General features: G+C 39.6%; 5 protein-coding genes and 2 pseudogenes across 11 annotated transcripts; 3 read left to right on the forward strand and 4 right to left on the reverse strand.

Annotated features, from left to right (window-relative positions):
• Positions 1 to 14,365: 14,365 nt before the first annotated feature.
• On the forward strand, positions 14,366 to 27,373 carry lfng (LFNG O-fucosylpeptide 3-beta-N-acetylglucosaminyltransferase). The gene is made up of 8 exons (XM_088329359.1): positions 14,366 to 14,849; positions 21,463 to 21,511; positions 21,632 to 21,734; positions 21,807 to 21,960; positions 22,058 to 22,143; positions 22,221 to 22,386; positions 23,621 to 23,706; positions 25,573 to 27,373. Exons 1-8 carry the CDS (start codon positions 14,466 to 14,468, stop codon positions 25,637 to 25,639), a joined length of 1,095 nt encoding a protein of 364 aa, XP_088185485.1. The 5' UTR covers positions 14,366 to 14,465; the 3' UTR covers positions 25,640 to 27,373.
• Positions 27,374 to 47,781: 20,408 nt separating this feature from the next.
• On the reverse strand, positions 47,782 to 68,752 carry ttyh3a (tweety family member 3a). 2 transcript variants are annotated; one of them, XM_088329370.1, is made up of 16 exons: positions 68,447 to 68,752; positions 67,603 to 67,787; positions 64,757 to 64,926; positions 62,104 to 62,215; positions 61,808 to 62,028; positions 59,594 to 59,689; positions 57,927 to 57,999; positions 57,763 to 57,838; positions 55,291 to 55,346; positions 54,786 to 54,878; positions 54,156 to 54,248; positions 53,514 to 53,650; positions 52,066 to 52,239; positions 50,399 to 50,474; positions 49,993 to 50,094; positions 47,782 to 48,966 (listed from the first exon to the last, which is right to left on the reverse strand). In XM_088329370.1, exons 2-15 carry the CDS (start codon positions 67,726 to 67,728, stop codon positions 50,014 to 50,016), a joined length of 1,584 nt encoding a protein of 527 aa, XP_088185496.1. In that variant the 5' UTR covers positions 67,729 to 67,787; positions 68,447 to 68,752; the 3' UTR covers positions 47,782 to 48,966; positions 49,993 to 50,013. The 2 variants fall into 2 exon arrangements, with proteins under 2 accessions (XP_088185496.1, XP_088185503.1); XM_088329377.1 differs by lacking the exon at positions 49,993 to 50,094.
• A 2,780-nt stretch (positions 68,753 to 71,532) lies between these two features.
• Positions 71,533 to 87,656, forward strand: snx8a (sorting nexin 8a). Of its 2 annotated transcripts, XM_088329402.1 has the most exons (13): positions 71,533 to 71,677; positions 73,685 to 73,812; positions 75,345 to 75,477; positions 78,952 to 79,142; positions 82,358 to 82,478; positions 82,640 to 82,776; positions 82,899 to 82,979; positions 83,059 to 83,219; positions 84,887 to 85,016; positions 85,095 to 85,163; positions 85,238 to 85,387; positions 85,466 to 85,615; positions 86,834 to 87,656. In XM_088329402.1, the coding sequence occupies exons 1-13, from the start codon at positions 71,641 to 71,643 to the stop codon at positions 86,912 to 86,914; spliced, it is 1,569 nt and encodes a 522-aa protein (XP_088185528.1). In that variant the 5' UTR covers positions 71,533 to 71,640; the 3' UTR covers positions 86,915 to 87,656. The 2 variants fall into 2 exon arrangements, with proteins under 2 accessions (XP_088185528.1, XP_088185536.1); XM_088329410.1 differs by lacking the exon at positions 73,685 to 73,812 and having other exon boundaries at positions 71,591 to 71,677.
• On the reverse strand, positions 76,207 to 76,352 carry LOC148373788 (5.8S ribosomal RNA; annotated as a pseudogene).
• Positions 84,777 to 95,707, reverse strand: nudt1 (nudix (nucleoside diphosphate linked moiety X)-type motif 1). 5 transcript variants are annotated; one of them, XM_088329444.1, is made up of 4 exons: positions 94,907 to 95,125; positions 90,558 to 90,703; positions 90,313 to 90,491; positions 84,777 to 85,052 (listed from the first exon to the last, which is right to left on the reverse strand). In XM_088329444.1, exons 1-3 carry the CDS (start codon positions 95,089 to 95,091, stop codon positions 90,319 to 90,321), a joined length of 504 nt encoding a protein of 167 aa, XP_088185570.1. In that variant the 5' UTR covers positions 95,092 to 95,125; the 3' UTR covers positions 84,777 to 85,052; positions 90,313 to 90,318. The 5 variants fall into 5 exon arrangements, with proteins under 5 accessions (XP_088185570.1, XP_088185580.1, XP_088185596.1 ...); XM_088329454.1 differs by lacking the exon at positions 84,777 to 85,052 and adding an exon at positions 95,621 to 95,707 and having other exon boundaries at positions 90,168 to 90,491; positions 94,907 to 95,063; XM_088329470.1 differs by lacking the exon at positions 84,777 to 85,052 and adding an exon at positions 95,451 to 95,630 and having other exon boundaries at positions 90,168 to 90,491; positions 94,907 to 95,063.
• LOC148373790 (U2 spliceosomal RNA) lies at positions 92,149 to 92,268 on the reverse strand (annotated as a pseudogene).
• On the forward strand, positions 95,419 to 98,424 carry mrm2 (mitochondrial rRNA methyltransferase 2). Its single transcript, XM_088329423.1, has 2 exons — positions 95,419 to 95,789; positions 97,229 to 98,424. The coding sequence occupies exons 1-2, from the start codon at positions 95,513 to 95,515 to the stop codon at positions 97,660 to 97,662; spliced, it is 711 nt and encodes a 236-aa protein (XP_088185549.1). The 5' UTR covers positions 95,419 to 95,512; the 3' UTR covers positions 97,663 to 98,424.
• The last annotated feature ends 22,725 nt before the right edge of the window (positions 98,425 to 121,149 follow it).

Consider the following 121,149-nt stretch of genomic DNA (forward strand, 5'->3'; position numbering starts at 1 on the left):
GAAGAATAGTGGATGAACAGCCATAAACACCTGCTTAGAATAAGATATCAACATTAAAGCTTTTTCTACTCTTTCTTTAAAGAAGCATGTAGGCCAACAGATTTTGATGCTTTTTTTTGAGAGTACCACATCATATATTTAAGGAAAAATTTATTAAAACTGCTGAACCTGCTCTCCTTACAAAATCTACTTCTTCAGCGCATCTTATTTCACTGTGTGATGTTAAGTAATCTGATTAAATCTATAAAATAATAATTTTGTCAGAGCCAGTGTCCGATATCAGAATAAATATGCCCCCTTTTCGTGACTTACTTGTACGTGGGTCAGGTATAATGGTCAAAGTGAAAGTTTAAATGAAAACATGGTAAATCGTTATTTTATTAAGTATACATTTGAGTGATGTTTAGATAAAGTCGTCCTTGCAGGTGAATGGGAAGTGACTTTTGTTACTGCCCATTTTGCTGAAAAAACAAAACAAAAAACATATAAACTCTGAGACTGAATTCTGTTGACCCAAATTCATGGATGTGACAAATAATCCCTTTGTTTTGTGTAATTCTGAATGTTTAATCAATCAGTCAGTCAGTCAGTAAATCAATCTATCTATCAATCAACCAATCAATCAATCAGAAAAAAAAACCTCTAAAAACATTAGCTTTCAATATGATTTTAAAAAGAATGTCATGCCGGCCTTTCCGCAGCTTGAATCATGATTATGTGCAAGACAGATCAAGTAAGATTCAATTTAGGGTTTTCTTTTCCTTTAGGCAAAAACATTTCTTTTAGATCGCATACTGTCCTTTCTGTGGCAGGTGTCTGTGGGGTGTATCCATGCCAAATTTAAGCTAGAGGGCTCAAGGCAAGGCTCCTCCTTCACCTATAGGCTGCTGGGGTGCACTAGTTATGGTTTCACCTCCGTCCTTCATTGCTAGAAAAGGAGATATTTCAAAAGATTTCAAGTGTATTTGTATAGCCCCTTTTCCGAAAAGTCTCTGATGTAGGGAAGAGATTTTATTTCCCCTGCTTCAACTTGTTATATATATATATATATATATATATATATATATATATATATATATATATATATATATATATATATATATATATATATATATATATATATATATATATATATATATATATATATATTAAAATCTGCAATTTAGACACAGTAGCAGACATATAGAGCAACAAAAAACAGCATGACGCTCAACGCACACTTATCTATATGTATATTATGTATTCAATAAATTAACACTATCCAATTATTCTATTCAATACAAATAGTTTTTTTTTTTTGCTAGTTAGCTTAAGCGTCGTATTACCTTGACTGTTGCGAAGCATGATTGGTCCGTAGTCATTCACTTAAGACGATGTATTTGTTTTGCAAATAAGCAATCACTCGACCGCTTGTTTTCTACCTGCTGGACTTCCAATTATAAAGAGTTTCATGAACGTTAGACTTTCATCCTCATTTCTTATCAGGAGAGCAAAGCATATAACACATCAGCTGTGTAAACTTTAAGCTTATCTACTTAAAGATGCTTGCACCCATAAAAGAGCATAGGGCCCCACTGAAAGATACGTCTTCATTACAATGGAAAAAGGTGAGGGGGATAATGACAAGATTGGGGAAAGCCATCAATCAGTCCAATACACCTCCTCCTTTGTAACACATAAACATTGTCATGAAAGGCTCACACAATTTCATTCTAATAGAGATTGGCACATTTCCTCGCCCTCAGTTTTCTGATTCTACTTCCTTTTACGCTGAATCTGAATTAGTATCTGTAGTTTGTAGACAGTATCCAATTTTGAGTTGTGGTTGTATGATTTCACAATTTTCTGAAAAGCTTTATCAAGTTAGTTTTAGTTTTCCAAAGCACAAACATAACTGTCATTCCGGCAAAGAAAAGTTCCATCTTTGGGAGTGGGGGCTCATTGGGCGTGGGTGGGTGAGAGGATGTTTACCACAGCAGGGATGGCGGACAGCACAGGGATGAAAAGACCAAAGACAAAACAATGTCCTATTCAAAAATAGTTCTGTGCTGTTTATAGAGCAATCTTGACAACATGTCTCCTCTTGTCTTCACAGCATAACAGACACTTGTTATAAGCCGGATTGAGGCAGGATACAAAAAATTGCAGAAAACATGGGAGCGGGGGAATTTTCCAGAAAATAACTGCTACTTAGGTTTCAGTGCTGACAAAGGGTTTCAACATGTGGTTTGATAGAGAAAGAATGACATCCAAAAGGACTAAAATAAAAAAGATTGACTAAAAGACAAACATGGCTTGCCATTGGGAAGATAAACTGACGAATTAACTAGCAGTGTTACAAACAGATTGAGGGACTAACAAGACAGGCAACAGATTGGCATTCAGAAAAATCAAGTCAAGTCAAGTCAAATTTATTTATATAGCCCTTAATCACAAAAATGTCTCAAAGGACTGCACAGGATTACAATGACACAATTACCTGATCTTAAACCAACATGCGGGCAGGGAACAACTCAGAACCTCAGCGTGAGGAAAAAGAAAAACCTTGAGAAGGGACCTCACAAGTGGTATCCCCCTTTCAGGATGACCAGGGTGAATTACATTTAGCATTACAGTACACAAACATAGTAAACACTAGGTAACATGTTGAAAATTTATCCGGAAAGTGCATGACAGCAGCGACGCCCCCAGCCTGTAAAATAGTCCAGAAAGTCTATGACAGCCACGACGCAGCTTCCCTTCTCTGCCAGCTGGTCCATGCAGGCGTTGACATGCCTCAGGTCAAACGCTGGTACGCTGACTCATCTCAAATCGTCCTTCTCCTTCGTATCACCACCAGGCAGGCAGGCGGAAAAAGACAGCACAATACAGAATATGAGGTGGTCAGCAATCATAAGCTTTGGAATAGAAGTGTGTCTTAAGCCTTGATTTAAAAACTTCCATTGAGTTTGCACATCTTATTAAGACACACTAACAGAAAAAGACAGATTGTCTGACCAACACCAAGACCGATTCATTATTTAAAACAAAATGCATTTTCCAAAAGTCTCAGAAGAAATATCAGGGAAATCAGTCATGCCTATCCGCACTGGGAATGCAGAAATAAATCTGATTCCAGGCTATCTGTATGGACTATAATACTCTTACGCACGTAAATCCGAAGATCAATGGGCATCATCCATTTAAGCACTTATCGTAACATCTGCGTGGGAGCAAATAGAGCCTTTTACAGCCATTCAAGCTGTGAAAAAGCTGCATGATTGTTTCACAGCTCATGCTATATTTTCCAAAATTTCTTTGCACTAGTGGCTGTCTGGCCTGTCCTGACCCCCTCTTATCTAGTATATGTCCTCGCAGCCGAGCACACGCACGCCCTTCCCTGGTTATTGTCTTACGCGCCATTGCTGAGATCCCCCGTTAAAACTCAAACAGACAGTAGCGGCGCTGCCAACAATGGCGGCCATTGTTCTGGACTGAAAGGAAAGCATTTTGCTAACACCGCGCTCTCCGGGACAACCCGCGGACATTCCGCCTTTTAATCAGAGAGTGCCGTCATGCTTGGGCGACTTCCTGCGAGGTGCCTGAAGGTTGTGGGAAAAGGACCCTCGAGTAAGTGTGGCCTCAATCTATGAAGTGGGGAGAAGGGGGGCACTTGAGGCTCAGGAATGATCTGTAAGCCTCTGCCTGGTCATGTGACCTTATACAACCGACCATCACTTGTTTCCTAGAACTCACAAGCACAACATTGTTTTAAGGGAAGAACATGTTCTATCCCCACCTTATAGAGATGATGTACAAACGTCAATCGGAGCTGAAACGGTTTTGGTCCCATTTTCTCATCTAAGATTAAAAACAAAAGAAAAAACTTTGGCTTATTAAAATAAAGAACATCAGCAAACATTAACCCCCTAAAAACATACTGTATTTTGTATTTTCCGCATCATAAGGCGCAACCCCCAAAATAGTATTTTGTCGTATATTTTTCATCCATAATGCACATGAAATTAAGACTAGTCAAGTCAAGTCATTTTTATTTGTATAGCCCTTAATCACAAATAGTCTCAAAGGGCTTCACAAGTTATTACATATAAGAAGTTTAGGTTATTCGTATGCTATAGAGTAGAAGTGAGTTTTAAGCTTAGATTTAAACATTTCCACCGAGGTTGCAGATCGGATCTCAGGGGGAAGAGCATTCCACAACACCGGTGCCCGGATGGAGAACGCTCTCGAACCAGCGGAACACTTCTTGGCTCTTGGGATCACCAGGAGACTGGCGCTCTCGGAACGAAGGCTTTGGGCCGGGACATAGGGGGAAATCAGATCTGAAAGATATGAGGGGGAAAGTCCATGTATGATTTTGTATAGTAATAGGAGAACCTTAAAATCGCATCTTAGGCTAACAGGGAGCCAATGCAGGTTAGCCAAAATTGGGGTGATGTGATCGTACTTTTTTGTCCTAGTTAAAAGCCTCGCTGCAGCATTTTGTACCAGCTGAAGACTCTTGATTCTGGACTTCGGGAGACCGGAGAGTAGTGCATTACAGTAATCGAGACGGGAGGTAACAAACGCGTGAATTATAATCTCCGCATCCGACTAAGACAGCATAGGATGAATTTTAGCAATGTTGCGAAGATGGAAGAAAGCGGTTCTAGTAATTTTCTTCACATGTGTTTGAAAGGACAGATCGGGGTCGAAAATGACACCTCCATTTTTAAGTGAGTCGCTCTGTGTGATGTGGCAATTGTCGATGTTCACAGCGGTTTTAGAGAATAAGTCACGGGACTTAGATAGACCAATAACTAACATTTTAGTCTTTTCAGAGTTAAGACGCAGGAAATTGAGTGACATCCACTCTTTTATCTCAGTGAGGCAGGCCTCCAAATTTCCACAGTTTAGTGTGGCAGATTCCTCCATCGGGAGATAGAGTTGAGTGTCATCTGCGTAGCAATGGAAACTGATATTATACTTGCGAATAATATCAGACTACAGTAGGAGTTACTGTGATAATTGGGGTAATTATAAATTTAAAGTATATTTTAGTGTCGCTGACCAAAATCGCACAGGGTTATGGCCAATTTGAGGTTTCAGGCCATATAGTTTGGAAAATACATTATTTATTATGAATCGATTTATATTTGCAGTTGTGTGCATGGACATTTTTAAGGGGGAAAGTGCTCAAAAGAAAAATGTGTACATTTAATAGAAATATAAGCAATTTTAATATGATATGCAATATTTTGTTAGTTTAATATTTTAATTTGTATTCATCATATTCTGTACAGTTTGTGAACATTTTAAGTTTTACGAAAAATCCCAAATAATTAATTACATTTGGAGTCTTTGGGAAAGAAATTGTGAATTTCACAAATTATGTGTGTGCTATATTTTGTTCCCAGTTGCCATTGTGGTGAGTTTCAGACCACTCTTTTTTTCTGCCAACTATCTTTATAACAACAAAAGTAATAAATTAAAAAAAAATTCCAAAACGGAATTGTTTTTAAGAGCGCAGTGATAAAGGAGCTCTAAAATGATGTGTCGATCTGTGCTCTGATCTGTATATTTATAATACACAGTTGTTTTACACAACATTATAAAACACTTATTTCTGTATTGAATTTATTCTTTTAATATTTTTGGAAATCATCCTTGATCAGTTTGGCTTAATAATTTCTATAACTTTTTTACTAAAGCGGCTTTCGAGATGCAGTCAAATGGCAATACAATTCTATTGTCTGTAATTTTTGGTCAGCAGCTGAAAGGCAAGCTTTCCCGTCCGTGTTTTGACCATTGTCTGAGAGAAAATTTTAGTACATATTCTATCGGAAGGTTCCTAAACATGGATCACTTCTTGACAAACTACAGTATATGGTATAAATCCAATCACCTCATCCAATGTTAGTGCTAATGCAAGTTTATAAATGTCAATTTTAACTACTGTACATTATGTGAATTGGCATGGAAGAAGTTCACCTTCCACATTTTGTGTGAACCTTCCCAGGACTGGGGAAGCAGGAGGGTCTATTATCACAATTTTGTCCATTTTTACTTCCTGCAGGTGTCCCATTACTTTTGTCTAAATCCTGCGTTTGACGTCTCTCACGGGAACTGGGAAAATCTCGTAGGCGGTGTCACCGCTACACTTTCCCACGGCTACTAGCATGAGCTAGGCTGATCCAGGCTGAGGTCAGTCAAAGAACCACGGGAACATTTAGAGGATTTATTATCAGCTTTTGCTGTTAGACTTTAAAAAAAACATACATAGCATTCTAAATCCATATTCTGTACTCCATTAGAACAATGGCTTTTGTTAATCCATTTAATATGAGAGGATCAACCCAGCTGAACCTACCACATGAGATAAAGCGCTAGTCTGCTGAAGCCCCTTCGAGTGCTGATTCGAAGCCAGCAGCAGGAATTAGTCCTATGAATTGGATTTGACCAAAGTATGGGGGAGACTCCATGAACGCACTGGGTTCTATCATCTGAAAAGGAGTAGAATTTGCAATCTCATGACATTTCATCAAGAAAACCTGCTCAAAAGATTCATTTTTGAAAAAGCATCTGCCACTTTAAAAATAATGTCCAATTTCCGGTGTTTTATTTGCATTGACAATGTCATCGTCTTTATTTTTCTGTAGTTTAGTTGTTGTATTGCCACAACATTAAAACAAATTACACTATGTGGATCATTTGACCTTTTTCTCCTCAAAAACAACTTCAAAGGGGGCCTTTAGAGACATTTGAGGGACATGTTTTAAAGGTTTGAAAAATCAAAGGTTAGATTCCATTTGCCACATTTCTAAAATCATTATTCTTATAAACAATGACGTTGATAATTTGCAAAATAACACCACACTTATATTCAAGCATGTAACTAACAACATCATGTTTCTGGAGTGTTTTAAATATAGTGCTCTGTTCACTTTAAAAAATGGGGTGAATTATGAAGAATGAAAAATACTAGTCCTGGCGTCAAACCTTCACTTTTTAGTGACAATACAAATCACATAACAATACTTCTACTATTAATAATAATAGTAATGATCCATCCATTCATCCATCCATCCATCCATCCATCTATCCATCCATCCATTTTCTGCACGTCTTTTTCATACTAGTGAATAATGATAATGATAATATTTAATAATAAACAGAGAAAACCTTGTAGAATGGCATCGTGTCATCTGGCAGTCTAGAAAATACTATTTGTTTCGAAAATGACCTAATGACTAACCGGCCGGCCGACCGACCAGCCGATCGACCGACCGACCGACTGACCGAACGACCGGCCAACCACGAGCAGAATGGATGAATGAATAAATCGACTAGATCGGCACACTTGTGCAGCCACATTACTGGAAATAGTTTCCTTTGATTTACATTCTGAAAATATTACATTTTTAACTAAGTTTTGCAGATTGTCCTTGTAGAAGGCGTTGAAATGATCTATCTTGCTTTCATTCTTTTATATAATACCTGGCAAACAATGCCGTTTAAAAGGATGCAGGCTTAATGATTGATTATTCATATCCACCAATTATTGCTCAGAATATTTGAAAAACAATATTTTATACTCTTTATGTCCACTTTAGTACACCAACAGGACACATTTTAAAAATGTGTCATTTTGAACTTTGAGCAAGGTTAAATCTAAACCTCAAAGAAAAACCCTACTTTACAGTACAAAAGTACTGCATGGTTTACAGATTAGCAGTGTGCCCTCGGTCATTAGGAGGCCTTTACAAGCTTGCCCCTCACCTTTTTTCGCATGATAATAAAGTAATTGAAGTGGCCTGCAGGCACATCTGCTTTTCATTTAGGCTCCCACTCATTTTGTCTGGCCTCTCAAGTTGCCATATATCACCCTTGCCCCCTGCTGTGCACACGCTCACTTAACAACCCAGACCGTCCATCTGAGTTGGAAAAAAAGTAGCCAGTGGAACTCTGGTTGACTGTGAAAACTATACAGCACACATTGCATCTTTACTAGTTGGTAAAGGCAGTAAGCAGAAACAGATGTAGTCGATCGCAGATGGATGACCTTGAAATTGTGGCGCCATCTGTCATTGATCTCTGTGGGATATAACAGTGGCATCAGAGGGGAATATCATGACACTGCCCTCAAGGAAGTGTGGAAATGGGGGGTACACAACATCAGAGGGAAGAATTCCCATCAACCAGTGTTAATATCCCTCCCAGAGGCAGCTAATCATGATACCCATGGGCAGTCGCTCATAATACCTTTATTAACCCGACCACAATGAGTAGTAGGAGGAAAACTGCTCAATAAAGGACAGCGTTCTTTGGTTGAAATCTTTCCTTGGGCCTCCCTGAAAGTGATATTATTTAAAACTAATATTTTATACATTGTATTGCTCTACAATGGAAACAAACCACAAGTGTGCTCTTCAAAAATATCAATCATGATGTGAGTATTAATAGTTTTCCTGAGGCAGAGAAATTGTGAAAAAGACCATTTAGAGCAGACGGAATTTAAAATATGGCAGTAAAGTTACCCTGATGAGGCTATAAAGAGAATGCCGTCCACGTCTCCCCCATCTTGACCTCCTATCACTTCAGTGTCACTCATTTGATGTTAACTGTCGAGGCTTGAAGCACACTGGGCAAAAGTGGGCCATGAGGGGCTACTTGATTTGTTTTGTAAAAACATGTTTTCTATGCTTGGGAGCCACAAAAAACTGTCATTATGATAAGAAGTAGTGTGGTCACTGTGGTCTCCATTTTTGATAAAAGTTATCAGACCTTGAAGGTTCTTTGCTGCAAGTTATCTCTGAATGTAAATTGTTGATATTCATTCAACCAGGAATATACTCTGACTTGCTCAGTGTAAGTTGGACCAAACAATGACAAATATGCAGGGTTCTGTCCGAATCAATTGATGACTCTGGCTATACATTTTGCCCACCAATTAACTGTGTTTAAAAGACCTCAAAACTTTAATGTACTTGGATATGGGAAACTGTAGAAAACAAATCAAGGAGAGCATACGAGGAAAATGTTTACCTAAGCAAAGATGTGACAAGAATACAATGAAATGCAACACTAGTAAGGCAGAGGTGGTAAACTTCAAAAAGAAACATGTGATAACATAGAAGGCAGACTGAACAGAAAAAAACTTTGAAAGATATCTTTACAGGGTTTCCCGGATAAAGAATTGGAAACAATCTGTTGCAGGTTTGGGTGCTTACATTGGAAATGGGTTTACAGGCGCAGTAGTGAACTGGCTAGTTGGGAAAAATACTTGTTGTTCAATACAATTCTATGGACTGAGAAGATACCTTAAGTTTGGTGGAAACATGTGGCGGTTCCTATTTGGAAGAAAATGCTAATGTACATTATTGCAGAAAATATGGAATAGTCAAGCTGAAGTTATAGTTAGGAGTTGTAGAAGTTTAGATTAAGTCAGGCGTGGCTACTTGTTATCAACAGTTAGGGTGTAACCAGGAAAGAGTACAACGAGAATTCACATTTAAAATGTTAATGGGGAGGTATAAAAAAGGTCACAAGGATCCGTTTTGTCAAAATCTGGAAGAATTGAGCTGAAGGTTGGCCAGCGTCAGCAAAATGCTGTAAGTCGTTTCCTCTTTCGATAGTGATAGATATTTTCAATATATGTTATGGAAAATATTTACAAGCAAGCTGGCTACATTATTGGGAGGATGAAAAATACAAAAAGCTGGATTGATTATTTGCCCTCTCAATGAACATCAGATATAATCAGCTTTGTGAAAACAAGAACTCTAAACAGCAGGGATTCAATCTAAACATCCGAAATAGCTTGCAGAGACAACCCTGCAAAGCCCCCCACCTAAGTGTGTTTATCGCTGCTCTACAGCAAGAAGAAGTGAGCATGTATTTGGACATCGTTAGTTCACAAAGGCAGACGCCAAGGCTACTTTTCACTTGAACAAGGCACTGGGTGTAAAAAGAAAACCTGAAAGAGAAGCCTGAGGTGGGGCAAGAGGACTGTGAGTGTTGTACAAAGACATTTTGGGTCAAAGGAGAATGAAGACCCTACAGACGACCCAAATCTCAGAGCAGCTGCAGCTCTGAACTGGCCTTTCCTCAGCACGGACGGTTCGAATAATAACAAGTGTGCAGGAACGGCCAATTGAACTTGGTTCCTCCTAGTGTCAACGCAGAACAATAGACACTATTTCTCCAGGCTGGACACAGCTCACGGCTGAATGAGCCTGAATGGAAAACACAAAACAAAAAGGAACATTTTACAATTGGATTAATCTTTAAATCTGTCTGGCAGGATGGGGTAATAGTGTTTAGAAAGTTTGCCTCACATGTTTAAAGGGTGAAGATTGGATCTCAGATTTGGACTTTTTAAGTGTAGTTTGCATACTATCCTATCAACTTCTAAACTGCCTAAATGTGATATATATTTGGCTTCCAGACAGTACTGGTTGCAATGCTCTCAAAAAAAAAAGCCTCGAAGGTACATTGTGTGTCATTTAGCAGATCCTAGTGGTAAACAAACACTCATCTATTAAAACATAATATTCATTTGAATAATAAGCCAAAATACATGAACTATCAACTAATGTGAATTTTTAAAAATCATAGGTTAGGAAATGTGTATGGATTTGACACAACATGAGGTTCAAATAGAGCAGGGGGTCCAAACTTTTCAGATAGCGGGCCAGATTTAGTAAGCTGATTCTGAGTGAGGGCCGACTCTTCTACTTGGCATTCTTTGAACTGTCTTTGATAAATTCACCCTCGGTGAAAAGTTTGCAGTGCTTCGCAACTTTGTAGCTCGCCTTTGTAGCATTTTCATTTGACCCGCGTGAAAAAGTGCTGCTCTGCCGTTAAAAGAGTTGCCAGTTGCTTCAAAATTTGACAGCGTACGTTTCTGGTTAGCCTTTTGTAGTCAGCATATTTCGTCCTTCAGTGCTTTTTGATATTATTTTCTTTAAAAAACTGTCATGTCCTGCACGGTTGTCATGGTGCCCAGCTGGCCACGCCCCTTGACACCGGCTGACCTGCATTTTCCTGATTACTCCTATGGGTACTTAAACGCGCCTTTTGGAACTGCCCTTTGCCAGATCATTGTTTACCCTTGTTGAAAACCTGTTCATGCCTGTTTGATACCTGTTTATTCTTGTTGTGCTTGTTGGACTTTTTTGCACTTCGGTGTAACATTCTGAGAGATTCCTGTAAATTCTGTTTAATCCCGTTAAATGCCTAGTCTGTAGTTTTGCCTGCATTTGGGCCGGCTTTGTTTTGTTTTTGGTCCGTTTGTGTGTTGGACAACTTTTCTTTTTTTCTTTCTCAATTAAAGTGACAGATCGTCTACGCAAATTAGTTCCAACTTCCTGATTCCCGACCCGTTGCGTGACAAAAACTGCCGCAGTCCTTTGGCAAATTTGGCAGATGCAGTTATTTTCTGGATTTCGTGGATAAAATCCTCCAATTTCCACTTAGAATAGAAGAATAGATTCTTAGTAATCATGCACACAGAACGAAATGTCGATACACCTGACCTATACAGTTAAACTGTAGCGAACCGATGCAGCCGCAGCCAAACAGGGCGCAGCCATTTTAGTCATTAGGTGACCAAACCCCCCAATTCCAACCCCTAATGCCGAGCGCCAAGCAGGGAGGCAATGAGTACCAATGTTGTGAGTATGACTCGGCCGAGGCTTGAACCAGCGACCTCCCAGTCTCGGAGCGGGCGCCCTACCATCTAGGCTACCGAGCTGGTAATGAAATGATCTGCATTTATATAGCGCTTTTCAAGTCAAGACTTCCCAAAGCGCTTTACATAGTGCTTAACATTTCCCAATAGCGGCCGTGCAGCCATGTAAGGCGGTAACCTGCTTATTGGGGGTATTAGGGGTTCAGTGTCTTACCCAAGGACACTGAACATGTAACACGGTGTTACAGTCAACCCTGTTGGAAATGGAGTGGGCTAAGTTTATCACAGAAAGCCCCAAGAGCACATTGCCCAAATAACTACTGCCAGTATCTGGTGAATTTTTTTGTTCTTAATTATTTCGCACAAACTTATACTGGGGTGGACATCACTGTCGGGCCACATATTAATTTTGTGACTGAGGCCATCAAAAGTGTGATCATGGGCCATAACTGGCTCCCGGACTGGATTTTGGAAATGGCTGATAAAATGGGCCTGAACAAGTTAACACTTTTAAGGCTTACATTTTCAGGGGCCAGCCAATAAAAAACATGCTGACTAGAAAAGGCTAACTGTGAATGAACACTGTGAAAAGGTGAAGCAACTGGAAGCTATTTTAAGTCAAGTCAGTCAAGTCACATTTATTTGTATAGCCCTTAATCACAAAATGTCTCAAAGGACTGCACAGGTTTACAATTACACCATCCGCTGATCTTCCCTCAGCACGAGGACAATAAGAACATTGAGAAGAGGCCTCACGAGTGGTAGTCCCCTTTCCAGGAGGATCAGGATGCAATAGATTTAGCATTGGGTAATAGTGCACAAAAGACAGGGAACATCAATAAAAAGAAAACAATAGGTAACATGTTGAAATTTGTCCAGAAAGTGCATGACAGCAACGAAACCTCGAGCCTGTAAAATTGTCCAAAAAGTCAGATTCAGATTCAGATCTACTTTATTGTCATTCTAGTACACGTGTATACAGAACGAAATGTCGATACATCTGACTTCCTCACTGACAGACCCCAGTCAGTGCGGATTGGTCAGAACATCTCCGATGTCATCAACCTCAGCACGGGCTCCCCCCAAGGCTGTGTCCTGAGCCACTTGCTGTTCACCCTGATGACACACGACTGCGTCCCTAGGTCCGCCACAAACCACATCGTGAAGTTTGCGGACGACACAACAGTGGTGGGCCTCATCAAGGACGACAACGACCTGGCCTACAGAGAGGAGGTGGAGCAGTTGGTGGGCTGGTGCAGGGACAACAGCCTGGTCCTGAATGTTGACAAAACTAAAGAGATCATTGTCGACTTCAGAAAAAACCAGCCCAACCATGCCCCACTTTTCATCAACAACAAGGCTGTGGAGGTTGTCAGCAGCATCAAGTTCCTAGGGGTGCACATCACAAACTCACCTGGTCCGTGAACACTGCATCACTGGTTAAGAGGGCACAGCAGCGCCTGTACTTCCTGCGGAGGATGAGGAGAGCCCGCCTGCCCCCACCCTCCCTCATCACATTCTACAGGGGCACCATAGAGAGTATCCTGACCAGCTGTATCTCTGTGTGGTGTGGAGGCTGCAGCGCTACCGACTGGGGTAGTGTGAGGAGGGTGACGAGGACAGCAGAGAAAATCATCGGGACTTCTCTTCCCTCCATTCAGGACATTGGCCAGAAGCGCTGCCTATCCCAAGCTAAGAACATTATCAGGGACCCCTCTCACCCCCATCATGGACTGTTCACTCTGCTAGCCTCTGGGAAGAGGTACTGCAGTGTGCGGTGCAGGACCACCAGGTTCCACAATAGTCTTGTCCCCCTGGCCATTAGACTGTTAAATGGTCACTCAAACACATAGTAAATCTAAACTGCTGCTAATCTGTACATCTGTGGGTGCAGACGTTGACATGCTTCAGGTGTAGACTCTGATCCGTTGACTCATCTCGAATCGTCCTTGTATCACCACCAGCCAGGCAGTCGGAAAAGGCCAGGAAAAGAAAAGTATGAGGTGGGCATCAATCATAAGCTATTATATAGAAGTGGGTCTTAAGTCTTGATTCAAAAACTTCCACTGATGTTGCAGATTTTATCTCGGGAGGCAGAGCATTCCACAGCAACGAGGCCCAGATGGAGAACGCTCTTGAGCCTGCAGACTTCTTCTTGACTCTTGGAGTCACAAGTAGACCGGCATTTCCTGAGCGGAGGCACAGCAGCGCATTTTCAAAAGACTCTGCTACAAAGGCAAGCTTCGAGGTCGAGACGCTGATCACCAAGCACTGAAAACCTTTCACTGAGGGTGAATTTATTATGTATTCAAGACTGTAAAGAATGCCATGCTTATTAGTTGGCCCTCACACATTTTCAGCTTACAAAATCTGGCCGCATCCTCAAAAATCTGGACACCCCTGAGATATGTATATGGATTTTTAAACATGATTCCACAGACAATGAGTATGAATATATTTAGTTACCATAATATTTTTGATATGACCCTCTTATACTTTTTAATGTTCACGTCCACTGTCTCATTTCTATCAAGGCTTAAACTCTTGAAAACTCGCCTTCTTTTTCAAATAGTGGCGTGTGATTATTTTCCCACCTTTTTCTTCTGAGGAGAAAAAGTCCCTCCCATTAGGCGTGGTCATCGACGACCTTATAAAACAGCACTCGTGACGTTGCAGTTAGTCGCGCACTTGCAATGTATTGCTTAAGAACTCCCATCACTTTTAACCTTTAAAGGCTACAAAAATACCTTATGGACATTGCTTTGGAAATAATTTGTATTTTCTTAGACAAAGAATGTTAAAGAATAACGGGAAGAAGACAGCAGCGTGCGTTGTCATCGCGGCGGCTCTCTGCCTGCTGATGCTGATGGTCGCCGTGCGGCATCGCGGAGCTCAAGCGGGGACGGGGGAGAACACGCAATCGCTATCCGAGTCAGTGGTGGCGGAGGGAGGCGAACAGAAGGGATTTTCGGCCTACTTCGGCAAGTTGAATCGTGGACGGAGAGAAGCGGGGAAGCCCGCCGCCTTGTTGTCTGGCTCACCCGCCGACGCAGTAACACAGCCGGTCGAGAACGTCAGACCCGACGACTTGTTCATCGCAGTGAAGACCACCAAGAAGTTTCACCAGTCCAGACTCAACCTGCTTCTGGAAACATGGATCTCTAGGAGTATGCAACAGGTAGATACAGTACCATTTAAATTGCAATCACTGTTTAGTAAAATATTCTTAAATCAAAATTGAGGTTTGTTTTTAAAGAAACAGTTATAAGACTACATTCAAAATAGTGTCAATCCAATTTGAATTTTCACAAGGACTCATTTAAATCAGTTAAAGATACCTGAGTATAGCATGTAATGTCATTAACCTATGGGTCTGCCTAAGCCAAGAGCCCCCGCCTGATTAATGATTGCAGTTCCCCTTACTAGACAATAATACACTTTACAAACACCACACAGCACCTATTTACTCATGGTTAAATGGACAGGGGTCTTCAGCTTTTTTCAAGCTGGAAAAAGCAAAGGGAACTTAGTTTGATCTGCATTTTTGAAACAACAACTTATTATGGTATTACTATGTTATTACCAGGTTAATACTTGAAATTAGGGTTGATTAGAGTCAGTCAACCACTGAAACAATCATTTGACTAGAAAATCACAATGGCCTAGCACTGGAAAGTTATTTTCAGAACAGGTCTGCTGTCCATAAGGGGGGCCCCGTTGACCGAAAGCTCCACGTTGGGGACCCCTGCCGTAGAATAAAAATCCAGATAGTTTGTGTTAAAACGTTTCTTTTATTTACCAAGTAAAAGACTCAAACAATACTTTTATCTGGTTTCTGAGTTATTTCGCCACTTGCTGTAAATTTAGTGTTTCCTATTATGTATACCTAGCAGTATCTATTTTTCTGTAAAACAATTGTTATACGAAGTACACAACTTGACATGTTTAAATGAACATATAACATACAGGGAACACGTATATGTCGACACAAATGGCTTTTTAAAACAAAGTTAAGGGTGTGCTTTTAAAAAAAACAGTCACAAGAGTACATACATGATAAAATACTGACAATCCCCTTTTGAATTTACTCAAAAATGACATTCACTCAGTTAAAGATACAAAAAAATACCATGTGAAATAACAGAAAGTTGAAAAACGCGACTATATATGGGATTTAGCTGTTGTGCCTTTATTATATATTTCTCCAATATATTGAGGTGCATTTTTCCGTATGTTGTTGCAACTTTTTCAATTCATCAGTGAGTCACAAGTGTGATCTGTTGAATTTTAAAAAAATGTGGTCACTGGTGGAAATTTACACAATGAGAGAGGGCGTCAACAATGAAGTTGCCCTACCCTGCCAGAACTCTTCTCCCCTTTAACTATCCTGCATATGTCACTCTTTATCCTGCTCTGAGTGATGTGCCTGAGAACGAAGGGAGCATTTTCAAGCATGGGGACTATCCTTAAGGACACCCCCTCCCTCCACTCTCCCTATTATGCCTCCTCTTTTGGAAGTGTCCCTTGTGTATGCCCCCACCCAGTGCAATGGATGCCTCAGCGGCATTTTCACAGTCCCTGCAGGAACAAAGCTGGTCTTTTCGGGAGATGTAGGGGGGCTGAAGAAAAAGCTTTCCCAGCGCCTTGTCTGTCCTCTCTTTTCATGGGAACGCAAGAGAGCCCAAGTCTGGGTCAAGTTTGAACGGAGCGATGGGGACAAAACAGAGAGCGTCTATTGGGAATTGTGTGAAAACGCGGATGCCTGGTCAAAGTGATTTCATCCTGCAAACAGGGTGTTACATTTGCTCAAGGGCTGCCTGACTGGAAAAAGTAAAAACAGTTGAAGTGAATGCAGTTATGTAAGCTCCAGAACTTAGACTACTATAAAACAACTGCAGATCCGTGACGCTTGTTATAACAAGCGTTTTTGGTTTAAAAAAAGAAATCAAAGCCAAATTTCTGTCCTCAAATTTTGCAGCATTTGTACGTATTCCTGCCCATAAGTACTGCAAAGGTGCTGACTTTCTCTATTAACAAAGTAAAAAAACATCCCAGAAGGCAGATGGTGTGTAGCTGCTGCGACAATCAGGGACATAGAGAGGCCACAATGCAAGAGGGAGTTCCTAGCAAGGGGGGCACCAGGTGGTCAGGAGACGCGAACAAAGGACCCCCCTCCCCCAAATGACGACCATTCGAAGCTCAGTGCGTACATATGGCTGCTGCACATTCTCACGCTCAGCTGATGAACATCTGTGGCGTGGGGACGGCATCTGCGCCTCTTTAATGCGAGAGGGAGTCTATTTCTGCTTCCAAGCCTGAATAAGAGAGAATGAAGAGTGAGTCCTCTACATGCATCTAGAGTTGTATCCGTTTATTCCAATGGAGCTTGTTCTTCTTATCTTTAAGTCTGGGGGCAAAGTGCAACTGGTTAGCATAATATGCTGAAAGCCCACGTTGGTATTTCATAACCAGCAAGTGTTCATCACTGTGAATCAATTCAAGTCACATTTATTTATGCAGCCCTTAATCACAAAAAATATCTCAAAGGACTGCACAGGATTACAATGACACAATTTCCTGATCTTAAACGAACATGCGGGCAAGGAACAACTCAAAACCTGGGCGTGAGGAAAAAGAGAAACCTTGAGAAGGGACCTCACAAGTGGTAATCCCCCTTTCAGGATGACCAGGGTGAATTACATTTAGCATTGTTGTGAAAACCATTCCTTACTTAACACAAGGCTAGTATTTGCACCAATACTGATACCGAGTATTGGTCCTTGCCTATCTGTGAATTTAACTGTGATCTCTTTATTTTATGTTATTGACTACAGAACATTCATACAGTATATTTTGAAATACATCCCATCTATGATTATGGGCCTGAATAAGTAGAGTTGTGCTCAAATGAATTATTTGAGTTACAATACTTACAGCTATATTCCAAATGGTCACCATTGTATAGTAATACACATTCCATGTCCATTAGAGAACATGATAACAGACTGTACTGTAAACCAATGATAAGGTTGGAATCCAACAATGGGTACTCAAAGTGGAAATGGGTGGACCTTGATAAAAGGGAGAGTGTGACTTTTGGTTTTAAAGAACACTTGTATAACTTTTTACAATTGGGTCACGGGTGCACGAGGGAGGGTACTGGTGAATAGAGGGAAGAGTGCCCGCTGGTGCGTTTCCTTCCTGTGGAGCTGAAAGCAGTCATGCAGGCACCGCGTGCCCACAACTCAGGCTGGGGTCCCACGTCGAACCTTCCTGTGGTTAAAGTGACCCCCCTGGCCCTTCTCTCTTATCTTCGCTTCACACACGCACTTGATTTGCATCTAGTGAAAGTAACTGCATGGCTCCGTGTCAGTTTAGAAACAAAGACAGTGAGAGCGAGGGGGGGGCGTGTGGAGTTAACTCCCGCAGCTGTATGCAAATGCAGGCAAACATGCCGAGGATTTGCCCTGCAGAGACTTTAACTTGGCATGAAAACTTGCAGTATTGTCCTCATCACAGGGAGGAGGGAGAGATCAGGGGGTGACGTAGCCAAGGGACTGAAAGGACGCATAGTTCTTGATTTGCTAATCAACTTTCGGATCCCAGCCCCCCCTTACTTCCCTGCCCTACCACCTGCCATGAGCTCGCCCATTGCGGCGCCGACATCCGGCCGTCTGCCCCCTTTGACTGAACAAACAAAGTCGAATGGCGGCGTCCTGATTAGTGTGTTTGCCGCGCAAACAGCGCCAGACATCTCTTAATAGTAGGGGGCGCGTGGAACCAGGTCAATTGGTTTATGAATATTGACAAAGATTCTCTTTTAAATCATGCATTAGGCTTACGGTGGATTTAGGAGTTTTTAAAAAAAAAATAATCTAAAAACATGATTTCATCTACACTACCGTTTAACACTTTGATGTCACTTAGAAATGTCCTTCTTTTATATGGTCAAGTGCTGTTTTTTCAATGACTATCACATGAAACCAATCCAAAATACACCTCGTACATTGTTATTATAGTAAATGTCTGCTTTCAATGCAATATATACATAGGCGTATAGAGGCCTATTTCTAGCAACCAGCACCCCAGTGTCATAACAGTACATTGTGTTTGCTAATTGCATAAGAAGGCTAACGAATGATTAGAAAATCCTTGTTCGATAGTGTTAGCACAGAGGTTTAGCTGGTTAGAGAAGCTATAAAACAGACCTTCCTTTGAGCTAGTGGAGTATCTGGAGCGTCACATTTTTGGGTGTGATAAAACTTTCAAAATGGCCAGAAAAAGAAAACTTTCGTGTGAAACTCGGCAGTCTATTTTTGTTCTAAGAAATGAAGGCTATCCCATGCGAGAAATTTCCTAGAAACTAAGGATCTCCCACAAGGGTTTGTTTTATTCCCTTTAGAGAACAGCACAAACCGACTAAAATTAGAGTAGAAAGAGAAGTGGTAGGCTCCGCTGCACAACCAGGAAAGAGGACAAGTAGATTAGAGGCTCAATTTTGAGACATAGACGCATTACAATTCCTCAACTAGCAGCTTTGTTAAATAGTGCCCGCAAAACACCAGCGTCAACATCTACAGTCTAGTGACTAAGTAAAAGCGATATCTGAAACTGGCCACCAAAGAGAAGAGATTAACAGACACTGGAACACTTATTTAATAAGTAAATGATAAATAAAGGTGTGAGTCTTTCATGAAAAACAAGAAATTTCCATGAGAGCCCAAACTTTTACACAGTAGTGTGTTTGGACTCTTTCTGAATGATAATAGAAAAAAAAGAATGTTGTCATTTTCATTTTATTAAAAATTCTCAATAGTACTTAACACCCCCTAAAGTATAATTTACTCATATGATCCGCCTTGACACCTATGCAAGTATATTGAAGCTAAAAAAAAAAAAGGGAACTAGCGTACAGGTCAAATCGGATCCTGCATGAGGAGGAGAGAAAGGAGAGAATGGAATTTGCACTCAACCCCAAACCCAAAACCAAGGCCTTCCCCAAATCCTCCCTCAACAAAGTCCAATTCCCACACCCTTTAAAAGGCGTGTAGAGGCACGTGGCGCTTGACAACGGTGGTGTGCCGCTCGGCAGGTGCCGACTCACCTGAAGAGTGAACAAAGTCGACTGTTGGCTAGCACCTGCTGCCACACAACAGTTCTTTGACGCCTGTGGACATAAATAAGATAAAACTTGCCTTCTGCACAACGGCAACTTAAGATGCTTCGTCATCAGGGATGCTTTGGGTCGGTTGTGTGGTTGCCATGGGTTTCCCTGAGCGAGAATCAGCACAAAAGGCCTTTATAGGAACTGAGGGAGTTTAAGGCCGCCATGTTTTTTCCACCCGGCTGATGTATGATGCTAATCACTGTGATTGTTCAAAATGAAAAGAAGTCAACCCTATTGTCGCACCCAGATTGTAGATTTACACATCTGCAGCTGTTTTAAATCTTTTAAAAAAGATATCGATATTCTAGGAATCTGTCAGTATCTTCATCAGTAGTTAGTTATACTAGCTAACTAAAAGATAAGTCCTATACATACCCAGCAATCTGTGCTTTGTTACGTCACAGCCCTGGGCGGTTGTAGCATACCGTGTATTACAAAAAAATAACCATATCTTCCATCTACATGGGGTACTCATGGCATTGTATGTCAAATCCTTCCTCGTGATTGGCCAATATTTTCTTATAATAGCTTAAACGGCTGTGGCGAACTGTAACTGTGGGTATTTGGTTTGTCCATTTAGAAGTCTATTTTTCAAGTCTCTTGTTCACAGATAAAAGTTATTGTTTGTTCACCTAATATGTTTGCTTCACAAACGTGGTCTATCGAATTAGCTGTAGCTCTTTAGCCTATCAACTTTTAGCCAGCCAACTTCCATTAGATTAACAAAATTAATAACTAAATCTAATATGTGTGTTCTTTTAATTGTAGTCAATAATCATTTTCAATAATTTGTCATAACAGGGTAGAACTTTAAGAGTGCCTTGTACAACCACAACACATTTAACATAAAAGTTGAAGCTTCCTCTTTTTCCACAGTTGAATTCCCAACGAAAACAAATGATGTCACTTCCTGTAAATGGCTTTTATGGAATTGTAATCTTTTTGGGGGGCAATTGAGCACATTCTAACGGTGGATGATTACTACCTGTACATGTAGAATTTGAACAAAATAGCAAGTAAAACTACAATTCAGAGCATTTAATTGCATAATGACATTAAGTTTAGTGTAGTTTATCGAATTATTAAAGAAAAAATATATTTTATAATTTTATGGCCTACACCTCTTGAAGTTGAATACATTGCACTGCGGACACGATACATTTGAGCATGTGTGTCACCAAAAAGTCATCCAAAATACAAAAATAATCTTGATGTGCATTTTTTTCACGTTAATTGATTGCAAACACTTAAAGTGAATAATTAAAGTAGTTTTTATAAACATGTTGCAGAACTTAGAGAAAAACCAGGGTAAGACAAAGTTCTGGAGTTGAAATGTTGCTCTAAATAGAGAATCGCCCGTATAAAGTAGCAGGTTCCCTAACCTTTGGTATCTAAAGACACAAAATACTGTACAGCCACAGTAACATTGTGCTATTAAACAACGGTGCTCAAACCTGCTTTTCTTTTTGAAGGTTAATTTAGCAAAATTGTACTTAGCGCAACTGTCTAATTTTGTGGGCTGTTGAATGTTCAATATGTATTTGGTTCTACAGTAAGGATATCTGTAAATGTGGACAATCGTTCGTTCTTAACTCTAACAGGAATTTCCATTGCTTGTTTTCAGACATACATCTTCACAGATGGCGAAGACGAGGATCTCAAAAGGAAAATCGGTGAGGCAGCTGGCGGAGAATGTTCTTATGCACAATGAAGTTCATTCCGTGGCGCACGAAAAAAGGTGCCATTGATGGACACGGGAGGCTGCATGTCATAACTCTTGTTTACGGCCACAGGGAATCACGCCATCAATACTAACTGCTCAGCCGCTCACAGCCGACAGGCCCTGTCCTGCAAGATGGCCGTCGAGTACGACAAGTTCATCGAGTCGAGAAAAAAGTGAGCGTTTGGGACAGAAACATATCCACACGACCATTGGGTCGGGGGTCTTACGATGTATCTGTTTCTCAGTTGGTTCTGTCACGTGGACGACGACAACTACGTGAACGTTCGGGCCCTGCTCAAGCAGCTCTCCCAGTACCAGCACACTCAGGACGTGTACATCGGGAAACCGAGCTTGGATCGGCCCATAGAGGCCACAGAGAGGCTTGGCGATAACAAGATGGTGCGCAGACTCCCACTTTAGAAAACTGAATTTAAACAAATGGTATGGAATCAAGACATTTTAATCAGGACATTTTTGTGTTTTTGTCTTGTCATAGAAACCAGTTAACTTCTGGTTTGCTACGGGAGGGGCAGGTTTCTGTGTAAGTCGCGGTCTGGCACTCAAGATGAGCCCTTGGGCCAGGTAAGATCCATATATATTCATAACATCGGGAAAAAAATTAAATGTTCGCAGTCTTACCCATGTGTGGCTCTCCTCAGTGGCGGACATTTCATGGACACGGCTGAGAAGATCCGCCTGCCCGACGACTGCACGGTGGGCTACATCATCGAGTCAGTGCTGGGGGTCCCTCTCATACGCAGCAACCTGTTTCACTCGCATTTGGAGAACCTGCAACAGGTGTCCAGATCTGAGATCCACAAGCAGGTGAGGGCTGATACATTTTATGTACATGCATACCGTCTTGTAAAGTACAGTGATATTCTATTCCTGTGGTGTACCTGCATTGCGCAGAAAGCTTGTTTTGATCGCGTCTCTTTAATCACCATTTATAGAATATCTTTTTTTGACTTTTTGTGACCTTAGCCATGACTCCTGGAAAGGGAAACTGTAAGGTGTCTGAGAAAAAAAGTAGAATGATGAAAGTTAAAAAGAAGCAAGAAGAAAGAAACAATAGTAAAAACACAAGCACGGTGTTTGTGTAAGTGACCAACCCAAGAAGTACAATCAGGAAGCAGTGAGTGCCGATCACAAAGCCACAGAAGAGTTAACGCAGCGCTTTGCTGAATTAATTTCCGAGTGAGGCTATATTCATGTTGCAAAAACAACAACTAAGAGGAGAAGCCGGAGAAGGTGACATCTACAAAGGAGATTAGAGCGATGCTGGCTTAGCGGGAAGAAGTTCCTCAGGGTTCCCGTCGATCTGTTTAAGTGGCATTAAAATCTCTTACATCCAATTTTTTAAAAAGGTTTAAAAATGTAAACACATTAATAAGATTTATATTTTTTTTTTAACTTAAAAGATTTAACAACATTTATCAATTGTCTTCTTTAAATATTTACTGATTTAATTTACTGACCACAATAACGAAAGTATCAAAACGGTGATGTGGTTTCAGTTGGGCTTTTGAAGGCAGACGCATGTTTTAGGTCTACCCACAATACACATAATAACTCCAGTCATGTGTTTGAGGCACGATGTATAATGTGCAAGAAATATTTGTGTATTTTTTGTTTGTTTCAATTGTGAGGTTTTTTTTCGAGTTAAAGGTTTGAAAAAGTCTTGAATTTAGCTTGCCTTAAATTGTAGGAATTCTGTTTCTGCTTTCGTTGAAAATAAAAGAAATTACGACTGATCGTGCAACAACATTTTTTAATGACTCTTGCCTTACGAATTTCCCTAACATATTGAGCAGTTCAAATAGGTTTTAATGATTTTATATCTGGAAAATTTGCCACTTTCGCTAGCGATTCAGGCTACGAGCACGATCCGGGATCGAATTAGGCTTGTATATAAAGGTATCACTGTACTTGTAAGAATGTATAAATACTACATGCCGATCCCACTTGTTGCAGACTTCTTGGTGCTCTCTTTTTCCTACAAACTACTAGCACCTGCCCATTCCATAGTTTTAACTCTCCTTATCCTTCTCGCCCTCAGATCACTCTCAGCTACGGCATGTTTGAAAACAAGAGCAACATCATCAATTTAAAAGGAGCCTTCCCTGTCGAGGAGGATCCATCCAGGTGAGGGACGATCAGATCTTCAGGCAACCTCATGTCAGATCAAAACATTATATCTAAAAGCACACATTTTCGAAAAAAGACCTATTGCAGTAGATGTATTCTAGAGAAGGGGCTTTGTGAAACGAGGGTTTATATACTGACCGCATGAAATGTTGTATTTCATAAAGTTAAAACAGTTGATTTTGACAGTACAAAAAATGTAATATAATGTCATTCTCTTCAAAATGATAAAGCTTTAACTTAAAGGTTTAAAGGGGTATTGTGTATTATTCAGCCCCTCCCAGTGATTTCAAAACTTGGTTCAATAAGAAAAAAGCAATATTGATTTGAAAAATATGCAAACAAATATCATTTAAATGTGCATTTTTTTAAATACGCGTAGTTCGCGTAATTTGTATCTATTTGACATAACATGAGGCTCACCTTGAGGGAACTGACAGAATTGTATGTCATCTTGCGAATGGTACCCCCCCAAAAACAAAAACCTTGAAAAAGACTGAGCAGGTAAATTAGAAGAAAATGTGGCAGTTGGGTCACTTTTAGTCTCATTTGTATCCATCCATCAAGCACTCATTTTTGGTTGCACTTCATAACACAGGGACATCTATTGGTCAAATGTTACACAGTGTCCCTTCAAGGGTGAAATAGCTTTAATCATTGCCAAAGATTTAAAGCAGTTTTACATTTTTGTGATTAATAAACATTTATATGATGTATAATTAAAATGATTCAATATTTCTTTTCTTTTAGCATTTTCTGTTACTATTTATTATGTGGTGCATTTTCGATTAGGAATGTTTAGTCAGGTCCTTGTAATGCAAAAATCTTCCTACTTTACTATGAAAAATATATATATAAAGTCTTCCAGAAACCCAATGCTGTTTGGGTGATAGAAGTGTTTATTAGACAACTTACTTGTTCATTGAAGGTTAATTTAAGACTACAATCTTTCCGTATGACGTGACTTACAAGTAATTAGATACTGTCAAACAAAAATAGAGTAGTCTTTATTGTCGTGAACATTGTTTGCAATGATATTAGACATGGCACTCCAGGATAAGCACATAATTAATACTTAAAAAAGAAAAGAGAGATACAAAATGTAAGGATTAATTGGCAAAAATATTTACTTGTTATAAAAAAAACTGTCTTGTTTATTGGCCACAGCTTTAAGCCGATGCACTCGTGCGGTCCACCATTGTGATAATTGTGAAAACCCTATGAACCAAAGTTAGTCCTTATTGGGAACATAACAAGAATTTCAGTTAACCATTAAATAAGATTGTTTGAAAAAATAATAATCATAAAACTAACAAAAATTGAAATAGCAAATCATTTTCATATACCCTGCAAGCAGTCACATATTCGGTGTTATAATGATTGTTTTGGCAAACTAATGCATTCAATGTTACTAGGACCAGGGCTGTCACAACCCTAAATGAGCACTCAAAACTGTGAAAACATATATCTTGCAACTTTTTTTTCTTTTGCTGCGAAATGTTATTGCTCAAAACTGAAAAATGTATACCTTGTGAGTTTTGGGGGGACTTTTGTTATTGCACTTCTTTTCATTGGACTATTGTCACGATGCAAAATTCTTTTATCGCACTATTATTAAAATAACTTGGGCCAGTCTCTAAGCACTAAGCTCTACATTGTAAATATGTTTACGTAACTATCCTGACATTCTTTTCTATTTTTCGTCTTAAAAGTCTTTTTTGCACGTTAAGCCTGGAGGGCCATGTCTAATCTCGTTGCAAACGATGTTTCTCAACATTGATATCATTGACAAAAAAGATAAATCAATTCAATTCTGTGCACGTCGTCATCATTTAAAGCTGTTCCCCTTTTCGGTCTGTGTTGCAGGTTCAAATCTGTGCACTGCCTGATTTACCCGGACACCCCGTGGTGTCCGCCCATGGTTGCCTTCTAGGACGACCGCTCCTCTCTCATCCTCGTCCTCGTCGCCGCCTCGGTATCTGTAAGGCGGACGAGGGCCAAAGTTTTGCGCCAATGTCAAGACCGCAGTGCTGCTTGCTTCCTCTAGCAGGCGCTTTGCGGCCTTTTTCGTGTAAGTAGGCTGCTGTGCGGCCTGCCGCTTACGGGACTGCCGCCACGTCAGAGTGGACTTTTCATTTTTGTCCGTTTGCAGGCAATCAGTTGAGCTACTTGTGCACGTTGCTTGTAAATGTTTCTTGCGATTCTCATAGAATGTATTTTATATTTCCACGAACTTCCTACGCCAGCTTTATTTTATTTCTTCTTTCTTCTTATTGTTTTTATTGTTATCATATTCTTTTAATGGCACGTCTCAAAGCATTTAGATGACTCTGGACAAACCCCCTCATGTGAAGTTTGTATTGTGCTTTATTGTGAACAGTGTTAGGACCTAAACTGAAGTGAATCAGGATGAAGCACTTTTGGATAAAAAAAAAGGAAAAAAAAGAAAAACAACATCCTGCTCTGACTTCAGATTTGTGTCGAAACTAACAACCCCTGCAAAATCTCTCCCGTTCATTTCTATGTACATGGTTCGTACACGTACTTGAAATCCTTGAAAATGCTTGAAATTTAATTGAGTTTTTTCACGGTTTGAAAAGTGCTTGAATTTTAGGTGAAGTTCTTGTAAATGGTTGCCATGTTTCTCAACAAGTTTTTGGCTCCGCTTTGCCGTTGCATTTCTTCTTCTCCCGTGATTATCTGCAGCTGGCATTAATTTAAAACGTCATTGCCCCCTACGGGTCGTAACCAAGAGGACACCAAGAAATGTGTACTAGTGCGAGGAATCCTAATCAATTATGGACATTTATTATGGGCCATGCTAAAAAATTAAGGGAGCGTTTCCTAGTGGTAAATTGTGATGTAAACATATTGTTCAGATCAACAAATATATTTGCGATTTAACCATGATCTAAAAATTATAAAACTTGATAATTGATTAAAGATTGAAATGTATATATAAATGGCAGATATATTTAAGGATCTCCAAAATAATACATTTATTCTTCGGGCTTAAAAGGTCCTTAAAGAGCGCTTGAATTTGTCCGTAAAATAAAGTGTATGAACCTAGTTTGTAAATATGCTTCCCGCATACATTACAATTACAAGAGAAATATTGAAAGGGAGAGGTTTTGATTCGACTTTTTTTTTCTTTCTTTTTTTTTGAATTCCACTTTTTGATTGTCAAGAAATTGCACAGCTGAATTTCAAATAAGCTGATGCTCGCTCCAGGGAAGAAACTCGCCTCCCAAGATTGAAAGTAATGAAGATCACGTGCGCACTTGCACAAAAATACTTGAGTGACATTACTGTCATTCTGATTTACGAGTTTGGCGAGGCCACATTCAAACCTGAGCGGCACCAGCGTCCTTGCATGGAGTCGACCCAGATTGGGTTAACGCTGTACATGATATTTAATGCGGTATTATATACTGCGCCTATGTTGGCGGCCATTTTGTACAGAGATGTTTTTGAATGTAACATTGATGTCTTATCCTTTGAATTGTGTCCTACTGCTTGTTATTCTCCAGCATCTGGAGCGTTGAAACTGTTCATTTCCCTTCAAAATGAATTCTCAGGGATTATGATCTGATCCTATTTAACATGGGCCTCGTGTCAGGGGCCCAAAAGCCACAAATAAAAGTTCATAACCACTGAGAAACATGAATGTGCTTGTTTTGTCATTTTCCTACATCATAATACAGGTGACCACTTTCTTGATGATTTTAATCAAATTAAAAATATATTTTCTAGCAAATTAGTCATTTGAAAAGTGATTTTTTCAAAATTTGAGAGTAGTATTACTAAATTCAGCAGCACGGTGGAGCAGTGGTTAGTGCGTGTGCAGCACAGTTCTGAGGTCATTAGATCGAACCATCCTGTGTGGAATTTGCTGCTACAGAAATCTAAAATGCCAAAACATCGCAAATGGCTGGGAAAAAAAATCGAGAAGAGAAATTATGCAACCTGGTCACTTTGAGTCTCCTGTTGTGGAATGTGGATAAAAGCTAAAAGTCCTAGAATCGTCACCTGTGCACAGCTTCAAACACCCATCCAGCTTATCCGGGGTTGCATTTTCGTATCCAGTCAGGTGTTCCCTCAAATAGTTTCTAACTTGAAAGTACCTGAATCGTGAGTCCATGGTAGGTTATATTTTTCCCGAAGTTGTTCAAAGGATGCAAAAGAGCCCTCTATATAAAGGTCCCCAATATTACTTACATATACTCGTTTCCTTCCAACCGTTAAAAAAGCCACCCATATTAGAGGGGGCAAATGATGGATTCAATGCAATAAGGTAAAAGAAAAGAAACTCTCCTAAGATTAGGGTGCCTTCCTTCTTGCTTCAATATCATTATTGTGTTGTCTATAATTGGATTTTGGCCATAAGCATTTTTACCAATCTCCACAGGAGAGAGTATAACTGGCTGGCAGTCCTCCCTCTCCATCCTCAGCCAGCAGGGTGACATTGAAGTGTCATCCAGCCATGCCGACACGGACTTTGCCATTTTTATCATTTAATATCCTACGCATCCATTCAATGTTTGGTGTAAAGTGTAAAGAAGATGCAAGCTGTTTCTTTTGAAATGAAAGTGGAATAAGAAAGCTTGATGCGGTTGAGAAAATGCTCGGAACGCTTGTTTTTCGGCCACTTTTTACCACTTTTTTCACTCTTGAAGCTCATCTTCCAAAAGTAAGTTAAACTTAACTTTGTTTATCTTTATAGAGCACAGTATTTTACGAAATGTTTATTTTTTAGTTCAAAACTATACAGGTTACTTGTACAAGCCTCAAAGATACATCCCATACAAAATATAGCACTGAAGCAATTTACGAAAAAATTCAACTCACGAACGATCATCTGGAACCTCCTTCGTAAGTTGGGCAGTGTCTGTATCTTTAATTTTCAAATACAATATTCATATTTAAAACACACTGCGGTTTAAGGTGGTTCAAACATGTGTTATGATGGATTCAATACTACAAAGTCAAGTAGAAGTAGGGTTGAGCTAAAAAATATGCATGTATATTTTAATTGAAAAACACAATCTCGGGAAAATTTGTATTAAAAAAACATACAAAAATAAATGTCCATAAATGATTATGTTACATTAAATATTATTTGTGAATAACACCTAATTTCTCCAGCAGCTCCCGTGTTATTTTCGATTTTTCGATTGTTCTCAGCTCAGGGATGCTGCTAGAAATGTGAATTTCCCTTCGGGGATGAATAAAGTATCTATCTATCTATCTATCTATCTATCTATCTAATTTATATTAAAAAAAAACTCTCGAAAATTTGGAGTTTGAAACGTAAATTTCTATTTCATACAGACTACAGTTTTGACCTACATGTTCGAAAATTGACATGGTGTTCTTTAAGGTGCGTTAAGGTTCCTGTATTTATTAAGTGCTACACAAAGACAATAGCATATCAATAAAAGCAATGAAGTCACAACAAAAATGTGGACCTTTAAGCTACACTCTTTGAAATAAGATGCTCCCGTAGATTGGGGGTTTATAACCAGTGTGCTGTGAGACGTTTTCCAGTATGCCGCAGGAAACTGCCCAAGTTTATCTTTGCAATAAAGCATATCATTGTTTATCATCTTTGCCTTCTTCTAGTGATTAGAATAGAATAGAATAGAATATACCTTTATTGTCATTGTTACAAAATGGGTTAACATATTGTGACAACGAAATTGGGCATGACACTCCAGTTTTACACATTCACAGTGAGGTATGAGCCAAGAAGATAAAGGAACAGAGAAGATAAGGTTATAAAACAAGGGGGATAAGGCTATAGTTATAATTTACATGGTATTTACACAAGAAATGTCGGCATGTGGGATGTTACATACAGTGTTGTCGTGATACCGTTGGTATCGTAAGGGTTGTGCAATATTGCATTTGGTGCAAAGTCATCATAGTGCAAAAAATTGTCAGCATATGCGTTGGTGCAAACATAGACATCATAGTGCAGAAAAAGGAAATGGTCAGACATTGTGCAAGGTGAGCAGTAAACGTAGTGCAGTCGACATGTGCAAGAACATAGACATGAGTACCATTATATTCGAATGAGGTAATGAGGTATGAGCTGAGTAACTATAATATCCGTATCGATATGTGACGACAGATGAAGATTTTTAATAAAACAAAAAAATTATCTATTCATGAAGTTGTACAATACATTTAATAACTTACGTTTGTTTGATGATGCTGTTTAACATTGCATGGAAAAAATAATCCAAATAAAATAAAACTCATAGTATGCTGATTTAAATTATTATTTCTTTGATTAAAAAAGGAAGAAAACGTGTTTAAAAACGCCATGAAAAAACTTGTTCCACTTCTGTTATTTTTGTAAAAAAAAAAAAAAAAACAGTTAAAAGTGTAGTACAACTTGAAAAAATATTCCAAAATTCAAAATCCCGGCATATAATAACCTGTATAAATTCCTTAGCCACAGTGTGCACTTAATAAAAAAAATGTTATACTGTCGAACTGCATCATGATAATTTAAGCTTTAAAAACAACAACACAAAACTGACACAATGAATTAGTTTTACAACATTTTCAAAGGATGGCATGCCTTCAGAATATTTAATGAAGAAAAGGGGTGCCTTGGCAAACAATTCAATAGACCAGGGCTGTCAAACTCATTTTAACTCGGGTGCCACACGATAGAACAAACGTTCTCTCCTGGGCCGGACTAGTACATTAGAGAGAAAGAAAAAGAAAGAGAAAGAAATCAGAGAAAGAGAGGGAGAGAAAAAGAGAGAGGATGGGATAAAGAAAGAGAGAAAGGGAGAAAGAGAGAATGAGAGAGTGAAAAGAGAGAGTGACAGAATTTGAGAAACAAAAGAGCTAATAAGAGAAATTGTGAGAGAGGGGGAAAGAAAGAGAGAGAAAGAAATCCAACGATAAATAGAAAGAGAGAAACAGAGAAGGGGAGAAACAGAGAAGGGGAAAGCAAAACAGAGAGAGAGAAAAGAGGGCTAAAAGTAAAAAAGGAAGAGAGCAAAAGGTAAAAAGACCCAGAAAGAGACAAAGGAACAAAGAAAGAGAAGAAGAGAGAGGCACCTAGCTTTGGCAACATCAAGTGGACATATTTCAACCTGCAGCTCATTTTTCTCTTGCACTTCCCTCAGCGTTGTCTCGCTGGCCTGCGGGCTGCCTGTTTGACACTGTAGACTATATGACAATCGATTATAGCTCGAATATCAATATACTGCCACATCTCTTTGGTCTCTGCAAATATTTGAGAGAGTATTCTTGGTATGGTGGTTTTGTTCCCTAGCATATTTTTCATCAATGCACACCACTGACCAAAGTTTTTGAAAATGAGACTCTTGAACTCACGCAGGAATGTTAACTCAGGGCTATGATGTGGGAGGTCCACTCCAGCCCCGCTCCCCAGAAACCTTGTACTCGTGAGGGGTTGCACCCGTGGCACAGTTGATCGGCGGTGGCGAGCTCTGGATCACGTATGGTTCCGACGGCAAACTCGGATCTATCGCCCAAGACTAGTGATTAGCTTTAACAAAAACCTGCTGCACACATGTGACTGAGTGGTAAGAATGGAGAAGGATTATTGCACCAATTTCCTTCGCTTCATGAACACAGAATGGAAGGAACAAAGAAGGAAAAGATCAAACTGCATCTAACTACAGGTTTAACGCTCTCCAATTCATGGAAGACGCACTCCCTTGTGGTCTTGAAAGGATGCAGTTGAGAGGAGTCTTAGGTCATAAAACATTTCCCCAAAAATAGGCCGTCAGGGCCTGCAAAGCCTTCTTTGCTGGCCTAAAAAGACACTGTGAATCATGTGATCTGAGCTACTTGTACATGTTGCTTGTAAATGTATTTTGCAATTCTCATCGAATGTATTTTATATTTCCACGAACTTCCTACGTCAGCTTTATTTTATTTCTTATTTCTTTTTATTGTTATTATTGTTATTATCATATTCTTTTAATATATTGATATTTTTATACTGAGCAACTTTGATGTCGAACAACTCAGAATCTCTGAAAAAACACCATGAAATGTTGATTAAAAATAATGAAATTCAAGCATAAACGTTACATTTGTCATGTAAAATACATTATCCCTGAAAAACACAGGAAATATAGATGAAAATATTTACAAAAAAAAGATGAATTACCAAACAATTTGAACTTTTATAATAAATTATTTGGACTGATTTTTTTTTGTTCTTGGACACTGTGTAGTAATTGACCACTAGATGTCACTGCGTTGTGTACTGCAATTGAAAATGAGTGCTACAAAGCACAAAGAAGAAAACACACATATGCAAAGTGACCAAACTGCTTCTCATTTTGTTTCATGAGGTTTTTGCAACAAGATGGCGTAACATTATGTCAATGTCCTCTTCGTGAGCCACACGTTATGTAACATACATATACGTTGTACGTGTTATAACAAAATGCCCGTTTATATGATAGTTTATGTTTTTGCTTGCTATTCCAATCCATACCGGTGCGGAGGTCCAGGGTTCAAATCCAGCTACCTACAACCTTCCTGTGCGGGGTTTGCATGTTCTCCCTATGCTTGCGTGCGTTTCCTCCCACATTCCAAAGACATGCATTTCAGGTTAATTGGCCGGTCTAAATTGTCCCTAGGTGTTGTTGAGTGGGTCAGTTGTCTGTCTCTGTGTGCCTTCAACTGGCTGGCGACCAGTTCAGGGTGTCCCCTGCCCACTGCCTAAAGATGGCTGGGGTGGGCTACCTTAACCAACTCTAGTAAGAATAAGCAGTGCAGATAATAGATAGATGATATGGGCGGCAGTATCCATCCATCCATTATTTGCACAGCTGATCCTCAGTAGGGTCGCAGGGGTGCTGGAGCCCATCTCAGCTATCTTCAGGCAGGGCACCCCGTGAACTGGTTGCCAGCCAGTTGCAGGGCACACAGAAATAGACAACTAGTCATACGCTCACTCACACCATGGGACTGTTTGATCCGGCCGACATTCATGCTTTTAGATTGTGGGAGGAAACTGGAGTTCCTGAAGGAAACCCACGCAGACAGGGGAAGAACATGCAAACTCCACATGGGGAGGTTGTGGTAGCTGGACTTGAACCCTGAACTTGTGCACCATGGGGCTGCACGTTTACCCAGCCAGTGATTGATAGTTCTCATGTGCACTAGCAAAACATATTTCCAAGTTGAACTCGCCCAGGAATAAAGCTTTTATCTCAAGGCTCGGTGGCCTTGGGGGTAGGGCGCCCTCCCCGAGACTGGGACCTCAGTAGGGTCGCGGGGGCGCTGGAGCCCATCTCAGCTGTCTTCGGGCAATGGGCAGGGGACACCCTTAACTGGTTGCCAGCCAGTCGCAGGGCACACAGGGACGGACAACTCGCTCGCTCATTCACACCTAGGGACAATTTGGACCGGCCAATTAACCTGACATGCATGTTTTTGGAATGTGGGAGGAAACTGGAGTGCCCGGAGGAAACCCACGCAAGCACGGGGGGAACATGCAAACTCCACACAGGAAGTTTGATCTCACGACCTCAGAACGAGTAATTTAAAATAAAAAATTGGCCTTCTTGATCTGGGTTGTGACTCCATTCTTGGGTTATCACGCGATTGGATTTGAGCTTTTACATCAGTATCAAAATTTTCAACACCTTCAATGTCAAGATTGGTTTGAAGCTACTTGATTTTGATTTCTTGACCGTTCAATCCCTAAAACTCGCAAAGGACGACAGACTTCACATGATCGAATTTCCATTACCGTCTTCGATGAAAAAAGGGTGGAAGATGTGTTTGAGAGGTTTAGCTAGACAACGCCAAGCTGTTATTTCAAATTGGAAAACGATTGTCTTCACCACTTTTTATGAGCCATTTTTTATTTTAGGACCGCCCAAATGGACATTGCTAGCCAAATGCTTGTTAAAAAAAGAAGAAACCAAAGAAGAACAATTGCCCACTCTGATTATTTGAAATGAACGATAAATCTGAAAAAAATCCTGTTCACATTTGAATGCCCCCCGCACCCTGTTTTACTTTTTGCAGGAGTGCTACGTTATGGATTTAGATTTAAAAATAAGGCATGTTTTTATATGTGAATGAAATTCATGTTTCTGTGTGTTTAGTTCAACCGTTCACTCCTAACAGAGTGTCATTAAACATTACATGATGCTTACGATAAAATCACACTGATTTTCTCTGGGTTTTGCTCCAAGGCAAAATAGTGCATTTAGCACTTTTTATTGTTTAATATGTTTCAAAGGGACCACTAGATGTCACTGTATTGTGTAGTGCAACAAAATATGAGTGCTACAAAGCGTAAGTAAGAATACGAACTACAGAGACTCAAAGTGACCAAACTGTACCAACTCAGTTTTTGGTGTTTGTGGGTACCCTTAGCAGCAAGATGGCATACAATCATGTCAGCTCCCTCTGAGTCAGCCTCATATTACATAAGATAAATACAAATTTCTTGACCTAAGACCATTTAATAATGCATGTTTATATGACAGTTAAAGTATTTTGCTTTTTATTCTAATCACTGTAATTTATTTAATTACGTTTATTTTTTACCTACTAATACACATTGTCCCTTAAAAGATCCTAAGAATTTAAAATTGAAATCCAAAAGATACGAAGGAGAGGAGATCGGTACAAATAATTACAGTGATTTAGTAAAACTACAATGTCATGGTTCACGAATAACTTAACCATCTGGGTCGTCGGGGCACGAATAAGGACGCTGATGTCGGCCTAGTTCTTTTTCGGTCTTCTTCTTCCCCTGCCCTCTTGGCCCGAGCCCTAAAGCACAGGTGTCAAACAGGCGGCCCGGATTCAATCCGGCCCGCGAGACAACACTCAGAGATGCGCAAGAGAAAAACAAGCTGCAGGTTGAAATATGTCAACTTGATGTTGCCAAAGCCATGTGCCTCTCACAAAGACACTGTACTTGGATTTCTCTCTCTCTCTCTTTTTTCTCTCTCTCTCTCTTTTCTCTCTCTCTCTCTCTCTCTCTCTCTCTCTCTCTCTCTCTCTCTCTCTCTCTCTCTCTCTCTCTCTCTCTCTCGGTTACTGTCTGTGTCTTTTTCTCTTTCTTTGTTTGTCTTTGCCTCTTTCTCTCTCCGTCTTTTTACCTTCTTTTGCTCTCTCTTCCATTTTTCCTTTCATTTCTTTCTCTCTCTCTTGCTTTCCCCTTCTTTCCTTCTCCCATTCTGTCTTTCTCTCCGTCTCTTTTCTCTCCTTCCCTCTTTCTCTCTTTCTATTTCTCTTTGGATATCATTCTTTCTCTCTCTTTCTTTCCCCCTCTCTCACTATTTGTCTTTATATCTCTTTTGTTTCTCACATTCTCTCTCTCTCTTCTCTTTCTTTGTCCCACCCTCTCTCTTTTTCTCTCCTTCGCTTTGTCTTAATTCTTTCTCTCTCATATTCTTTCTCTCTCTAATCTACTAGTCCGGCCCCGAGAGAATGTTTGTTCTATCGTGTGGCCCCCAAGGTAAAATGAGTTTTACACCCTTGCCCTAGGGAATAATCTTGGCCAGTCCTGATGATCTTGTGACATGACCACACCACTCAAGTTTCCGTCTGCTCAGTTACCAACAGTTCTTCGTAGGGTCCAATTTGTCCCCTGATGGTGTTACACACCGTTTTGTTTGTCACATGGGCTATGTAGCTGATGCCTGGAAATTCCCTTCTGAATCACATCTCCATGGCCTGGATTTTGTTTTTCAGTTTTGCTGTCAGAGTCCATGTCTTGCAAGTGTAGAGGAAGATGGATGTAACCAGCGCTTACATTAGTCTGATCTTTGATTTTCCGTCTAGATGGGATAAGCCTGGCAAGAGTGGCTGTAGCATTAGCAACCCCTGAGAAAACACCTCTTGTGACTTTGCTAAGACCAAAGCAGGTTAGGGGCCACAATTTGGTTTGAACCTCACCAGATGGCAACACAAAAAAACTTACCAAAACAAAACAAAAAAATCTCACACATCGGTGTGAAGTGTGTGACGATACAAAGATAGAAAGACGTTGAGAAAGGGTGGCAGCATTTTGCACCTTGTTGACGGCGACACATGCCATCCCATGAGTGTGTTGCCTTGCACCTCCAACTCTGCAGACACAAGCAGGAGAGTATCCGCAAAGTTTGGCAGTTCTTCAAAGTCTGATTTACAACTCAATTCGACAGCACATGTCGGTGAATGCCACTGTTCGAGGAGAAGGGATGGCGCAGGGTTACGTTAAAGGTATAATCAAATTCTTTAACATGCAAAATGTGAAGTAAAAGTACATGTTTTTTTTTTTATAAAATACATATATTTCATAGGTATATTCTAATTCATTTCTGAGAGATTTTGAAGACAGCATGTCATGCTTTTTGAGGAACACCAGCACCCTAGCAAGCCAGTCGACACATTGTTTCTCATGTTTAGAATTGTTTTGAGCAAAGTTTGGGTGTTTTTTGTGAAGAATGTCTAGGTGTTGTGTTGCAGGTGAATGCCATAATGGTCCAACTAAGGGGGAATAACCAAAAGGAGCTAACTGGCAAAAAAAACCCACACATGTAGAGCTGCCAAGGGGGTCTGACCAGGACTGTTTAACGAAAGGTGGCCGCAGCCTCAGTGGAAAACGTGATAATGTGGCTGACCAAAAAACCCGCAGTGAGCAGCCAGGAATCAACAACAATAATTGACAACGGCTATGGCAATAAACGCAAAGCCGGCCGGGAATAAGCAAACCGAAAAACACGGCAAAACTGGCACTAACGCCAGGCTAGCCTTCCAACAACACATGGTGGGAAACCAACAAGCGCCAGATAAAACAGAAAAGGCTAACGGATAGCTCATCTCATCTCATCTCATTAGCTGTACCGCTTATCCTTATTATGGTCGCGGGGGGGGGTTGGGGGGGGGGGGGAGCTCGAGCCCATCCCAACCATCTCCGGGCAGTGGGCAGGGGACACCCTGAACTGGTTGCCAGCCAATCGCAGGGCACACGGGGACAGACAACTCACTCGCCCAGTCACACCTAGGGACAATTTGGACCGGCCAATTCACCTGAAATGCATGTCTTTGGAATGTGGGAGGAAACCGGAGTGCCCGGAGGAAACCCACGCAAGAACATACAAACTCCGCACAGTAGGGCCGGTAGCTGGATTTGAACCCACGCAGGAGGTTCCCACGACCTCAGAACTGTGCCGCACACGCGCTAACCACTGTGCCGCACACGCGCTAACCACTGCGCCGCCGTGCTGCCCTAACGGCTAGCTAAAGGGACAAAATGATACCAACAGCATCACACGCAGCAAAAAACACATACAAGGCCGCAGCGCAAAACTTCAACAAAACAGTCACAACGCACCCAGCGACAGCGTAAGCGTGGATCCAATTCCTCCTAGTGGAAATAACTATGCAATTGCTGTTCACATTTTCTGTTTCGGAGCTGCCTCACATGTTGTGTTAATTGGATTTTCCTTTTATTATTATTTTAGTCGTTATAATTATTAATATTTTAATTATTCAATCAACATCACAGTATGCCCCAAAACAGGCCTCATGTCGGACGACTGCTAGCATGTCACAGCAACTGGTAGAGGCCGTAATCCCTCATGATGTGAAGCGCCACACACTCACGGGTGAGCCTAATCCCCTTATCACGTGTCACCCGAGGCACTTGAACTCTGGAGAAGACATGTTCACCAGCAGCCTCCACGGTTTTTGTATTGGAAATTTTTTTCGTCGTCTTTGAATAAAATCCTGTCCAAAGCAGGGATGCAGCATGCAAATATGCTAAAATTCTAAAAATTAACTGAATATAACTATCTTGGGAATTTTTGCCTCTTAGAGGGAATAGGAGTTGTTTTTTTACATAGTAAAAACAAATTACTATTTTTTTTAGATAAAAAATATATCTGTTGCTAACTGGGTTATCAATACATGATTATTAAAACTAAAATAACACAGCTTTAATTCTTTTCTTTTATTAAAGGGACACTGTATACTGTCAGGGTTCTTACAGCTTAAGCCAAGTTACATTTAAGACTTTTTAAGACTTTTTAAAAACGCCTTTTGAAATCAAATGTAAGACCAAGTTGACATAGAAAAAACACAAATATTTCTTGTACACAATACATCGTGCCTCATACACATAACCCTGCAGGGCTTTTGGCGAAAAATGTTTGTCCGACAGCCGCTTCTCATTCAATTGACTCTTTCCCATTATCCAAAGTAAACGTCTCTGTGTATTGTGGGTAAACCCAAGACCTAATCGGAAAGGTCCGACTGAAACCACATCACCGTTTTGATAGTTCCGTTATTGTGGCCACGCAATGTTGCCACGAAAGTAAATTGGTCAACTATTAAAAAGACAATTGATAAATGTTATTATTTCTTTTTAGTTCAAACAAATAAAAATCCCATTAATGTGTTCAAATTTTTAAGACTTTCGAAAATTGAATGACATTTTTAGATACAGAAAGGAAAATTGAATCGTCAACGCAAACCTTTTTTTAAATTATAAAAACACTTTGAATTCTCTATAGACCAAGTGTAGGCAACAATTTGGAGTTGGTGGCCGCATTGGCTTCATAAATGTGGTCAAGGGGCCCATCCATTTTTTTTTCATTCATGAATATATATAGATGTAGACATCTACATGTTATATTTCTCTTTATATTTGTTTCTGATATGATTGGTCTTATGAAATTAGTTTTGAAACTCTCACAATTAAAGCAAAACAATAACTTAGATTCCTGCTTTAAGCACTAAATATGAAATTTACTTGCGTAGTATGACTGTAGTTTTATTTTTTTAGTATGTATGTAGTATTTCTGGAGTAGCATTTTTGTAGTTTTTCTGTAGTATTTTCTGTAGTTGTATATTTGCTATATTGTTTGTCATGATATTGCTGTAGTAGTATATTTGTGTTGTGGTATTACCCCAGTGGGATTTTTGTGGTAATTTTGGAGTAGTATTTGTGAAGTATTTCCATAGAATTGATTACATAGATTTACAAGTATTTCTGCAGGAGTATTGCTGTAGTATTTACAAAGTAGTATTTTTGTTATTTTACTGTAGTTGCATTTCTTTTATAATATTCCTGTTCTAATATTTAGTATTTTTGTATATTGTATTTTTGTAGTACTTCTATGGTATATTTTTTTTATTTTTAGAATGAAAGCAAAAAACACATTAGGTCCCTCATTTTTAGCAATTTATTTTATATTTAGTTTTGTAGCATTTTGTAGTATTTTGTAGTTGTTAAATGAGTTCTGGCTAATACTGAATTGCTGCATGGCTGTCGCGGCTATCTGTGTGAATGGGAAAGCGCTAAATAAATGCAGACCATTACCATTCCTGAGCTATCTATACACCGGGTGGAGCTAGGCTGACACGCTATATCGAGTGACTGGGAATACTTGTTGATATTAAGTGTTTTAAAGTAATGCCACAGGGAACGGTCCGCACATTAACCAAAACAAACATCTTTATTGTACGTAACGACTGTTAAATGCCGAATACATAAGAAACACGGGACCAAGAAACAATCAACAAACCAGCTTAGCGTAGTTTAGTGTAGCGGTCAAAACCTTATGCCCTTCCAGTTCAGATACCTGTCTAACAACACAAGCGTTCCTACGTTTGAACAAGTTCAAATTAATGTGCGCCACCCCATGTAAACAAGAATAACATTAAACAAATTATTTTAGTTGTATTTTATTTAATATTCTATATTTTAGGGGCCGGAGCCGGTTCGCCGGCGGCTGCTGCCATCGGGGTTGGGAATGGCATGCCCGGTTACCGGGCCCCGAGGAGTTGGTTGGGTAAGGGGGTGGCAGGGTATGCTGCCCTGTTGGGCCCTACACCCATTTTGATTTTGATGTGGGTTTCTTGCATGTTCAGCTCTACCACCACACCAGTACCTACCATGATTCTGAAAAATAATCCCCCCAAAAACTAGTCAGATCATACATATTGGTGTATGTGGCTAACGATTTGCCAATGCTAATTTTTTTGATCATCCATTTCAGAAGATACCCACTAGCCTCGGTAAAACTACATCTGGTGAAAGAACATGACCTGGCAAATAAGCGGACGACCAAATGCTTGTCAGACCAACCAAATCCCTTCCATTTCTTTTGCGCGTCCAGTTTCAGAATGATGAGGTGATAAGAATGAAGTCAAGTATCACACTGCTACATCTACTGTATATTCACCTTTGCGGCTTTCTTGGCTGCTTGAACTAGCTAGGATTTAAAGATGCTTGGGAATGGCCAGAGTATTATGAAGAGATATACTGAAGTGTACAAATACATGCGTACGCACACATAAAAAAGGAGTAATGATGCCATGATCTCAGATCAGATACAATAAGCTCCCCCCAAAAAACATTCTATATTTTGACTGTTTTTGGCAGACCGGATGAAAAACCCTGCCAGGCCGCATGTGGCCCGCAAGCTGTAGTTTGCCCACTCCTCCTCTAGACTCATTTGAGAAGACGACATTTTTGACCGAAGCATATTTTACTTTTATGCTTCTTTTTGCCAGTGGTAACTGCGGTCTGTGGTCACACACAAAGCAATTGAACTTTTTGTCAAGAATGAAAAGGAGCAGAGTGAAGGGCAGAAAAGCTTTGTGGAGGCGCCCGAAGCATTCTAGCAAGTGGGAGGCAGCTTCTCGCTTTCTCTTTCTTGGATAAGTCGACAGCGCCGGAAATAAATCCTTGGCTGGATGCTTGCAAGTCCCAACTGGTGTGGCTGAAGCGTACAAAGGAGGAGTTGGGGTGTGAATAACGTGACACCCGGCTACGCGAACCCCCTTCTCTAAAAAAGTCGTCTGGGACACAGCTGTCTCCTTCACACCGCACAATCTGTCACACATTCAAGCAACAATCTCGGGGAATCTTTCCCTCTCTTCAGCCCTAATTGATTTAAGACCTTCTTTTTTATGATTAACAATCGTCCCGACAATGATGAAGGGATTTTTGTTTAAAGTTTCCATATTACTAGCGCCAAAGTTAACCTATAGATCAGGGGTAGGGAACCTATGGCTCGGGAGCCATATATGGCTCTTTTCATGAGTACGTATGGCTCCGAAATAAACTAACTAACTATTGCACATCTCTCTGTGGCGTTCCAAAGTCACGTGATTTCATCCCGATTTTGGTCCATATAAAGCCGAAGCAACTGAATGCAGAAGTTCGATAAGAAACCATTTAAACTGATAAATGAAAACGCTGGCAAACGACTTTGATTGGGTGAGCAGTACATGTGGGCGGATCCCTGCATATACAGTGCAAGGCACTTCCTTCTCTCTCTCTCGCTCAGTGCAGTCTACACCGAAAGTGAATATGACAATATGCTTATCGTTTGCAGTCATTTGTGACATTTTTACAAAAGAACTTTGCATGCACATTGCTTTGAAACAGTTATAAGGACTAATTTCTTGGAAAAAAATTGCCTCGACACTCTGAACTGAAGGTGGAAGACAAATTGTAAATGGCATATTTACATTGATTTGGGACACAGGATTTGGCATTACCCCGTGACCCTAATGAGGATAAGCGGTACGGCTAATGAGATGAGATGAGATGAGATTTGGCATTATTATCATTTCATACATTTGATTAAATCATCAAATGACACACAGTGAAATCAAATGTGCTGAAGAATTAGCTTTTGTCTAGAAAGCGTGTTTGGCAGTTTTTTCAATTTTGTCTGAAAATATATGATGTGGCTTTCTCAATGTCTTTTTAAAATATTTTTTTTGCTTTTATGGCTCTTTGGATCAAAAAGGTTCCTGACCCCCTGCTATAGAGTAAGAAAAAAAAACTTCAGAGTAGAAAAGTGACAACGTCTCTCTCTATTTTCTCAATAATGAAAAGATGTGCTTCAAAATTTCTGATGGATGAGTTTGAAAAAGAATGTTTTCCATCTCGGTTGGTGAGACGGTAAATCAGACTATTTCCGGGATGATCAGCTTGATAAATCACGTAATGCTGATTACTGTATTCTAAACTCGATATGATTCGACCAAACATGGGAAACCCACGTGTTTTGTCTCTTAGACTGTTACTGCAATTCAAAAATGTTCATAACTGTTGTAAACTTGAAGGTGCTGTCCGGAATTTGAAAAATATCTACTCGCTGAGGCCATCTTCTGGCTTAAGTATTCTTTGCAACCACTATCAAGATCCCTGTGTGGCGTGTGCAAATACCTACATTTTTTTAGACGAATAATCTCTTCTTTTTTCATCGTTTTTAGGGTTTGGTTAGGCATTTGGACCGTATTTGAAACAGGCCTTTGTTTAGTTTCGCCATTTTTATGTCATACTAATCACGAGCATAAAATCACTCTCCAACGCCCCTCCCTGCTTTCCTGATTCCTAATGGGTTGCTCATCCCGAACCACTTTGATAAAAGTAAAATAAAAGCAGGTAAGGTGTTGTGGAATAAAACCATAAAGGCTCTTTAAACTCAGGTGGACATTGTTAGCACATATATAATAGAGAAAATATTCAACTTTTTTTTATGGGCACCTCAAATGACGCACCCCAACTTTAATGCGGAAAAATGTTTTATAGATAAAAGTCAGATTGCAGTCGTTGAAGGCTGGTAATTTGCTCATGTCCTGTTACGCGTTCTTCCTGCCGAATTCCCACGCCACAGGTCTCCTAAGGTACAGACCGAAGCTCAACCCGTCGCTACTTGTGCTTCCCTCAACATTTTCTCACTCACGGGCCGGATCAAATTTCCTGGTCTAGATATTACGTTTAAATCTTGACTTAAACAAGACTAATCAATACAGCCCAGAAGATCATTGGCCGCCCCCTGCCCTGTCTGGAGGGCATTGCTGGCTTGTGATACCACAGAGCCATCAACATTATGAGGGACTCTTCTCACCCAGCCAGCACCTCTTTGACCTGTTGCCCTTTGGTATGTACTAAAGGTCCCTTAAAAATAGCAGTCTGATATACAGTTTCTTCCCCAGGACTATCACCACCCTAAACAAGGACAGAAAACTATGAAAAATATTGCGACTATTTTTGTTGCTGTTGTTGCTGCTAATGTTATTGCACGACCTTTTATTGCATCATTGTTACGATGCCCTATTATTATTACTTGGGCCATTCTCTAAGCACGACGTTGTAAATATTTTTTTTGCCTATTTATTCTGACAGTCTTTTATTTTTGTCTTTAAAGTCTTTATTACGTGTATACTCTGGTGTTCCATGTCTAATCTTATTTTATACAATGCATGGTTGGCTCATTTTGACAGTCCACTACAGTTGCTGAACTACAGTGCCGAGATTAACCCAAATAAAAGTCTTGTCATGACACTTTTGTTTTTTCCTTTGAATGTTTCTGGGCAAATGGGGGTCAAGACCAGAAAGCTCAATTAGGATGGAATGACACTACAGATTCAGGAGGGCAGAGACCCCAGTGAATAGAAATAGAGGCTTCCTTGTGTTGCTCTGAAAGCTTTGCGCGGTGCAGCTGTCCGGTGAGGCGTCACTACAAGGAGCTCTGTGCTGAAAGCAGCTGGCAGAAAACGCCAACAACCTCAGGAAGCAAGTAAGGCTGGGGTCTGCAGGATATCTCCCCTCCCCTTTAAAGCCATTCAGCTTCTCACCATGAAGCTTTTAGTGATGCATTCCTCTGGTCAGAGCAAAGTAATTCCATTTTCTTGATGCTGAGAGCGTGTGAAATTTCATTTGCATTGTCACATTCTGATAATTACCTCCCTCCTATCGTCCCACCCCCAATGCTTCTCTTCTCCTCATGCTTTGTTTGCTTACAGAAGGGGTAGGGAAACTTTTTGCGTGGAGGGATTGAAACATTTAGCCAAGGGGCTGGTACTGTGGACCGATCCAATTTTGTCATTTATGAAAAATATGCATGAAACGCATACCTGTTTACCGCCACGACTCCATGCCCTTACAAAATGTTGTATATTCCCTTACAAAATAATTTTACACCATATTTTTTTCCAAACGTGTTTATTTATGTAGTTAAACATGTTATATTGTACATGTGTTTCGTTATATCATATATAATGCTAATTAACATTTTGTTGTGAGATCCTGAGTTGCTCAACATGATTTAGGTTTATTATTAAAGAAAAGGTTAAAAAATTAAGTAGCTTGGACGTTCACTGTAAAATGAAAAAATACATGCTAATATAATTAAGTAAAATTTTCTTATTCAAATTTTTAATTCATTTTCTGCATTAAATTATTGTTGGTAATATACTGATTAAAGGGATAACCACAAACCTGTCTTTTTCATTTTCCCCTTTTATACTTTTGCTGGGCTTCCAAACGCAGATCCAAAATTTACAATAGAATGGATTTAACGTTTTGTTGAAATCCCTACTGCATAATGTGGATATGAATAAAAATGATTGATGGAGAAGAAGCCCAGAATCATAGGACATTATGCAAAAGTTCACAAGGTGACAGAAAAAAATTAGGGAATAAAAACTTCTGTTTAGCAGGAACGGCACGAAGACAAAAGACAAAAACTTCATTGAGGAAAAACCTGCTATGGAGATTGGTGAAGAAGGCCCAGGAGCGAGTCAACATCCTGAAGGTTCTCAAGAGGAACGACCAGAACAGAAGCATACCTGTGAAGCTCCAGGGCTCCATGCCCTTACAAACTGTCGTATTTTCCCTTACAAAATAATCTTACACCATTTTTTTTCCAAACATGTTTATTTATGTAGTTTAACATGATATATTGTACATGTGTTTCGTTATATCATATATATTGTTAATTAACATTTTGTTGTGAGATACTGATTTTTTCGGCATGAATGAGGTTTATTATAAAAAAGTTATAATGCAGAAGCTTCTGGTGTCCTTTTACAAATCCACAGTGGAGCACATTCTGGCTTACGACGTCACTGTTTGGTATGCTGGGAGAACAGCAGCATACAGGGAAAACAGAGTAATCTCAACAAAGCCCAAAAGATCATTAGCTGCTCTTTGCCAAGTCTAGAGGACATCGCTGATAGCAGAGCCATCAACATTACTTCCCACCAACTCTTGAACCTGACGCCCTCTGGTGGGTGCTACAGGTCCCTCAAAACAAGGATTTACGGGCTCAGAGAAAGCTTCTACCCCACGGTCATCACTACCCCAAACAAGCACACTAATCTGTGAAAACATATCTTGCAATTTATTTTGGAGATTTTATTTTTCGTAAGTGCACTACATTTTGGTAAACTATTGTTTCAATGCACGATTTTTCAATCACAAATATTGCACTATTGTCATTACTTGGGCCAGCCTCTAAGCCAGGGGTCGGGAACCTTTTTGACTCAAAGAGCCATAAAAGCAAAAAATATTATATTAAATAATATATTTTATATATATGTATGTATATATATATATATATATATATATATATATATATATATATATATATATATATATATATATATATATATATATATATATATTCTTTTTGTATGGATGTATTGTATGAACATTTATTCTTCCTTTCTATTAATAGTATTTTTTTTCTTCTTTGTTGTTTCTTCTGTTATTTATGAGTGTGTCAAGTGTATATATTTTGTGTTGATGTATGATGGAGGAATCAAACCTCTGTCAAAATTGGTGTGAGAAATAAAAAGTTAAAAAAAAAAAAAAGCAAAAAATATTAATTTTATTTTGGGAAAGAGCCACACCATATATTATGAGACAAATTTACTAAATTGCTAAACCCGCGCCCCAGACAAAAGCTTAGTCTTCAGCACATTTATTTTTGATGATTTGATAAAAATTATGAAAAGAGAATAATGCCAGAGCCCCTGTCCCAAATTCAACAAACAGACTACTTTAAACTTGTCTCTTTCTTGCAATTACTCAATATCGGTTAAACTCCTTTTGACCCTTTTTTTCATACATATTGGTTTCAAAACCAGATGCAAGCATTTATTTTGTAAAAACGTCACAACATTCTGAGAATAGGGAGCCTTATGTGCTTACTTTTGGCGAGAGATGGGAGGGAATGCTTGTTCTTTTTGCATAGCTCCACCCATCCCTCCCATTCACCCAATCAAATGACTAAGTTCTCTTCCGGTGTTTTGGCGTATTTACAGTTCTGTGGATTCATCATAAAGTATCTGAACACTGAACACAGATTATATAGTGAACTTTTAAATAAAGGATTCTTTAGCGTTGTACAGCCAAAACGAGTTTTTTTTTTTCCCCTTTTTTTTGTGTGACACCTTGACTGTAAATTGTAGTGAAAAACGTGCCCTATATATACTGCAAAGTGTTTCCGTTATATTTAGCTTTGGTTTGGCTTTACGTGTACCTGAAGAGGATAGACGATCCCGGCTTTGAACAAGATGGAGACATTTAGCATGCAATCAAATTGGTCTCTGAGCCACAGATACTCATAGAAAGAGCCATATATGGCTCGCGAGCCATTGGTTCCCGACCCCTGCTCTAAGCAGTTCGTTGTCTTTTTTTTTTTGCATGTTTACCCGGGAGTGATGTCTAATCTCGTTGCATTCACAACGTTGCTATCAATTACAATGAGGACAATCCAATAGTTAGTTTCGAAGACACTTAGTACTGCTCTCAAGTGAAATCTTTCTCTGGTTTGGGTTAAACTGCTTTGGAAAAGTAACAATTCAGAATATTCCTCATTTTAGAGTTAAAACACTCGGGGTTCTCACCAGGTTTAGAGCTTTGGGGAGGCTGAGCGCCCAGAGTGTCTGGCTGGTTAAAAACATTTTTATTTCACTTGAAGTGAATGTAAAATTCAATTATTATTACACGTTATTTTAAAGAAATACTGAAGGATTTTTATTTTAAAAGGCAGTTTTTATCAATCGAACGTTTGTGCTAAGAAGATTTTTATTAATTGAAGCATTGTTTTAAGACAATTCATATTATTTGAAATCCCATTTTAAAGCAGTGCTAGAAATCAAATGGACTAAATCATTTCAAGGCAGTGAATTATTTTTGACCCTGCGTTGTTCGCATTTTTGTTTGGTTTTACTTTTATATTTTGGTTACCGCATACCTGTCAACTTGTACGGTTTTGCCATACAAAGTACCTTTATTATGCATTTCAAGATGTGTACGACGTACGGGAAAATCTGTACGGAAAACACAAATTTGTCAATTATGGGTACCATACGGTATACACCGACTATCACGAAAGGGCAAATCAATCAAGTCAAACGAGTTCGCCGCGGAAGCCTCTATCTCGGTATTGTCTTTTCCCGCTCCAGACGAAGCGAGCGGTTTGATGTAGTGAAAGGAAATCCGTCTGTTTAGAGAACCGGCTTTTTGGGCTCAACTCATTAAAGAGAGCCGGCTCTCAAACGGCTCACTTGCTTTGATGCATTATATTACGAATTATTATGTTGTATAAAGACGTTAAGTATAAAATGACAAAATGAAAAAAGACATGTCTGTGGTTATCCCTTTAATCAGTATATTACCAACAATAATAACAATAATGCATAAAATGAATTAATAATTTGAATAAGAAAATGTATTATTCTACTTAATCTATTTTTTCCTTCTACAGCGAACGTCCAAGCTATTTAATTTTTGAACTTTTTTAAATAATAAACCTCATTCATGTCGAGCAATTCAGGATCTCACAACAAAATGTTAATTAACAATATATAAGATATAATCACAACAAAATGTTAATTAACAATATATAAGATATAACGAAACACATGTACAATGTAACATGTTTACCAGCAAAAATAAAAACGTTTGAAAAAAAATATGGTGCAAGATTATTTTGTATTTTGTGAGGGAAAATACGACAATTTGGAGGTTGACAGGTATGGTACCGTTTTCATTATATTAAAGGCTATCCTGTCCTTAATTATGAAATGGCTAGTTTTCAAAAGGCTATGATTTTGCGGAGTACTTGACTACCCCCAAATGCTCCTCACTAAACTTCGTTTGTGAAGCGGACACTTGGGAGTTTATGACGTGTTATATCTAATCCTACTCCGGAAGACTCGCGCACTTCCAACAAACAAAAACAAAAATCGGACCGAAGTCGTCTGCTGCAACCTAGCGTTCAAGAATGAAATGAGCACTAAAAATTGAAGATAGTTCAGATTTTATTTTGTTTCAAGCACACGTCAATCAAGCGCAATAACGACACTGTCTTGGACCATGTACACGTTGAAGACTTTGTATAAAACAACTCAAGAATAAACCCAATTAAAAACAAAAATAGCTACCATATTTACATGGAATCAAGCAATCAACATTGTGCTGGTTTCACTTAATCCAAAAATAAAAAGGGGAATTGGTGAGTAAAAGAATTATATTTTATATATATCATTTTTTTACCCAACGATAACGCACAGAGCAAAAGGACATGACGGGCAAACAAAGGCAGTGCAAAGAACATAAACCATGATTAAAATCAGGCTCGTTTAAGACATCTAAAAAGTCTGATTGGCACCACCTACACTTCTCTCACAATCAAAACAACGCAAGTGCGTTTCTTCTATTAGTTACATATGCTAAAACCCGTTCGAGAGATGCTGCATTGCCAATGCAAACAGATTTGAAACTAGTCCACAAAAAAACCCCAAAACATTTCACATCAACTGTTAAACATTTAAATTTTGACAGCTGCCTTTTCTATGACTGGGCAGGTTCGAAGAGGTCACAGTTGTGTTTTGTGGTGCCTAAAAAGAAAAAGCTTGGAGTGAAACACAGAAGTTTCCCAGTAGTATGTTAATGACTCAAGTATTGAATGGTTTGCTCCCTCTTTTACTGGCACCTTCTTCTTTCTTAGCCAGGTTGGGAAATTGTCCACATTCACAGCTTGGCAGCCCAAAGCACCAAAAGACAACACCAAAACGTCTGCTGGTCCCAAACACCATGGTGAATTAAGACAAAAGTAGACCATATTCCACATGATGTAGTCAATAAACTGGGGCCGTGCTGGAAAGGTCCACAGGAGGAAGAAGCACAAATCGACCTCTTGTCAGGTTTCCGTATCAATCCTGAATTGTTCACGTGTCCAGGTTTGACACAATCCAGTAAAATCAATCATTATTTGACGAAAAAAAAAATCCCGAATTAAGGGTGAGCATTCGGAGTGATTGATCCAAAGCTTTCCCAGTGAGATTGACTAAAAAAAATAAGTCAAAGTTGAGATTACATTTAAAGACAAGATAGCTTTTTGGTCTGGCCTCCGGCTAAATTGACACAGGAGTGTTGGGCTCCGGTCGACTGTTGGCTAGGTACTTTGCCCGCATGCTGGAGGTGTACTGTGGAGCACAAGCAGAAAGGAGACAGAAATGCATGACTATCGAACAGGATTGCAAAGATCACATTTTAAAAGGGTCTGATAGCTGGTCTTGAATATTGACACTCCTAAAGAGTAGAAAAGTTGTTGCTGGTGGGCTAGGGTAGGGTTTGCAAACAGCTTGCACATGCACCGCCCGCAGTGGCTTTTGTAGCTAAGCAACCAAGAAGTGCAGTAGGTCAGTGATATCCCAACCAAGGGAGTGAAAGAATTTGTGGATCTCAAAGTTATGTAGATTTGTTTTGAGGTTACATGTTAACTCTTTTCTTGGTTAAAAAAAATTCTGTCTATTTTCAATTGGCACTTTAGTTTTTGAAAACAATTTTTTTGGGGTGTACATAAAACCATGGATGGCTCAGTCATGGTTGGGAAACACTGCAGGGGACTACTAACACAAACACAAAAGCTGCAAATCCTAGAAAACGAAGTGCATACGGTAGTCGTTTTGGAGGGGTCGTATAGAGTGACCCCTGACAAAACAGGAACTTTAACAATCCAATGAAAGCAAAAAAGATGGAAGAAAAATATTGGCAATATGGTAATCGAAACCCTAAAACTTTCTCATTTTACAGGTTAACGTCATTTAAAATGATACATTTATAATATGCATGTTTATTCTTTATGGTTTTCAGCCATGGCAAATGAGGATCTCTTTATGAATGAAGTCCTTTTTTTCCTTAAAGATAAATGTATATAAGACAAAAGACCATTTCCTACTGTATTGCCACAGAATGGTTCATATGGAAAACTACATTTATTCTTCTACTTAAATATGTTTTCTCCTGTTAAAATGCTTCTATACAGTATCTAATCCAAAGCATTAGTGTGATCAACTATACATTCTAAAGGGACTCTCCTGGCAATTTGGAAGAGAAACATGCATCCTGGAGGAATCAAGGGCCAAATGAAACAAACTTCAGGGACACTGTGGGATTGGGGAGGTTTTAGGATTGGCTGGTGAGGGGTTGGGGGTCTGCGTATAGAATACCTGTTAACATAGCAGAAGAGGTTACCAAAACGATCTGGAGCTGTCTGAAGGCTTTAGCTGCCAGCTGTGGCCACTGTTAGTGTGGGCAGGAGTCAAATACAACTGGGCGGATTGGCAAGGGTGGTGGGAGAAAAGACCACAAGTGCAAAGAAGAAATGTGAAGCAGTGTCCGGGTTAGACACGGAGGCATTGAGGCCGTGGGTTTTGGTGTGCTTTCCATCGGCATTGCTTTTAGAAGAGGGACCTCATTTTACATTTTTACAGTTTACCCCATTTTGCATTAAAACATGGTGAATGTACTCAAATGTCTCTCACTTGCTCTATTTTGTACTGTTGAGGTCACAAGAGGATTTTAGTATTTAGAAGCAAACGACAATAGTATCAAAGAGGCCGTTTTTGCACTCACCGAGGGTGGAGGGGACTCACGTCCAATCAAGGGCGCATTTTCAGCACGGGAGTTAGGAAAGTTGGCGTTCTGTGCCCTGCAGGAGTAATCAAGTCAAAGTTAGAAAATATTTACTCCTGTAATATACAACGAAAAAGAACGAAAAGGAATTCCGGGAGAAGATGGTGCCCCCACGACATCACCCAGTTAAGCATCTTTGGCTTTAACCGCTAGATATGAACAGCTGGAAATGAGTGCAATGCTTCTGTTGAATACTTTCCACGACTGATAATTTGCTGATAACAATTGCAGTTCAAACCCCAACCAAAACACCAAATTGACTTTTGTATTCGGTTAAAAAATTGCATTTTTAAATGGTCAAAAGCTCCAAAATGATGAGACGGACGAATTCGTCTCCAATAAGGTTGCACTGAGCTAACAGAAAATCCTGCCCAGCTTTAGAAGACCAGTGATCTGTGATCAGTTACCCAAGACAGGGATGTCAAACTCAATTTGGCTATAGGGCAGGATCCAGACTTTCTGTTCTCAAGCAGGCCAGATCAGTGAAAGAATTTCCACTCAAATCGTTTTAAATTTGTTTTCAGTATTATGATTTATCATTCAGCTTACTTTTGTAACCTACACTGATTTTGAATGAAAAGGGATCCTTTCTAAGCATAACCGAAACAGAAACAATGGGCAAAAATGATATCATGTTTGCTACTGAATATGTTAACTGGTTTCTTTTAACAGTTGAATTAATGCAGTTTTACACTTGAACAGACTCCCCACTCGATCTTAACTCAAGCGAGAGCAATGAGAAAAAAACCACACATTTTTTTGCCTTAATTGTCATACTTGTTTAAAATAAATAAAAAGAAGTACAAAATAGAAGTTTTAGCAGTGCATGGGCAATAAGATTAGACTACATCAGATCAAAATACTAGGCTGGGACTACTAAAGGTGAGAGTATATTCCCTGCGTCCCGCTCGTCCGTCGCCCGGAGGGGATGGAGTGGGGTGCGGACACGCATGGCATGCTATCAATCATCTGGCACCGATGCCTCCGGCAGGATTTAGCGGGGGGGGGCTTTTGACGTCATGTTCCATCAAAGCGCGGCCTTTTTGACCCTGTCCCCTTGGCGGCGACTTGCTAGTTACCTTGGGTCGGCCTGTCCCTTCTCTATCGCCGATAGCAACCCTTTCCTGCCTTAGTCCTCCGTCGAGCCATTGAAATCTAAACCCAGTCACCGGGTAAACAACATATTTCTAGAGCAACGTATCATGTTGTGAAACGCGAATGCCTGTTTTCTTGCGCTACTTCATTCAGTCAGTGTGCTGGATGTCTGCCCTTATTTACATTTGCTGCCCTCTAGCGTGGCTGTGACCCGTTGTTTTTCATTTGTGTAAAAAAAAAAATCATAAATATTGATAGAATTGACTCGAAACTTTGTATTTTTTTTGATATTCCCAGAAATTTATGGCAAGCCGGATTAATTCATCCAATGGGCCAGGTGCTGTATGCTTGACATGCCTGCCCCAAGAGTTGTGCCTTTCGAACTAAAATGATTAGATGGGTATTAGCATGTGGAAATAGCCAATCATAAATGCCAGTCAGGTAGTCCCTTGCAGCATTGGAGGGAACAAAAATGGTTTTGACATCCTGCTTTGAACTACATTGCAACATACATGTATTCTGTAACAGGTGCATTGCTAACGGTGTGCGCAGCGGCAGGGATGGAGGTCTCGCTGCCGTAGCTGCTGCCACAGCTGTACAGACTTGGCATATGAACCCGGTACAGGTTGTCTTGGTTCTGCCTCCTGCCCCGGCCTAGTGAGTCGCTGTCACTGTCCTCGTATGCTCTGCAAAAACAAAGTAGAGACAATGAGTCACCGGTAGATGGAGCCACTGCTCTTTTAAAAACACAAAGGAAATAAAATAGTTAGGAGTGTTGCATTAGATAAAGATTTTTTTCTCAAGTACCTGTAGGGGCAACAGGCAAATTCTAGTTTTACACCAACAAATACTCATCACAATAATCATACAAGAAAACAAATCAACAAAGCTACCTTTGAACTACAACTCCAGTCATCTGCTGATTTAGCACTTAAAATTGTTCCCTAAAGCCGAATTTAAAACCATTACTACAAAAGAAACTTCCCACATTTAACAGGGTCGTGTGCATGTGCATTAATGGGGCCAAGCCGCTTCTGCTTTAACAGGAAACTCCAGCTGCGTTGACACAAACGCTTGAAGGGGACTGCTCATTACTTGGGGGACAGCTGGCCAAGTGTGAACACTTTCCGGTGTATCGTGTCCATGGCTGAGACGTCATTTTGGTTTCCGACTGGGAAAGAACAGCAACTCTTTGCAGTGGATAGAGCTGTTATATAGTGAACATTCAAAGGGAGCGTTTTGTGACCCATTTTGTATCCCAGAAAATCATTGGCTGCTCTCTGTCCAGTCTGGAAGACATTGCTGGCTTGCGATACTGCAGCAGTCATCAGCATTTTAAAGGACTGTTCTCACCACGCCAACCACCTCTTTGACAGGCTGCCCTCTGGTGGGCGCTTCAAGTCCCTTAAAACAAAGACCACCATGCTCGGAGACAGGGTTTTCCCCTGGGCTATCATCATCCTAAACAACCGCGCAAAACTGTGAAAAATGTATATCTTGCCGCTAAATGTTATTGCACTATTGTTACAATGCGCTATTTTTCACTGCACTACTATTATAACTTAAGCCAGTCTCTAAGATTCAGATCTACTTTATTGTCATTCTAGTACACGTGTATTTTGCCTGACAGTCTTAGCTAATTTTCTTTTTACAGTTTTTATTACGTGTTTACCCAGTAGTGCCATGTCTAATCTTGTTACATACAATGTTTCACACTGTGTTGTTATCAATGACAATAAAGACAATTCAATTCAATTTAGAACCATTTAGGATTTTCTTAGTTGAGTATATCTGAGTCAGGTCTGTGGTTATGCCAAAAACATGACTTTGAAAAAATGTTGTAAAGCGATAAATATTTAATGGTGTTGTCTGCATGAATCATTGTGTGCACAGCCATAAAACCCCCACTCAGAAGCTTTTATGACACGCGTCTTTTCAGAGGTTCTATTGGGAGGTTTACCGTGTCTTGCGCCAGGTGTGAGGCACGCTGCACAGGATGGAGCTGAACATGAGGGCCGTTACAAAGGAAAAAAGCGCCAGGTAGATGAGGCCCTCAAGTCCGTCATAGCACAATCCCGTAACGGCCTGCACGTAGTCCTGTAGAAAATGAAGGAAACTCGATTCAGCAGAGCATCATCAGGGCTGTAACATCAGCAAATGAAATGTGTGCAACTGTTGGATTCAAACTAGGTCAAGACAGTGAGCTCACAGTTGGTGCACATGGACACACAGGAAACAGCACATTTTCTCACCAGCATCCACAAAGCACCACAACACCCCCCCATAGCAATGGGTCGTCATCGTGTGCGAGTGGCTCGCAAACGCAGTAGAAGTGTGCAATGTTTGACTGTTTGTGTGGACTACTCAGCTCATCATTGAGCCACTTTCAGTTACCATGGAAATTTTAAGAGACTAATGAGTGACGACAAGTGAGGTTTATTATGAAAGCAAAAATGAAAGGTGGCTTTATATACTTAAGCGGGTCTGAACTCATGTCACTGCAAACCAGGCAACCTGCTCAGGAACGAGCACACACACGCACGCACGCACACACACACACACACACAAGTGTCTGAAAGTCTCCATAACGCTCCTCACTCACCAAGTGTATACTGCGGCAGTCCACTAAGGCAGTCAGCTTATGAAGGCTGATCTCAGCGCTGTTGAGTACCTGCTGGATCTGCTGCAAACTTTTCTGAATATGAACAAGCAGAATATTGAAAAAGAGGGGTCAGTCTTTAATACGCAGAAATAACCCTAATCAACCATAACTTACAAGATTGAACACAGCCGTAATACACATTTGCGAAGAATGATGCTTCTCTCTTTTCCATCAATATTCAGTAACTATTTAAAACAACAGCCACTTTTTGTGTAGTTACTCCTTTGCCAACATAAAGCATTCCTATCTCAAGGCACCGCCGTGCTCGCATATCATTTTCACATCTTGCTGATGTCAGCACAGTTCTAGTACAAATTATTTCTCTCTCACAAATGCTTTTACCAGGTCAGCACATTTCTTCTGAGTACAAATGCAGAATGACATTAGCTCCACGACGTGGCCATCAACACACAAAAAAGACAATAACGTGGCATTGCATTGAACAAACAGCTAATGTAGCTAAATGGAGATAATGTGAGGCCCTAGTAGGGCACTCAATGCCTGGGTTTTTAAAACAATGACCCACAACACGGCCACTCCCGGTCCCCCGGGATTCTAACAGACACCTACCCGAGTTTGCCCATCTTGCTGGGCGGCAGACTGTAAAAGCTCCAGCACGTCGTCCTGCATCTCAACAAGTGCTTTGTGGCTCACAGAAAGCTTCTGTAAGACAACATTGTATGAACCTTCTTATTTTTACTTTGAAACGTATGTGCTGCATCCATTTATAGAATGATATGAAAGCATGCTGACATTTAAAAGATGCAAGATGTACAGTGTAGGCAATAGATCTTTTTTCTTTAGTGTTGTTAACAACAGATATCTCCAAGCACTCAAAATACATTCTATTATTCATGCAGTCAAACTATGGCTTTGTTAGACGTTCCATTTTAGCTTGTTCATATACTGCTTCCAAGACTAATCCAGAGAAATAAGAAACGTAAAAAAAATACTGTTCAGTGTGATTATTGTATTGTCTGAATAATTTAATATGTATTACTGCACTAAATTCACAAATTGTGCAGAGAAATTTGTTTTTGAATAAAGGTAGATTTTAATAAAAAAAAAATCGAACCTGCTGGAACGGGTTGGTTAGCTCCAAACTGCAACTCAGGTAGTATTTGAGGATTTCTGAAGATAAAATATAATGGCATGCTTAATGGAAAACAGCCATGAGGTTGAAAAAAAGGATATAAACACAGTAATACGTCAGAAACTTTAGTCAGTTTAATATTTAAGGTCACCAAGTAGTTGCGTATGCATCTTCCTGATGGCTTATTAAATTTTCTGCTTCACCAAAACAAAATCATCAAACACACACACACACACACACGATTGGGATAAGGCCTTGTTTTACAACTACAAATGTGAAGAGGCTTAGCTATTTCTCCTAAAGATTAAGAGTTTTTTAACTAGTTGACACAATTGCACAGAGGCATGCGTATAAAAGCAGAGGTGCCAAACACTGAAAATCATATTTCAGGAAGAATACAGACTATTTTCAGATTTGGATTTTTTAGTATCATTTTAGAGTGACGTTTTTAGGTTGAAAGTGGTTCTTAGACAATGTTATCTCTTAAAAAATAACTACAAACAACAGAGTGGCCATTAACGTCTTAATTGTACAAATTTGATAGAACTATGACTGTTTAATATATAAATATCAATCGAGGCATTTGTAACAATCAACATTTTCAATACAAAAATGAAAAATGCTGAATTTATTTTCGATTTTTCTTAATTTTAAAAGAAAATGCGTATTTCATAATTTGCAGGTGTAAGTATACTATAGAAAATTATAGTATTTGGTAGCTCTGTAAAATAGATGTGAGTGGTGGTCTGCAAAAAAAAAAGTCATAACTAGTCCAATCTAATAAAGCTACTAAATTAAAATACACAAATACTGTTTGTTTGTTTTTTTAACAAAGGGAGCCTGGTAACATTTTCATTGGAATTGTTGATGTCCCTCTCCATTCGTGGGTCTTTCAAGTAAAAAGGCTTTTTAAAAATAAATATGCCTTCACTAGCAGCATGGCGGCGCAGTGGTTAGCGCGTGTGCGGCACAGTTCTAAGGTCTTGGGAACCTCCTGTGTGGGTTCAAATCCAGCTACCGGACTTCCTGTGTGTAGTTTGTATGTTCTCCCCGTGCTTGCATGGGTTTCCTTCGGGCACTCCGGTTTCCTCCCACATTCCAAAGACATGCATTTCAGGTGGATTGGCCGGTCCAAATTGTCCATAGGTGTGAATGAGCGAGTTGTCTGTCCCTGTGTGCCCTGCGATTGGCTGGCAACCAGTTCAGGGTGTCCCCTGCCCACTGCCCGATGATTGCTGGGATGGGCTCCAGCACCCCCGCGACCGTACTGAGGATAAGCGGCGCAGCTAATGAATTGAGAGATGCCTTCACTAAAAACAGTGGCGGGCGCGTTACTTTAAACAAGTGATGAGTTATAGTTAACAACAATTTCCGTTACTTTAAAAATAAGTCCTTGTATGTTAAAGAGTTCGATATTTTCTGAGCAGTATCCGAGTCAGAGAGAAACAGGTCGTTGCAATTTAGAACCTTGCAATATTTATTGCACCTCACCAACAAAAGATTAATCCCACACTTAAAGAGCAACAAATACAAACAGAAAACAAAATAGTAAAATAACAATCACCAGTAAATAATATAAAGAAAAATATATAAATTAAACAGAAAAAAGACTAAATAAACAAAAGAAAAATATATAATAAAAGGAAAAAACACATTAACGCTGAAAACACATGAAATTAAAATATGTATAAATCTACAAAAAAAATAGATAATTAAAAAAAAAAATTCAGGCCCAACAAATTTAAAGTCAACAACACAGAATCCCGAAAAAATGCATATTGACATCATAAGAGAAACAAGACGTCTCGGCGGGAACCAACTGTTGATTGGTGGGAAACTTATATAGAGGTTTTGTTCGCGAACAACACGAGTCGGTTGCGACTCAGCCCTCATTTGTCTTTTCTCTCATCGCATTAGTAAATAGTATATTTGTAATCGCTATTGAACTATAATGGTCGCTATTTCGAATAGTGACATGATTTAAAAAGACATGGCAAAAATAACTCAGGAGGGCGAAAAACTGCACCGCGAAAAACAGCGTCAGGTTTGCAGGGGGAACGCTGCCGTTGGAGTTTTGCAGCCAAAGTTACACTCCGCTTTTGACCGTCGGTTATGGCGTTGAAATGGCGGAAAAAATATAAATTTAGATTAGCCTGTGCTTGAAAAAAATAAAGCAGTTTCGTTATTTCTAACACTCCTTGAGATTTTTTAACACAAGCTGTAGGACAGAAGCATTTATTAAGTCTTAAAAGGCTAAAGGGTGTGCTATGACACTGCTGGCGGCCACTTTTAGAAGCTTTTTATGCAAGGAAGGAAAAACTTGCACTCTAGAACAATGCCCCTCACTGCTGCACAATAATCATAGTATTGAAAGAGGTATAAAAGATGCAGCTCGGATGAAGAAAGGTTTAACAGCCTGTAATAAGGAGAGCATAAATCACAAAAGTGATTTACCTTTCGAGACGCCTCCATATTTGTCAACCACTTGGATGATGAATGTGTCAGGAGCAACACAAAAGTCACTAGTGCTCTAAGAGAATGAAAGAGTGCGTGCATAGTAAATTGTGAACGGGGCTAATAATAACACAATTGCTTTGAAAAGCGGAAAAGACACTTACCACAGAAATGGCCAACTCCATCCCGAGTGAGGCCCAGCTGACCACCAGAGCCACAACAGCAAACAAGCACACCCTGAAGAGTATGAAGGGAACAAAAGAATTACTTGACAATGGTAATTATACTTGACCATTTTACCCAATGAATGAAATAAGCAAAACTCTATACAAAGATCCCTCGAAAAGTCAAAATTCGCTAAGTGGCGTAGCACCTTCAAAAAATCCTCATGGCTCAAGATGATGTCTTTAACGACTGAGAGTATACAACTTTACCAAGATAAGCACTACATATTTATAAATCAAAATAAAGAACACTTAATTGCACTTGAATTCATGCTCTTTATTGTCATTATGCAGAAGTACAACGAAATTGAAGGGCTTTGAAAGCGATTTAGAGAGAGGCTGGGTAGCTGCAAGCTAGCATCGAGCATATCCAATTCAAGCAAAGTCTCCGCAAATCTTAAAATACAATCGCTCCCAATGAAGCAGTTTCTCATGAATTATAGCTCCAGGTAATCCATCTGGTGTGGTTGGAGTAGCATGTCAGAGTTGTTAGCCGAGCCTTAGCAGAGCGCTGAATCTGCAGCCTTGCTATTAGCTTCTCTCCCGATGCTGCCACAATCGCTTCCTGAACACGATAATAATCCACAGAGCACCCGATTGGGATCACTGAATTTCTTTGGCTCTGATTTTCCACAGGGTCTCATTTGATTGATGAATGTCTTTTCAATGTAACGAACGGCTAGAATACAAGCTCAGCTGTATCTGAGCACTGCGATTTTTTTTGAGGAGCTTGCGTGTGAACAAACTTACTTGAGTGCCCACCCACTGTTTGACTGACAGTATACACCAGCTTATCACAGTCGCACACACAGTCACGCCCACCCAACGCACAAACTGCCTCATATAATTGTTTTGCAGAACACAATGCAAGATAAGTTTGTACCAATGACAAAAGGACAATTCAATTGAAAATCCGCAAAGCAGTGAATCAGCTATGACCAAAGCGTGAGGAGGCAAAGGGTCCTTGCATAAATTTTACCATTATGTTGCATGTTTCATCGAGTAAAGTGAATTAAAAAACAATTTGACGATAAAAAGTATTAATAAAAGCTGAGGCGATACGTACAAAGATTATATACCTTGGGTCTAATTTAACTAAATCAGATTGAAAGAATTACATATTGCTAAATGTTGTACCCGCAGTTAGCGGCTGATTCAATAGATTGCATTAAATAATGGAAAATAGCTTATCCTTAAATAAACATGTTTATGATTACTACCATACTTTGTGAGTGTCAATGACAATCAAGCACTGTCTTTGTTGTATAATTATACTTAATTTCATGACCAATGTGTGAAATCAAGTGAAAATAAAGGCCCATTAAGTTGAAGCTTCTGTTTAATTGAATCAGTCAGTTAATGAACAGCTGTTCAAAATATTTAAACGTCAGATGAGTATCTTTGACAAATGTAATTGGTTTAACAACACTAAGCAAGTGCCATCAAGTTTATAGGGCATGAAATAGTCTTGACTTTACTAAATTGACAAGGTGAGCAGGGGACTTTTATGTGGCGTGGTAAACGTCTTTTTGAGTCATTAGCTACAAATCTCATTGAGTAGCATCCATGGCCCATCTTGCGCACTTCTATCTGATGGCACAACTCACCCGATGAGCGTCCCTTTGGAGTTGCGGAAAAGGCCCAAGAGCACCAGCAGGCAAATGAGGGCATCAAACAGTAGAAGACAGAGATAGCCCAGCCACCTGTGAGGACAAAACAAACAACTGTACTCTAAACACAGAAAGGAACTTTTGATCTCAGTTGACAAACTTTGCTTTCAGTCTTGCAAACTGCATCACAACATTCTAACTTGACTTCATCTGCCTCCCATTGCTTTCCCTTTATGTCACCAGCTTCAAAGACAAGATAATATCAAAGCTAAGGAGGTAATAAGATTAACAGATATGAACAATAATTTGCTAAAGGAGCGTCAGGTTAAAAAGGCAACTAGATAACATCTCTGCTCATGACCTAAAACGCCAGAAATTTTTAACACCCTTATGATACACTCAAGCTTATCAGATCCAAAACACGACATGCTTTGCCAATGAAACTCCATTATGAGAGATTGGATCATGTCAAAAGTAGCAAACCTTTCATGCCTCTGAGTCACCAAGCATTTGGTTCATAAGTCGTTTCGGTGTCTTCCACAGACTCCTATTCTATATACCAAGAAGTGAGTGTGTTTACACGTATGGTTAGAAACCTAACTAACGGGAAGGCCAGTGTTTATTAAAACACATCTGTCAATTCTCAAATCAATATTGCTCTCCACACTGTCGCTAAAGGGTAACTGTTGGCAGCCATTAAAAATTGTATTTATTTTTTGAAGCAATACTACCAGCATTTTATGTGTGTGCAAATTTTGTCAAGCTTCACATATGCACTGTCGTGTTGATTTTTAAATCATTTAGAAATGTGCAATAAATAGAATTTAGTACAGTGACGAACTGAATAGACTAATTGGATATCCAACAAAAATTCATAAGACTAATACTACAAAACAGTCCACCATGTCACTGGCCATGTCACTTTATCTGAAATAGTGAAATATTCTGTTGTTTGCTACCTTTCAAATTCGAATAATTATAATTGTAACTGATAAAATGTTCTATGGAAACTCAACTTTTGGGGAGTTGAATTCTTAAGTCTTAATTATGAAACAGTTCCAATGTGATCCTATGCAAGATCTATTAAAAGTTAATGTATTTATTTAATGTTCTACTGTCTAGTGACTTAATCTGTACATGTCTGTACTAAGGCAGCAGGGCGTCTGAGGTGTTAGCGAGTCTGCGGCACTGTTCTGAGGTCATTGGATAAAATCCAGCTACCATCTTTCCTGAGTGGAGTTTGCATGTTCTCCTTGTGCTTGCGTAGGTTTCCTCTGGGCACTCCAGTTTCCTCCCACATTGCAAAAACATGCATTTCAGGTTAATTGGCTGGTCCAAATTGTCCCTAGGTGTGAATGAGCAAGTGAGTTGTCTGTCCCTGCGATTTGCCACTGCCCGAAGACAGCTGAGATGAGGTTCCAGCTACCCCGCAACCCTACTGAGGATAAGCGGTGCAGATAATGGATGAATGGAAGAAATAAAACTTTTTCTTCCATATCACGCAGTCCTGATACCAAGCGTTTAACCCCAGAGTGGGCAAACCTTTTAATTGGCAGGCAGCATTGGGTAAAAAAAAAATTGGCAGAAAGGCCAAAAGGAGAGAAAATTATTGATTTGATTTTTTTGTATCTACGAGTCTGAAGGCAGATACCTCGGCAATGCATTAGGGGGAAAAAAGATAATGAAGGTGTATCCAATTTTTCTCATATCAAAGTTGCATTTTCAAAAGGAAAAAAAAAATCAAGTTTTCGGCTTTTTATGAATACACATTTTAAAAAAAAAATCATAAAATTGAGACAAGTCTATTTAGAATAGCAGATTTGAAGAAACATGCAGACATCTACTTATTTCAAGTTTCAATCTATTAATAGACGATTTAATCAAATTGGTTTGGAAACACTGAATTAAAGAGAAGTAATAAGTGATGTCATTTTTAAGCACTTAACTCGATAAGATGCACCAAAATACTCAAAACGGGTAGCTCAGAAGTCTTTATTTTAAATTCAAATCAATAAATGTCTTAATAGATTGAATATTTACCTGCTGAAGAAAATAGAAATTAAATAAAATTATAGCCAACTATTTGAATGTTGGGGAATCTGGGGACAAACCATTTTATACATTATATTTTTAACAGTTGACAGGCCAGATTGAAATGCGTGAACAGCCTCATGTGGCCGCGGGTCGTAGTTTGACTACCCATGAACTTACCTGTACCAATCATACAGCTCAATCCTGCCAGCTGCCGCCTCCAGGTTGACTTTGCGCTTGTTCCAGAAAGGGATCGCTCGCATCTGTTTGACTAGCACATCCAACTGGCTCTTCATTTTTTGGACTATGGATAGGGAGTCTCTATGATTTGAGTAATGATTTTCAAGTTCCTTCAGCTTGTCGTTTGCCACCCCATTAAGTGAGAAAGTGCTGTTGGAAACCTGCAATCGACCAGAGGATACCCAGTTTAGAAAAGCAATAGGGGATGCCATTAATAATTTAATATTTAGTCTCACCAATTTCTGTACACCAGTGAAAGTGCGATTTGCGTGGCGCAGAGAATAAGTCAGACGATCCACTCCATCGCAGGTTTCACCGTTCCCATAGAAACCCACAGCAATTCCGGCACTGACAAAGAGAATAAGAGAGAGGGAATTGTTGTTGAGAAGAGGGTCTTAGCGTGGGGAGCTTGCATGAAAGACAAAAAAGAAGAGACGAGAGCAAGCAAGTAGGTGCCTGAGTGAGGAGATGTTTGTGAACTTCACATTAATCTAGTCAGTTCAGATACTTTTAAAATGCTAGACTGAAATATGAAACAGCATAATGGCCCGTAATGGATGTAAGCCCCGAAGGACTCGATCCTGAAAGAGTAGAATTTAACAGGTTATCAGATGATATTTGGTGAGGTAGGTGCTGAAGCATGGGTTGCTGAAAACCAACTCTGGTTGGTAGGATGGGAAGTGATTTGGGATATATTTGTTTAAGATGATGATGTGGAGCATGCAACATTTTTCAATGTATCAAAATGCACCCGTACTAAGGTTTTGTAAGCATTTCATTAAGTAACTCAATATTTTTACCATAATACAGTACATCACAAAATTAATTCACTGTCATATCAGACATTGTTCTTCTTTTTTATGACTAGTTTTTCCTTACCCTTTGGAATCAAATCCTAAAACTTGTTTTTACACTGATACAAATACCTGATTTTATTGAAGATAAAACATACTGCAGTACTTAAGATATATTAGAATTTGAGATACACAAAAGTCTACAAGAGACAACTTCTATTACAGTATCTCAGATGAAAAAATGTTTTAAATAAAATCACAGGTGGGTTAAAAATATGTCTGAAAAACAGCTTGAAAGACTGCAATTTAATCTAAATTAAACTCCTTCCTTAAATCAAGTGAGGTGAAGAGATGGAGATCTCTTCAAGCCGAAGCCAAAATAGACAAGACCTGTCCAGGCAACAGTGCATCATTTCTCTGTAGTATGAAAAGGCTGAATAAGCGACGCGTCAAAGAAAAACAAACAGAACACAGGATTGATATAAAAGAAGAAAATATGATACTGCATTTGAAAACACTCAATTTAACAAATTGTTGGTTAGGACAAGTGACACATTTTACAATCAATATTGCTTCAGTTGGGCATATATACTATTTGATCAGAAAAGAGAAAGCCTTTCATAGCAACTGGACATTGACAAAATGATTGTGATGCCATTGATGTCCTCATCAGGGCTTTGTTGTTTTCTTTTTTTAATACAATGCCAAAATAACTATTAGGGCTCTCTTGTGAGTCATTAACATATGAAGGAAAACAGGAAACAAATGTTCCGTAACAAACCCAGATGGTCAGGCTTCCACTCAAGCCAAAATGAATTGCACTAGCTAAATATTGTTATCAGTGTGCGTCAGAGCTGAGCGATATGGCCCAAAGAGAAATGTAAAATTTATCAGTCATTTCTTGACATTTAAGGTTTTTATCGCTTTCATAAAATTAAACCCACCTTTTTTTAAAAGACTTTTAATTTATACGAATATAAAAAACATCATTTTTTTCAACACCAGGACCAGCAGTGGCTCAATTTCCTGAGGATGCTCAGGAAAAAGAACCTGGGACGAAAGCTCCTGGAGTCTTTCTACAAAGCAACAGTGGAGAGCCTACTGGCATGCAACATCCTGGTGTGGTATGCTGGGTACACGACAGCACACAGGAAACTTTATAGATGGTCATCAACGAAGCCCGGAAAACCATTGGCTGCTCTCTGCCTAGTCTGGATATTTTACCAGCTTGCGCTACTACGGAAGAGACGATATTATTAAAGACTCCTCTCACCCTGGGCACACCCTCTGGCAGATGATACAGGTCTCTTAAAACAAAGACTAATAGGGCTCAGAGACTTTACCAGAGCCATCACAGCCTTAAACAAGCAGAAAATAAATTAAAAACTTTTTTTAAAGATTTTTATTTATATCTGATTCGTTATTTATCACAACGTTGCCGCTAAATGTCATTGCACTATTTTATGATGCAAATACAATTTAGGTCACCCTACAACCACTACTTTGTAAATTTAAATTACATGTTAATCCTGAATTGCCACATCGTATCTCGTTGTGTCAAACGCACACGTGTCCAACGTTGTCATCAGTGACAAGAACGACAATTCTAATTCTTATTTCATATCAGTTTTAACAGACTCAACCCTCATAGTTCGTGCAAAAAGGGATACTCCTGTGTCGGGTCGAATTTGAGGAAATGCAACCATTCACTATTTCGTAACTAATTATCAGCACTTGTGTCACGTAACCTTTTTTAATTTTCATATTGTTAATTGCACTACTTTTAAATTCTATGTTACTTCTTAAACTCAATGTTCCTTTTAAAATTCTGTCACTTTAAATTATATGTGTATACCTGCAGTATATGGGGCAGCTTAAAATGTCATTGCCACTTTGTGTAATGACATAAAGGCGTTCCATTTTACTGTATTCTAACTTAGAACAAACGCTTAAATTCCTACCCATGATTTTTCATTAGATAAGATTTTCAAATTGTCCCTTTTTACAACAAAAGTTATTTAAATGGATTAGCGTTAGTGAGTTTCTACAGAAAAACTGTGCTTTACAACTTTGTACAAGGTTGTTTTGTGCTCACCTGCACACAAGTGTTGCTATGATGACACACCAGGCGGTGCAGCAGCAGTTGGCCGAGGTTCGGTTTGGGTTTTTGTTGCGTCGGCAGCAAAGACAAATGGAGTAGAAGAGCATGAACAAAAGGTTCAGAGCCAGACAGACCAGCGCCACACTTCCCAGTAAAAAGATGGACTGTAGGGAAGAGAGTAATGGAGATATAATGGACATCGATAAATCAACAAGGTCATGATAATGGAGTTTCTAAGTGATCAGCAAACACGTATCCCAAATCCAAAATTGTTTTGCATATTATACACCATTGTGGAGTCTCTAGGTGGTTCAACTCAATTTCTGTGTTGAGTGAATGGCCCCTAACCGTGTTCCATATTCTTATGCAAATTATGTTTTTTTCCTGTTGTTTATGAATGACACATTCATATATAACTTGGCATAACTTACCAGACAAGGCCCTTGATCATGTTATGCATAAAGCATCCCGACATTCTGACAAATTTCTGACAGCATAAGACAAACATTATCACGATCACAAGTTAAGTTGACATCAGTAGCCGAGTTTTCTTAGTTTAGTTCTGGCAAAAAAGTTAGGCATTTTTATTACCAATTATCTTTCAGAGGTTCATTTCAGACCGTCAAGAAATCAGGCAGTGCTGAACAACTCCCTTGTCGTAATGATTACTACCCAAAACCACCAATATTGCAGTCTTGATGGGACATTTTGGCTTTGGCCAACCCTAAAATATAATTTGATGGTTTATTACAAAAAAAAAAAAATAATACATAGATACACACACATATATATATATATATATATATATATATATATATATATATATTGTTACTCTTTCACACATAATTTTATGGAAATATAGTGAGTTCTAAAGTTTAAAAAAAAGTTTATTTCTTCAAATTGTATCAAAATAGGTAAGGGGTAGTAAATCAGATACTATTTTTTATTTTTAAAAACATGACTCAAGCAATGTTAAATATAGTAGCCCAAATAAATACTAAAAAAAGAAAAAATATCCAGTAATGAAGAAGAAAAGCCTACTTCTGTCAAATAATAATCATCATCATTGTAGCATGGGAGTTAGAAGTACAACCATACAGAAGAGGAAATTCAGCCACAAAAACAAACGTGTCCTCAAATCCCATTTACACTTAATGATCACTGAAATTTGGTAACCAGGAAAGAATATCAAGCTGTTGGTTCCGTCCTGCTGCAGAATGAAACCCTTTAAAGTTTAAGTGAATTACTTGTGAGGTGCGAGACACATATTGTCCTGTGGTCAAATATAAGTGATAAAAATGTGTTTGTTAAATATTATTGGGTAAAATGTGTATCACGCTAATCTGAAATGTAATTAGGTAAATATTACAGAAACAGATTGAATTTAACTATTAAATACATTTTGGTGTGCAAGGAAATAAACATTTGAAGAAAAACATGTCTATTATGGGAAATCAGACTATCAACCTCTTCTCTGGTGTGAAATTCGTCCTCACAAAAGCTTGCAGGCACTGTACTTTTTAGTGAGCCTCTGAGATTATTTTGTGATGGTAAAATTACAACAAAAAGACGCATGTACAAGTAGTCTTTCCCTTTTCAAACTAAAAGGAGTTGAGGGTTGAAATGCACTTACAAAGAATATGCATAGATCATTATTCTAAATATTTTCTTTTAATACATTAATACTGTTATTCCCCAAGACATCTAAAAAGTGACAAAACTCCCCAACATGTTAAACATTGGAGTGTTGTTTTATGACACAATCAACACCGTACACAAAAGTTCATCCTTTGAGACTTCTTGCAATAAAGGGGTATACAAATAAACATGATTTGACATATAAAGAAGAGAAGCACGAGGAACATTTGGAGAAGGAAAAGTCCGTGATAACAAAGGCACATCACATGCCAGGCCGCTATGTTTTAAGACACCCAGATAACATTGGATCTTCAGAGAAATCAAATAACTTTAGGTTCAAGTCATATTATGCTTTCAGATACAATGAATAACCATTTTGGTGAGGTGTGTGTGTTTTATGAATGCCTCTCTCGGACATTTTGTTTGTTTGTAACATGAAAGCCCTCATCAGATATCAGTTGAAATTATTGAGCTTGGATTGGCTACATTTTGACACTATCACAAAGTCTCTAAAAATGATTGTTTCAAACAACACTGTTTACATAAAAAGCAGTGTGAAAACCGGAGACAAAGTTTAATAATAATAGAATAGAATATGCCTTTATTGTCATTGTTACAACAATGAGGGGGGTGAGGGACAAACGGAGTTGGTGGATACAACCGGAATGTTTGACGTTTGATCTTACATTACACATAGTCCAGTGTTTATCCCGAATTGCTCAGTCCACATATTGAATGGATTTGGGAGTACAGTCCATAAACATGCCCGATTAAAGTCGTCGTCGACAATAAAAGCTCCATTGGGGTGTGCAAGCTGCTGTTTATTAATAATAATTAATAATTGGCCGATCGGTGCATTTATAAATTACTTAAATTTTACAGCAGTTGTAATATTCACCTTTGTGCTGTAACAAGCAGTCTTTGGGCCAGTGAAAATTCAGGACTGTTTAAGTTTATACGAAAAATGCAAAGGAGGGTGGCTTTGGTCTGGATTAGACAATACCAGCTGGTCTCAAAGTGAGAATAGGCCAAGCTCCAGATATAGTAGGACAACAGATGGCAACCACAAATACATAGGTGAAGTGGAAAAGCAGGTGCCTACATGCCATTGGTTGCTGAGGAATCCCTTTAATCCCCATAATTACTAATAAAAGTCCTTCCATGGATTACTAAACCATACTAAGTGGGTTATGTGTGTGTACCTGTATATAAATCCACTCCTCAGGCTGGAAGTCGCTGCTTGTTTGCTCAAACCTTAAATTAAAACGTGGAAGTCGGTGCAGCAGGTTGGCCCACCACGGGGGCGTGTAACCAAACACAGTAGCCATGGCCAAACGACTGTTTTCTTTTGATAGATGAGGAAGCAGTGGGGTTCTTCCGGGAAAGTCTGCCAGAGAAAATGAGAAGTCAAGTCAAATTTATTTGTATAGCCCTTAATCACAAAGAGTCTCAAAGGACTGCACAGACCACAGATTATTGCAAACTACAGACTATTATTACACCATCCCTTGATCTAAAACCTACATGAGGGCAACAATAATTAAACAAGTCAGGGCGTGTACAGAATTGTCATGCATAAAGAAACAACTTATGTTCTCAGCGTCCTCTCATGCCCCCACGACATTGAATATCAACACCTTTTGCAGAAAGACGGGTTACCTCAAATGTGAAAATTGCCAAAAAAAAGCTTACTTGGTATGCAGCTTTCTTAGAAAGACATTCTACTGTATCAGTCCACAAGTTTGTCAAGATTACAGTATTTTACCAGCAATCAGGTCGGTTAGATTTGACATCTTCATCACCAATTACATGCGATATATTGTCCACTCAAAATGGCATCACCCAACACCAATATTACAGTACAGTAGTTCCATCGTTACTGTGAGTCCTTGAAGTCTAGCATCTCCAAGTTCGCCCCTCGTTCCTAGACAGTGGTTAACTATTGTAGTTCGCTTGGATTTAGGTTTTACACCCAGGTGGCAACAACTACAACGGGGTTTGCTCGTTTTCACAAATTAACTAATCGCGTGTTGAAACTGTTCGTACCCGTCTCAATGGAGTCGGCTAATGTTAGCCGCTTTAGCTGCTCGCGAGTTGAAGACAACTCTCTTTTGTTCCTCTTGTCATTGTGCGGGTTGTTTGTTTACATCCTGCTTCGTGAAGACGAAAAGGAACCTCCGCAGTTTTTCGCCTTCGCTTTAACGTCCAGCACGACGCTTTCGCCACGACAAGCGAGCGAGGATGTCCTCCATACAGTGCCGGAAAGGACTTGAACCGCAGACAAACGGCGTGTTGACGATAGTCGGCCAGCTGACAAATCCTCACGAGCTCCGCTGGCTCACATCCGCCCTCTTTCCCCCTCCCCCTTTCCCTCGTCAGTCGAAACCAAGTGACGCGTTAGCGCCACGTAGAGGCCATCGATTGCATTGCAGCGTGATGACTGATTCAATAACAATGAGAAAAATCACTCAAACGTATTCCTGACAGAGGTTCCCAATCACCGGACTGCGATCGTTTTATCCCAGTTGCCCTGTTTAAAATTATTGGTTGGATTCCTTAACGGTTAAGGCTTAACCACTCGCATACCTGTCAACCTCTAGGGCTCCATGCCCTTACAAAATGTTGTATTTTCCCTTACAAAATACAAAATAATCTTACACCATATGTTTTCCCCAAACGTGTTTATTTATGTAGTTTAATATGTTATATTCAGGGTTGGGTAGGGTTACTTTAATTTGATTACTTTCAATTACCTTTGGATTACTCCAATACCAAATATGCTAATAAAAGACAAAATAATCTAAATATGAATAAAATGACTAAATTTTGTGCAGGCTTGGGGAGTAACGGAATACATGGAACGGCAAAAATGATGTTGGCAAGCTGTTTGGATTTATTTTCATTTTGTTTCTGTCGCATTTTTTGTTAGTTTTGCCAGAGGTCAAAGAGATCAAAGCCAGGAGAGAAAGCTTACCACGTGTTGTGAGTCATAATTGTATTCATATTTAGTTTCTTTTGTCTTTTATTAGCATATTTGGTATTGGGGTAATCCAAAAGTAATTGAAAGCAATCAAGTTAAAGTAACCCTACCCAACCCTGGTTATATTGTACTTGTGTTTTGTTGTATCATATATATTGTTAATTAACATTTTTTTGTTAGATACTGAGATACTCAACATGAATGAGGTTTATTATAAAAAAAATGTTCAAAGATTAAGTAGCTTGGACGTTCGCGGTAGAAGGAAAAAAATACATGATTAAGTAGAATAATACATTTTCTTATTCAAATTATTAATTCATTTTCTGCATTATTATTATTTTTGGTAATATGTTGATTAAAGGGATAACCACAAACCTGTCTTTTTTCATTTTCTCATTTTATACTTCCTTTTTTTCTTTACTTCTTTATACAACATAATAATTCGTAATAAAATGCATCAAAGCAAGTGAGACGTTTGAGAGCCGGCTCCCTTTAATGAGTTGAGCCGAAGAAGCCGGTTTTCTAAAGAGAGACGGACTTCCTTTCACTACACAACTACCACAGAGAAGAAGAAGTCTGCGGGCTCGAGAGCGTTCTCCATCCGGGCCCCAGTGTTATGGAACGCCCTGCCTCTGGAGATAAGATCTGCAACCTCAACGGAAGTTTTTAAATCGAGGCTTAAGACGCACTTCTATTCCAAAGCATATGATTGATGCCCACCTCATATTCTGTTTTGTCCTGTCTTTTTCCGACGCCTGCCTGGATGATACGAAGGAGAAGGATGATTTGGGATGGGTCGGACCGGCGTCTGACCTGCAGCATGTCAACCCCTGCATTCACCAGCTGGCAGAGACGGGAGGCAGCGTCGTGGCCGTCATAGACTTTCTGGACTGGTTTGCAGGCTGGGGGCGTCGTTGATGTCATGCACTTTACGGACATTTTCAACATCTTACCTTATGTTTACTATTATGTGTACAGTAATGCTAATTGTAATTCACCCTGGTCAATCCTGGAAGGGGGATTACCACATGTGAGGTCCTTTCTCAAGGTTTCTTTTTTCTCCTCACACTGAGGTTTTTGAGTTTTCCTTGCCCGCATGCTGGTTTAAGATCAGGTAATTGTGTAATTTTGTAACTGTAATCCTGTGCAGTCCTTTGAGACATTTTTGTGATTAAGGGCTGTATAAATAAACTTGACTTGACTTGACTTGACATAGAATGATGCATGATGGGAAATCCCCTGGCGGCAGACTCATGTGCACAGTAGCATCAAACCGCTCGCTTCGTTTGCGATGAAAAAAAACGATACCGCGGTGAACTCGTTTGTCTTGATTGATTTTCCGTTTTGTGATAGTTGATGTATACTGGATGGTACCCATAATTGACAAATCTGCGTTTTTCCGTACAGATGTTCTTGTACGTCATACACGTCTTAAAATGCATAATAAATGTACTTTGTACGGCCTAAACGTACAGGTTGACAGGTATACACTCGGGTCGTGGAGGCACCATTTCCTGTGTGTCTTGGGAAAGTACAGCCTCGTGGCGCCCATCCCTCTCCAGGGCAACATATGTTTCTACCTGGTCTTGAACCAGGGACCTTCGGCATGTCAGGCACATCATGTACACCATATTTATTTGTGTATAACACACCTTTTATTTAAAGCCAAAAGTGAACAGTGCATAACTTATGTAACAGCATAAGCCAAAAACACTGGGTATGCAGTCCTTTGTTTCCTTTCCTTTCTGCCTTTCTTTCTGCCCTTTTTTCCTGCCTTTCTTTCTGTCTTTCTCTTTCTGCCTTTCTTTCTTTCTTTCTTTCTTTCTTTCTTTCTTTCTTTCTTTCTTTCTTTCTTTCTTTCTTTCTTTCTTTCTTTCTTTCTTTCTTTCTTTCTTTCTTTCTTTCTTTCTTTCTTTCTTTCTTTCTTTCTTTCTTTCTTTCTTTCTTTCTTTCTTTCTTTCTACGGAGACTCATGTCAGCTCTCTGCATCTGGTCTCTCGTTCTATTTAAAAAAAATGTTAAAACTGTTTGTATTTTTAACATTACGTTTATATGGCAGTTCGTGTATTTTTGCTCATTTTTCAAATCGACATTTATTTTTTTAGTTAATTATTTTTTTTCCACTAGGAGGCGCAAAATAATTAACAATCTCCGTCAACACTAAGATCCACAGCAGCAGCAACCGCCTGCTACATCTTTAAGAAATAAAAGATTTTTTTCGCTGCAGCAGGAAATCACATGGAGGTGCTCTTGCGCTCACATGACAGTTCGAGCCATGGCCGAAGAGATCAATGAAGGTACGTAAACTAATTTGTCTTCCACGTCGCGCTTCTCTGCACTATTTTCAAGTTTGAAACCCACTTTTGACTTTGATGCGCGTGGATAAACGGTGTCAAGTTAGCTAAAATGATTGTGTCGGTCAGTGGTCACTCGGATTAGGAACTCAGTGTTCGGAACTTTTTGTTTTTCTTCCACCTGCGTGCAGAAAACCAATGGGGTTCAATGGCATTTTTTGCAACTTATTTTAAGTGCATTAATGTCCCTACGAGAGTTGCCTTTACGATTCAAATGCACGGTCATTTAAACTTATGTTCGGTGCTATATTATATCATATAAACATAAGTCAAACCATCGTCGAGTCCACCTATGTTTTAATAATGTCAATGAAAAGTTAACAAGGTAGATCATAAACCAAGGCATGACTTGTCACATTGTCGTGATATGATTTCTGATGATGGAGCAGATTGCAGCAACGTGATTGTTGAAAGGAAAAAATGGTGAGTTCTCAATGACAAAGGTCCTCGGTGCAAGTTTGGTCTTTAGCCTTTACGTTTCACCGGATATGTCCACTTCCTCTCACATTCCAAAAAACAAAACTTGCCTTTTAGGTTTATTGAGACTAGTAGTTATCCACCCTTTTCGTGACCAGCATGTTCTCAGCCATTACTTCTAAATAGCACATAGTTTTGTGGTTCGGGAAATTAACCCAAAAATATTGTTGCAGGGTTTCCCTTCAGCAACACAAATTAAAAACAAAAGTAATTGTAACGATTTTTTTTGCAAAAGGTCAAGTAAAGAAACAATGTAGTCAAATCAAGTAAAATAATACTCATTACATGCTCATTTTCCCTGTTTATTTAGCAGAGAATTTTGATAGTTTTCATTATTCATCCTATTTTCAGCATTTTTAACAATTGTTTTCTTATTCTCGTGGATTTTTTTTTAAATGCAGAGAACTAAAATATGATGATCAAAATGATTTGTCACCAGTGCATTTTTGTTTCGTAGTGAATACATACAATTAACATTTCTTTGTCATATCATAGTGACTTACTATGAACACCATTTCAAAAAAGAAAGTGATTCCTCTGTTTTTAAAATCAATAGCTTCCTGATAATATTTTATGTACAGAAAAAATAGAACACTTCTGCCCCATCAGTATTGTTAGTATTGAGTGAGATGATGCTTTACACCAAAGACAACAGCGACCAGATGAGGAAGGTGCTGTATCTGCGTCAGATCACTGCTAACCGTGGAAACCATCCATCCATTATCTGCACTGCTTATCCTCAGTTGGGTCACGGGAGCCCATCCCAGCTATCTCCGGGCAGTGGGCAGGGGACACCCTGAACTGGTTGTCAGCCAGTCGCAGGGCACACAGGGACAGACAATTCGCTCGCTCATTCACACCTAGGAACAAATTTGCATGTTTTTGGAATGTGGGAGGAAACCGGAGTGCCCGGAGGAAATCCACACAAACATGGGGAGAACATGCAAACTCCGCACAGGTAGGTTGGTAGATGGATTTGAACCCATGACCTCAGAACTATGCCGCACACGCCGTGCTGCCTCCGTGGAAACCAGTACTATCTTTTTCATGAAGTGAGCAAACCTCTACCCTAAAAACTGGCCTGGAGGGGGGTGGGCGCTACCAGGCTGGATTTGCCCCAGACACACCACAGGAAGTGGTGCACCGAAGACCTTGCCAGTTAAGGGATCTGTGAACATATATTTTATCTAAAAGAATGACATTGTTAATAATGGCTTTTTACTGACATGAATATGAGTGCTTCTTTTTAAGTTAATTAAAATAATCTCTCATAGCCCTGGGAATTCCCTCACAGATCTCATTTGAGAAACATGCTCTAAGAAACATAGGTGTGAGTGTGATTTTTTTAAAAAAGGGAAGTTTGTGTGCTCTGTAATTGCCTGGCATATAGTTCAATCACTAAGACAGATACTGTAGAGTTTTTCCACATGCTTAACGTTTAACGATGTATTTATATATATTTTCAATGTCTAGCCTCAGTCCCGGCCTACTACAGAGAGGTTCATGAGGCTGTCAGCTGCCAGAACAATGAGAAGGTTCAGGTTCAAGTCTTTCAAAGGTTGCTTGAAAGCACACAATTGTCCAAAGCAGTTCAAGCCCAGGTGAGGTGCTGAACAACTCTATCATTAAACAGAAAGTTATTTGTGGCTTTTTCACTTTTTGTACAGATCCTCCTGTATGTGTTTGATGGAATTAACTCATCATTAGTTATTAAAACAGTTTACAGGGTATTATTTGTACTATTGCTTACTGAGGAATCAGCCTTTGTTAGCCCTGGTTGTTTAAATTTTATGTCCATGTTTCTTTTTCGTAATCTGAAAATTCGTACTGTCTTTTTTTTTTTTTTTTAAAGCTCGCTCTTCTCCAATGTCTTCTCGGCCACCTGTTTTGCAGCAGGCACACTAGTAATTAATTTAACTCCATTATTGACATAGACAAAGTTATACTGTCTATGACTGTTCAGGCTCAAACACACCTTTTTTAACATATTGCTGTTCTTCAGGTGGGCTATAGCTAATTTGTGTAAATGTAGTCTTCAAGGGCATTTACACATTTGAAAAACTATGTGGTTCCTCAAAGAGAAAAACTATAGTTGCAAAAATTTAACACGGGCTGTCAGAAGACAATTAAAAGAAGCAAATTTATCCTTATCAAAGATGATTGAAGATACAATTTACCCCTTTTAGGAAACTCAAAAAGCTGAAAATCGCAAATGGTAATGGTAAATAGTCATAATTATGCTATTTGTTGAAGATGACTCGAACGTGTCTCCCAAGGGTCTTGCTCCAAATGTATTAATATTGTGTATTGATCATCATCTGTTGTGTCTATGAGGTGAGTTTTTAAAAAGAAAGTTATTTTTGTTGATGTCACAAGGTACTTTCTTTATTCTCATAAAACAGTCAAAATGTTTTGAAATTCTGTTCTTGATTGTACACAATGATGTCACAATTTTTGTCTATGGTGGCATAGAAGAAGGGTTGGCCATAGAAGAAATATTTCTTATGAATGGTTGGTTGGATCCCTTAACTATTATACTAGTCGTAGGGGCACCATTTCATGTGGTGCGTCTTGGGCAAGTACAGCCTGGTGGCGCCCATCCCTTTCCAGGCCAACATATGTTTCTACTCTGTCTCGAACCGGGACCTTTCGCGTAATAGGCGAATGTGCAGTTGCTGTATGAGGGAAAAGACTTTACAAGATGGATCACCAGTCTATCCCTATTTCAAATTGCCTAATGAAGGCTAAAGTTAAAATGCACTGCAATGCCTTTGGTATGTAATGAATTTTGTCGTGTAAACTAGCTGACCTGTACTATGCAAAATATCATAAACGACTTCTTTTTTTTATAGCTAAAAATGTCATTTCTTGGTCTTATGCATTCTATCACAAATCTTGCACATGCAAAGGGGAGTTCAAGATTGTTCTCATCCAATATATAAGTTTGTTAAGAAGTACAATACGTAAGAATAAAACTTGCGACAAGCATTCATTTTTGCAGAATTTATGCTTTGTGGCTTTGCAACCAGCGTGCACATTTTTGCACAGAAGGAAATTCAAGCCACAGTTGCATTTAGCACTCATGGGGATGGTATTGCGTTGGTCGCTAACAATTTTTGTTTCCCACTTTCAGATTGTCGAACATGTCGATGTGGCTGCCGACGGGCTCCTGAGCAAGGTCTCGTTCTACAAAGCATTGGCCTTAATAGCCGTCGCTCAACAAGGAAAGCAGCCGAATCCTAAAGCGCTGGAGAATTACATCCAAGGTGAATAAATGTGAGAAAAAGGAAATGTTTGGCTTAATGAGTAGTTGGGTCATGCGTCTGGGTGTCAAAGGTTCATCATAGCGATCCCCTCCCTGTAAGCTCATCTCTCAACTGTGTACAGTGGATGTACAAGTCTAAAGGTAAGTTGGAAAAATATACAGTAGAAAGGGCAAAACTAATATTTAACTAAAGCAATTCTTAAATTAATCATAAAATAAAATAAAGAGTGATTTACAAGTTTCTTGAAATCCTTGAAAATGATAAAATTTTAAGGTGGCGTTTCCTAGTGGTAAATTTGAATGGGAAGAACTTCCTGCAACTGAAAATGTAAGCTCATTTTTTCCAACACCTATACGGGGAAAGATTTGTCTCAAAATATTTATACACGTATTGTTCAAATCCACCAATATATTTACTCAAGACCTAAAACCATATACAGTAAGACCTCGGTTATCGCGGTTAATGGGGACCAAAACCACCCGCGATAAGTGAAAATCCGCAAAGGAGTGGCGCACCTTCAAAAAAACAAAACAAAACAAAAAAAAAATAAAAATATATATATATATATATATATATATATATATTATTTTTAGACCCGGGTAATGGGGAGCAAAACCACCCGCTAAAAGGGAAAATCTGCGAAGTAGCGGCGCACCTTAAAAAAAAAAAAAAATCTCATCTCATCTAATTATCTGCACCGCTTATCCTTATTAGGGTCGCGGGGGGGCTGGAGCCCATCCCAGCCATCTCCGGGCAGTGGGCAGGGGACACCCTGAATTGGTTGCCAGCCAATTACAGCTGCAAATCACATTAGTTCCCGCAGCTAGCTGCGTTCTTCATCGACGCACGAGCCGAGTAATCCACCGCTAAGAGTCGTACAGCTGTGCGATTTTACGTCCGCCCGGAACGATCGGAGACAAATTCACGACAGGGTTTTTACTGCGTGTGCCATTCGGTCCCTCCCGCGAGCGAGCCCCTAACCCGCAGTGCGGGTACTTTCGGGCGCGATACGCACGACACCGACACAGTTACGGGGGTCCCGCGCATGTCCGCCGCCTTTTGCCCGCCGCGCGCTGACGGCCGCCTGTCGTCGCGCGGCGCTACTGCGGTCGTCGGACAAGCGGGCTCCCCCCAGTTACGTGGGTCGCCCGATCACGCCCGCTGCTTTTTCTCGCGTCACGCCGGGTCCGCCGAACTTGCTTTGTCGCGCGGCCTGGGAGTGACCCCTGCCGCAGATAATGGATGGATGGATGGATGGATTCCTCAAACTAATTTTAAAAAGTATCGTGTTACAGTGGGATGGGATTTTGCCTTATTCACGATTTATCTTAAAGGGACACGGCTTATTATTTCGCGACTCATAATGGTAAAAAGCTTCATTAAAAAACAATAATGATTTGAATAATAAGCAAAAACACATGAATTATCCTTATTACTCAATGGTCGAGAAATGTTTGTTTTACATGATATGCGTCTGCCATCTTCCTGATGCGGGTATGCCGAAAAGCAAACTGTTCTTCTCAAGCCTTTCAGAAAATCAGGCACTTTGGTCAATATGAATTTTTGTAGTTTGTAATCTTCCTTGTGCCTTTGTAGCACTGGTTTTCCGTTGCACTAACACAATACAGTGGTCGAATATTACAAAGTGTATTTTTAAGAATTGTATTCATTAGTATTTTCTTATTCTTACAGGATTTATTCGTTAGATTTTTTCTCATTTTACTAAAACTAACTCTCAAAATAAAGTGTACAATACTAAAATTAAATCTTAAAATTCAATGTAAAATAAGAATGGTTTAAAAGGAGCAAAGAATATCTGCTAGCTAAACAATATTTTGTTGCAGTTTTAAAAGGGAATTATAGCCTAGCTGTATATCCTGAAGCCATTTTAAAACAAGTTTAAAAGCAAGGAGTTCATAAAGATTAAATGTTAAAGAACTTTAGGTATGTAGCTGTTTGTACTTAGTCTTTGTGTTACATTTTGGGCCCTGTGTTATTTCAGGTGTTGCTAAGTGCATAAAACTGCAAGATTTCTTCACATGTGCCAGGATATTACATTCAATTCTTAGTCATATCCGAGCGCTTGCGGCTGTGGCGAATGAAAGATCATTGTCCATCGGCACGTACCCTGAGATAGCCACTTTTCGAGACCGCCATTACGCTCATGGGAGTCATTGCGTGACTACAGCCGAAAAGCTTATTGTGGAGTAGCGCACGTGTGCAAATATTAGAAGTTTGGGGGCTGTTGTGTGCAATGTTCGCTTTAAGTCTCTCTGAGTCTCAGCATCACATGAAACAATGGTGAGCAACATGAATCCTGCATGTGGCAACCAAATCATTATCAAACATGTCTAGAACCCAAGATATATTCACAATACATTTTGCTGAGCTTCCGGCTATGGTAATTTTTTTTTTTACTTATTAAATGTGGGGTACGTTAATTGTGGTGTCCTTAAAAAAGAATCAAAGTTAGATATATTCTCTATTAAGTATGTGGTAACAATGCTCAACTGGGTTCAAAGAGCCCTTATGCTTTATTTTCTGCTGCACCTATCTGATTTTATGTTACTTTAATTGGCCTTCTTTTGGGCGGAACATATTAGGTTAGAGAAAAGAGGACTGGGGGCGTGCTAGAGAAAGACTTCATGCTTGTCCCTGCAGGTTTTTTTTAATTTCTATTAGTAGAGCACAAAATGGTGAAAGTAAGAAAAGGATTGATTGTCGTATAGTTTGAACGCCAACCTAAACCGCCAAACATTTTAACCATAAGTCTTCAAATCCCATACTCAATCTTGAATTGGCCAGTGTATTATTTTAAAGGTTTCACCGTCCACTAACCGTCTACATAAAATTTTAATTTTAAAAACAAGTAGCTTTTCCTACATGATACTAACATTTGCTGGATTTATTAGGTCTGTTGCGCAATACAGAACTGTTTTTAAGTAGTGTTGGCAAAATGATTGACTTGATATACGTACAAATTATTTGGATATAACGCCAGATTTCTCAGCAACCAATAACCCGAGCAAAATATATTTTTTATGTAAATGTGATCCGTCAGTCTTATTTGACGTTTATCAATACAACAGAAGCAAAAAATGGCAATTATTTTTCATAAACATGGTCAAGCAGAGAGAATGTTTAACTCACTGCGCGAAGGCATAAACTTCTCCATTACCCGGGCCCCGACTCTCCAATACACCCCCACCCCTTCTCGCTATCCTGCCATCTCCAGCTCACATGCGCGCTTATTTTCATTTACTCAATCTCATCTTGACTTTGACTTCAAAATACCGCGTTTAAAACACACCGAGGGGAGCCATGTAGTTTTTACCTGCACGCACATTCATTCTGGCAGAATTTTCTAGAGGATTAATTTTGCAATTTCGAGACCTGATTTCTATAAACACTGGGCAGTGCGCAATTGCGAATATGCGCGCAGCTAAGAGGAAACATTGGTTGTGTGTCTTTCAGAGTTTCCAAAGCCTCAGCTGGGGAAGCCAAGTGAGTTGCGCACACTGAGGATGCAGCCGGCTCAACAAGACCCACTGACGCTGACACTGAGCCTGGACAAGCTATTGAGCAGGGATGAGGTGAAGGTGGAGCTCATACCAGAGAAGAAAGGCCTGTTCCTCAAGCATGTGGAATATCAGGTCACCACCCAGGTAAGAACAAGAATGCATGTTTTCAATTGCAGAAATGTTTAAAGTTTAAAAGACAAATATGTGATGCTCCTAAGGAATAAACTATAGACATTAAATTATTATAGCTTATATTTGAACCAATAGAGATCACTTTTTTTCTGAAATAGATGTTGTTGGAGAAGATTCTCACCAGGAAGTAAGACACTGATAGTACTTATTCTTAGTTTTTAAATTTTTTTTTTTTTTAAGTAATTGTGGCCTGTCCAGTCTTTTTAGACAATTTGTGCTTAAGTAAAGCAACATGTCGCGTTCTGTGTTAGACACAAAGTTGTAACATCAACATTATTAAGGACTCTTCCCACCCCAGCCACCTTGTAGTGGGCGCTACAGGTCCCTTAAGAACAAGGACTAAACGGTTTAAAGACTGTTTCATCAACAGGGTTGGGTAGGGTTACTTTAACTTGATTACTTTTAATTACTTTTGGATTACTCCAATACCAAATATGATAATAAAAGACAAAATAAACTAAATATGAATAAAATTACAAAATTTTGTGCAGGCTTGGGGAGTAACGGAACACAATGGAACGGCAAAAATGATGTTGGCTAGCTGTTTGGATTTATTTTCATTTTCTTTCTGTCGCATTTTATGTTAGTTTTGCCGGAGATCAAAGCCAGGAGAGAAAGCTTACCACGTGTTGTGAGTCATAATTGTATTCATATTTAGTTTCTTTTGTCTTTTATTAGCATATTTGGTATTTGAGTAATCCAAAAGTAATTGAAAGTCTCATCTCATCTCATCAGCCGTACCGCTTATCCTCATTAGGGTCGCGGGGGGGCTGGAGCCCATCCCAGCCATCTCCAGGCAGTGGGCAGGGGACACCCTGAACTGGTTGCCAGCCAATCGCAGGGCACGCAGGGACAGACAACTCATTCGCTCATTCACACCTAGGGACAATTTGGACCGGCCAATTCACCTGAAATGCATGTTTTTGGAATGTGGGAGGAAACCGGAGTGCCCGGAGGAAACCCACGCAAGCACGGGGAGAACATACAAACTCCGCACAGGAAGTCTGGAGCTGGATTTGAACCCACGACAGGTTCCCATGACATGAACTGTGCCGCACAAGTTAAAGTAACCCTACCCAGCCCTGTTCATCACCACCCTAATCAAGCGCTGAAAACTTGGAAAAATGCTCACGTGTCCATGCATATGTATTGACTTGTTCTGAAATCTTTGTTGCTGCTATTCATTGTCGCAATTCTACTTTTCATTTCATTATGGTTATGCACTATTTTTCATTGTTGTATAACAACAACTTGGGCCAGTCTCCAAACAATACCTAGCAAATATTTTTGCCTTTCTATCTTGATATGCTTATTTTTTTTATTTTAATTCTTGATACATGTTTATCCTGGAATGTCAAGTTTTGTTGCAAACAATGTATCAATGACAATTTAATTGAACATTCAGTATTTTGGCATCTGAATGTTTTTTTTCCAGCTATGTTTGATGTCTAAGTACTTTTTTGAATTTATTTTTTAAAATGAAATCCATATTATACATACTTTATGAATGCATGGATTGGTGAGAAAAATTCACACTGATGTTTGTACCCAGTCGTTTTCACAATGTTTGAGGCGGTGCTGGTTAAAGTGCAAGAAATGTTTTCAAATTCTCAGACAGATGATTGGAGCAAAACACTACGTTAAAATGTTTTTTTTTTTCTGAGGGATTTAAAAATTGCTTTGAGTGCCACGTCTAATCTAAACGAAAGCAATGATCATTACCATGTCATAAGTTACTATTCAAAAAACTGGAACGATATGGCATCAGGGGATTGAAAGCTATTTGACTGGGAGGCAACAATATGCAAAAATGGGAGAGTTGATTTCTGGATACTTGGACATTTGTTGTGGAGTACCACATAGTTCCGTCCTGGGTCCAAAGCTTTTCTATTTATATATTAACGATATATTTAATGTTTCCAAACTATTAAAATTAGTCATATTTGCAGATGACACTGACATTTTCTATTCCAACGATAATTAAATTAATAAAGTAACAAATATAAATAGTGAATTAATTACCCTAAAAACATAGTTGGATATCAATAAATTATCCTTAAACTTAAATAAAACTAAAGTGATATTCTTCGGTAATCACAAGGCAAATCTAGAACTAGCGATGAAAATGGATGGTGTTGCCATAGACATTGTGTCAGAAATTATTTTTAGGAGTCACAATAGACAGTAAATTAAATTGGAAAACGCATACAAGCTAAGGTATCTAAAATTATTTCAATTATTAATAAAGCCAAATTACTTTCAAATTATAATGTGCTGTACTTATTATATTGTTCTTTAGTTTTGCCATATTTAACATACTGTGCAGAGGCTTGGGACAATAATTACAAAAGTTCACTCAATCCCTTTTTGTTCTCCAAAAACGAGCAATAAGAATTATACACAAGGCAGGATACTGTGATCTTACCAATATCCTATTTCTGCAGTCCAAATTATTAAAACTGTTTGAGCTAGTGGAGTTCTTGACTTCGTAAATGCGATTCAAAGTTAACAAAGCTATACTGCCAGAGAACATACAAAAATTATTCACACAAAAAGAAGGAAGCTACAACTTGAGGGGATGTAGTAACTTTAAAATCCAACCGGTGAGAACTACCAGGAAAAGTATGTGTGTGTCTGTATGTGGAGTTTAACTTTGGAACAAATTACAGGATGAGCTCAAAAAATGTCCAAGCATTCACCTGTTCAAATCCAGATACATAAAAACAATATTGGCAAAGTACAGAGAGGAAGAAAATGGTGTCTGAATGATTTTTAAAAAGGTAGATGTAAGCAAATCAACACTGTTGTTGTTATTATTATTTTAATAAAAGGTGAATAATAATTACAATTTTTACAACTGTCATTAACTGTTGTTATTGACTGAATGATATTGGGTGATTACCAGGATTATAGAGTTAATGGAGGGGTAAAACAAAATTTATCTGGTTGGATAAAAACAGTGATGGAAGTGGTGATACTGATGACCTTAAAGACAACGGGATTCTAATTCAAAGGCCAAAAGTGATGATTCGGCCAGACATTGCTTATTTAAGCTTTCAAAATCAAAGAGAATGTTCTATAAACATATGTTCACATAATGTAATATATTTGGCCGCAGACAATCAAATTTTAACCACTCTTGCAATTGTTTTTTTTCTTTGTTCCAGCGCTACGGAATGTCAGTTTATCGACGGTACAGTGACTTCGATGTTTTCCACGAGATCCTGCTTCAGAGATTTGCCTACAGAGTTGTGCCTTCTCTTCCGCCAAAAAGAATGTTAAAAGGAGGTATATTGTGCTAATTTTCCACATTATTATTCTCTTCCATCAAAGCATGATGTAGATCTAAGTCTTTAATTCCATTCGCTCCTTAAATTTTTAACTTGTTTTGGCTACACATCCCAAGCAGTTAATGCTACTAGCATATAACACCAAAACTTTTGCCACAGTCCTGACTTCAGTTTCTGAGCGGGACTTTATCGAGGCGAGGAGGCGTGCGCTGGGCAGATTCCTCAACCTAGTGGCGCAGCACCCTGTCTTCTCGGAGGATGAGCTGGTCAAGATTTTCTTCACCTTCGGAGGCTCTGTATGTTTTTCTTTCTCCAAACTTGCTGGCTCTGCAAACCAAGGAGTGATATCGCCACAGCAACTTCCAGTTATTCATTGTTACCTCCCGCCCTCCCCAATTTCAACCCACTTCGCAAACAGGATGTCCAGTTGAAGCTGCGGGACGCTTACAAAAGAACTGGTGATGAGTTCTTGACAAATCAGATCGCAACTATTGCAAAGGTGGGCCGTTCTCAAAGAGCCTTGCGATTCACGGACAAATCCAAGAATGCTTGATTTAATATTTGACATTATTCTCCAGGAATATCTTCCCCAGGACATCCAGTCGCAGTTCAATGTAAGCAGAGACTTAATTAAAAACATCCACAATAGCTTCTGCAAGCTGCGTGAGCAAGCCGAGAGGATTGCTGAGCGTTCCAAGGGAAATGCAATTGACCTTCTCATGTTTGGCAGGGAACTCAGGTATTCTATTAATATTCCGGCGTAATACCAGAGTCTTGTAAAACAAAACATATATCTATATATGTGCGTGTAATTTTGAAATGAAGGCCCTCGCACAGCTTCTAAATGTTTAAGTATAAAATGCCAGTAAGAGCACATGATTGTACAACAGGAGTTGAGAACATTGCTATCAAGAAGAATTATTCACCATTAGTTTACTGTGGATAATTCTCACATTGGCAAGTTATGATATTTTCCTTCTCATGTTGGTAGTTCAAGGTAGTAGTTTAGATGTTTTAGGCTTGCTAATGTTGATGTTAGTAACATCATGTTAGCTAGCTGTGCAGTGTCGTGAGTTGATTACAGTGAGCCAATGTGTAGCCAAAACATTGCAGTAGTCTTGCTAACACTAAACACGGATGACTTTGGAGAGTAATGGAAGTGAAGCCGCTCTGAATATAATAAGAATACAGTTACTATTCTTTTTTTCCCTTTTTTTAAACTTTGGAAAATTAGAATATCCAAGCAAGCATCACGATAAATGCCACATTATGACCTCATGATACAATTATTATCAGAATCTTGTGGGCAGATTGTATATATATATATATATATATATCCATCCATGCATTATCTGCACTGCTTATCCTTAGTAGGGTCGCGGGGGTGCTGGAGCCCATCCCAGCTATCTCCTGGCAGTGGGCAGGGTATACCCTGAACTGGTTGCCAGTCAGTGGCATATATATATATATATATATATATATATATATATAATTACGCACAAAATGAAACCAATGATTGTTGGTAACACCATATTGTTTTTTAAAAATATCACAGCAGCGTATGCTCAAATTTCTATGCAGTTGTCATTGCTGTTTTTGACTCACTGTGAGTCATTAACAAGGCAGCGTGCCTCCTATTGGTACAAAAAAAATCATTCAGTTGAAAAAAAAAATCATTAATTTGAAAACTGGGCAAAAATACGTGAGCTATTCTGCCAATGTTGATTCTCTATTAAAAACAACTTAGGTCAAGAAATTTGTATTTCTTTCACACGCCACCATGTTTTTTCTGTCTCAAGCTGTGCACTGTATCTGGCAACACAGTGTCATCTAGTGGTCAAATATTACACACTGTGGCTGTAAGCGTTTAATAAATTCGATGAAAAATACTCATTTAGCATCTCAACTAGTGCAGTTACCGAACAGTCCTGCTTCAAATTAAACTACACTAATTAAATTAGCCACCCAAGAGAGCTGGAACTCCACAAATTTAATTACCTTTTTAATATACAGTACTGCATAAAACCTTGAGATATTACGAAATATTGTGGCAATTTAAATGTCGCAGTTTCAATATATTGCGGTTATCCTTACACTTCCAAATAGAAAACACCTTTAGTTCTCCTTAATATATTTTGCCTGGGTGTATTAAGTAAGGAAACACAAACATTTAAAGAGGTTTAATGAACCACTTTTATAACTGGAATATTTAAATGATTTACAAATGCATTTAAGAAAATTCTCAGAGCAACTGGTAAACAATTCACATAGTGATTTGTTATTTAGTGCTATTATACTTGAGACGATACCCATATGAATAATACGACAACACAAAATATGCTGGTTCAAAATAGTAGTTGGATATTTTTCACATAAATTGAAGTCATTTTGTCATTTATCCACAAGCATGGTGAGCTCGGAGATGTCATCTCTTCCGTCGTTGGCCTCGTCACAGACTACGTGGGGCCGTCTCTGCCAGTCTCTTAAAAGTCTAACAGTAGAGTTTGCCGTGCTCTCGGACAAAGCGGCTCAGCAGGTGACAACATCAGCCCCGATCCTCATTTGTGTGGCACTAAATAGCGGAAGTAAACATAGATGTGTTTAACATCTTCAGGGTAGGCGGGAAGAAGATGACGTCGTGGAGAGACTGAATCTTTTCCTGGATTTGCTGCAGTCGTACAGAGTGAGTGTTTGTTTGGCATATCAGGGTGTCTAAATACAAAAAAGGAAAATGCGATTGCCGCGGTACCGCTACAGGACCTGTGCGAGCGCCATGAGAAGGGCGTGCTCCACGAGCATCAGCGGGCGTTAAACAAATACATCGTGATGAAGAAACAGATGATGGGCACAACCCTGCAAGCCAAAGAACAAGCTTCCGTGGAGCAGCTGGAATCGCGAATTGTTCAAGTAAGGCTCACACATTATCCACAAGAAAAACTCTGATCTTCATAATTTAAAATTTTTTTTTTTTTATTGTAATCATAGCAAGAGAACGCAATACAGATCATGGAGCTGCGTAACTACTTTTCGCTGTTCTGCCTCCACCAAGAGACGCAACTTATTTTCAAGTACTTACCCATTACGTCTCACATCTTAGGAGCCTTTGTTAACTCCCAGGTCCAAGGACATCGAGAGGTAAAGCTTTACTTTTTATTCATAACGGTTCCAGGTTGCCTATCATTTAATTACATTATAACCAGCTAGTTAGAGAAAGGAACTGCCTTTGTTCTGAATAGAAAATACAAAAATGCTTGGGATATGTCAAGTGATGTCAAGAGACTTTTGTGATTTGAATGATCTAAGATTAGCTGGGGTTTGGCCAATTTTTTTTTAAACCCGATGTTGGATTGACAAGTTTGAAACCAGATCTGCCAGCTATTGTGAAAATCTGAAAGTAATTACCTGCCACTGTAGTTGTTTTCGGAGGTATTAAATGATTTCAAATGAATTGCAGTTTACTCCATGTTTGAATTTGATATATATGTTTGTAAATTGAACCGAAAACAATAACAGTCATCCACGATTAAATAATATACGAATGCTATACTCAAGCTGCTGTTTTGATGGGAACTTCCTTATAATTCTTAGTTTTGCTTTCAGGGACATAGTGGATTATTTAGCACCGCCCAGTAGTTAACAAAATAATTAAAAAAACAAAAAAAACAACTACCGGTATTGATTTGATCGATAAGCTAAAATTAATTAAATGTATTAAACACGTGCATTTGTAAAAACTCTTATGTGAAGAAATATGTATTTATTTTAGATAATGTAAGGCTAACCTACAGAGAGATGTCATAATTGTACATCATCTTGGTGCTACAGGTATCCCCCTTGAAAGGCTGGGCAAAAAAAAAAAAATGAGTAGCAAAATTGTGCAGTTAAGTCACTTTGTCACCCTAGTTTGTATTCATCTCATTGCTTTGCATCACTTGTTTTCCGTCTCACTACAGGGACATCTAGTGGTCAAATTAGTTTCCCTATAGTGTCGCTACAAAGATTAAAAATGGGTGATAAAAAAATGGTATATACTGGTAACTGATTAAAAAAAATTGAAACTAGTGTCTGAACATTCAGTCTTTATCCAAATGGCAAAAAAGTAAAAAAAAACAAAATTTTTTAAAATTCATACGTAAATATGTGAGAAACAAGACATCAGGAAATGTGCATCTCCTATTTTTACCCCGACTACATTTTTGGTTCTTAAGGCAAAGTAATTTGACACAATCGGTTTGATTATTTTTTGCATTATTATTTAAATTAATGTAAACAAAAATTAATATAATGAATTGGCTTGTGTCTGAAATGCAAGCTTTATAACAAATGTTATTGAAGATGTGCCTTTTTTTGCAGATGGGCGCGGTGTGGAACGAACTCCAGCCAAAACTCTGCTGTCTCTTCAATGAAAGCAATCACATCAAACCCCCCTTCTAGTTCCATAAATGTCATAAAAGCAGGTTGGGGGTGGGGTGAAGCGTTCCTGCACAGTGCACATTACATTTAAGACCAGTGGCTGATTCTCCCATTCATTGTTAAGATGGATTTGGCTTTGGTCCAGCATAAACCAATTTTTACTGTGAACTAGGAGGGATATACACCAGGCTGTAAGGGACAAATCAGCACGGGGGACATTCTGTCCCTTAATGTTAAGTTATTGCATCAAAAGTGTTTGGGGGTGGGTGGAAATGTTGTGTCTTGCTTTATTTAAATCCTGGAAATCTTGTTAAGTTTCACCAGGGGTCGAGGTTTTTTTTAACCGATGATGCACGTCAGTTTCCTATTTTTCAGTCTTTTATACAGTAGTTTATTGTTATGAGAATTCCAATGTGCATTTGTTTTATAAGCTAATCCAATGTGCTTAAGTTGTAATATGTACAGTATGATCAATGATCACAATCAGATTTGAATGACAGTACACACTTCACTCCTGATGTGCAATATGTATTGTAGTTATCCAACATAGCTTCTAAGGTCTTTTTGGAAAACAAGTTTTTCTTCTTGAAAGACAACACTTTGTAGCAAAAGGAAGACATTGTCTGATTTGCACATATTACAAACAATACTGCACAATTACTTTACAAGCTTTTAATAGGAAATGTTTTCTGAGCTTACTGATAAATCTGTTGAAATACTTGCTCATTTGAACAATAAATAAAAGCAATCCATGGATTCTTAATTGTGCATTTTTAATAATAGTGGTTGGTTGAATCATTGGGGCACTATTTTCTGTGGTGAGTCTTAGTCAGGTACAATGCCAGGTAGTACACAACTCGAACGACGCGTGATAGGAATATGTGCCAACCCAGGGTTCGTGAGCCATGTATGGCTCTTTCATTTGATTGCATGCAAATTTTCTCCATCTCGTTCAAAACTTGAGCCATTAATCCTGTTTAGATACACGCAAAGCCAAACCAAAGCTGAATTACAAAGCAGTACTTCGCAGAATATATAGGGCACTTTTTTCACTACAATTTACGGTCGAGTCACACAAAAAAAAACTCGTTTTGGCTGTACAACGCTAAATAATCCTTTATATAAAAGCTCAGTATAAAATCATTCAGTGTTCAGATACCTTATGATGAATCCACAGAACAAACTGTAAATACGCCAAAACACTGGAAGTGAACTTAAAGTTTTTTGATTGGCTGAGTGGGAGGGATGGGTGGAGCTATGCAAAAAGTGCAAGCACTCCTTCCCATCTCTCGCCCTACGCCGTCTGTGCCAAAGGTAAGCACGTCAGGCTCCCTGTTTGCAGAATGTTGTGACGTTTTTACAAAATAACTGCTTGCATCTGGTTTTGAAACCAATATGTATGAAAAAGGTCAAAATGAGTTTAACCGATCTTGAGTCATTGCAAAAAAGAGACAAGTTCAAAGTGGCATGTTTGTTCATTTTGGGACACGGGCTCTGGCATTATTCTCTTTTCATAATTTGTATCAAATCATCAAAAAATAAATGTGCTGAAGACTAAGCCTTTGTCTGGGGCGTGGGTTTAGCAATTTAGTGAATTTGTCTCATAATATATGGTGTGGCTCTTTCCCAAAATAAAATATATTTTGCTCTTATGGCTCTTTAAGTCAAAAAGGTTCCCGACCCCTGTGCTAACCACTGCACTACAGAAACATCCAACACTGCCCATATCTGATCACCTTTATGCTGCTCAGTCTGTAGGGGGCGTGTTTTTACTATCAAGGGTGTGAGTTAATTGGCTTTTTCTAAGCCATTGTGGTTGATCTGAATGTTGTAAACCATCCAATCATTATCTGCACTGCTTATCCTCTATAGCAGGGGTCGGGAACCTTTTTGACTCAAAGAGCCATAAAAGCAAAATATATCAATTTTATTTTGGGAAAGAGCCACACCATATATTATGAGACAAATTTACTAAATTGCTAAACCCGCGCCCCAGACAAAAGCTTAGTCTTCAGCACATTTATTTTTGATGATTTGATAAAAATTATGAAAAGAGAATAATGCCAGAGCCCGTGTCCCAAAATCAACAAACATACCACTTTAAACTTGTCTCTTTCTTGCAATTACTCAAGATCGGTTAAACTCATTTTGACCCTTTTTTTCATACATATTGGTTTCAAAACCAGATGTAAGCAGTTATTTTGTAAAAACGTCACAACATTCTGCAAACAGGGAGCCTGATGTGCGCAGACGGCGTAGGGCGAGAGATGGGAGGGAGTGCTTGCACTTTTTGCATAGCTCCACCCATGCCTCCCACTCACCCAATCAAAAAACTTTAAGTTCTCTTCTGGTGTTTTGGCGGATTTACAGTTTGTTCTGTGGATTCATCATAAGGTATCTGAACACTGAAGACAGATAATATAGTGATGTTTTATATAACGGATTATTTAGTGTTGTACGGCCAGAACGAGTTTTTTTTTTTGTGACCCCTTGACTGTAAATTGTAGTGAAAAACGTGCCCTATATATACTGCAAAGTACTGCCACACTGTTAACTTTGGTTTGGCTCTGCGTGTATCTGAACAGGATTAGTTGCTCATGTTTTGGACGAGATGGAGAAAATTTGCATGCAATCAAATTTGTTTCTGAGCCACAGGTACTCATAGAAAGAGCCATATATGGCTCGCGAGCCATAGGTTCCCGACCCCTGCTCTATAGGGTCATGGGGGTTCTGGAGCCCATCCCAGCTATCTTCGGGCAGTGGGCAGGGGACACCCTGAACTGGTTGCTAGCCAGTCGCAGGGCACACAGAGACGGGCAATTCACTAGCTCATTCACACCTAGAGAGAATTATGACCTGCCAATTAACCTGACATGCATGTATTTGAAATGTGGGAGGAAACCAGAGCATCCGAAGGAAACCTAGGCAAGCACAGGAAGAACATACTACGCACAGGAAGGCTGGTAGCTGGATTTTAAACCATGACCTCAGAACTGTGCCGTAGGCGCACTAACCACTCATCTACCGTGCCGCCCCCGGTTGTGATACCACGTCTGTGTTATATTGCCCATAAAACAATAGACATGTTTCTATTTTTGCCTGACAATATCAGAGATATTGTATTATGATATTTTAAAACTCTTCAGTGCTTAGCACCAATATTGGAGAAAAGGCGGTGTTATCTACAGTAAACTGGTTCATTTTGCCTATTGTGGATGGTGAATACAAGGTAAACAATAAATGGATGTAAAAACCACACCCATCTCCGTTGGCATTGTTTTAAGAAGATTGCTTTTTGGAAGCATTTGGTCAGTGTTTACATGAAATTTCTATAGTGATCGCAGAATACATTTCTGTTACAGTACATTTGTCAACTCAATCTATAAAATGCATACACAAAGAAATAAGACACCACCTACACAGCTTCACAGTTTCTCCACCTCATCTAGCTTGTAATTCAGGATGACGTCGTGTCCTCGGAAGTGAAAGTATCCCACAAACTTTTTCCTTTGCAAAAGCAGAGGGAACCACAACTTGTCATCGGGCCACATTTGGTCAAACGGAATTTTGTCCTGCTCAAACCACTGAGGTCTCATTTCTGCAACATAAAAGAAGCAAGTTTAAATTATGTTCTCATAAATAAATGTTTCAATGAAAAATGTACCTTCAGTTTCCGCTGGCTCGCCATTGTACGAGTCAGCCCTAAATATATGAACGTCCAGCAGTTGCTTATCACTCTCCATTTCAAATAGTATGTTTCCAACCTTTTCCAGCGTGTCCACTGTAAGACCACTTTCTTCGAGGAGTTCCCTGACAAAAAAAAAATTATATTTATATATATATATATATATATATATATATATGATATATATGTTTAGGCAGCACGGCGGCGCAGTGGTTAGCGCTTGTGCGGCACAGTTCATGTCATGGGAACCTGTCGTGGGTTCAAATCCAGCTCCAGACTTCCTGTGCGGAGTTTGTATGTTCTCCCCGTGCTTGCGTGGGTTTCCTCCGGGCACTCCGGTTTCCTCCCACATTCCAAAAAAACATGCATTTCAGGTGAATTGGCCGGTCCAAATTGTCCCTAGGTGTGAATGAGCGAGTGAGTTGTCTGTCCCTGTGTGCCCTGCGATTGGCTGGCAACCAGTTCAGGGTGTCCCCTGCCCACTGCCCGGAGATGGCTGGGATGGGCTCCAGCCCCCCCGCGACCCTAATGAGGATGAGCGGTACGGCTAATGAGATGAGATATATGTTTTGACTAAAGTTAAAGCTTCAACATCTAAAATACTATTTGGGTCAAACCCCATCCCCAGAAAATGGCTTGAAGAGAGATGGGTGCCACCTGACTATAATTGCCTAATAAGACACATAACAAAGTGGTGCCCTGAATATCCTAGTGGTTATAGGATCTGTAAACCGTGAACAACAAATGTGCACACTGCACCACTAAAGTACAGTAATATGCAAAAATACAAGTATTCCACCGCTATTCACAATTATGCAGTAATATTGGCCAGTTTTTTTCTTTTTTTGCATATAGGAATGTTAGTATTACATGGGCCAGACATATCACATAAAATCTTGTAGGTAGAGTGTATTTAACGTGGCTTACAAAATCATGACCACAATTTAAACTCTGATAATCATTAATGCACGCAGGAACTAATTCAAAATTCCTGACACACTAGTAAAAAAATATAATGTACAGGGCAGTAGTACAATATTTAAATGAAAAAGATCATTTTAACAGATAAATAAAGGTTGCTTACATTTAATGACAAAAAAACATACAACATAATTTTTAAAAGGGACAGTGTGTTTTGTTTTACTACTAGCTGTAACGGTGTTGTGTCTTGCAACTGAAAACGCGTGCTTAAAAGCACAAGGAAGAATACAATCGATGAGAGTTAAAGCGACCAAAAAGCACCAATTGAAAAAAATGCCGAGCCTTTTGGGGCACCCATAAGCAGTCTTATGTTGAGAAAAAATATTTCTCAACCTATTAATATTTTTAAAAATGCACATTTCTACCATAGTTTTTGCTTATGTTTTAGATCCTTTATTTTTTTTAATTAATGTTTTTTGCCACTAGGAGGGGGGGGGGTTTAAGGGTTATTGTTCTATCTTCGTTATTCATTATCCATTATCCGTTATCGGTCAGTTCATAATACGCTACAAAGCCTAGGAGCCGGGACACTTACTCTCAGCCAAAAGGCCAAGCTAAGGTCCTAGCCCTAAAGCCTTGCTGCGATCATTGCGAATGCACCGTTCCCGGAGGTACTGCAATACCGGGCCGATGCGTGGAGTGGACAGAGCAAGCTCTTATTCCATCTCCGGATTGCAAAAATCAAAGATCATGGCAAAGGCCAAGCTAAGGACTGACATAGCATCAAAGCCACAGTCCAAAAACAACAAGGCCAGGGTCATCTGACGTGAGGAAGACCCTGAGAACACAAGGAAGGCTCCAGGCCCGGACAACATTCCGGGGCGGGTACTTAGGGAGTGCGCCGATCAGCTGGCTTGTGTACTAACAGACATTTTCAACACCTCGCTAGACCAAGCCAAAGTACCATCATGCTTCAAATTTGCCAACATCATCCCAGTGCCAAAGAAACCCCAGATCTTATCATTCAACGATTACCGGCCCGTTGCACTGACTCCTATCATAATGAAGTGCTTTGAGAGACTGGTTAAAGAGCACATCACCTCCAGTCTCCCCTCCTCATTCGACCCCTTTCAGTTTGCCTACAGGACAAACCGCTCCACCAGGGATGCCATCTCCTCTGCGCTTCACCTGAGCCTGACACATCTAGAGGAGAAGAACACCCATGTGCGGATGCTGTTCCTGGACTTCAGTTCAGCATTCAACACCATCATCCCACAACATCTGGTAGACAAAATGAGACTCCTTCCCCCTGCGGAACTGGCTGCTGGACTTCCTCTGTGACAGACCCTAATCAGTGCGGATAGGTCAGAACAGTTCAGATGTCATCTACCTCAGCACGGGCTCCCCCCAAGGCTGCGTCCTAAGCCCCTTGCTGTTCACCTTGATGACACACGACTGCGTCCCTAGGTCCGCCACAAACCACATCGTGAAGTATGCTGACGACACAACAGTGGTGGGCCTCATCAGGGATGACAACGACCTGGCCTACAGAGAGGAGGTGGAGCAGTTGGTGGGCTGGTGCAGGGACAACAGCCTGGTCCTGAATGTTGACAAAACTAAAGAGATCATTGTCGACTTTAGGAAAAACCAGCCCAACCATGCCCCACTTTGCATCAACAACAAGGCTGTGGAGGTTGTCAGCAGTATCAAGTTCCTAGGGGTGCACATTACAAACAAACTCACCTGGTCCGTGAACACTGCATCACTGGTTAAGAGGGCACAGCAGCGCCTGTACTTCCTGCGGAGGATGAGGAGAGCCCACCTGCCCCCACCCTCCCTCATCACATTCTACAGGGGCACCATAGAGAGTATCCTGACCAGCTGTATCTCTGAGTGGTGTGGAGGCTGCAGCGCTACCGACTGGGGTAGTGTGAGGAGGGTAACGAGGACAGCAGAGAAAATAATCGGGACTACACTTCCCTCCATTCAGGACATTGGCCAGAAGCGCTGCCTATCCCATGCTAAGAACATTACCGGGGACCCCTCTCACCCCCATCATGGACTGTTCACTCTGCTAGCCTCTGGGAAGAGGTACTGCAGTGTGCGGTGCAGGACCACCAGGCTCCGCAATAGTCTAGTCCCCCTGGCCATTAGACTGTTAAATGGTCAATCTAACATATAGTTAACTTAATTCTAAACGGCTGCTAATCTGACTTTTTGCACTACTGGCAGTTTTTTTTTTTTTTTATAGCTTGCCACTCCTTGCACATTGCTCTCTGCACTATTGTAATTACAGCGTTATTGTTACAGTGTTAATGTTACTGTGTACCTGACTTGTTAACCTGACTGCCCATTTTGCACATCTGGTTAGCTACTCTTCTTGCACTATCGGCACTATGGTAAAATACTATACGTAGCCATAATACAATACAACTTTATTTATATCTGTACATTCAAGGAAACTGTGGGGGTCAGATGCATCGACATTTCGTTCTGTATACACGTGTACTAGAATGACAATAAAGTAGATCTGAATCTAAGGACCTAGCATCAAAGCACTAAATCAGAGATGTCAAACTCAAGCTTTGGGGTTGGGGTTCACCCATCCAGCACGCTTGTTATAAAGCGTTCACAGTAATTGAGTGAACTCCAAATTTTTGGCTATGTTTTTTAGTATTATGTTTGATTATTCAGCCTGCATTAGTAACTAACCCAACATATCGTAAACCCAGATGACAAGGAATATTTTACGAAAGACGAACACATTTATTCACAATTAATGGGGATTTTTTTTTCATGATTTTTGGATTTTCATGTTTGGCATTGGATGTTTTAACTAGTTTATCCAAACAAATGAGTGTATATAGTTTTACAACTGAACCAACTCACCACGCTATATAAACTCAACACTGTTCTTTAGTGGACGGCAAGAGCATTTTTAAAAAAAAAACATAACAAAAACAACAGCAACACAACTTTTGATAGGAATGACTTTAATCTTGACATCCTCAGAATTCTATGGCGGCCCGGATTATATTACCCGAAGGGTCAGTTGTTTGACATACCTGCACTAATACGATCCCAAAACAGTATGTAACATACTACCTGCCCACATTTCTTGTGTAAATATTATGTAAATTATCATCTTTATCTTCTTGTTTTCTTTATCCTCACTGTTAAATGTGAAACTGGAGTGGCACGTCCAATTTAGTTGTCACAATATGTTCAACCCATTTTGTAACAATGACAATAAAGGTATATTCTATTTTATTCTATATAATACACACGGTCCCTTCAAGAATGTGGATTTACCGTCAGGCCAGAACATGTCCTAATGTAAGTCTGTATGCATGTAGTCGACCTCTCCCTATTATAAGGTCTTTGTTTTTAAAATCAAGGGAACATACCTCCTAGCTCCCTCCTCGATAGTTTCTCCACTTTGGACTTTGCCCCCAAAACCATTCCATCTCCCAACTCCAAATCCTCTCTTCTTCATGCCAAGTAGAATCCTACTCGGCTCGACCACCAGGACTAGAGTTAGCAGCTTCCCGGTCATCATCTTCCCTTTATTGGGAGAAGAAAACACCAACATTAAAATGCTCTCAATGAAACAATGCAATGCGATGTTTCACCTCGAGATTTATAATCACATGACGTTTTTCTGCCCGGTTCGCAAAAGTAAAATGCTCCCCTCTTAAAACGCGTTGCTTCGAACACTAATAAATTCCGAACGATTGCTTTACGTTCATGCACTTAAACAAGATAGAACCCTAGTTATGTATGACAAAAGTGCAAAACCACTTTCATATTGTGCTGATGAAAAAGAAGCTCATTTTCACATTCACGCTGGACTGGATGATGAGTTATTATTACACCCGTTACACTAATATGTGCGGAACAACGCAGTTCTTCTATTGTTTTAGGGGATGTATAAAGTTGATGCACACTAACAATCGAAAGAGGCGCACGCGTTTACGATCCCACTCTATCTGCCCTCTAATTTCCTATTCAAAATGTTTTGTCTCTTGCACCGAAGATTTTTTTCTTCATCATCTCGTCTTTCAAAAAAGAAAAGCCACGCGGAGCACAGGTGGCTCGCGCGACAGGTTAGCGACCCTTACGTTAAAGCTTCGCACACTTTAAACTTCCGCTGCAGAAGCGCTTTCAAAATACTTGAAATCGATGACAAGTTCCGCCTACTAAAGCCGGGCTTCCGCGTTGTGGATTGCGGGGCGGCGCCCGGTGCATGGAGCCAAGTGGCAGTGCATCGGGTCAACTCAGCGGGAGTCGGTGAGCAAAATTCCTTCGATTTTTACCACAAACGTTTGCACAACATCTGTGAACACTGCTTGGGACAATATCAGTTCTGCTCGTGGCTACCAAATCATTATCACATGTGTCTTAAAACCTTTTAAGTTTAGAAATGTTGAATTTCTGGTGTTGTGCCAAAAAATGCCCACCCTGCGTGAAAATCCCCCCTGCTGTAAATATCCACCAATAAACGAAGGATTTCCAATTTTTTTCAAGCTGACATTTAGGTTTTGTTATGAATTAGCGTAAAAGGCACCCCGTTTTACTTGCATTTCTAGTCAAGTCAAGTCATTTTTATTTGTATAGCCCTTAATCACAAAGAGTCTCAAATGGCTTCACAGGTTATTACACAGACTATTTTTTCAGACTATTATTACACCACCCCCTGATCTGGAACCAACACGATAGCAAGGAAAAACTCAAAAACCTCAACATCAAAAAATGAAGAAACCTTGAGAAGGGACCGCACACGTGGCATCCCCCTTTCAGGATTACCTAAAATATCAACATGTCATGTTATAACGACGTTGTTACTAAGCTAATTATTCTAATTAGGGTTCAATTGTTTGAGTCAACCACTTAAAGAAAATAGTTTTACTATAAAATCACAAGTCAAGTCACCGGGGCCCGAACAGAGAACGCTCTTGAACCTGCGGATCTCTTCTTGGCTCTTGGGATCACTAGTAGACCAGCATTTTCAGAACATGGGGCAAATTAAATCTGAAAGTCCGAGCGTTCTCCATCCGGACACCGGTGCTGTGGAATGCTCTCCCTCCTGAGATCCGATCTGCAACCTCAGTGGAAATATTTAAATCTAAGCTTTAAACACACTTCTACTCCTATAGCATATGAATAACCTATACTTTTCGTGAACAATATCTCTTTATTATTTGTGATTGCAACATCCTTTGCTGTCTGGTAATCCTGAAAGATAATCCTGGAGATTGACATCATTGCTGTCCCTGCAGTTCTTATTAAAGTTTATATTTGTCTGTGGAGTCTCAAAATGGTAAAAGTAAGAAAAGGGCCACTTCTACTAAAGTCCAAACGCCAACCAGAAGCCACCAAAAGATGAAAAATAGATAGTTTATTCAAGCGCGTCTGAGAAATGCATGTACCTGCGCACAAATCATAAACTGGCTGCCTATGGCTGCAATTATGACTTAAAGCCAGGCAATGGCGGCAAAGAGTAACAAACTTTTCAAAACCCGCACTCCACCTTTAAACATATTATAGTGCGTTATTAAAACCTGCTTTGCGCGTGTCTCACTTGTTGCTCTTACATCTCTTTCAGTGTCTTTTGCGTAACAAACACGATCTGTTTATTCTTACTACGTGTATAATGTATTTAAGGTGATTTTTGTATATTCAATGTAATAATGACATTATTGCGTTGTTATTGTTTTTTTTAACTGAAGATTCCACATTACCCTGCGGTACAGTTGTCGGCATTGACCTTTTACACATACCACCCCTGGATGGCGCTCACTTTCTATCCAGCTATGACGTCACCGACCCTGCAACACATGCCGTCCTTTCAGATCTACTGCCTGACGGCCAGGCTCATGTCCTTCTGAGTGACATGGCACCCAACGCCAGTGGTTTCCGGGACCTCGATCACGAGAGGCTAATCTACTTGTGTTTGTCACTTCTGGATTTGGCTGAAAAGATTTTGCGGCCGGGGGGCTCTCTGCTGTGCAAATACTGGGACGGCTCCATGGCCCGTCAGCTGCAAGACAAACTCTGCCTTGTGTTTGGAAGCGTTCAGAGTCTGAAGCCACATGCAAGCCGCAAAGACTCTGCTGAAAGATATTTTCTGGCTAGGAACTACAGGAAACCAATCGGCGGATAAACCCCTTCTATAAAAAACAATAAATAAATAAAAGTAAGATTGATATTAAGACGCACAATTGACATATTAATCACTTTAAGCAAATTAAATAATGCTTTCAAAAAAGCTTGCATCCCACAGATACAACTTTTAATACATGCCAAAAACTTCATGCAGATAAATGTCAACGTGTCTCCTAAGCCTGAATTGAACACGTGGTCAGGTGGTGTAGCCGTATACTTTTTGCAAAATGTATTTTTCATGCATGAAAATCTCTCACCTTTTATGATAAAAAGGGCACCAATGTGAACTGTATGGATCCAAGGAGAAAATGCTTTGCTTTGGACGGCGAGGGGTATTGTGAGCTGAATCGGGTCTTTTAGGTGGTGCGATTGAAATTAAAACAAGCTTAGTTCCCAGGGGCAGAAGTACTGTTTTTGTGTATTCAATTTGATCTCCTCATCACACAGAAGACGAATGTTAGAGGGCGGAGAAAACGGAATGTGTTCTTGAAAGATTTAAACAAACTCAAAAAAGCATGATGAGCTAAACAACTCTTGGGTGTAACTGATGATAAATACGACTTTGAAGGACATCAAATGAATACATTGTAAATTTGATGTTGGTAATGTGTTCATTATTTTTAGTAAGTTATTTCAAACATGGCTGCATGTATTCAACGTTTGACACTTTCAACACGTAGTTTGACCTGGAAAAAGTCAAAAAACATTTTATTCTGATTTTTAATTAAAATTGGGAGTTATACACAAAAATATGGTAATTCCACCACGTCCTGATCCATTTTCATGCCTGATTTTTAAGTTTGTTAACAAAACTACTTTTATGTGTTCAAATTAAATGTTGTTATCAATACTGGGGGGTAAGATTTGTGGGAGTATTTTGTTGCACGACATCTGGATCAAAATTTAAACTCTCAAAGGAAACAAATCTGTTGGAGTGTAATCTTTTCTGTATGTATTTGCTACCATAATGATGACAGTGTTTCTTTTTTCAGTCGGTGACAATAATGGAAGGAACTAAACAGTCGGGCAGTAGATGAATGGATTCAATTCTAAGTACTGCAGAATTTGAAACAAATTATTCTTTACTGCAATCAGTAAACGAGTTTGCCTCTAGGCGTTGCTTGTGCTCCACCATAAATCTTTTTTTTTCTCTGAAGGATGCTAGAATTTCCTACACTGATATTGTTTTTTAACTTACGTTATCACTTTAAGTTCTTTTGAGTTCTGATATGAGTTACTAATCTCAAGAAAATTGATTCAAAGAAGCAGGGCGTTTTTAAGACATTTGCCATTTTTTATGTATTATTTAAGCAGCTTGTGATAAATATTTGCCATTTTAATGTAAAGTGTATTTGTTTGTTATTCATTTATTGTTTTCATAAATATTTGCATTTTTTATGAATATAGTGTTTTTGTATGTATGGTTTAAGCATTTTATTTTTAAATGTTTTCCATTTCATGGATATAGTTTATTTGTATTTAATATTTATGCATTTTTTTCGATCTTGGGAGGAGCCCGAAAGGGGGGTTTGCTCTGAGGTAATTTAGTCTAGAACCGCCGCTGCCAATCACTACAAAACGGCAACATACGTAATCAGTTTTGAATGCGAGTACTTAAAGATTAAAATTACACATTCCAATAAAATGTTATAAATTGATAAGTAAAATTCAGTTTCAATAGCCAGTAAAATATCACGTTTAGTCACCAGTGGGGGAAAAAGAAAACCAACCAATTGTGTTAACGCTCAAATGGATATTAAACAAAACCAAGCATTCATCTTTTGACGGCTTGGTGGAAAAGTCCTGCTTTGGAAAAAAATGTAAATACACTTTGCCACTGTAGTCAAAAGGTGGCACTGTTGAAGTGGTAGTCAGAGGTTGCTCAAATGAACCCCTCCAAACTCAACTGTTGCAGCACCGGCTTGGTAATGTGCGATGCCTTAAAAGAAGCATATGCCTTTAGTAAGGGGTGGGCGATACTGGCATTTATAATATCAATCCAATCCAAAACCAATCAAAATACAGGATATGATTGCTCGATACCATACCTGTCAAGCTCCAGGGCTCCATGCCCTTACAAACTGTCGTAGTTTCCCTTACAAAATACAAAATAATCTTACACCATATTTTTTTTTCCAAACGTGTTTATTTATGTAGTTTAACATGATATATTGTACATGTGTTTCGTTATATCATATATATTGTTAATTAACATTTTGTTGGGAGATCCTGAGTTGCTCGACATGAATGAGTTTTATTATAAAAAAAAGTTCAAAAATTAGGTAGCTTGGACGTTTACTGTAGAAGGAAAAAATATATGCAAATTAAGTAGAATAATACATTTTCTTATTCAAATTATGAATTCATTTTCTGCATTAAATTCTTGTTGGTAATATACTGATTAAAGGGATAACCACAAACCAGGTCTTTTTTTCATTTTCTCCTTTTATACTTCCTTTTTTTCTTAACTTTTTTATACAACATAATAATTAGTAATATTATGCACAAAGCAAGTGAGCCGTTTGAGATCCAGCTCTCTTTAATGAGTTGAGCCGAAAAAGCTGGTTCTCTAAAAAGAGACTGACTTCCTTTCACTACATCAAACCGCTCGCTTCGTTTGCAACGAAAAGAAACGATACCAAGATAGGGGCTACCGCGGCGAACTCGTTTGACTTGATTGATTTGCCGTTTTGTGATAGTCGGTGTATACCGGATGGTACCCATAATTGACAAATTTGCGTTTTTCCGTACAGAATTTCTCGTACGTCGTACACGTCTTAAAATGCATAATAAACGTACTTTGTACGGCAAAACCGTACAGGTTGACAGGTATGCGATACCTATCCAATACTGATGCTTTTTACCTGGAATGTATTGATCATTGATCAATCGAACTCCTTAACTTTAATATTTCAGGGATGGAAATCTCACCTTTTCTCATCCAGGAGAAATTCACCTTTAATAATGAAAAAGGGTTACCTATTTAGATTATATGGATCTGGGGAGAACATGTTTTGAGGTGGGTAAGGGGGTACAGTATAGTCAGATTTCTTGGAGTGAATCGCACCTTTGAGGTGGTGCTATGAATTAAAATCAGTGTAGTTTGCGCGGGCAGTTGTACTGTATTTATTCTTGTGTAACACACAATAGATTTGATCCCATTATCACTCCATAATATTCATAATACCAAAGATTAATGTTAGGAATGTAAAAAACAGAAAGTCGTCCAGAAAGATGTGAATGAATGCAAAAAAGCACGACAAGAGAAACAATTCTTTGGTGTACTTGAAGAATACAACTTTTTCCGATGGTATAGGGTTCATGGTGGTAAATAAATTATTTGAATCATGACCACATGTATTGTCACTTTAAGTGTTTATTTTGAGCTATGTAAAACTCAAACACAACTGTTACACACAAATAAATACAATATTTTTCTCCGTAACATTTTTAGATTCAAACCAATTTCATGCCTGATAATTACGATCCAAACAGCCTAAAATTGTACATTGACTACGAACATGAGCAGCATAAGAAATATTTCAATATTTGTATTAGAACTGTCGGCTGTAGGCTAGGTGGTCAGCGCACAGCCCCAAGGTGCAGAGGTTCAGGGTTCAATTCCAGCTACCACAATCTTCCTGTGCGGAGTTTGCATTTTCTCCCCGTGCCTTCATGAGTTTCCCCTGGGCACTCCGGTTTCCTCCCACATTCCAAAAACATTGTCAGGTTAATTGGCTGGTCCAAATTGTCCCGAGTGGTTGTATGTCTCTGTGAGCCCTGCAACTGGCTGGCAACCAGTTCAGGATATTCTCTGCCCACTGCTCGACGATGGCTGAGATGGGTTCCAACGCAAATGATGGATGGATGTTTCTAAACAAAAGTGAAACAAAAAAAAAAGCACCAATCCATCAAAAATATAGCTATATCAAGTTCAACATGACAACTTTAAAAAATAGTGCAAATAGTGTAAACCTTACGATGTACCAACCTTTAACAGTGTAAAAAATAAACGACAACAACTGTTTCTTTCATGGTTGCCGTGGTGCCCAATTGGCCCTGCCCGTGTGTGTCACGGTTGCCATGGTGCCCAATTGGCCCTGCCCATGTGTGTCACAGTTGCCATGGTGCCCAATTGGCCCGCCCGTGTTGTGCCAGCTGCGGCTCATTAGAGATTGACTTTCTGTGCATATAAAGCTGAGTCCTCTCTTGCTTCAGTGTCAGCCCATCAACGAACTTCTGCCCCACAAGACGTGGGTTCTGTCCTGTTTTCTTGTGATATCTGCATTCTGGTATTGTTCCCGTTTATTTTTGTACTGTTTAATTTCGGGTTCCAGTTTTGTTTTCCGTCTATTTTTGTCCTGTTGGTTAGTTTCTCCAGGTTTGGTTCCAGTCTAGTTTCTCCTGTTTATTTTCAGTACCCTGATCCGTTATCAATCTCGTCGGTCTCTGGCGTCCTGTCATTTCACGCCAGACCGGCTTTCTAATGTGCATGACTCCCCATTTCCCATAAAATAAAGAACTTGTGTGGGTGTGCTGGAGCCCATCCCAGCTATCTCCGGGCAGTGGGCAAGGGACACCCTGAACTGGTTGCCAGGCAGGGCACACGGGGACAGACAACTCGCTCGTTCATTCACACCTAGGGACAATTTGGACCGGCCAATCCACCTGAAATGCATGTCTTTGGAATGTGGGAGGAAACCGGAGTGCCCGGAGGAAACCCACGCAAGCACAGGGAGAATATACAAACTCCGCACAGTAAGGCCGGTAGCTGGATTTGAACCCACGCAGGAGGTTCCCACAACCTCAGAACTGTGCCGCACACACGCTAACCACTTTAGAATGTGTGCATTATAATCAAGTGTCTTTATAGAGCCGGAAATATGGTTAACACACTCGCACCCAACCCTTAAACCCTATCACTAAACACACGTTATAGTCCAGAAATTACAGTACATTTTATTTCCCAGCAGTTTGAAAATAAAATCAGTCGTACAAATAAAATGAAACAGCAGTTGATGAAATTTCAAAGTTATGTATGTATAATATTATGACACACTAACATAATTATAGTCATAGTTAAAATGGGAAGACAGTATCAATCTTAAGACAATAGTATCAATCCGATCCAAGCACTCGCTAAATATAGATAATCTCGATTTGGATCGTTTTGCACACCCTTAGCCTCGAAAGCTGTACTTCAACTCATTGTTAGCCCCCAGTGTTTGCTCTTCAAGCTCACTTTGCTGTTTGCCTTCCGAAAAAGGGTAACAACTTTTGGCTGCACGGCTCATGCTAATAATTAGCACCAGTGACCGTGTCCAAATATTCCACTCTGTCTTTGGGGACAAGGGATGAGGAACCCTCACATACTGCATGATAAATGGAAAAGATGAAACACAGTGGAGGAGCTTGGCACAAGTGATGCCTGCCGTTGCTGTCAAGCTAAGGGAGTACAATAGAGGTCCGATGCTCGGGTCGCCTTGAGAATCTGCACAACTATGCAATCGGGCGGCAACTAACGTTTATTTTAGTAGTTTTTAGGTCACTCTTGAAACGATTAATGAATAAATAATCAATTAAAATTAAATAAACATTTTTGTTTTTGATTCCTGTTAACTAAGAAAAGTCTAATTAGTCGCATACATACATTGTACATATATGTATTTTGTGAAGTACATTCAGTGATCAATTGTACTGCATTATAATTATATGTTACTTCTTAAATTCTCGGTCATTATAAATTCTATGTGTGTATATGCACTATATGGGGCAGCTTTGAATTTTTTTGACACTTTGTGTGATTACCATAAAGACGTTCTATTCTATTCTATTCTTTTCTAGTCTATTCTAGTCTATTCTTGTCACGATTGCCATGGTGCCCAATTGGCCCCGCCCATGGACACCAGCTGGAAATCATTGACAGATTGCTCCCTGTCACTACCCAAACGCTGTCCTGTGAGTCGCCTTTGGTCAGAGCGTCTGCGAAACTCTGTTTTGACACGTAGAGCCCTGAGAATCTCCGTTTATCCTGTTTTTTTGCTTTTATTTTGCCAAGCCCTGTGAATCTCCGTTTTTTTCCCCCTGTGTTTTTCCTCCTATTTTGCTCTCGCCACGATCTGTTTGATTTTGACCATTTCCGAGCAATCTACTCCCCGCAACCAACGATCACCGAATTGAGTGTGCGCTCCTTTCTCTTCTCCCCAATAAACTGTGAGTAACGTTAAGCTAGTGGGTTCTGCTTCCTGTTTCCTGTCCTGGTCCTGACTATTCTATTGTATTCTATTCCGGTACAATGCTCATACTTTCTTTTATAGTGAAATAAAATGTACAATCATGTCAAAACCATATCTGCTTGAACGTTACTTGAATCTTAAAGAGGCAAGTCTGACTCTGTTTCGTTTAACTGTTCGCAGTGCTTTTTAAATGTTCATTCGCCACTGAGCTTCTGCCATTATACGCAAGGTCTGCTTTGCAAACTTTTCAAGTAGTCTTTTTATTAGCCGTATCCAGGCTAAACACCTCTTAAACTTTGCAAGTTTTGGTACTTGAACTTGATGTTGACGCTGACATTTCTATATGTTTATGATACCGCCTGGAAAGAGACGCTTTTGCGCATAAGCAATTCTCTGCTGAGAATATATTTTTGTGGAGCTGCCTCAGTCTGTTGGAAAAACATGTCGGGCGACATGTCGACAATTAATTTGATTGAGGACTATTTTTATTATTGATTTTTCTAGACAACATCGACTAATTGTTGCAACCCTACTGTACAGTGGCCTCAGTTGTGCTAGCCTTTTAAAATCGAAACACTCTCCTACCCATAACCCAATCAACTGCAATCAGTTACACATTCAAGGGTTGCTACGTCACGATTTAACATTTCAATACATCATACAAGTACACAGAGATAGGTAAGTAGAGGCAAAATGATAAATTGATGATAAATTGAGTTATAACAAACCTCCTCTGATAAAACCTCCCCACGACTGACCAACATACCTACCTACTTACATACCTACCTACCTACCTACATACTAACCTACCTACCTAGGTACCTACCTCTGTCCTCCTTTCCTACCTACCTACCTACCTACCTACCTACCTACCTACCTACCTACCTACCTACCTACCTACCTACCTACCTACCTACCTACCTACCTACCAAAATCTGTCCTCCCCTTCTACCTACCTACCAACATCTGTCCTTCCTACCTAAATACCTCTGTCCTACCTACCTACCTACCTACCTACCTACCTACCTACCTACCTACCTACCTACCTACCTACCTACCTACCTACCTACTTACCTAGCTTAGTCCCGCCATCTTTCTCATTGATAAACAATGGGTACAATTAGGATAAGAAGGAAAATTTCACTTAATTTAAGGTTTTGTTCTTGATTTTGCAGATCCAATCATAAAACCCTCTGAATCTGTTCACTATCAGATGTCAAAATGTTAACGATGCCGTTGAGGCAGACCAAAGTCCGCAAAAGTGATCTTTTGAATATTTGGTTTCTAGTGTCATTATTTTTGTTTTTTGAGGCGGGGGCCTCGACACCGATTTACCAGTTGTCACTGGCAGTTGACTGTTATTGCTTGCGGTCGGCCGAATGTGAAACCACTGCAGCCTCACTCACAGCTTGGCCTCATTTGGATGTACGCTGCAAAAAAAAAAAAAAAAGGAGAAAATGTTGTTTTTTTTAAGCTTTAAATTACGCAGGCTGTTGTGTTTGGTGTGCCGACAAATGCGTGTCATTCTTACTAGAAAAGCCAAAATCGGCCTTTTGGGAGTGTCTTTTCATGTTCTCAGCCAGGGATAGAATGGAGCTTTGTTTGTGTCAGGATAATGCAGAGTCACCGCATTGTTGCCTGCAGATTTTTGATTTTAATGTACTGCGTGCGCATTGGCTGTCTTCCCTTAGTACCACCAATAATGTGTGTGTTACTTTGCCATAAATCATAAAATTATGGGACTCTGCAGTAATCAACTAAGTGAGCTGGAGGCCATCACAGCCGACTGGCATGGCGTATATGGACTAAAAGCCATTGAAAATAAATGAATGAATACCATTTAAAACAAAATCCAATAAATATTTATAATAATACCAATCTAAATAATACTTTTTTGCAAGCTTTGAACCAGGTGAGTAAAATTCTGTAACTCTTAGCTGTTAATCCCTTCATAGAGGACTAGATAGTGCCTTCCTTTGATCCTTAGGGCAGGGCCGTCAAACAAGCGGCCCGCGGGCGGGGATTGGTCCGCCGAGGATTTGAATCCGGCTCGCAAGACAACTCTGAGAGACGAGCATAAGAAAAATGAGTTGCAGTCTTAATTATGTCCACTTGATGTTGCCAGAGCTAAGCCTCACTCTCAATGTAACTAGATCTGTATTTCTTTGCTCTCGCTCTCGCTCTCTCTCTTTCTCTCTTTTTTTTCTGTTTCTCTCCCCCTCTATTTTTTCTCTTTCTCTCCTTCTCACTTTGTCACGACCAGAACAGAAGTAGGACCCAGACGCGTCATGTTACTCACAACTTTATTGAAATATAGAGGAAAGGCAGCGCCAGCTATCCGGTGCTCACTGGACGCGGGAAGCAAGCCGCTCACGGGATCGCAGCGTGTTCCGAATGCGGAAGTGGATCTTCCGGAGCAGGAGATTGTAGCGTTGGTTGACGGAAAAACAGGTCGAAAGCCGGGACGGGAGATCAGAATGTGGTCGGGGTCAAAAAACAGGTAGTTGGCCGGAGCAGGAGATCAAAACGTGGTCGGGGTCAGAAAACTGGTCACAGCAGGCGACAAACGGGGAATTTAGGAATGGACGAGTGGAAAATGGATGACAAAACGGGACTGACGGGAGTCAGAGTCAAAACTGCTTGCCTTGTGAAAACAGAAGTTCGCTGACGGACTGACAATTGGCGAGTTAAAGGACTGAGCTTAAATAGGACGGGGAACCAATCCAGCAGCAGCTGGCCTCAAAACGAGTGGGCATAGGTAAGTGTAATGAGTAATAATGACACACTTTTTCTCTTTGTTTCTCAGTCCCTCTCTTTGTCTCTCACTCTCTCTCTGTTTCACTTTTTGTTCCTTCATTTTCTTCTTCTTCTTTCTTTCTTCTTTTTCCTCTTATCTCTTTGTCGGTATCTATTTTTTTCCCTTTCTATTTCTCTCTTTGTCTTTCTTTTTTCCCTTCTTTCCTTCTTTCTTTTTTTCTTTCTTTCTTTCTGGCCACAGAGCACATTATGCTGGAGGAAAAGATGTGGGTGGGAGGTTGGTTGGGGGTAGGAATGTGATTTCACGTGCACACTTGTGGTTTTCTTTTGTTTTACAACGCAAATGATGAAAGTAAGAAGAGGACCAACCAATTCCCTCTTTCTACCTTTTTTTTGTCCGTCATTTTTTGCTTTCTCTCTCTTTCTTTTTTTCTCTCATTTTTTCTTTCTCTTTAATGTACTTGTCCCTCCCCCATTTTTTTCTACCATTTGACCCCTGAGCCAAAATGGGTTTGTCACCCTTGGCTTGGTGTCTCGATTGCCTTTTATGCAGATTACAATACTTTCACTGTGTCTTATTCTCAACTGTTCTCCCAGCGCTTTGTAGATGGTTCTATTTTATTTGAGTCATCATTTTCATTCTTAAGTACTTGTCCTTATCTGAATTGATTTTAAAATATTACCTGGCTCGCTTTCCTTGAGATGTTCAGTGTGCTAAACTGCAGTCATAAGACCAGCCGACCGCAGTAGTGTACATACTGCCTCTGTGCGGAAGCCCCTTGGTAACGAGGAAGATGTGGCACGGGTAAAATATACGCCTCATACTTACGAGAGGTCAATATTATTGACTCGCCGTCTGGATCTTGCTGCGTTGATTAACTCACTTCATTCAGATCTACTCTCAGGGCTTGCTTCCTTCACGACTGCAATCAATAGCCTTTCTGTTTGTTGAGCCGTCACGTGACCTCCATTCCTCCAATGCAGCAACGTCATCATATGCCCCATCCCAGCACGGGGCTTTATTATAGCATAATGAATTTGATATTGTCTTGGACAATACAAAGTGTAAACCTAGCAAAGTCCTTGTATTGATTGCCAATTCTATTTTTTTTGTTAGCAGATGCTTTTAATTCTTGTTTAGATTTCTCCTCCACCACACGGCTGCTGCTGTTTGTTTTTGAATATGCACCTTCATTGACCAGTATTGTTCTTGCTGCTGCCATAATTGAACTGTTAATCACCACGGGACTGATTTGTTTTGTGATTAATGGCACATAAAACTTTACAAACCCTCCTTGTTAGATGATGATTTGACCACTTAGCAGTTGCCTTGCGACAAGGCGGAAAGACTCATCTAAACAGTATCCATGACTTTTCGTATTAAATTGCAACCCGGCCCGGTATTAAATTGCAACCCGATTTGTTTCTAATAATTGTAAGTAATATTTGATGTTTGGTGGTTGTTTAAACAAAAAAAAAAAACATAACTGAAAGTGTCTGGAGTGTTGTGGGTGCATTATTTTTCTTCAGCCCCGTTGTTGACTTCAAGCTCAATGTTTTTTATCTTTCATTGATGTCTCTGCCATTAAACGAAGACTATTATTGTGAAGAGTGAACATGCTATTCCCATGACTTTCATAACGATGCCATTCTTTTCTGGGGGCTGTCCAACTCTTGAGGGAAACCTCGAGAAGACGAATTGACAGTGACTGTCAGTTACAGTTGACTCAAAAGACGGATGCCCAGGACACAGGCCTGGCCATCGCTCGGCTCCCCTCCGGCAGTTACTGTCATTTGATTTGGACCCCAGATAATAAACACCGTCTTAACTCCGTTTCAAAATGTGACCCTGGATGACTTAGGTGCCGTGGGAATACAGAGAAAAGAAGGATAGAGACAAATTGGACCCCACATGTCAGCAAAGACTGATTCTCCTGGACCTGCAATTGGATTAAACTTTTCAACAGTCTGACTAGACATTGACGTCCTGGCCTCCAGCGGCACACCATGGAGTCTATTTGCCGTGGCAGGCCAAAGTGCAGCATTGATCCATCTGAGAGCCTCTCAATGTAGGTCCAACCATTTGCCTCATTTGCCTTTCATATTTTATCAAACGGATGACAGACATAAATAGCGTCCTGTTGAGCACCGTTAGGAACTACAAAGTAGCTTCTAAGGCAGATCTCTCAAATTTGATCGACTGTTATGCTTTTTCTTGGGTAACAAGCGTCAAAAAGCTAGGGAGAATGTACCCTTTACTAAGATGTTAACCAGAATTGCTGCTGTAACGTACACTCTAGTGTCTAGTTAGGACTGTTTTAAGATAGATTGACAACACCCATTTTGACAGTTGCAGCAGCCCCAGAATTAAAAACTTAGGGTTGCAGGCTCAATACTACAACTCAATACAACATTTTATTTATATCTGTACATTCAAGGGAAACTGTGCGGGTCAGATGTATCGACATTTCGTTCTGTATACACGTGTACTAGAATGACAATAAAGTAGATCTGAATCTGAATCTGAAAGGAGTTCTCCCCTAACGATCATTTGAGACATTACACTAGAATATGTTGGTGTCCTCACTTCTACAACCAAACAATGAACATTAATTTTGTGTTCAAATCTGTGCACGTGGGATGATGAGACCGACAGAAATTTAGTCCTCAGACAGGATGCAATGATTGAAATTGAGACATTTTAATGCCATTCTTTTTAATCAGTTTATTACCTTGGTTGTCAAAGATGAGCAAATAATCGAACAAAACCTCTTTTGAAGAAATAGCCGAACAGTATAAATTGGCTATCACACACCTTTGTGAAAACACAATGGCAGGCAGGGGTTTGTTGGTTGAGGGAGGTTCCATTTGTCGTATTTGTGGATTATTTCCAAACCGGGTCCCTACAACATAAGGCTGCTAAAATTCAAGACTTTTAAACACTTCTTCAAAATCCAAACACATTTGCTTTTTTCTTTCGTCCGGACTGGTCAAATCCCTCCAAGCTCTTCCTTTGTCCTGAACAAATCTGCATACGGCTATAGGCTCAAGCACCTAAAACACATCCATTACCCACCATACAGAGAATAAAATTCGCTCCGCAGCAGACAACAGGATTCCAGGATTTCAAGCAGCAATCCAAGGGCTGTGAGTAGTGAGAACTATTGCCTTTGCTTAACTTTCTTTTCTGAAGCTAACCTTTCACCAACCTTCTTGCTGATGATGACTGAACCAAGCCAATCTTCCATGTACTAAGCCCAGCCAGTCGTGACTCCCAACTTTGCTAAACAGATGGCATAAATTGGTGCAAATTGGATGGTCTAGTTAAATCAAATGTCACCCTAGTCTCAAATTGCTTTGTTATGAAGCTTCCAAATAACTCTGCTTCAGAAAACTGTGTTATTTTCCAATCTTAGTTCTGGCAGCTTGGTGCTACCTATTTTGACATGTACCAGTCAAAATTAATGAGTGTTAATGAGTTTTACTTTTTTATTTTTATTTCCATTTTCCTAGATAAACTATCTGGAAACAGATGTGATTCAAATAGCAGGTCCAGCTTGATAGTTATTAAACTAACCTCTTCAGAATAATTAACCATTCAATTTTTAATTCAAACAATAAATAACCCCCAAATTCACTATCCTGCATCCCCTTCTGAGTGTTCCCAGTTTTTTTCTTCTAGGCTAAAATTCGACTGATAAGATGAAAATAAAATAAATATTTAAACACCCTGCTAATTTGCTATTTATCCCACTTAGAAACCATGGAGTGGTCTGACATTTTTATCGTAGGTGCAAGTCCACTGTAAGAGAGATAAACTAAAAGGAAAAATCCTGAAATTTGAACACCTGAGAAATTGAATGTTAATATTTGGTAGAGTAGCATTTGTTTGCTATTACAAAGGTCAAACGTTTTCTGTAGTCTTTCACCAGGTTTGCACACACTGCGGGAGGGATCTTTGCCCACCCCGCCACACAGATCTTCTCTAGAACCGTCACGTTTCTGGGCTGTCGCTGAGAAACACGGAGATTAAGCTCCTTCAAAAGATTTTCGATTGGATTGAGGTCTGGAGACTAGCTGGGCCATGCTAGAACCTTGATATGGTTTTACTGGCTGTGTGCTTCAGGTCGTTGTCGCTTTGGAAGGACCCAGCCACGACCCATCTTTAATGCTTTGACCGAAGGAGGTGTTTGTTCCCCCTAAATCTCACAATACACGGCCCCATTCATCCGCTTTTTAATGCAGTGCACTCGTCCTGTCCCATGTGCAGTAAAAGACCCCTAAAGCATGGTGCGAACACCCCATGCTTCACTGTAGGGTTGGTGTTCTTCGGATTCTACTCTTCATTGTTTTCCTCCAAACACGCTTCGTGTAATTATGACCAAAAAGTTCCATTTTGGTCTCATCTGACCACAAAACCTTATTCTATGACTCCTCTGTATCATCCAAATGGTCATATTCAAACTTAAGACGTGCCTTGATATGTGCTGGTTTAAGCAGGGGAACCTCTTGTGACATGCATGATTTCAAATCATGACGTCTTAGTGTATTACCTACAGTAACCTTGGAAGCGGTGGTCCCGGATCTTTTCAGGTAATTGTCAACCTTTGCTAATACCAGGAAGTGAGCACGGGAATGACCCTCCTATACTCAGTGATATAAGGTGTGAAATTGAAAAATTAACTCAGTTTGAAAGCTTGAACTATTATTTGGTAGTTTATGAAGTATTGTTTAAAGTTACTTTATAGAACAAAACCTTTTTGTTATTTTCACTTGACTCGAATTATTTGACTTCCAAACTTTGTAAAATGCAGAATCTGTTCAATTTACAATGACAATAATAGTGGCCTCTTTTTGATCAGAATTTTTTTTTTCTAACCGCACTATGAGGTGAGAGGTGCATTTCTCTTCAATTAAATCATTGCTATGACAGACGAAAAGAATAACATGCCTAATGCATATGATTTAGATTAGTCTGGCATGCATTTGTTAGCTGAGTTCATAAAGTCAGCAAATATAACTAAAGCTACCTAACTAAAACTCTGAGGATGAACTGAGCATTTCCTTTCTGACTTGCTTTGACCAATCCCCCTAGCAGAGCTTTATTAAAAGTAGAGAAACGGCATCAATACTTTTTAGGTTTTCGTTGTGTCTAGAGACCACAAAAGATTATCTTTCCTTGCCTGGAAGATGATGCAGTTTTGTGATTCATCCCCTTCAATTTGTTGTCAAAGTGGCAACAATAATTTGCAGTCGTACAACCAGAAATGTTTATTCAGCCTGGGAAGAAGAACACAAATGAATTTAGGTGGGAACTAACTGCAAAGACATTTAACCTTATGTTTAATTTTCACAAAATAAAAACACATTTTGCATTAAAAGATATCAGAAAATTCAGCTCTCAGCTGTGTACGTGAGTTTAAAATATTGTGTGTCGAGATGGTATGCAGATTCTGATTGGCTCCAAAGTCCAGCTCAAATTGGTATGTCCAGCTTGCCACAGTACTTTTTTGATAATGGTAAATGACAAGAATGAAATTATCTTTTATTTATCGTGAAAAGTTAAATGGGGAAAACACCTCTATTTTCGTATGTGCTTGTTTCCTCTTTGCTCCAGAATTGTGCTCTGTTACTTTGTCTCAGGTGTTTTAACAAGTTGTGCTTGTATGTTGCTTGCCAGAAGCATCGACTTACACTATATATGCATGGAAACTTTTGCTGTAGGGGCAAAAAATCCCAAAGAAATGTCACTGAGAAATCATCCATACACACCATGATTGTTTAGCAAGTAAAACGGAAGGTGGCGCTGGTCATTTGTCCCTCTACAACAAGGCCACAGTTTTGCGGCACCGGTGACGACAAAATAATACAGTCACAAAAACTGCATAAAAGCAGTGATTCAGATCAGTCAAATGTGTATACTTGCTCGAGTCCTCCAAAAGTGAAAGGCCAACTATTTGCTGTCAGACTATGGGCCTAATTAAATTTCTGTGTGTGTTTGCATGGCTTTGCAAAACTCAATAAAGCAATTTTAAACTGACGTTTTCGTGCATTTAAACATACTCATAGACGTGAGGTGGTTGAGCGCTGAAAAGGAAACCTGTTAACTCATAGCCTTGACCAATCACCAACATCCTTCAAAATTCATCATGTGCCAAGACAGCTCTTGCTTCGGCATGTGTTGGCAACGTCCCACGGGCCTTTTTGACAACAGCAAACAGTGACTAAAGCATTTTGCTTTACCCAAAAGCGCCCAAATGTAACATAAAAAAGTTTAATCTCCCCCAATTAGGCTGGAGCAGGTAAATACATGATTGGGAGAAAAGCTGCCACTGCACTTGAAAATCAGCCAAATGAGGTATAAAATCTCATTAAAAAAGAACAGAGGGTCTTGTCTAGACTTGACCTGAGGAGACCCGAAGAGTCTATTTTTCATCAAATTTCAACACAACTGGCTGAAGATTAAACGACATGAACCAGTGAGGGGCAGCAGGAACACAAGCCAAAGTCGAACCGTTTTTAAGCACTGGTCTTTGTTTTCCTTTCAAGTTTCTTGAGATAGGAATGTACTCATATTATGGGGACCAGCAACCCATAGCTCCAGAGCCAAATGTGGCTCTTTTGCTTGGTCCGAGTGGCTCACTTGAGCTTTTACAAAAATATGTTTGGGTTGCAAATGATCTTTGCACAGGAGCTCATGACATGGTTTGGCTATGAATGTGAACTTCCCATTAGATTGAATCCATCTGTTAGAGTCAACCAAGAGCAATGTGATGTAAAATATCAACTAAAGTATTAAAGACCACAAATAATGTGGCAATACTTAATGGCATCAAAATATCTGCCTTCTGAAAAGTGGTGATAGTCTCCAGTTGTCACTCCCAGGTGGGTTTGTTTTCTTTTCTGCCCGCCTTCATTAGCGTGGACTCGCCGACCTGCCGACTGAGAATAAAGGAGTGAGAGAGAGAACACATTGAAAACCTATAATATTTTAGCCCCTAAAGATTCCTGTACAATTTGCCTAAAATCCCAATCTAAGATGTATGCAAAAAAGATTAAAGGCTTTTCTCGAACCATTTGGAGAATATGGATGATTTTGCTCTCTTTTGAAAGACTCTGAAGTTTTGTCCCAAACTGAAATAATCAAAGCAAGTGCTTCTAACATTGAGTAACATTGAGTTGGAACACACAGAAAAATAAGGTTTTTATTCTTTCCTTGCAATTAAATGCCTGCAGATGAGTGTAGCATGTGCATCTTATCTGGAAAACATCTTTGACAATAGCTTGAAGCCTTCCCTGGTACCTTTTAAAATTTGATCACAATCTGGAAAACTAAACATTGTGTTTTACATTTTTCTAAGGGTAGGTTTAGGCGTTTCCAGAAATTTGCCATTTGGAGACGACCACCTTACTACAATAAAAGCTTTGCAAATTCTTATTTCACTTTGTTCATTTTTTAGACATTGTGAAAGAGTTGTAAATATTTGACTCCTCTGTCCAGAAATTAATGATTGTGCGCACAGGCGCGTAATAATGGTGCATAAAAATGAATCACAAATTACTTTGCGCACCTTTAATTTCGGCTCCATTTCAACCACGTATCGAAATTTGTATGCATTTATGTTAAAAATGTCATTGGCTAACACACGTGTCAATCGTCATACAAATCAGTTACAACAGGCTGAAAATATTTGGACCTTTTGGAGGAAATAATTGTTTTATTCAAACAGGCCCGTTTAGGCTAATGCGGGCTGTGGAAAGGTGTTGATTGAGAGGGGGAGGCGAACTACCATTATGGGAATAATTTTACAAGTCTGTTTATTTTTAAAGATTCATTTTGGAGCAAAATGAACAAATTTCAAGGAGCAACAAAGCAGGCGCTCTTACAGGTGAATTCCTATTTATGTGTCGGCATTATCATGTGTTTTTGAGTAAATATTTTACACGGTTGGATTCTATGAATTGTCCTTGTGTAACGAAGGCATTTTTGCGGACATTCAAAGAATTTGATGACAGCCACAGGACATAATTGGTGAGTTACGCTGGCTTTATAGTTTTGGCGTATCTTGTTTCAGACTGACCGTGATGTTTCTGTTATGAGTATATTTAAAAGTGGTCATTATATCTTGAGTCCGTGAGTTTAAGCTTTTCGATGATGTGTGGTGTAGGGCAAATAGGCTCAGCTCAACAACGACTACCCCATTCTTATTTTTCTCCTTTTCAATGTTGGCCGCGGACCCAAAAGACCTTCCCCTTTTTCTTTTCAAAGAATCACATTATTTTTTTTTTCCACTGGACTATCGGGCTACGTACACTTTGGTTTTGTCAGGACCACCTTTTCTCCTTTTATTTTCAGTTACCAGAGGCACAACAGAACACTCTTATTTCACCTTAGTTCCAAGAACTCAGGCCTTTGGAATGGGTGGAAAGACTGCACCTCCTGACAGACAGTTTCTGGACGTACCCACGTCTCCCCACGGAGAACACAAATCGGCATTGATTACAACAAATTCTGATAACATTAAGTTTTTTATTCTAATTAAAACATTCAGGGTTATGTATTAATGAATTAAGTTAGTAAATGTGTTGTTTAGGGCATATTCCTGCGTATAGATTCACTCTGGTGAACTTCCGCCAATTGGCTTAAAACAAGATCTTAGGGGCCGGTCACACAGACATTTGCGGCTGAATCACGACCAGAAATTTCTGCCTGTGAGGCGGACGCTATTGGACGCTTTGAGATCGCAATGCAGACGAGATACAGCAGTGCTTAACACGCAGTCGGAAATTCGCGTGCGGGTGGCAGCGCGAAAAAGTTTTGCGCTGCTCAATTCTTCAGAGCGCGGGTACACGGCCTTTCACGAGCATATCAAGGCTGAACCACGGCCAAAAATTTCTGGCCGTGAAGCGGAAGCTATTGGGCGCTGTTGGACGTTTTGAGACCGCCATATAGACGAGATACAGCAGTGCTTTACTCGCGGTCGGAAATTCACACGTGGTTGGCCGCACGCAAAACTTTTGAGCTGCTCAAAAGTTTGAGCACGTGTTAAACCGCGTGCTGCACACGTGGTCAACACGAGGTAATGACGCGGAACGACGTGCTCTGGCCGCGGCCAGGGCGTGGTTACACATGGGTAGGACGGGAAATTTCAGCGGGTAATCGTGGGTGGAGCATGGTAATAGCATGTTCTGCGCCTGTATCGCGGTGTTATTACGTGAAATTAGCGTGTTACGCGTGTGACAGTCAAACGCCTTTCTCCGCGTATATACAGCGCAATTTGCCGAGCACACGTCAGTTGTGCTCGAGACGTCAAGGGGGTGAACATGGATCCCCGTCAGCGCAGTGACCTCGTCTTAATCCATTTTTATTTATTGACATTTCTTTTCAAGATAATAAAATAAAAATGATGCCATAGTTTGAAATCTTGATCTTCACGGGACTGTGTCTTGAGCGGTTATGATTTCTACAGCCCGGTGTTATCCGAGAAATGCATCCCTGCCGAGATTTGCATCCCCTCGCTACTACAACCACTTTTACCTCGTTTTATCTCACTTTTAGGGAATGTAATGGCGAACATATAACCAAACCCACTTCGTCTTGCATTTGTTGGAAATGTAATACAACTTAAACCATTCCGTCTTTGTTTTTGTTGTGAACGTAATCGAACGGTAAATCCTCCCCCCCTCGCGTGAACGCGCATTCTGCTGCGCTTCCAACGAAAGCGATCGTATTCTATATAAAACGCTTATTAAAACTATAAAGCGAGCTATTTCGATTGTTCTCGATTGTTCTCAGCTCAGGGATGCTGCTGGAAATGTGAATTTCCCTTCGGGGATGAACAAAGTATCTATCTATCTATCTATCTATCTATCTATCTATCTAATTATAACAATTGGGAGATCCTAGTCTATATAACGCGTTTATTTAAGCAATAAAGTGCGATCGTATTCTACAAAATGCGTTTGTTAACGCGGATGAAAAAGTCACCAACGTCAATGCACGCTTCCAACAAAAGCGATCGCAGCAGAATGCGCGTTCACGCGAGGGGGTGGGGGGGTGGGTGTATTGCGTAGGAGTCGGATTTGGGCACAACACCGGCGAGGGAGCTTTTATACCCGTGGTCCACATGAGAAAATGACGCAGAAATTACGCGATGAGGAAGCGGAACAGCGGGTTGGCCAATTTTGCGCATTTTCCATCGCGGGCAACGACGGGCAAAAAAAAAACCGCAAAATTTTAGCCGTGATTCAGCCGCAAACGGCTGTGTGACCGGCCCCTTAACGAGGGCCCATAGTCCACCATCAATCAAAAGTGTCATTCGATATTGGGAGAAAGGTACTACCTTCCCTCCAAAAAAGAATCACGTCCAAGAGGAGTTATTTCAGTTTGAAGTCACTGCCGGCTGTTGGTTTTGGACTGTGTACTTCATATTCACTATACTAATGTCAGCATGTCTGACACTGTCCCTTGATCATTGATTTTTGCAATCCGGAGATGGAATAAGAGCTTGCTCTGTCCACTCCATCGGTCCGGTATTGCAGTACCTCCGGGAGCGGTGCATTCGCAATGATTGCAGCAAGGTTTTAAGGCTAGGACCTTAGCTTGGCCTTTTGGCTGAGAGTAAGAGTCCTGGCTCCTAGGCTTTGTAGCGTATTATGAACTGAACGATAACGGATAATGGATAATGAATAAAGAAGATAGAACAATAACCCTTAAAAAATCCCCCCCCCCCTTTAAAAGAGATGTCGAGTTTGCTCTCTTTTCTTTCCCTACTCACTGCACGCCAGCCACACAGACCAGGCTAGCCTGCATTGTGGCCTTCCATCAACACGGGGCGCATATGCTGAAAACACCCCAGAGCACGAAAGAGAACACTCAAGATGCAAATTCTAAGGTGACAGTTTGAACTAATCATCATACTGTTGTTTTTTGAGGGAAGTATAAGCAGACTATTCTTTACAATGGTATCTTCCCAAATTGATTAGCATTATAGCGGGAACCTTTTGATTTCTTTTGCTAGTAACTCAACACTTTTACCGTTTGATTTTTCTTTTTCTTTTTCTTGTTGACTACATGTATTAGTAAATAATTCTGTTTCCTATTACTTTGTCTGGTTCCTTTGTTCCATCTCTTTCTAGACTAAATAAGTAGAATTCAAAGAACTCAAAGTGAAAACTTAATTCTAAATTATTTTGTAGTGAATTCATGCTCCTTAAGACAAAAAAATATCAAACTAAACTTTATTGTGATGCTTTGGCAACATCTAGAGGCGAATTTGTTAACTCATTGCGCTGAAAAATATGTATTAGAATTAAAGCAAAAAACCCTAGTTTGGCATGACGTATATCAGTGACTGGTGACATCACACAAACACGTATTTGTTTATCAAAAGTCCATTAGGTACATCATTGAGCGCTCTGTGCAAACAAAGGAATTGACACACTTGTCTGAAATATTCCGATTGAAACCATTCTAAGGACTAAGAAACCAGCACATCTTCATTGTTGAAGACAATGGTTATGAGGTGAACCTCAGGTCATCAAATGTGATAAAGAAGCACAGGCATCTTAACATGAAATTCACATGGGGATCCTTCCACCTGAACACAGTGTAGGATTTCGTTTTTATTTCCCAAAATATTGCTAAACCTCCAATAATGATACTTATAATACCATAAACATTAAATGATAAATACATTTTAGGTGGAAACATCTGCAAGTAGGTAATAGTTGGATGACTGTTTTTCTCATGGAATCCTCATTAAACTCCAATCTAGTTACCTTTCGGCCCATTGCCTGTAGTGTGAATATTGTAAAAACCCCAATGAGCGTATCGTGCAGATTCTTTGCTCTTTTCAAAGACTGTTTTGCAAGCTCTCATGGCAATTACTGCAAAAATAAACATCCCTTAGAATTTACCGTAACCATAGAAAATATTTTATGATGCCGCTCTGCTAAAAACACGATCCTAAATTGATTTTAATACCGATAGAAGAAATCACCACACACAGTTTCAATATTACCCTTTTGTTCCAAACAAACCATGACGAATGTGAGAAATTCAAATGATGTCGTTTAAAATGACGAGAACATTTATAGAGGGAGCTTGGAGCGTGTGCTCAACGCCCCCAATCAGCATTAGGCGCAATTCCTTCTGCATCTTTCAAAAAGTGAAATGCAGCTGCTGCCTTGAATGAATGATGCAAGAGGGGAAACATAGATAGACGTTTACTCTGTGACTTTAACCTTTTCAACATTTAAAGGGCAGGCCGAATGAAAATATGTATGCAAGAGGAGCTGACCTGGAGCCTCTCAGGCGCATCAACCCCAGAATGTGGCTAATAGGACAGTTCTTTGTCACGTGGAAGGAAGACAGCAATTAGTCCAAAGTTTACCCTCCTTCAGAACATGCAATCTTTCCATCGAACGGGTAGGAAAAATCCTGGTGTCCTATGACAAGTTAATTAAATGAGCAAAAGAAAGCACGCCAATTAAAATCTGTCTGTTGGTACTGTTGACATCTGCTGACCTAAAACAATGACTGCTTTATTCGTTCGTACAAGTAGCAACAACAGACACTTTAAGCAGGTAAATACATTTTCACTACTTTTCACATAACAAAATTGATAAAACATTGGTTAAAGGTGGGGTGCATCGTTTCAGGTGTCTTTAAAAAGTTGAAAGTAGAATGTTTTTTTTCCCATGCAAAATCTGACTCGTCGCAATTGTAGTCTGTAACATGTTTTTATTAAGGAATATTGATTGGCGAGATTAAAATAAAAAGTGATCGTTGTCTATGTTTTGATTTTATTGAGACAAAAGCAAGTGTCACCATACGTCACTAAAACTACGGTAATAAAATAATCTCTAAAATGTGCTTCTGTTTGTTCATTGTTTAAATTGTCCTTTAATGGTTTGTTAGAGTTTTTAAGAATTAATAGTTTTCTGAATCTCAAAATAATATATGTATTGTCACATTCATATTTGTTTCCCCAAACCTGATTTTTGGATTTTTTTTAAACTTCAGCTAACTGCATTGAAATTCATAATGAAGTGATTAAAAAAAATAATGTTGGGTTGAAATAAAATTGAAATGTGATGACCTGCTGTTGGCCACTTGCTCAATCCACCATCTTGCTTACACTCAAATCCAGGAAGGCTTATGATGTACAGAAACTCCGCGCTACTCCGCGATCAGTTATTCCTGGTCCATTGCTTCTTGGATTTTGAATTGAATTGTATTGAATTGTATTTTGTGTTGTGTTCTGAGCAGACAGCACACAGCAAATGCTATTACGAGGGGCAGGATGTATTTGTGTGTTTTGGGTAGGCGTGACTGATGGACTGGCGTATGCTGTTGGTCAAATAGCGGAGCAGGCACACATGTCAATAGTGGCTTGTGACATTGAAAGGGAATTCTTTAATTAAATCAGACTCTGAGGGATGTCAAATGAGCACAGAGAAATGGTGATCACCAGCAGGTGCTCTGTTGATTATTATCAGGTTCGGGACTGAGGCAGCGTCAGGAGAAAAGGCAATAGCTGGCCTGTAGGTCTGGTCTACTGCTCGGGTTGAGCTAAATAAAAACTCTCACAAGCTACCCCTGTGGATTCTGTATCTTACCAATGCTGGCTACATTAACCATGAAACAGATGACATGGAGCTACAACTCTTTGGAAACAGCGGTATTTTGATCATTGTAGAAGGCTGACTCAATTCGAAGTTACATGATGCTAGCGTACAGCTACCCAGACGCTCTCTAAATCTATTTCTTGTACTGAAAGGAGAAGCCCTCCAATTTTTTTTTATTTTTTATAATGACAATAAAACCATTCATTTAACTGCAATTTTGTGTCCTGTATTCATGTTTGTAGCTCTATAGTTGTTGTTTTGTTGCAGTCGTATACTCTCATTCGGTAAAAACATCATCATGAGGTAAGTTTGACCCTTGGTGGCTTTTATGAAGGTGCGACGGTACTTTGTAGATTTTCACCTTTCGCAGGGGTTTCTAGTCCCCATTAACTGCGATAGGGAATTTTTTACTGTACACAATGCACTGAACAGGCTGTAACAATGTCTCACTTTTCGCTTTTGAAGATGTTTATGGGTTGATGGGATAATGTGTTACGTGGAGCAAAAACATGGTCAATTGTGGTTCATATCTATTCGTGAGCACCATCCTTGGAAGAATGCGATGTTCGGTTACCAGCACTTCAGATGCGCACAAAGGCAGTAGGGGTCTTTATGGGAATCAAAGGCTACTTGATAACATGAAAGAAGTATTATTATACTTATGATTATTCATGAACTCCTCAACGTTTGGAGGAGCATTTGAAGCAAGCAGGATTTGCACAAGTAGAGAATGGAATGGCTTTCATTTCACCAAATTAACTTGTGCTTACCTATATAATAAGTCCATCCATCTAGATAGATAGATAGATAGATAGATAGATACTTTGTTCATCCCCGAAGGGAAATTCACATTTCCAGCA

The sequence above is a fragment of the Urocampus carinirostris genome, chromosome 1 (genome assembly GCF_059441175.1).
Source record: "Urocampus carinirostris isolate Australia breed hairy pipefish chromosome 1, RoL_Ucar_1.0, whole genome shotgun sequence".
Taxonomy (NCBI): Eukaryota; Metazoa; Chordata; class Actinopteri; order Syngnathiformes; family Syngnathidae; genus Urocampus; species Urocampus carinirostris.

Coding starts and splice junctions, on each gene's coding strand:
- mrm2 (XM_088329423.1), top strand. CDS start 95,513: ATGTTTTGTCTCTTGCACCGAAGATTTTTTTCTTCATCATCTCGTCTT. Junction 95,790..97,228: donor GGTCAACTCAGCGGGAGTCG/GTGAGCAAAATT, acceptor TTTTAACTGAAG/ATTCCACATTACCCTGCGGT.
- nudt1 (XM_088329444.1), bottom strand. CDS start 95,091: ATGTTGGTGTTTTCTTCTCCCAATAAAGGGAAGATGATGACCGGGAAG. Junction 90,704..94,906: donor ATCGAGGAGGGAGCTAGGAG/GTATGTTCCCTT, acceptor TTTTTTTGTCAG/GGAACTCCTCGAAGAAAGTG. Junction 90,492..90,557: donor CGAGCCAGCGGAAACTGAAG/GTACATTTTTCA, acceptor TTTATGTTGCAG/AAATGAGACCTCAGTGGTTT.
- lfng (XM_088329359.1), top strand. CDS start 14,466: ATGTTAAAGAATAACGGGAAGAAGACAGCAGCGTGCGTTGTCATCGCG. Junction 21,735..21,806: donor TTCATCGAGTCGAGAAAAAA/GTGAGCGTTTGG, acceptor TCTGTTTCTCAG/TTGGTTCTGTCACGTGGACG. Junction 23,707..25,572: donor GTCGAGGAGGATCCATCCAG/GTGAGGGACGAT, acceptor TCTGTGTTGCAG/GTTCAAATCTGTGCACTGCC.
- snx8a (XM_088329402.1), top strand. CDS start 71,641: ATGACAGTTCGAGCCATGGCCGAAGAGATCAATGAAG. Junction 82,479..82,639: donor AAAAAGAATGTTAAAAGGAG/GTATATTGTGCT, acceptor CTTTTGCCACAG/TCCTGACTTCAGTTTCTGAG. Junction 85,017..85,094: donor CGGACAAAGCGGCTCAGCAG/GTGACAACATCA, acceptor TAACATCTTCAG/GGTAGGCGGGAAGAAGATGA.
- ttyh3a (XM_088329370.1), bottom strand. CDS start 67,728: ATGGCTACTGTGTTTGGTTACACGCCCCCGTGGTGGGCCAACCTGCTG. Junction 58,000..59,593: donor TCCAAAGGGACGCTCATCGG/GTGAGTTGTGCC, acceptor CATACTCTTCAG/GGTGTGCTTGTTTGCTGTTG. Junction 54,879..55,290: donor TAACCAACCCGTTCCAGCAG/GTTCGATTTTTT, acceptor GTTGTCTTACAG/AAGCTTTCTGTGAGCCACAA.